At 38.2% G+C, this 142,965-nt stretch overlaps 18 protein-coding genes, 1 long non-coding RNA gene and 1 pseudogene across 24 annotated transcripts; 17 read left to right on the top strand and 3 right to left on the bottom strand.

Moving 5' to 3' along the window:
* Positions 1-619: 619 nt before the first annotated feature.
* On the bottom strand, positions 620-1,303 carry LOC139190396 (uncharacterized). Its single transcript, XR_011574641.1, has 2 exons — positions 1,151-1,303; positions 620-1,043 (listed from the first exon to the last, which is right to left on the bottom strand). It is a non-coding gene; the product is annotated as an uncharacterized lncRNA (long non-coding RNA).
* A 1,758-nt stretch (positions 1,304-3,061) lies between these two features.
* LOC103401240 (AAA-ATPase At2g18193-like) lies at positions 3,062-4,771 on the top strand. The gene has a single exon (XM_008339951.4). It carries the CDS (start codon positions 3,157-3,159, stop codon positions 4,645-4,647), a length of 1,491 nt encoding a protein of 496 aa, XP_008338173.2. The 5' UTR covers positions 3,062-3,156; the 3' UTR covers positions 4,648-4,771.
* Positions 4,772-17,377: 12,606 nt separating this feature from the next.
* On the top strand, positions 17,378-17,983 carry LOC103402252 (uncharacterized). The gene has a single exon (XM_008340991.2). The coding sequence runs from the start codon at positions 17,378-17,380 to the stop codon at positions 17,981-17,983; it is 606 nt and encodes a 201-aa protein (XP_008339213.2).
* Positions 17,984-24,820: 6,837 nt separating this feature from the next.
* On the top strand, positions 24,821-26,716 carry LOC103401229 (AAA-ATPase At2g18193-like). Its single transcript, XM_008339944.4, has 2 exons — positions 24,821-25,878; positions 26,068-26,716. The coding sequence occupies exons 1-2, from the start codon at positions 24,889-24,891 to the stop codon at positions 26,518-26,520; spliced, it is 1,443 nt and encodes a 480-aa protein (XP_008338166.1). The 5' UTR covers positions 24,821-24,888; the 3' UTR covers positions 26,521-26,716.
* Positions 26,717-30,240: 3,524 nt separating this feature from the next.
* LOC103401200 (AAA-ATPase At2g18193-like) lies at positions 30,241-34,359 on the bottom strand. Of its 3 annotated transcripts, none has more exons than XM_070815280.1 (5): positions 34,036-34,359; positions 33,498-33,787; positions 33,087-33,181; positions 31,379-32,313; positions 30,241-30,841 (listed from the first exon to the last, which is right to left on the bottom strand). In XM_070815280.1, the coding sequence occupies exons 3-5, from the start codon at positions 33,142-33,144 to the stop codon at positions 30,683-30,685; spliced, it is 1,152 nt and encodes a 383-aa protein (XP_070671381.1). In that variant the 5' UTR covers positions 33,145-33,181; positions 33,498-33,787; positions 34,036-34,359; the 3' UTR covers positions 30,241-30,682. The 3 variants fall into 3 exon arrangements, with proteins under 3 accessions (XP_070671381.1, XP_070671383.1, XP_017180137.3); XM_070815282.1 differs by having other exon boundaries at positions 30,241-30,838; XM_017324648.3 differs by having other exon boundaries at positions 30,241-30,838; positions 31,379-32,348; positions 34,036-34,311.
* Positions 34,360-37,828: 3,469 nt separating this feature from the next.
* LOC103401208 (disease resistance RPP13-like protein 4) lies at positions 37,829-41,229 on the top strand. Its single transcript, XM_008339929.4, has 2 exons — positions 37,829-38,004; positions 38,514-41,229. The coding sequence occupies exon 2, from the start codon at positions 38,525-38,527 to the stop codon at positions 41,069-41,071; it is 2,547 nt and encodes an 848-aa protein (XP_008338151.2). The 5' UTR covers positions 37,829-38,004; positions 38,514-38,524; the 3' UTR covers positions 41,072-41,229.
* Positions 41,230-41,794: 565 nt separating this feature from the next.
* Positions 41,795-47,511, top strand: LOC103401217 (thioredoxin domain-containing protein PLP3A). The gene is made up of 7 exons (XM_008339936.4): positions 41,795-42,130; positions 42,239-42,286; positions 42,386-42,528; positions 42,608-42,680; positions 46,783-46,844; positions 47,095-47,192; positions 47,264-47,511. The coding sequence occupies exons 1-7, from the start codon at positions 41,972-41,974 to the stop codon at positions 47,368-47,370; spliced, it is 690 nt and encodes a 229-aa protein (XP_008338158.2). The 5' UTR covers positions 41,795-41,971; the 3' UTR covers positions 47,371-47,511.
* An 8,880-nt stretch (positions 47,512-56,391) lies between these two features.
* On the top strand, positions 56,392-66,628 carry LOC103402244 (phosphatidylinositol/phosphatidylcholine transfer protein SFH12-like; annotated as a pseudogene).
* Positions 66,629-69,361: 2,733 nt separating this feature from the next.
* On the top strand, positions 69,362-72,046 carry LOC114820333 (mitogen-activated protein kinase 7). Of its 2 annotated transcripts, none has more exons than XM_029090916.2 (3): positions 69,362-69,786; positions 70,325-70,761; positions 71,109-72,046. In XM_029090916.2, exons 2-3 carry the CDS (start codon positions 70,339-70,341, stop codon positions 71,820-71,822), a joined length of 1,137 nt encoding a protein of 378 aa, XP_028946749.1. In that variant the 5' UTR covers positions 69,362-69,786; positions 70,325-70,338; the 3' UTR covers positions 71,823-72,046. The 2 variants fall into 2 exon arrangements, with proteins under 2 accessions (XP_028946749.1, XP_070664497.1); XM_070808396.1 differs by having other exon boundaries at positions 69,395-69,786; positions 70,335-70,761.
* A 4,060-nt stretch (positions 72,047-76,106) lies between these two features.
* On the top strand, positions 76,107-77,309 carry LOC114820331 (bZIP transcription factor 11). The gene has a single exon (XM_029090910.2). It carries the CDS (start codon positions 76,597-76,599, stop codon positions 77,068-77,070), a length of 474 nt encoding a protein of 157 aa, XP_028946743.1. The 5' UTR covers positions 76,107-76,596; the 3' UTR covers positions 77,071-77,309.
* Positions 77,310-80,758: 3,449 nt separating this feature from the next.
* LOC139191083 (F-box protein SKIP22-like) lies at positions 80,759-81,217 on the top strand. The gene has a single exon (XM_070811572.1). The coding sequence runs from the start codon at positions 80,759-80,761 to the stop codon at positions 81,215-81,217; it is 459 nt and encodes a 152-aa protein (XP_070667673.1).
* Positions 81,218-86,220: 5,003 nt separating this feature from the next.
* Positions 86,221-87,101, top strand: LOC103401182 (cold-shock protein CS120-like). Its single transcript, NM_001328720.1, is given in 1 exon segment — positions 86,221-87,101. A coding segment is annotated over 1 exon segment (771 nt). The 5' UTR covers positions 86,221-86,229; the 3' UTR covers positions 87,001-87,101.
* A 1,607-nt stretch (positions 87,102-88,708) lies between these two features.
* Positions 88,709-90,748, top strand: LOC103407093 (dehydrin Xero 2). Its single transcript, XM_029090904.2, has 2 exons — positions 88,709-89,247; positions 89,724-90,748. Exons 1-2 carry the CDS (start codon positions 89,023-89,025, stop codon positions 90,573-90,575), a joined length of 1,077 nt encoding a protein of 358 aa, XP_028946737.1. The 5' UTR covers positions 88,709-89,022; the 3' UTR covers positions 90,576-90,748.
* A 19,313-nt stretch (positions 90,749-110,061) lies between these two features.
* On the top strand, positions 110,062-111,452 carry LOC103401165 (water stress-inducible protein Rab21-like). The gene is given in 2 exon segments (NM_001294078.1): positions 110,062-110,353; positions 110,831-111,452. Coding segments are annotated over 2 exon segments (693 nt in total). The 5' UTR covers positions 110,062-110,122; the 3' UTR covers positions 111,293-111,452.
* Positions 111,453-116,643: 5,191 nt separating this feature from the next.
* Positions 116,644-118,426, top strand: LOC103401144 (dehydrin Xero 1). The gene is made up of 2 exons (XM_008339860.4): positions 116,644-117,111; positions 117,868-118,426. Exons 1-2 carry the CDS (start codon positions 116,878-116,880, stop codon positions 118,198-118,200), a joined length of 567 nt encoding a protein of 188 aa, XP_008338082.1. The 5' UTR covers positions 116,644-116,877; the 3' UTR covers positions 118,201-118,426.
* A 4,140-nt stretch (positions 118,427-122,566) lies between these two features.
* On the top strand, positions 122,567-123,843 carry LOC108170088 (uncharacterized). Its single transcript, XM_017324616.1, has 2 exons — positions 122,567-122,582; positions 123,422-123,843. Exons 1-2 carry the CDS (start codon positions 122,567-122,569, stop codon positions 123,841-123,843), a joined length of 438 nt encoding a protein of 145 aa, XP_017180105.1.
* A 5,795-nt stretch (positions 123,844-129,638) lies between these two features.
* On the top strand, positions 129,639-131,314 carry LOC103401135 (dehydrin DHN3-like). The gene is given in 2 exon segments (NM_001328719.1): positions 129,639-129,977; positions 130,880-131,314. Coding segments are annotated over 2 exon segments (651 nt in total). The 5' UTR covers positions 129,639-129,653; the 3' UTR covers positions 131,207-131,314.
* Positions 131,315-132,257: 943 nt separating this feature from the next.
* Positions 132,258-135,694, top strand: LOC103401122 (protein FAR1-RELATED SEQUENCE 5-like). 3 transcript variants are annotated; one of them, XR_003767802.2, is made up of 3 exons: positions 132,293-132,446; positions 132,749-134,867; positions 135,486-135,694. XR_003767802.2 is itself a non-coding variant. In XM_008339838.4 (2 exons), the coding sequence occupies exon 2, from the start codon at positions 132,764-132,766 to the stop codon at positions 134,801-134,803; it is 2,040 nt and encodes a 679-aa protein (XP_008338060.1). In that variant the 5' UTR covers positions 132,258-132,446; positions 132,749-132,763; the 3' UTR covers positions 134,804-135,083. The 3 variants fall into 3 exon arrangements, 1 of the variants encoding a protein (XP_008338060.1); XR_011573333.1 differs by having other exon boundaries at positions 135,177-135,498; XM_008339838.4 differs by lacking the exon at positions 135,486-135,694 and having other exon boundaries at positions 132,258-132,446; positions 132,749-135,083.
* LOC103401112 (uncharacterized) lies at positions 135,688-136,967 on the top strand. Its single transcript, XM_008339829.4, has 3 exons — positions 135,688-135,801; positions 136,392-136,591; positions 136,661-136,967. The coding sequence occupies exons 2-3, from the start codon at positions 136,424-136,426 to the stop codon at positions 136,859-136,861; spliced, it is 369 nt and encodes a 122-aa protein (XP_008338051.1). The 5' UTR covers positions 135,688-135,801; positions 136,392-136,423; the 3' UTR covers positions 136,862-136,967.
* Positions 136,968-137,402: 435 nt separating this feature from the next.
* LOC103401104 (uncharacterized) lies at positions 137,403-141,397 on the bottom strand. Its single transcript, XM_008339819.4, has 7 exons — positions 140,749-141,397; positions 139,579-139,721; positions 138,991-139,262; positions 138,762-138,916; positions 138,286-138,548; positions 138,011-138,073; positions 137,403-137,899 (listed from the first exon to the last, which is right to left on the bottom strand). Exons 1-7 carry the CDS (start codon positions 140,996-140,998, stop codon positions 137,642-137,644), a joined length of 1,404 nt encoding a protein of 467 aa, XP_008338041.1. The 5' UTR covers positions 140,999-141,397; the 3' UTR covers positions 137,403-137,641.
* Between the last annotated feature and the right edge of the window lie 1,568 nt (positions 141,398-142,965).

Genomic DNA, 142,965 nt, shown 5'->3' with positions numbered 1-142,965 from the left:
ATAGATTTATTACTTCCCTTTATAGTATCAATTTCTGTTGTAGCCTTCAATAGAACATTACCCGCAATTGTAAGAACTTGTCCGACTAGGTCAAAACTTACCCGATGGCTTGTATTTGTCATTTATTTTCATATTACTATTGTTATGCTTTGATTATTAGTCATGTTATTAATGTTTCTTGAACATTTGCAAGTGTATTCCTTCGTTTATTCACTTTGCTTCACTTCCCTACATTTTCCCTTTACTCAAAGATTGCTGACTAGTTCAAAATCTCTTTTGATTAGTTTGTGATCCTTATTTTTGGTATTTAACACAAGAAAATTATAAAGTCCTTGTCTTCAAGGCATAGAAAAGAACCCAAGTGTGGATTTAACCCCTTCCAAAATAACAATCATTTGAGAAGAAGGCCAGTTTCTTGTCATGCAAGCAAATGGCTTATTAACAAGGGCGGAGCTACCTAAGGCCTAGAGGGGGCATCCGCCCCCACTCAGATTTTGGGGCGATGAAAAAAATTGTCATGACAATTAAAACAACAATTAAATTTTTGATTTTGGTTCCGAATATTCCACGTTTTCTAACTTAAATCAAACTCGATTGAACTGGGGGTTTCATAAATAGATTGGATTCAATCGATGAAGTATCATAACTTGATATAAAAAATTTACTCTGCAAAGTATTTTATATGAATTTACTTCATCCATTTGTTTGTGGCATTACAATTTAAAATTTAACTTTTTAATTTAGAGATTTTTCATTGTACCTGACCCTCAACAACTTAACACCCATTATTTTACTCGGTTGTTTTAGGACACCCCCAGTCAAAAACATTTCTAGCTCCGTCCTTGCTTATTAAACAACTTAAAAGTTAAAACAAACAATATGTTGGCCTTGGACAATGGTGGCACGGCTGAACAAAATCACCATTTTTACAAGAGAGCCTAAGAGCCTATTCAAGGCTTGACGAAGGCACCTTGTGCTAACAAGAGTTCACCATTCGCTTTCATTTCAGGGGGAGGTTGTGAGAGGATCATGCATCCCAACAGCTACATTCATAAATAAAGATTGAAATTAATATCACAAAGAAACATGAAACTTTCAATAGTTAGGCAAGTACAATTTAACTAGCTCAAACAAGAAAACAAATTCTTACCTCAGGGGACTTGCAGTCAACTTGAATCAGCAATTTCTGCAGTAAAAGTGAACTCCTCTACACGATGACAGACTCTTTGCAGCAATTTTGTTTATAAAAACCACAAGAAAAGAAACTAACAGTCCCGGTTGACAAAAACAGAGGCACATCATTATACAGAAACCCAAAGAAAAGGCATTAACATAACAAAATGTGCACACTTTCCACATGATAATTCATGTACAATGGCCACCAACAATGTATTCGTCAACACTCACCAACAATGGCCAACTCATGAAGCACCGAAAAGACCACAACTTTGATACGACTTTGTTCAATCACTCCATAACTTTGGGCACTCTGTCTGCTGATAACTTTTGGCACTTGTGCTGTCTGCTGATAACTTTGGGCACCTATGCTGTGCTGTCTTCTGATAACTTTCGGCACCTGTGCTGTCCGCCGTGTATCTTCTCCTTTTGAGATAAATTTGAAGCTTCATCTCTTCCAGTTAGTGTTTTTGGTCCCATATAAGGGTAGTCTATTATATTATGTGTTAATGACTTAGAGAAGTTGGTTTATGATATTAAGTTCTATTATTTAATTAATCTATCATCTTATAAAGAATATTGCAATTATCAACCAAGAGCATCTCCATCGACGTGCTCAATCTAGCTATATATCTACACTTTCTTAACCATAATTCACAATTTCTATGCTCCAAGAGAAACAAATTAACCTTACGTGCCAGACCGACGTGCACAAGCTCTCTTTTTTGGGCTTTATGAAATTTAACCCACTTGAGTGAGGAAATAAATTGATATCGAATTTGTTATCCAAGAAATTTGCATTAAGTCATCTCACTTAAAATAAAAAATGAATATTACTATACTGTAATACTAAACGACCACTCGAGAGTAGTTGGACTTGGAGCATTTCTCAACTAGTCTTGAGAGGGATCAACTCTTTTTCTTTTTATCAAGGAAATGATTACGATATGTCAATTTCTTCCTTCTACACACTCATGTTTAATTTAATATGATGGTCAGAAATACAAACTTGTGGACGTATAAGAGAGGGGAAAAAAAGAAGCATGTGTGGCCATCATTTCCCGTTCTTTAAACTTTAAATTTTTTTATTTTTGGTTAAAACAACAATATTCTACTCTAGGATACTGGATTGTGCCAAGTCACATAATGAGCCATGGAATTCAACAAAAATATTTATGTTATGGTCATTGCCATATGTACACATCTAGTGGCTATATATCATATTCATAGATTGGACAAGTTGACCTTAGTTTTTACTTTCGAGTTCTTTTGGTTTGAGGACCCATCAAATTTAAATGAATAGATTCTCTTTGAAGCTTGTATTTTTTTCTTAATGTTCTAATAAAACCATATTTGAATGTTAAAGAAACAAAATGCAAGCTTCAAAGAGAACATTATTGATTTAAATCTCAAGGGTCCTTAAACCAAATGGAAAAAGGAATATAATTATTAATTAGGTTATAATTATTTGAAATTATTCCTTAGTTTTGATTAATTAGAGAATAATTGAAAAATGTTATAATTAGTGTGATTGTGTAACCCTAAATAGAGATTGCAAGTAAGTTGTAGTTCAGTTGGTCTAATGCAATTGAGGCCGCAACCGAAATAATACATCACACGAGCCTTCTCTCTCTCTGCCGTCCTTCCTCTCTCTCTCTAAAATCTAGGCCGCAAAAGAAATACTACATCACACGAGTCACACCCATACCTTGTTTGTCCAGTCTAGGCTAGAAACAATATTAGGGCAAATTGAGGAGGAGAAAGTAATCAGAAGAGTGAAATTGCTTCTAAACTAAGCAACTAGAGAACTTAGCCGCGTCTAAATAATCAGAAGAGAGAAATTGCTTCGAAACTAAGCAAAAAAAGGTGCAGACTTTTTTCCATATTTGCTTCACAAAATTTAATTTTGTCTCTCATACTTCTCACTACAAATTAAAACGCCTCATTACTTCATTTTTCTGCACATCTTGGAAAAACAAAATGTTTACATCTCTCAATCTCAAAGAAATGCCAACAAACGCGTCCTCCTTGTTCTCAGCCTATGCCTCCTTCGCTGCATTCATGATGTTGGTCCGCACCGCGGCCAACGAACTCATGAACCTTGTACCCGACAGGGTCCGGGCGTACATAGAATCGGTCCTTCTCCATCTAGTCACCCCTCTCTCGGCTTCCCATGATCTAACTCTGGTCATTGACGAGAACGCCGGCATGACAAGAAACCAAATCTATGAGGCCGCGGACGTCTACCTTCAAACCAAGATCAGTCCCTTAAACGAACGTCTTCGGGTCAGCAAAACACCACGACAGAAAACCATCAGCCTCGCCATCGAAAAAGGCCAAGAAGTCATCGATACCTTCGATAACATTGTCCTAAAATGGCGTTACGTCTGCATTGAATCCGATAATAATCCTGGTCGTGATCAAAAGCGTCAATTCGAGGTAATATTCCACAAGAGGCACAAGGACAAAGTTGTCCTCTCCTACTTGCCTTACGTGCTTGATCGAGCCAATGCAATTAAAGAACAAGACAGAGTTGTGAAAATTTATACACGAAATTCATATCCGAACTACGATGATGATGACAATCATGATTGGGGTTCGATAAGTCTGGAGCACCCGGCTACGTTTGAAACAATGGCAATGGACCCCGAGCTTAAGACCATGATGAAAAATGATTTGGACAGGTTTGTGAGACGGAGGGAGTTCTATAAGAAGGTGGGGAAGGCTTGGAAAAGAGGCTACTTGCTGTACGGTCCTCCCGGCACTGGAAAATCTAGCTTGATCGCGGCCATGGCAAATTATCTTCATTTCAACATTTATGATTTGGAGCTTTCTAGTATTTACAGAGACTCGGAATTGAAGAGGGTATTGTTGTCTACTACAAATCGTTCGATTTTAGTAATTGAGGACATTGATTGCAGCATTGATGTCGAAAATCGTGAATCGGAAGAGCAGCAACAATCATCTCAAACCAAATTGACGCTTTCGGGCCTATTGAACTTTATTGATGGTTTGTGGTCGAGCTGCGGTGACGAGAGAATTATCGTGTTCACTACCAACCACAAGGATCGATTAGACCCTGCATTGTTGCGTCCAGGACGAATGGACGTGCACATTCACTTATCGTACTGCACTGCAAGTGGATTCAAGGTCTTGGCCTCGAACTACCTTGGCATTGGTGACGAAAACCATCATCGGCTTTATGGGGAAATTGAAGGGTTGATAGAGAGTGCGGAGGTGACCCCTGCAGAGGTTGCTGAGGAGCTCATGAAGAGCGATGACGCTGATGTGGTGCTCGTAGGACTTGTTGATTTCCTCAAATGTAAGAAGGCCGAGAGGCAACGAAAAAAGGAGGAAGAGAGTAACCAAATTAAAGATCAGGAAGCAGCAATGAAGAAAACGGATGTTGAGGACAATATTAACGACGAAGGCAAGGGCTCGCTGCATTCGAAAACCTTGAATATGATGTAATGGCTTGCTTAACTTGAATGATACAGAATATGTTAGGTTTTGTTCTGCCCTCTTTGGCCAAATGAATGACTTATGCCGGACAATGAATCTGTCTTCTTATGAGAATTTTTAGAGATTCAAATTACTCAACTGGTTTTCTAAACTAGACAGATGAATAATTTCATTCGCATTTTGATTTTCAGCAGCTCAAGTGATAAGAGTTTTTACTCCTGCACACCATTTCCATTTCTTTTTTAGGGAACTTTAACGAAAAACTCCCGTTACTGTTCATTTTAACGAAAAACCATATTTTTACACTAAAAAGTTAACTCTGATACTATTCACTTTACCCTTTATTTTGTCTTTATCGTTAAAATTCAAAGTTTTCAAGTCTTTTTCATTAGTTTTCTTTTTTTTTATTATTATTATCTATCCTATCAAACAATAGAAAAATAAAACAAGCCTCAATCTACTTAGTATCGTCGACTGATATTTCTTTTCATTTATAAGTTAGATGTTAAGTTCAGATATCATCAACAGTGAGTTTGTAACCAATTTATTCGGCTCATATAACCTTTAAAATCTTTGATAGGAAATAGGTTATTGGGGATTTGGGCTTTCTTATTGTCCCTATCCTGTTTACATTTTGGGCCTCACCCTCATTGATTCGGACGACCCCGCATTAACCACACACGTAAATCACGGCTATCGGCCCCTCATCAACCATAAGCGTTCAAAGGCTCAATACATCTTCCATTTTACATCTCAATTGTACTTAAGAAAATAACCACACACTTATCTTTTATAAGGTTCTAAAAGACGTTAGATGCTAGTCGGACGATGGTATGGGGCTTAACGCTTAGGTGATTAGGCAGGGTCTAGGCATATTTAAGTAAATTTAATAGATATCGTATATATAAATATCTGCTTATACTTTCTAATTGCACTGTGATACATAAATTAAAAAGTAGAATGACATATAGTTTATAAGGTATTAGAACATAATAGAAAGTGAAAGTTATCTATTTTCTGTCTAAGTGAGAGTCGTGATCTAGGAGACTGTCATTTCTTAATTTTCAAATGCTTATGAACTAATCGGAGGCAATTATATTGAATAAATCAAATTCAAACTACGAACATGATAGAGGGAGAAAAACAACGCATTGTTATCGTTTTCCTTGTACATATACCCTAATTTTCATTTCATACCTAACTGGTCTTCATTCATATAAGAAATGCTAATATTAATTGTGCGTAAGTTGATCATAACTATTCTTGCTTGGAGGACCTACAAAACCATGAACGAATTGAATCGACCCACATCCACCCTAAACCTGCTGACTAGTTATATATGTGATCATACTTCATAAACAAGTTTAATGTGTCTTCAACAAAATTGACACAACTCAAATTAAGTGCGACAAAAATTGATATTCATATATTAGGTGAAATAAATTCAGTTTTGAGCGAAAACTAAAACTAAAATCATGTTTGAAGAAAATAGTAAAAGATTAAGGCTATACATAATATTAGTAACCCTTGGGTTCACAGCTAGCATGAGGTGAAGGAGAGACTTTTTAATGTGGTTGGAACATAGAATGGTACACTACATGTCACTATACAAATGGTATGATATGTGCGTTAAAATGTTAATAACTTAAAAAAATAAAAACTTTCACTACTTACATAAAAAGACATTGTATACCACTCATATTCCTGTTACAATAAAAAAAATTCTGAGATGAAGGTGACAGTCTGATAGGTGCATCAAAATTTAGAGAGTCCCAAATCAAACTTCTAAGGCCATCTCCAACCGATCCGGCCAGAGGGTCATATGGTCGAAAATAGCCCGAAAGGACACGAAAACCATCTCCAACCGAAGGCTAGGCCAAAGGGCTCGTGGGTCCCATCGGGCCATAATTAGAGAATCGGGCTAACCGGTTGGCCCATAACAGCCAGCCCCGGCCAGTCCAGCATTTTGAATCCCAACAACTACTTGCTGATGTCAACTAGCCATTAAATTTGTTTTTTTTTTTTACAATTTTTTTTACAAAATTAAAAAATAAAAAATCTATTTTTTTCCTATAACTACTTAAGCATTAAACAACATTAAATAACATTAAGTTACATTAAACAACATTAAACAATATTAAATAACATTAAACAACATTAAAAAACGTTTAACAACATGAAACTTAAACAACATTAAAAAAAAACATTTAACAACATAAAACTTAAACGCCTACTCCATGCTTCTTTTGGCCCAAAGATGTACAACAAGATCCTATTGTAGGTACTTGTTTGTGGCGCATAAACTTATCATCCAATGGCGCCTCATGTACTCATTTAAAGAGATATTACCAGTTCTTGAATTCAAAGGCAAATTAGGCTCATCGTATATTTTTGCACGAGCCCTTCTTGATCTATTTGGATCCTCTTAGTCGTCATCAAACTCTCTATCAATAGACCCATCTCGCTCATCTTCCACAATCATGTTGTGTAATATGATGCACAACATCATGATGGAGTTCAAATTTTCTCGACTCATCATTTTGCCGGTTCCTTAATGATCTTCCATCGTGCTTATAGAATACCGAAAGCTCTCTCAACATCTTTTCAGTATGCCTCTTGGTGTAAGGTAAACCACCTTTCGACGTCATCCACATGGTTTGCAATTGCTTGGACAAGTGTCACCCACTTTGGGTAGATGTCATCTGCCAAGTAATACCCCATGTTGTACTGACGCCCGTTGACATAGTAGTCCAGTTGAGGTGATTTACCCTCCGTCAGGTTATTGAAGAGGGGTGAACGCCCAAGAACTGTAATATCATTTTGGGATCTTGAGACTCCAAAGAAAGCATGTCAGATCCATGTGTCAAATGATGCAACCGCCCCTAGCATAATAATTGGTTTTCTTGATCTTCCGCTAAAGCCTTCTTGCCATCCGGTGTGACACGCCCCGACCCTGATATTCCCCGAATACCAGGATAGACACGTGCTAAGTGACGAAAACCATTAGTTGATACAAAAGCTAAGAATAAGAAATAAATAAGGGTTATGAATTTAAAATACAATGAATTAATAAATTAGGAACGTGTTCAGAGCATACAACTAACTAGAGTTCTAAAAGAATTAATGTATAAATTAATAAATAAAAGGATGTGGGTCCTACACCGAGAGGACTCGAATATGCCAATGTGAAAGCATTGACGTCGGGATCGTATGCCTCGATTCTAAATCCTGAAAAGGGGTGCAAAACAAGGGTGAGTGGACCAAGTTCATATATATATATATATATATACACACACACATACATAATACGAAAACAGTTATGAACATACTAACCCTCAGGTTTATATATAATGAAAACTACTAGCATAATAAGTGATAGGTTTTTTTAAACTCTAGCATGCCATAAAACATCTCAACAGGTATAATGCGGAAAAACATCATGTAAATCATCGCGTGTATCGTCTCGTAAGCATGGTGTACTGTTAGTAAAATCACTAAAATAATTATAACTCCCGACCCTATGCCAGCATCATGGTCTCTGCGCTCGATATTACCAACTCCCGGCCCAATACCTGCTCCGTGTCCCTCAGCCCGTAGCTAGGGATTATTTCTTCCGGCTTATCTGCCAACATCAGATCCTCGCCCCAGGCGGCATAATGTCCACTAGGTACACACAAATAGTTACGCCTCTCATAAATAACCACTTCATAGTATAAAGTCATCGATCGTCTATACTATAAAGAAGGGTTTCGAAAACATGTTCTAGCATCCTATCGTCATCCATCAGATAGTCTACCAGTTCATGGTTTTTATAGAAAATACGATATATATATATATATATATATATATATATATTAAAATATAGCTCAATATAGGCTAACAATTAATTCCTCACCAAAAACACGAGACGAAAATTAACATATTTCATAAACATGCTTAACATAAAATCAAAACATAAACTCGTAAGGCATGCTATTCATTTATGCAATTAAACCATAAAATCATATAAATTTTAGAAGGGGTCCACTCACAGATACTCCTTAGCAGTAGAGTTATGCGGATAAGGATTAAGAATTTCCTCACTAGCAACTTCACCTAAGCACAAAATTGTAATAAATAAATAAAAGGATTTTCTGAAGGATTTGAGCTTGAACTAAATAAAATAAAGGATTTGGGTTGAATGGTTAAAGCCTAATGGGTTTAGGGTAAATGGTTTTGGTTTTGGATAGGTTTAGGAATAAAAAGGGTGGTTTGGAAGCCCAAACCCACACACGCCAGCACACACACACACACATGCACATACCTGCACACACATACAAACACACACGTGCACCACACACACGTGCACACACACGCACACACGCACACACACACACACACACACACACATTACACACACACGGACAAACATACACAACACTCACACTGTGCAGCCCAATACACCTCACACACGCATGGCCTAATACAACCGCACACAACACACACACACACGGCCCACAGAGTCCAAGCCTGACATGGCCCGCAAGCCAAATAACCAAGGAAGAAAATGGGCTGGTCCAAGAATGGGCTAAGGCCCGAGGGTGTTTGAGAAGGCCTGGTGGCCTAGGTGTGGTCGGGGAAGAACACCGGAACCGAACACGCATGCACATAGGATGGTAGGGGTTAGGGCTTGAATAAAGGGTTTAAAACCTCACAAATACACATAAGAACTCACCCAGATGTACTCCAGCAAGTTTTGAGAAGAGATGGACCTCCAACTCGCCGGAGTTCATCCTCCTTCTCTTGCCAGATTCTGGAAATATAGATGAGGGTGCATGCATGGATTATAACTTCAACACATAGTTCAAAAATCTCATCCAATCATCCCAGAAGCAAGAGAGATAGAGAATGGATGCATTACCAACACTAGCCGACTTCAGACTCGACGGCATTTTGCTGGAATTTATCGTCGGGGCTGGGGTTTGTACGTGCAGAGGTTGTAAAGGTTGAAACCCTCGAGTTTCAATTCAAAAATTAGCATCACAAAGTGCAACATAGTGAGATTAAAACCCAGAAATTCAAAAGTAAGTAGAGACTTCACCTAGGTTTGAGTTTGAGAGCTTCAAGCTCTCGGCATTAATGGTGCCAAAGTCCACACTGCACCGATCCCACATGTAAGATCACCACTATGATATTTGCATCCCACAAACTTCGAATATGCTAAGGTTGGGGTTGATTTGTGAAGGTAAGTGGGAGAGTAAGGGCTTTCTCCTCTCGATGCTAAAGATAGTGAGTTCGAGAGAAACAGAGTTTTAGAGAGAGAAAGAGAGTTCTGAAAATATTAAGGGAAGAGATGAGAGAGAGGGACCAGGGAACAAAGGTTATAAGATGGGCCCCACGTGGCTGACCAATTTAAGTCCCAAACATAATTTTTTTTAATTAAAACTCAACTATTTTTTAAATTAGGGGGTGGGGTGTTACACGGTGGGACAGTTCTTCCACTGCCAATGCATGCAATCTAATGACCCTATCATGTCCGGAAAGCCATGGTCTTCAGCTTTGCGAATGAGCCGATCTATATCTGCTTGATTTAGTTGAAGGAGGTACTCTTCTTTGTAAAGTTGAACTACTGTGTGACATAATTCAACAAGATTATTAAGGCATGTAGACTCAGACATACCATATGTATCATCCATCATATCAACTGGGAATGCATAGGCCAAGATTCGGAGTGCAATATTAACCTTCTGATGTGGTGAGAAACCAGGACGGCCTGCTCTATCCAATTTATGTCGAAAGTATGGATTGACATGTTGGACATCATGAAGTAAATACTCAAAGACATGACCCTTCATCCGGAAACGACATTTGAAATCCTTTTCGTTGTACACTGAGTTAGGGTTGAAGAAGTTGTTCATCAGATTATGAAGCGTCGTCTCTCTATTTCGTGGCTTGTAATCGGGACCAGCAATAAAGCCACCCTATTGAAGTTGTTCTTCAATTGCCTCACACGCCATGACCCCAACCATGGCTATCATATATGATGCATTGCACCATGTTTCATCTTCTTCATCGGACTCCTCATCTTCTCATCTCATCTACACTCATTTATCTTCCAATTAGGAATAAGGACCCCCAGTTGGAATTCAAAAAGGATCCAAAGTTAGAATTCATTTCAAACTTGAATTGAAAGAGATATTGGAGAGGGCAAAACTGAAGGTGTGTGAATTATAGACCAATATCCACCTTATGTATGAACATTGGAAGCTAAAGATAAAAAGTGTCACACAGATAAAAATCTTATCTAAAATTCCCACAATCAATTACATCTCGACACGTGGAACTCGAAATCCTATCCGAAAAATTATTGAGATTACATATCGACAAGAAATCTGCAAAGTTACTCACAGATCAACACGTGGCACTCAAAGCTCGAGACGTAAAATTATTGAAAGTCCTTATCAACAAGACATCTGCAAAGTTACTCACAGATTGACACGTGACACTCGAAATTCAAAACGTCAAATTATTGAGATTCCTTATCGAAAAGAAATCTACAAAGTTACTCACACATCGACATGTGACACTCGAAATCCGAGACGTAAAATTATTGAGATTTTAACTTGAAAAATTATTGAGGTAGTTTAATTTAAGTAACCATATTAATTTAATTAAAATAATAAATTATGTTTGGCCCTACGGCCCTTTGGTCCCCTCATTTGGAGATGATTTTTTGTCACAAGGCTATGTTTGGCCTATGGCCCTCTGGCCCTTCGGTTAGAGATGGTAAGAAATATGGTCTAACATTGTTCATTAAAATATTAATTTCTTAGAAGACTATAGGGCTAAAATGAGTCATTTAGCCATTCTTCGGTTGGAGATGGCCTAAAAACATGACAGTGACCGTTTTACTTTTACTCCACATTTCCTTTGGCCATAAGAAACCGCAGCTACAACATCAGCCCAATAACCCAACTTAATTACAAAACAGTCCATACCATTCTTCTCTTAGCGAAAAAATCATCACATATATAAAAAATTTTAAAACTCTACATCGAATCCGGATTCTCACCAAATCCTCTTTGTGAGGATCTTGAAGATCCGTAAATCATATTCGTTCATCGTATATTGTGCGGTCAAAAATTATTTTAAATATTTTTATTTTAAATTAAATACAAACAGTACCTAACAAAAACTAACCGCACAATATACGATGAACGAACACGATTTATGAATTCTCAAGATCCTCATCAAAATGATCATGAGAGGATCCTGTTGGCTCTGCATCAAAGCACCTGTCTCAAATTCTGAAAACAAACTTTCCCTCTGCTTCCATACCTAGCTCCATAAATTACAAAATGTTGTGGTATATTTTATCTGACAAGGAGAGAGAAGGCCGGCGGCAAAAAGAATAGAGAGAGATATATGTTTTTGTAGAATTGTAGAGGAATGTGTGTTGTTATCCCTCCTACATTATGCCTTTATTTATAGTAGTAAAATGAGATAAGATATTCCTTCATCCCCAAGGAATACATGATACAATAGGAAATGATAACTAGATTAAATCTAATCTAGGATTTACACAATCACACTTAAACTAGGAATGTTTACAACACTCCCCTTTAAGTGTGTAAATACTCAAGGTAGATTTAGCATCATGCAGAAGTTGAGGAAGTCGCCTCATTAGCACTGATTCTACGGAACAACGCTTATTCTCAATAAGGTAGGAACTTGCATAAGTAGTAAGTCTCACTAAAAAAACCCTAAGGCTATGGTAAAAATCTGAGTATGGACAAAATCCATAGTCTAAGGAAAAATGCATGAGAATTGCAAAGTCAAAAGAAATGTCTACAGGACGTCATCAGGGATATGACCAACCCAAGGTGGGTGCCTCGTTAAAACCTAGTTAGGTAGCAAAAACCTAGTGGAAAAAATGCTCCTAATCGTAGGAAAAAAGAGTATATTAAGATCAAACAAGTATTTACAGGATACTCCTCCTGAGTTTGACATAATTCTAAAGAGAAATAGCAAAGTTACAACTCAAAAAGTTTACGCATACCAATTCCATGAACAAGCTTCTGAAACATCGTCTTCGACAGTGATTTGGTGAAGAGGTTGGCCAGATTGTCTTGTGAACGGATTTGCGTGACTTTAATCTTCCGATGCTCTTATTGTTGATGTGAAAAGAAAAACTTCGACGTAATGTGCTTGGTATTGTCTCATTTGATATAACCATTTTTAAGTTGTTCGATGCATGCTGCATTGTCTTCAAAGATCGTCGTCGGGACATCAACGGCGGGATAAAGATAGCAGGAGCTTCGAATATGGCCCACTACTACTTTCAACCAAAAGCATTCCCGAGTTGCTTCATGTAAGGTGAGAATTTCAGCATGGTTAGACAAAGTGGCAACTAAGCTCTGTTTAGTTGACCTCCAAGAGATTGCGATGCCTCAAACGGTAAAGACATAACACGTTTGAGAATGTACCTTATGCGGATTAGACAAGTATCCTGCGTCGGCATAACCAACAAGGCAAGAATCAACTCGAAGAGCATAGGGTATGGCATCATTCGAGGATTCGTAAGGATAGGACAAGCCCAAATCCGTAGTATCCTTAAGGTAACAAAAGATGTCTTTCATGCTAGTCTAGTGTCTGTGTGTAGGTGCATTATTGTATCTTGCCAAAAGATTAACAGCGAAAGAGATGTCAAGTCTAATGCATTGAGCTCAGTACAATAAAACGCCTATCACACTTAGATAAGGAACTTCATGCTCCAAAATCTCTTCATCATCCTTCTTCGGACATAAGGGATCTCATTTTGCATCTAGCGATTGAATGACCATAGGAATATTTGAAAGCTTCGCTTTATCCTCATTAAAATGACGCAACACTTTCTGGGTATAGTTCGATTGATGTACTAGGATTCCATCTGAACAATGCTCTATCTCGAGACCGAGACAATATCAAGTTTTACCTAGATCTTTCATCTCAAATTCTGACTTCAGGTGTGCGGCAATTCTCGCAAGCTCTTCAGGAGTTCCGATAAAGTGCATGTCATCAACATATACTGCAATAATCGCAAATCCAGAATGTGACTTCTTAATGAACACACAAAGGCATAGTTTATTGTTCACATAGCCCTGACTAGTCAAATACTCATTCGAACAGTTATACCACATTCTTCTGGATTGTTTCAAACCGTAGAGTGAATGCCTCAGCCTAATTGAGAGCGTGTTCCGGGGTTTAGAAATATTTGAACCAATCAATGTAAGTCCTTCGGGAACTTTCATATAAATTTTCGTATCAAGATCCTCATAAAGATACGCGGTTACTACGTCCATCAGCTACATATCCAGTTTTTTGAAAACTACCAAACTGATAAGGTAGCGAAAAGTAACCACATCCATAATGGGTGAGTAAGTTTCGTCATAGTCAATCACGGGGCATTGTTAGAAGCCTCGTGTAACAAGACGAGCTTTGTAACGCACAATTTCATTCTTCTCATTACACTTCCGAACGAAAACTTATTTGTAGCCAACGGGTTTCACATATGGAGGAGTAGGAGCTACATGTCCAAACACCTTACGTTTCGCAAGCGAATCGAGTTCGACTTAGATTGCTTGTTTCCAGTTTAACCAATCAGTTCTACGTCAACATTCATGATCTTAGTAGCTACTGCATATGTTAATGCATAATAGAATTTCTATGCCACACATCATCTAAGCTAGCATAATAGACCGAAATCTCTCGATTCTCATTAGGAAGATTCACCTTTTCAAGGACGCTTCCATAATCTAGAATTTTCTCATGAGTTGGATAGAATGAGTAAGCGATATTCAGATTCACGGTAAGTTCTACAGGACCTTGTGTCGTGGGTTTCCGCTTCTGAGGGTGTAAATCATTTAAACCAAGAGGTCTGCCGTGCTTTTGTGTAAGGGGCAGATGATTGGTTAGCCGCTAATGTACGTGAATCACCAGATTTGGCGTCCCGAGGCTCTAGGAGGGAAGTCTATCGTACATTTAATACATCCATCTTTGTAGGCATATTCGCAGCTGGAATGTGTGATCTTGTCACGCGCGTTAGATCGGTGAAAACATCTGGCATGCTCTGAGCTATGCTCTGGAGATCTAATATACGCTGCACTTCAGTTTCAGACTGAGCAGTGCGGGGATCTAAATGAGACAAAGTGGGAGTCGTCCACGATAATTCGCATCATACGTTGATGTTTTTATCTCCCACTAATGACGGAAAGAATGTCTCATAGAAGTGATAATCCGCAAAACGAATGGTAAACAGATCACCTGTCAAAGGTTCTAAGTAACGAATGATCAAAAGAGAATCATATCCGACATAGATTCTCATCCTTCGCTGAGGCTCTAATTTTGTACGTAAGGACAACTAAATCGGCAAATATACCACATAACAAAAAAGGCACAGATGCAATATGTCGAGTTCGTATCCGATAACCAACTGAAGGGCACTAAATGGTTGTGTCGCAATAGGCTCCAAGCAGACCAACTTTGCTGCGTGCAATATTGCATGGCCCCTAACAGCGATCGGGAGTTTGGTATGTATAACCAAAGATCGAGCAATCATTTATAAACGCTTAATGAAAGCCTCTGCCAGGCCATTCTGGGTGTGAACATGGGGTACAAGATGTTCATTTTTAACCCTAACCGACATGCAATAGTTATCAAAAGATTTAGATGTGAATTCTCCAACATTATCCAATCGAATAGATTTGATTAGATAATCAGGGTGGTGAGCCCTGAGCTTGATAACCTGAGCCAATAGTTTGGAGAATGCAATGTTCCTTGTGGACAACAAGCACACGTGTGATAAGATTTCTCAAGGATGGTGAATCGGTCCACAAATGTCCCCCTAAATTCATTGTAGAAAAATGGGAGGATTCGAACGAATCTTACCATAAGAAGGCTTAGTAATAAGATTTCTCATTGAACATGTTTGACATGCGATTCCATAGATCGAACCTAAGCTTCGGGTTAGTGGATACCCGTGTGATGATTTGAGGATACGACGCATCGCTATTCGTCCAGGATATCTCAAATGATCATACCAAAGTGTAATTTCGTGCGCAGTCCCAGTAGTAGGATTGGCCACATAATGGCATTCTATGGGGCGTATGGTCGTAGTATATAGACCACTCGGGATACGCTCCATCTTCTCTAGAATACGCTTCTGGCCATATTCGTAGGAAGTTATGCACATAAATTCAACTTCATTTTCTACGTGGGTTTCAACATGGTAATTGTTATCTCTAATGTCCTTGAAACTCAACAACGTTCTTCCGGAACGTGGAGAATAGAGTGCCTTAGAAATGATCAAGATTGTACCATTAGACAACATAATATGTGTCTTACCATATCCTTCTATCAGGTTGGATGGGCCTGATAAGGTTGTTAGAGGTGCATTCTTAGGTATGAAGTTAGTGAAATATATGCGTTCACGCAAAACGGTGTGCGTAGTTGCACTATCTGCCAGACAACTAACTTTCCCACTAGTCATACCTAGAATGAAAAATTAATTTGAATCGGTCACATGCATAAAAGTTTTGAAAAACAAATATCAATTCAAAATAATTTCATTTATTCAAGGATAGTAATTAATTAAAGGGTAAATTACATTGTACCCCCTTAGGTTTGAGGTTTATTACAATCGCATACAACATCTTCAAAACATTTCACTTTCATACCTCAACTACTATTTTATTTCTGTTGGTACCACACATAATGGGCCTTAGACTTTGATACATTGGGCCTCATTACCCGGCCCATATGATTATGTAAAAGGAGAAGCCCCTTATTCTATAAAAGGGGACTCCTCCCCCCTCACAAATCGGACTCGGGGAACCCAACAAAGCGCAATACCCTCACAAACACAACAACACTCTCTTTCTCTAGGGACTCCCTCTCACCCTTGTAATCCATACATACAGTTAGAGAAATACAATTAGTGTAGACGTAGCCCAAACATTGGGGTGAACCACTATACATCTTGTGTTATTTACTTTCTTGCAGATTCACGGTCGGATTTACGTTGTTCCAAGACCTTCGGTTTTGTGCATCAACATTTGGCACCATCTGTGTGAAGCGACACGAAAAGCTATGTCGGTTCTCTCTCAATTTTTCACATCCGCCGTGAATCTGCAAAAACCCAACAACCTAAAGCTTTCCCAGAAAACCCACCGTTTCACCCGCCTCTCATCCCCCATTTCTGACGCTCCAACTGTCACATTTCCTTCCCTACCAAAACTTGAGCCTGAGTGTGCATGCCTCCTCCCCGGGCGCCATCGTAATCGGCACAAATCAGAGCTTTCTCTCTCCTCTGAATCCTCCCAAGCGAGACCAATCTGTGACTTCCATGGCCGATTTCCAGTTCAATGTGAGCGCTCCTCTCATCTCTGCTCATGACCAATTGGGCATCTGGATGGTTCTCTTCGCCATAGGCGCTTTCGGTATCTGGTCAGAGAAGAACACAAAGATTGGGAGCGCATTAAGTGGGGCATTGATAAGCACGTTGATCGGACTTGCAGCCAGCAATCTGGGAATCATTTCTTCAAACTCGTCGGCCTATTTGATTGTGTTGGAGTTCCTGCTCCCGCTGGCTGTCCCGCTAGCTGTTCCGTTGCTTCAACTTTTATGTTCTTTTTCCTATTACAGAGAGAGAAAGATGAGAGATAGTGAATGATTGAGTTGCCAGTTTTGAGAGAGGGAGTGATATGGGTGGGGGACGTCATCCATGGTGGCCAAGTTCGCTTTTTTCACACCGAACCCACCTTCCTACAAGCTTATCATAGACGACCACACCGGCCTCCTGCTTCTCAGCCCCTTCCATCACTGGGAAAATATGGAAGTTCTGAAACTGCTGACCCGTCGTGGCATTGAGGTTGTGGCCATCCACATTCGCCACCCTTTGGCCATTTCTACACTGCTTTACTCCCACAGCAACGCCACCGATCTGGGCCATATGTACAAGCTCTTCATCGAATTGAGCATCCACCTGCGCGTCAATCTCATGGGGTACGACTATTCGGGGTATGGGCAATCAACTGGAAAGGCAAGTGAGCAGAATACATATGCAGATATTAAAGCTGCATATAAGTGTCTTGAAGAATGCCATAGTATCGAAGTTCTTCCACGTCCCCTAAGGTTTTCTTCACTGATTCCATCACTGAATCTGAGAAATAGAAGAGAAAATAAACTCAGAGGGTGTAAGGGTGGCAGATATAGACAGCGAAAATTCCAAGTTCGGAGATTTCTCTTGCAGGAGCTCAAGCAGCTCATCCGCAACGTCCGGCGAGGGAGCACACAGAACCGGAGGAAGAGGAAATGTTTGGGCACTTAGTGTCTGGGTCCTTCTCTTTTCCATTATTGTCAGAACCCTCTCAATATTGTGGAATATTTTGATAGACACAATTGGGGAGGAACGTGTGAGAGGAATATTTTTTACCATACTTTCTTGTTCTCTGGTGCTTTGAGTTGTCATCCGAAGCTTTACCCAGCAACCATGTGATAAGTTCAATGTACTCAACAATATTTTGACCATACTTTCTTGGTCTCTGGGTTTGTTGTTGGTATAGTCATGTGAGATGGATCTGCTACGCACCAACGATCTGCGACTGTCGACCACCTATATGGAAAAAGATAAGATGCTCTCCTTTAATATCCCATCATTATGTTTTCTCAATATCATTTTTTATTTAATACCTTATTATTTTATTTATGTCATGATGATTAATTATAAAATAATAATTTTATTATTTTTATGTCATGATGATTTATGATTAAATAATATAATTAATATTTCTGATATCACATGATTACTACCACGTTATTGATTTATACAACACGTGATTTATCACACAACAGAATAAATCATTTATTCACAGAAGGCACATAGTACAATATTTTTGCCTTGACAAACTTTGTCAATTTGATTTATTCATTATACGGTCATACGTATACTGTCATTTATTGTCAGGAATTATTAAGTAACTAGATCCACCAATCAACATTGTTGCTGATTAAAGAAGTCTACCAACTTATAGACTGATGAGCCACGTGCTCATGATAATCTCTTGTATGACCGGACATCCACTTGCTTGGACATTCGCTTATTGGGACACCTATGTGCCCGGACCCAATTCGATGACCCTACAGATAGCCCCAACTCAATGGCCCTACGTATAGCCCCAACTCAAAGACCTGACTTGCTGACCCAATCTGCGATTCCGACACATAGACCCAATATGCGAACCCGACAAGCGAACCTGAGTCATGTCGAGAATCAACTCATATTGAGTGCATGTCGACATAAAGTAGATACTTGCAATGAGGAATACCATGAGCCGAGTTGCCTCGCAGCGAGCATAGCCTCTAGTCGAGCCGCCTCGCAACGAGCATCGCCTCCAGCCGAGCAAACGCTTCGCCGCGAGCATAGCCTTTAGCCGAGCAACCTCGCAACGAGTATCGCCTCCAGCCGAGTAGTCTCGTAACGTGTGATACCTCTAGCCGAGTATTGCTTTATGTTGAGCATTGCCTTGGGTTGAGTACTAGTTCAAGACATCTAGCCATTTCGGCCCGTACATGGATTGGATTTGAAGTCTCCAGCCAAAAGACTCTCTTGACTGAAGACTTGGAGGACTACTGTTGGTACAACACATAATGGGCCTTAGACTTTGATACATTGGGCCTCATTACCCAGCCCATGTGATTATGTAAAAGGCTATAAAAGGGGACTCCTCCCCCCTCACAAATCGGACTCAAGGAACCCAACAGAGGGCAATACCCTCACAGACACAACAACACTCTCTTTCTCTGGGGACTCCTCCTCACCCTTGTAATCCATACATACAGTCAGAGAAATACAATCAGTGTGGACGTAGCCCAAACATTGGGGTGAACCACGATACATCTTGTGTTATTTACTTTCTTGCAGATTCACGGTCGGATTTACGTTATTCCAAGACCTCTGGTTTTGTGCATCAACAATTTCAATATAGTACCTCCATTACATTTCTCATCCATTGATCCGCTAAAAGCTGACGTGGCTGCCAAATGTGTGACATGTGGCAAAAAAAATAATTTTTTATTCATTTAAAATATTATAATAATCTACCTTTAAAAAAAAAAAACCAAATTAAAACCTACCTCCGCGCAACCCCCTCCACCCCTGCAAACAAACCCAGAAACATTCCCCTCTCGACCCACCTCCCTCTCCTCCCATCACCACCATAGCCCTTCCCTATCACCATCGCAACCCCCAGACCACTCATCCCTCTTCACCTTCCCGACCCACCTTTTCCCTCCTCCACTCTCTTCATCTCCCCTTATTTGGTCGAGACCCACTGCCGAAGGCGACGCCGAACCGGAACCCAAATCCTTCTGTCCGAACCATTTATGGAGGTGGGTTTCAATTTGGGTTTATTATTATTATTATTATTATTATTATTATTATTAAGGTAAATTATTATAATATTTTAAATGAATTAAAAAAAATTGCCATGTGGCACACATTTGGCAGCCACGTGGCACAACTGTGGGCGCCAAGTCAACTCTTAACGGATCAATGGATGGAAAATGTAATGGATGTACTATATTGAAATAAAATAGTAGGTAAGGTATGAAAGTGAAATGTTTTGAAGATGTTACATGCGATTGTAGTATACCTCAAACTTGAGGGAGTACAATGTAATTTACCCTTAATTAAAATTTAATATCCAAAAAACAAATCACCAACAAATAATCCAAGCATAAAGGAAAATTTGTTCAAAAATCAACCAAAAACAAAGGGGGTTCGGCCTAGGGGTGCGCACAGGCCGAGCCAGGCCCAATTTTGGAGGAACCAGACCTAACCCGGCCCGTTTGAAACGGGCTGATTCGGGACAGGTCCACAAGTCCAACTCTTTTTTTTTTTTTTTTTTTGTAATTTATATACTGCACAGCAATAGAGACATGTTTTAGAAGATTACAAGATCTGTTTCACAAGCTTCTACACACATGAGTTGTTTTTTAAAATTGAGGATGCGCTGCACATCAATTCTTATATATTCTTATACACACACACATATTAATAAACCAGATGTGGGAACTCGGCAAGTATCATTATCAGTCACCAATAAGGCACTGAACTCAAGACTATATAAATCCTTATGTAATGGACTGTACAAATTCACTGAATTTCTAAATCCTCAGCAACTTCATCTTTTCAACTAGTGAAAGAGTACAACCATACTATTGTTTGGCATCATATAGAGACTAAGAAAAGAGGAAAAAAATGAAAACAAAACATTTTCCTTTAATAATAACAATATTTGGTATTACAATAGCACGAGGTTTAACCCCTTGCAATTTCTCTGAAACCTTGCCCAATTTTTGGTCACCTCCTCGAAGCAAACTCCGACAAGTTTGTGGGTTCTAGAGCTCTTACTCAATTCGGCAATGCGGTGGTGGTCACGAGGAGGAGGGATTGGGGAGAGTCGTCATCGCCGCCGCCCATCCACCGTGAGACGACGATGTCATTCAAGAACCATGAAGGTTGAGAGAGAGAAAGGGAAGTCCCGTCCACCACGTGGCAGATGTCGCAGTCGCCCTAATGTCAGCCCACGTCAGACTGCCTTCAGGCGCTCGGGCAAGCACGAATCGATGGGAAGAGCAGTGCCCTACCTACTATGTACTCAAGTTCAAATCCTCTTCTTTGTAGTTTAGCGTACCGTCTTAAAACTTTGTGGTAGGTTGATTAGAAAACACTATTTATAAGGAAAATTCTTCTTATTGGAGGTGGCTTTAGGACAAAGTGGGTGCTGGTGAATGTTTTATCGTCTAATAGGAGACCAGTTATTAATACAGTCTAGTAGTATTTTTCTTTTGCCTTCTCAAGTTCGATTCACACGAATCGACTAAGACGTGTAATATTTATTGGTCAATGTCAATGGATGTGCAAATTTCTCATGGAGTGTATTTGGGTGTCCTTTGCACTCACGGTGGTCGCTGATTAGGTTGCTTAATAAGCAGATGATTTATTTTATTTGTTTGTCGTGACGAGGGATCAAATAAAATTTATAGAATAAAATTTATTTTATTTTTAGGTTGCTTAATAATCATCTGCTTATTCACAAATTCTATAGAATAAAATTTCATTATTTAAATTTCCGTCATTTTAAAATTCCTTAGTAATCTTAAATTTCTTCATCCAAACATAGTGTTACACCCAAATAAATAAAATAAATCATCTGCTTATTAAGCAACCTAATCATCTTGCATAAAATCTAATTTGTTGCTTGATGAGTAAATAACCTTTCATTGGTGTCATCATCCATCTACCTAACACACCAATCTGAAATTACCAAAATGTTTTTGTTTGATCTAAAAAATCTGCTCACAGTAGCATTCTCCCTGTTCTCAGCCTATGTCTGCGTTGCAGGATGTTGGATATTTATCACCAAGAAGAAAAAGAAGTCCGGCGAAAGTTCGAAGCGCCAGTTCTTTGAGCTGACATTTCACAAAAAACACAAAGTGACGGACACCTTCTTGCCTTCGGGCGAATGCCATTAAAGAAGGTTGTGAAGCTTTGCTCTCGTCATTTATGTTCGTACGATAATGGCGACAATGGTACATGGGGCTCGATAAACCTAGAGCACCCGGACATGAAGAAAATGATTGTTGAGGATTTGCATTTGTGAGGAGGCCGGAGGGAGTTTTATAAGAAGGTGGGGAAGCCTTGGAAAAGAGACTACTTGTATTTGTAAAACTTTGCTTGAATGACAATGAGATTACAACTGGACTACTTGGGTGGCGCTTAACTAGTTATACTGGTTATGTGAAACACAAGGAGTCTGAGGGTCTTAGTACGATAAGAGTCGTGGAGTTTTATATATTGTAGCTGTTCTATTTTGATCCTTATCAAATATATATACTAGTATATAGAGTCATGATGGGACTAAAACTTATTAAGAGATAGAGATCATCACTCTTTCTGATAATAGGCTGGACCGAGTGAATCTCTAGCCATATGAATGGTTGTATAAATAGTTGAAGTCCATGCTTCCACACGTACGCTTCTTTGATATCTAAACCCCTATTCACTTAGAGAGGAGTATTTCATGTGTTGGAAGTAGAAGACTTCTTCTGTTGTTTCTCAAAGGCGATACCTCCAGGTAAGTTGATCTCACAGATTACAAGTTGCTGCTTTTCCAGTTATTGAGAATCTGATATTCTGTGGTAATCCTAGTGTTGTGTTGGTTTGCTACGTTGCAGTAGTTCACTTATTCATATACTGCTTACAGTATTGTCCTCTCGGCACTGGAAAATCGAGCTTGATCGCTGCCATGGCTAGTTATCTCAAGTTTGATGTGTATGATTTCGAGAATAGTAATCCTTCCACTGACCATATATTGAAGAGGGTGTTGTTGTCTACTACATATCGTTCGATTTTGGTATCGAGGACTGGGGATCGATTGCTGCAGCGTTGATATACAAAACAGGCAATGAGAGAAACAAAATCCAACTTCTAACACCAAGGTTTGCTTCAATTCCTGCGGTCGGAAAATGATCAGGCCGAGTGTTCATCTTAATCGTTAATGGTTAAGACTGAAGAGTTGGTAGGCTGGGCGTATTAGTTGTATCACTCGGTAACTTACGTGTGGCGCTCAGTGATGAAGCCTCTCGGGTTGATGTTGTGGGCCTTGTGACCCGGCCCATCTTTCTTTTGGATGTTTGTGGATCAAGAGTAAAAAACCATGTGTTATTTTTAATGAGACCAAAAGGGTCATGTGTGAAATGGACTTGTATTGACGTTTTGTGTGAAAAATTAAAAAGATATGCGGTAGCTTTCTTTTACGTGTCATTGTATTATTAACGTGACAAATAAGTTAAATAACCATGATAATGTATATATATCATACAAGTTTGCTTTCATTGGTCCAACTTGCACTTCAAAGATCTGTGAGGAAAATTCCCTTTTATTTATACGATTCAAATCATGTGGACATAACAATATTGTGCTCTTTATTATTGAGTAATACTACACTCATCACATTTTGTAATACTACACTCATCACATTTTTATACTACATTTGTATTATCTTTTTAATAAAATAAGACACATCAACACATGTGGGTCTATCTCTATTATAGAGATGGTTATGAATGTGGTGTGAAAAAGAATATGATAAGAGTAATGCTTTTACGATTTCAAGTATTACCACATTTTTTAGGAGGTAAAAGACCTAGATTAGTGACAGTATAAAAAAAATAAAAAAATAAAGCATTTTTGTTTTTATTTTATTTTTTGTCTGGTCAATTTATCACGCGTTTTAAGGCAAGGAAAGGTTGGCATATTTGTCTGGAAAACTCCTTCTCTTGGAAAAAAATTGACTACATCTAACTGCTCTCTCTCTCTCTCTCTCTCTCTCTCTCTCTCTCTCTCTGCAATTCTGAAACTCTGAAAAAAAAAACAGACAGAAAAAAGATATCACTCTGCTTGGAGATTAAGCAACCTCCAATAATTAGTTGATAAATATAAATTGAGTAAATTGTAGCAATGGTCTTTTAATGTTAACTTAATTGGAATACGGATTCCTTAACTAAAAATCTATTACCATTAATCTCTTAACTCATCAAAACGTGCAGCTATGGTCCCTCAACTAAAAATCAATTATTATTGGTCCCTCAACATTTATCCAACTAGAGAAATTGTCTCTCAGTTTTAACTCAATTAGATTAATAGAGCCTCAACTTTAACTCAATTGTAGCAATGATCCTCCTAACATAACTCATTTTGATAAAATTCTGATGAAGTTGACGAAAATGACTATAGTTACAAGTTTTGATGAGTTAATGGATCCCAATTGTAACCATGATCCTTCCAACATAACTTATTTTGACAAAATTCTGACAAAGTTGACGAAAATAATCATAGCTACACATTTTGATGAGTTAAGGGATCAATGGTAACAAATTTTTAGTTAAAGGTCATTGCTCCAAATTAATTAAAGTTAAATGATCATTTCTAAAATTTACCCATATAAATTAGGGAACTTTAACGAAAAGCACCAGGTACTGTTCACTTTAACGAAAAACCACATTTTTACACTAAAAAGTCAATCTTGATACTATTCACTTTACCCTTTATTTTGTCCTTATCATTAAAACTCAAAATTTTCAAATCATTTTGATTAGTTTTCTTATAAATTATACTCTCGAGTTCTAAACTTCTTAAGACACCACTTTGTAAGAAGAAGATTACAACACATGTTTTCTCTCAATAATCTGAAAGAAATGCCCCCCACAGCGTCGTCTCTGTTCTCAGCCTACGCCTCCGTCGCCGGATCCATGATGCTGGTCCGCTCCATGGCCAACGACCTCCTCCCGCCGCCCCTCCGCTCATACATTTCCTCCAAACTCTCTTACCTTTTCACCCCCCTCTCCTCCATAACTCTTGTCATCGAAGAGTACTCCGGCGCTGCCTGCAACCAGGTCTACCAGGCCGCCGAGGTCTACCTTCCGACCATCAACATCAGCCCTTCTACCAAAAGCTTCCGTGTCCGAAAAACAAACCGGCAGAGGAGCATCAGCCGCGCCATGGACAAAAACCAGCAAGTCGCCGACACCTTCGAGAACGTCGATCTGACATGGCAGTACACGGTGACGGAGAATAAAAAGCACGGGAACACACATCAGTTCGAGCTCAGCTTCCACAGGAAGCACAGGGACAAAGTGATAGGGTCCTACTTGCCGTACGTGCTTGCTAGGGCTGACGCCATCAAAGAAGAGGAAAAGGTTGTGAAGCTTTACTCCAGCCATTTGTGCTCCGAGTACGATCGTTCGTACAGCAAGAGGAAATGGGGTTCGGTGAATCTGGAGCACCCGTCGACGTTCGACACGGTGGCGATGGAACCGGAGATGAAGAAGATGATTGTGGAGGATTTGGACAGGTTTGTGAGGAGGAAGGAGTTTTATAAGAAGGTTGGGAAGGCATGGAAAAGGGGTTACTTGCTGTACGGTCCACCGGGAACGGGAAAATCGAGCTTGATCGCCGCCATGGCTAATTATCTCAGGTTTGATGTGTATGATTTGGAGCTCAGTGGCGTTCAGAACAACAGTGATTTGAGGAAGCTGTTGTTGTCCACCACGAATCGTTCGATTTTGGTGATTGAGGATATCGATTGCACTGTGGATTTGCAGAACCGGGATAACTGGGAGGATAAGTCTCAAGACCCTACACGTTCTACTTCTAACAAGGTCAGTCTCTACTTGTTTTTTTTTTTTTTTTTGTAATCGCTTATATCTAATCCGATTTTTATTTCATACTTTGGTAATTTGTACATATTAAAGCCTAGCTATGTTAGATTTTTGTCTCTCAACTCTTTGTTAGATGATTTCGGATTAGATGATGTTCATTTGTTAATCCTGAAAAATTGGCTGCCGCAGTTGACGCTTTCGGGGCTACTGAATTTCATCGATGGTTTGTGGTCGAGTTGTGGCGACGAGAGAATTATCGTGTTTACGACCAACCACAAGGATCGGTTAGACCCTGCATTGTTACGTCCGGGGCGAATGGACGTGCACATTCACATGTCATACTGCACTCCAAGTGGATTCAAGGTCTTGGCTTCTAATTACCTCGATATTCATGAGGACAACCTTCATAGTCTTTGCGGGGAAGTCGAAGGGTTGATCAAGAGCACAGAGGTGACCCCTGCAGAGGTTGCTGAAGAGCTCATGAAAAGCGACGATGCTGATGTTGCCCTCGGAGGACTTGTCAATTTTCTCAAACGTAAGAGGATCGAGAGCGAAAAAAGAAAGGAGGAGGAGGAGGCCAGAAAAGCGAAGAGGCCGAAAACGGATCACAATGCCAGTGATGAAGGTGAAGCAGTAGAGTAACAGCTTGTTCAACTTGGTTTCTAAATTACTAAAAAGAATCAAAGTACAACGACATGCAGTGAACTTGAAGGTTGTTAATTAGATATATAGTTAGTAATTGAGAACTACTTAATTAAGCTAATTGATTGGGTTTGATATATGCTTTTTGGTATGCAGTTTGAAACTGGAAATAGTAGTAAACGTGGTAATTGGTTTACTTTAACTTAGTCAATTTCTAGTCCTTTTCTTGTTGGAACTACCATTATTGTTTGTTGAGCTGGAAGGAGCTGTTGTGGTGCGATGCACATTGCACAGGCACAGTCCAATTTGGTCTGGAGGTTTGACTCACCTCTAATATTTGGAGGACATGGATCCTCTCCCGATTCAGTTGTTCTAATCTATCAAATCATCTGGACTATTGAAATTTGATACGACGGTTACAAATTAAAATTCACTTTAAAAGTTATAATAATTTTAGCCGGGCCATTGAAATTTGATTCAACTGCTACAAACAGGAGTTCACTTTAAAAGTTATAATAATTTTAACCGTTTGATCAAATTTCAATGGCCTGGATGATTTGACTAGGTGGATTATGACAACTGGATCCGAAGAGGATCCATGTCCATATTTGGAAGTTGCACATTGCACATGCAACCTTTGGAGAGATTTTTCAATGTGACCGGTAACACGAGATGATACATTACGTGTCACTATACAAATGGTATAATATATGTGTTAAATTTAATAACTTAAAAAATAAAATTTCCCACTACTTCTATAAAAACATGCAGTGTACCACCCATATTTCCGTCATAACGAAAAATTTATCTAACCTTTAGAAGTTATTTTTGGGCTGTGGGTTATAATATTAGGGTGTGTTATCCACACACCCCATTTTACTTCTTACACACCCATTGTTAATTTCTACCTGTTGACTTTCTTCAATTCATCTGATTCGATGGCTGAAAATTAGAAGGGTGTGTGAAAAGTAAAATAGGGTATGTGAATATCACACCCCATAATATTATGGGCTCAAAAGTTTTGTTTTTGTTCTTGTTGGTTGAATAGGAAATTATGAAAATTCACTTCTTCTTTTTTTCGCGAGTGAATAGTTGAGATTTAACTAAATGAGCTTTAATTTAATCTTGGGCGCTTTGTTGATAAAAAAAATAAAAAAATAAAAAAAAATCTTGGTCATTCTCTTTTATGAAATAAATGCGCAGGAGAGCAAGGCTTTAGAAATTGATATCCTACTTGTGGAGGTTTAGTTGGGGTTGAGCATGATTCAGTTCAGTTTGAATTTCTTTGAACATTTTAAATATGGGAACTTTAACGAAAAACACCCGGTACTGTTCACTTTAACGAAAAACCATATTTTTACACTAAAAAGTCAATCATGGTACTATTCACTTTACCCTTTATTTTGTCCTTATCATTAAAACTCAAAGTTTTCAAGCATTTTTCATTAGTTTTCCTTTTAAATATCAAGCCCTATATTTAATCGGATAGGGACATTTGATCTTCCACAAGAATGACCGTATCAATTTGATCAACTGAACCAATATAAAAATGGTTTGATTTGGTTTGGTTTGGCTCACATTTATTAGACTTTTGAGAAATTGGGTTTAATATCTCTTGTACAAACCCACCAATCGGGAATATCCTTGCTCCCTTCAGATTTGTCAACCGTTGCTCCCTCAACCTCTGTTTTGTTTTTTTGTTTGTTTGTTTGTTAAAAGTTTAGAGGGAGATTGGTTACTCTTACCACCAACATCATGGTATATTCACAATTTTGAGCTGAAAGCTTACGCGTGGCATCTAATTGCCAGTTGCCACTGTAATGGATTTACTTAGAAATTTATAGATCGCACACCCACAAAAATTGCTTGCAAAAGGACTCAAACTTTGATGGGGCGACACACAACCAACTGAGGCAACCTTCGTTGGCTTGAGCATTTTCATCATGATCAATTCTATAAGATTCACTGTAGAATCAAGCATCAAGAATTAGACATGTAGAAAATAAAATTAACAAAATAAAAATAAGACAAACCGGTCTACTTAATTTCATATTAGATTAATTAGCCAAGAATCATAAACCAACCCGATTATATCCGGTTCGGTTTGATTTTGAAAGGTTATAGCATTTTCAATGGGAGTCCCTGTTCCCACCACCACCTTTGATAACACAAAAAGAATCTTTGTGTCCTCAAGGGATATTGCCTCGAATAGTAGAATTCTTATAGTAGAAGTCTTAAATTTGAAGTTTTTACAATTTCATGTGATAATTTGATTAGGTACATATTTTTTATTTATGTTAATTTTTTCTTGAATTAATTTACCGTTACGTTGTTGTAAAATATTTTTATAAACATTTTAATTAAAAAAATTCAAATCTGACACCAATTGTTTTTCGCTTGTCGACGAAGTTTCCAAAAACACTAGCATTTAAAACCAAGATTTCTTTTTTGGTCATCATTCAAAACCTATATTTATGCTTGTCCTTTTACCGCAACTTGAAAAATGATTGCGAAATACCAAACAAGCCCTTGAGAAATAATCCACAACGTTTGAAATTTTAAGGGGAAACGTCGGTCATCACTCATGTTTGTGGTTTTCATGCTTGCAAAAGGCCATGTGCGCTGGGGGTTTAGGACAGCGGCGATCAAGTTGTGGGGCCAGCTGCAGGCGAATCCAGCAGCAGCTGGAGAGATTTTTCAATGACCGACACATAGGATGGTACATCAAGTGTAACTATATAAATGGTGAGATATGTATGTTAAAAAGTTAATAACTTAAAAAATAAAATTTCCAACCATTTACATAAAAATACGTGGTATACCACCTATATTCCCGTCACAATAAAAAATTTCTCCAACGAGAGTCGGAGGCGATTGAACTCCAACCACACAACAGAAACCAAGGTTGTCGGTCTTGTTTTTCAATGAAGGTTGTGTAAGACATATTCTGAAATCACAACAACAAGACATTAGGATCACGAATAAATCAAATCAATATATAAAATAAAAATCGACTAATTATATTAAACTTATCTGTAGAATACGGAAGACATGATTATGAAGATGAAGTCATTGATCCTTGCGAACAAAGTGAACAAAGAAGAAGTAGTCTTCTGCTTCCAGTACCTCTCAATGAACTCTATTATCGAAATAAGCTTGTAGTTTTCGTGATATTCAGTTAGTATGGAAACTGCTCTTAAGTTATATAGCTAGGGTTTCAACCAATTCCTCCCTATTATTGGAAAAGATATCAACCCAAATCATATCTAATCAATTAGAGTCTCATCATGACTCTTATTCCTTATATTTACTTAATAAAGACCCTTAATTGATTACATAGAATTAGGACTCCAATATGTTTAGTTCCTTAAGGCACCAAGAGTCCTAGAAATTTCATTAACTTGATTGTCAAGTCAACTATTCCCTCAATTATTCTCGGCATAATTCATTGTCATTCACAAAATGGTTTTACAGGTTGAGCCCCTATGAAGTCTTTATATATAGATACATACACCAAGTATTCGGTGAGTCCTCTATATTTTAGAAACTCACTTTCTGATTCATTAGAGATTCATTTTGTCTTTATATTTGTTTTATACTCATTTTATAAGGTGGTTATTCTTACTTTGGGACTCCGCTGGATGGATCGAGTTTGAGCTGGAATTCATGCGGACATATACATGACTGTTGTGCTTACTAACAAGTATGCGAACTTAAGAATAAAAGTAAACAACCTCATGATTAACTTTTGGTTAGCTTAATTAAATTCAAACGAACTAACCAAATTAACGGGCACATATGAGCAACAGATGGATTACTAATCCCAAGTTCAAACTGATACGACATGAAATTAACGTTGATGTCTATAAAAGCATAGATGAAATAAAACTAGCTTAGTTAATTACTCCTCTGAACCTGAACTCCTTGCTTTCCCTTAATCCTCCGTTTCATTGCTTTTGGCGGCCTTCTTACATTTGAGCAGATTGACAAGTCCTTCAAGAGCCACATTAACATCATCACTCTTCATCAGTTCCTCAGCAACCTCTGCCGGGGTAATCTCTGTGCTCTCTATCAGCGCTTCAATTTCTCCGCAGAGGCGATGACGGTTGTTTTCTTGAATGCCAAGGTAGTTGGCGGCCAAGATCCTGTACCCAGCTGCGGTTCAATAGGACATGTAAATGTGCAGGTCCATTCGACCTGGACGCAACAATGCAGGGTCTAGCTGTTCCTTGTGGTTTGTTGTGAACACGATAATTCTCTCGTCGCCGCAGCTCGACCACAGCCCATCGGTGAAATTCAGTAGGCCTGAAAGTGTCAACTGCTATATCCAATTTGTCATAACATGTCAATGCATCATCATTAGGGGTGGGTTCGAAAAACAAACACAAAAAAGCAGCCAAACTGAGGCAAAAAAAAAAAAAAAAAAGGAAAAATCGTATAAAAAGAAATCCTAATCGAATCGAACCAAAATGAACGTAATATAATATCATCTCACCTAGCTTTATATGCGCAGTGCAAGTCTTATCCCAATGCATACAACATTTTGTGCCTCTCAACCAATTGATTTGTTTCAAAATTTTTACTTTAATCTACTGTATTAGAGCGTGCAAATTTGTTACTTAATGTTACTCAATATAATTGAGCTACGTTAGATAAACATGTCGATGACTCTGATACCATGTTAAATTGAGTTATAGCATCTATTCCAGAGCCATCTAGCTAACAAGGAGTTACAAACAACAAGATTTGACGATAGTAAACTACTATTCATCTAAGATTATGGATTGAAGGTTAGTTAAATGTCCACTAAAAATTAGATTAGACTAAAAAAATTACGAGAACTAATGGGGACTCTAACCTTGTTAGAAGCAGATCGTTGAGAGATATCTTGAGACCTTTTATTCGATTCCCCGTTCTGTATATCCACAGAGCAATCGATATCCTCAATCACCAAAATCGAACGATTTGTCATGGACAACAAAACCCTCCTCAGCTCATTGTTGTTTTGAATGCTAGTGAGCTCCAAATCATACACATCAAACTTGAGATAATTAGCCATGGCGGCAATCAAGCTGGATTTTCCGGTCCCGGGAGAACCATACAGCAAGTAGCCTCTTTTCCAAGCCTTCCCCACCTTCTTGTAAAACTCCCTCCTCCTTACAAACCTCTCTAAATCCTCCACAATCATCCTCTTCGTCACGGGGTCCATCTCCATCATGTCGAACGTAGACGGGTGCTCCAGATTCACCGAACCCCATGTGCACCTGCCTTTGAAATCAGTATCAGACATTAAATGGCGGGAATAAAGCTGCACAACCCTTTGCTCTTCTTTGATGGCGTCAGCCCTAGCAAGCACGTAGGGGAAGTAGGACTCCATCACTTTGTCTTTGTGTTTTTTGTGGAAGCTCAGCTCGAACTGACGCTGTTCAGCACCAGACTTTTCCTTCCTCACCTTGAAACGCCACGTCAGATTCACATTGTCAAAGGCGTCTTCGAGCTGTCCGCTGTTGTCAAGGGCGAGGCTGACTGTCTTTTGCCGGATATTTTTTCCGACACAGAGGCGGTGAGTGGAAGGAGTAATGTTGTTGATGGTCCGGAGGTAGACCTCGGCGGCGGCGTAGACCTGGTTGCGTGCGGCGCCGGAGAACTCTTCTATGACGAGAGTTATGGAGGAGAAAGGGGTACTGAAAAGGCGAGAGAGTTTTGAGAAAATGTATGAGCTGAGGGGCTGTGGGAAGAGGTCTCTGGCAATGGAACGGACCAGCATCATGGATCCGGCGAAGGAGGCGTAGGCTGAGAACAAAGACGACACCGTTGTGGGCATTTCTCTGGGATTGTTGAGAGAAAACATTGTCTTCATCTTACAAAAAGGTGTGTCTTGTGGAGAAGTTGAGCAAATTGTATATTTAAATTTTTAAATTTTAATTTTAATTCTTATAGGCAGCTTAGTGTCCAAGCAGTGATCTCTTTCTTCTGTCTCTGTTCTTAGAAAGATTCAGAGAGATGCAGATAAAAGTTTGAATTGGTACTCATTCTTAGTAAAGTACACAACACTAGAAGAAAAAAGCTCATCTACCACGTTGGATGCCCGTTGTAAAGTGCAATCTACCACGGACATCGTGCCCGTTAGTATTCTGGATGTGATAAAAAGTCTTTGCTTTTACCAGGACTATGCACATTGTCAAATGCAATGTAACCACGGATTGTGCCCATGGTAGATTGGGATCTAACATCACGTGCTATGGCCATTGTGGATTACAAATTGACCACGGCTAATGCCCGTTATAAAAAGATTTCCAAAAATTAAAAAAAAATTATTTAATAAATAAACAAGTAATATATATATATATATAAAGATATTTATATACAAAATTGCAAATTTAATCTATAAAAATTCACATATTCAAATATTACACCAAAAATAACAACAAAATGAGTAGTTATATATATATATATATATATATATATATATATATATATATATATATTAAGAAATACCAAAATCACCAAAACATGTAGAGGCTTTATTTCACACTATAAAACAAAACTCAAGTCCTAGTTCCAACATTCGTCCTCCAATGATGATCTTCTTCTCTTCAATCGTTTCTTCCAGAAGACACACATCTCCAGCAAGCCAATCACACTTTAAGTTTGCAAGTGCCTGCAAAACACCAACACTTTTTATCAAGAAAGAAAAATAAGGTCTTTTTTATTATTTTGTGCATAATTAAAACATTCGAACGCATGGTACATAGTGTCGAATTTGGTAGTTCTTCATATGTTACTGAACATAACCACCAAATCAACAAAAATAATCATTTTCATATCAAGGTATGAAAGAAATTAAAAATACATTTCCATCTGATTCCATCTGATATAGATATACTTGAAGATAAAAATGATCATGCTACGTATTACAAAGAGAAGTTAGATATGTAGGATAGTACGTGACCCGTCCTCTTAAGATAGTCACTAACCTCTCCTCTCTACACTCCTCCACAACTGTTACCTCGCTATGCACAAATTTCTTTCAGGTCTGCAGACTTCACTGCAAAGACACTTGCAAAGAAACCAAATGGAAAGAAACAAAAGTAAAAAGAAAGGAACAAACTGATTGTTGCATTCAAACCATGTAAAATAGATTACGCAAACAAATAAACTCAAGTAAATCTAAACTGATGGGTTTAAGAAAAAAATGCCATTGTCAAGCACAAATTGGTCTCGACAATTTGCTGCTTCATTTCTGTAAGCTTCTTGTGATTGTTACCTACAATACCAACATTCACAAAGGAAAAATTAAATTAGTTACGGAAAAAAAAATTATATGAAATCACCGGTGTAAAATTTGTTGATATTTCCATCACCTAAGATTCCCCTGCTTCATAATTTAACAATCATTGTAGCAACTGACAAAAAGATATTGAGAAAAAAAAGTACAAAAGAAAAACTGAATTTAAATAACACAGAGAGTTTAAAATTCAAACAGGTCCTTGAAGATTTAGTGAAGAAACTTACCAGGGGCAGAGAAATATTCCGAAGAGACTGGATAGAACATTGATAGGATTAACATACAACACACCATTGTAGCAGATGCAAATTAAATTATGGGAAATCGGGGAGAGACAAATTATGATGTTTTTTTTTTTTTTGTTTTAAGAAACCGAAGCGGTTGAGCTTTGGAAAAACGTGGGAGCGTAGTTGAAAGGGGGTAGAATTTGTTTTTGTTTTTGGAAAAGGGAAAGGAAGATAAAGTGGAAGAGATGGACATGGAAAGGAGATAGAGCAAAAAGTGGATTTGTCAAAAAAATTTGAAATTTCAACAAAAGATGTCTAAAATTTTGGTGTCCCGCCTCCTCCAAATATGTGAATTTATGATTCTATCACACATTATGCTTGTGGTAGATAATAAAAAGACATTGTGGATACTAACAATATTGACCACGAGCATTGTCCGTAGTTACTTAGAATATTTATAATGTGCAACTTTGCGCGTGATTATTAACTACTATTTTATAACGGGCTAAGATTTACCCGTGGTAAAAAATTATTATTCATCACGCACTTACTATGTCTGTGGTAAATTTATACTTTTTACAACAAGCTGATAAAACCCGTGGTAGATGAACTGTTGTCTTGTAGTGCAAGCAAAAATGGCAAGACATATAGAGAGTACGAGCATACAAATTTCAGTGTCTAAACAAAATATCTTGCCTAATATGTTGTCCAAAAATATTCTCAATCACGTGAAGAATCGGTACATGCTGTACCACAGTGGTTTGAATTTTGACTATGGGAATTGTGAGTCGGACCGAGAGATACAACATGCGTGTCATGAGTTTATACATGTTTATGTGTTATTGAGATGGGACACCACCGTAACACGTTGAATTTGTGTCATACAAGTTGTTCTCTACATCTAAAGTGAAAGAGAGAGGTGTTAGGTTTTATGTCTTGCATGCGCACAACCCACTTGCAGTGTTGCGTAACATCAAAACATGAGTAACTTAAAACCAAACATGATCTTCCCATGACATCAAAAAAATAAAATTTTCATATAAGTTTTACCACGAACTGTAGATGCATTATACAGGGAATATGATTAGGGTTAAAGACGACAACCCTAAATTTATGTTTAAAAGTGAAACCGCATACTTTTCTATGTATTTATTGCATGCTAATTTATAAAAATTATATTAATATACATACATAATCGGATCGGATTTGGTTGGGAAATAAAAATACCAGCATCGCTTTATATCCGACTCAAATTTTTTTTTCAAATATCCGAACCCGACCCATACCCGTTTATTGTCCTGAACTTGCCGTTAACTCTTCCAGCCCCTCGTCAGTTTATGTGGTTTAATGATGTCGGTATTGTCGATCCATAAAACGTGTGGTTCCTTGTGTGTAGTATAGGTGAACAATTATACAAAATGTGTGTGTAAGCTACTTGTTCTATCTTGTTTAGATTAACATATTTTCTCCACTGCACAACAAAACTACACAATAATTTGCAATTGAATAAAAAGTGTTAAATTAATTGATCTAGATGTACTCTTCAGTTCCTGTAAATTGGTCTGGATAGTGGACTCCAAGGACATTTTCAGCTGGTTTTAGGTTCTTAAGTATATTCTCTCTTTTATTTTTGCTTATGACTTTTTGACAAATAATAGGATAATTACATTAAATTTATCTAAAATATGAGAAGGGAGATTCAAACTTGAGTGCAAAAGGTAGAGCATAATGCTCTAGCAACCTTGGTTAAATCTTGTTTGCATGCATCATGCATGATAACTTTTTTAGAGTGCTAATAACAGCTCTAAATTGTTTTGTTTTAAATCTTTAAACTATTGTGTACTTACAAGAATATTAGAAGATGGCACCTCACTTACTTTTTGCAGATGTTCAAGGTGCCAAGCATTGAAAAAACTGCGTGTGCCTTTGGATTTTGAAACCATTTTCCCTCTATAAAAACCTTTTTTGCCATTGACGTCGATTTGAAGTATCTTTATCTCTTTCATTACTGTCAAAACACTGCACTTTCCTTGTTTCCTTGTTTCCTTGATTTTCTCTGCTTCATCGAACTACCTTGGGTATTCACAACGGCAATCGGCATCATCTTTGCATATACATAGAAAATGAAGGGTTGATACTCGATAGGGAACTGACGCTGCAGAGGTTTGTGAGGAGCGCATGAGGAGAGATGACGTTGATGCTGTTCTTGAAGGCCTCGTCAAATTTCTCAAATGTAAGAAGGTTGAAGGGACTAATAAAACTGAAACTACTGATCGAGAAGCAAAAATGCAGGAAACGTGTCGCTTTCATGTTGATGATCAGGATAGTGAGAACTCGTTGAACTAACATGAGCTGGGCTAGGGCAGAGAATAACTAATTATATTCGGATAGTTTTCGGTTCCTTTCTTGGCCTCAGACTCTCACAAGCACCCTGATCATGGTCCGTTCCTAAGATTTTTGAGGTCCAGGACGATGCCAAAAAATGTGCCCTAACTTTATTATATAAGGAAAATTATTTGTTCACATATGACTTCGATAAAATTATATTTAAAAAACTCAATATTTTAGAAATACAGAAAAACTTTGTGTCAAGAGAAGGGAACCAAAAAACCCCCGAGATTACAAGTAAATAGATGATAAGTGAAGTTGAAAAAAATAAACATGCACATAGCATTTTGAACTCATGACCTCTCGTTAATTTTAAACAAAAAAAAACATTGTTTCTGATTAAACCTCTTGATAATTTAGCCAAATTTCATAAATTTAAACTCTTATGAAAAGAAATTTGTAAAAGTTGGAAATTAAAAAACACACCGTGTTTCGAACATGAGACCTCCTTATTAATTTTAAACAAAATAAACACCGCTTATGGTCAAACTTTTTGAACATTTGGCCAAATTTTATATATTTATACTCTTAGTAAAAGAATTTTTGTAAATATTGGAAGGTAAATAAACACACATGATGTTTTGTACCCAAGACCTCCTAATTTATTTCCAACAACAAAAACCACTAGTTCTAGTTAAATTCTTTGTCATTTAATCAAATTTAAAAAACTTATACTCTTATGAAAACATATACGAATATACCACTCTAATAATTTTGATGCTCCTAATTTTTTTGAGCTTGAACGGTCGCCCGGCTCGCACTGAGCCTGGGCTGGCACTGTTCGGACTCACTCGTGACAAGATCATGCTCATGCACTGTTTTTGGTTATATCAAAAAGTCATGAGGCATCTTAGCTTGAGGAAAAAAAAAGAACTTTAACGAAAAGTTCTCCATACTATTCACTTTAACGAAAAACCACATTTTTACATTAAAAAATCAATCATGGTACTATTTACTTTACCTTTATTTTGTCCTTATCGTTAAAACTCAAAATTTTCAAACTCTTTTCATTAGTTTTCCTTAAAAAAAAAAAAGAATGAAATTGCTAAATGTTCTTAGTTTGATATGTGCCCTTTAAGTGTCATAATAAATATATAGATTCGATTTTTATATGACAAATTATATATATATATATATATATATATGTATTTTATTTAGCCGTTCAAATACTAATACATCCTGTCACAGGGGTAGAGTAGAAAATCCTCATAATGTTAGAAGAACTAAGGAGGATGCAAGAGGGATGGAGAGTAAGGAAATTCCCTCCCTATAATGTCCCCATTGAGTTGGCAAAATACATTGCAAACAGGGATGTCTTTGGTCTACAAGTAAGGCACTAAGAAGCTTCGTCAAACATGAAGAGTTGACTTTTACGCGTTAACAAGGACTGTTGAACGGAATTACCATCTTGCCTTTCTGAAATTCGAAACCCACGGATTGCTGGTCTACCTAACGAGGATAGTTTTGTAAAATTCGTTGTTGAACTTGAACCTGTTAAGCAGATCGTAGAAGCACAAAGGATTGCAGCATCAAGTTGTCATAAGCAGATAGAATCACAAAGGATTGTTCAGAACTTGAGTTGTAAGTTCCCCTTTGATCCTAAGTTTTGTTAATAATTAACTCTTGGATTTTGCTTCATTATTTTTAATTATTCATTTATTGCCTTTATTTTGCTCTAATTAGTATTAATCTCATGGTCTGCAGAGAATATTAACAAAGTGAATAAAACCCAATTGATGCAACTTTTAATTTCCTTGATTTAACATTACAATTTCTTCTTCTTGCATTATAATTCGCTAGTGCGATTGAATTCTCTTTCTAAATGGCCGTTTGATAACCATTTTGTTTATTTTTTCAGAAAAATTAATTGAACGCTGAAATGGTCATCAAACGAGCCTAATTTTTATAGGTTTTAACATGTCGTGGTTGTTGTTCAAATGTATAAAGGGATTGGAAACTGTTAATGTTGAGGAGGCAATTAATATTAGGAAAAAGAACTGTAAAATATGATTGATAATCTACTAAATTGCAAGATTGTATATTCTCAAATGTTCAAAATTCATGACATATTTTTCTTTTAATCTTATTAGATTTCTGCAAGATGGTGGATGCAGTAGTAACTGTGTTCTTGGAGAAGTTGCTAGGAGCTCTATCGGAGGAGAGCCGAATTTTTAGCGAATTCAGGGGCCAATTCGAAACATTACAATCCGAACTCCAACTAATGCAAAGCTTTCTCAAACATGCAGAGCGGCTCAAGAGGAAGAACGAGACCGTTCGCAGCATCATGGCGACTTTGCGAGAATTGATTTATGAAGCCGAAGACATACTAGCAGATTGTCAACTTCACCCGAGAGATGATGGTCTGCTTTCGAGTGGTTGGTTCATGTGCATCTACCCTTCGAAAATTCCATTCCAATATCAAACCGGGAAGAGCCTTGCAGAAATCAACCGGAAAATTGGTAACATTAAGCAGAACATTACGTCGTATCTTGGAGTTCCACTTTTGAATCAAGTGGAGCCATTGGATGCACAAAATGACCTATTGCCTAGATGGAGCGGTCCTGTGTATGACCATACGCAGGTCGTTGGTTTGGAAGGTGATGCGAGTAAGATCAAACAATGGTTATTTGAGGCTGACAAGGGCATACTAGCTATTGGAGTTGTGGGAATGGGTGGACTTGGCAAGACTACTATTGCTCAAAAAGTATTTAATGACAGGAAAATTGAGGAGCGCTTCGAAAGGAGAATTTGGGTATCGGTTTCTCAAAAATTCGATGAAGAACAAATCATGAGAAGTATTTTACGGAACTTGGGAGATGCTAGTGTAGGAGACGACAAGGGTGAATTATTGAAGAAGATAAATGAATATCTTTTAGGCAAGAGGTATTTGATTGTGATGGATGATGTGTGGAGCTTGGATGTTACTTGGTGGCTCAGAATTAATGAAGCATTGCCAAAAGGAAATGGAAGTAGTGTCATCATTACTACGAGGATAGAGAAGGTTGCACAGAAGATGGGAGTGAAGGAAGCAAGATCACATTGGCCCAAATGCCTCAGCAAAGATGATAGTTGGCTGCTATTTCGGAAGATTGCATTTGCGGAAAATGGAGGTGAGTGTATGTATCCAGAGCTAGAAAATGTTGGAAAGGAGATTGTTGAGAAGTGTAAGGGCCTTCCACTAGCAATCAAGGCCGTTGGAGGAATAATGCTTTGTAAACCATCGCGCTATCATGAGTGGAGGAGAATTGCAGACCATTTTCGTGATGAGTTAGCAGAAAATGATAACTCGGTTATGGCTTCTCTACAATTGAGTTACGATGAACTTCCATCTTACTTGAAGTCATGCTTCCTCTGCTTGTCACTTTACCCGGAGGATTGCATCATAGCCAAAGACCAGTTGGTCCATTGGTGGCTTGGAGAAGGTTTTATTCCTTTGAGAAGTGGTAGATCAGCAATTGCAGCAGGGGAAGATTGCTTCTCAGGGCTAACAAATCGATGTTTGCTAGAAGTGGTCAACAAGACTTATCATGGAACAATCTCCACATGTAAAATTCATGACATGGTACGCGATGTGGTGATAAAAATGGCGGAAGATGATGCATTTTTCAGACCGGATGGTAGAAATTGCCGCCATTTGGGCATTACAAGTAGTATACTTCAGAAGGACAATCATAAGTTGAGAGCATTGTTGTCTACAACTAAGACCGGTGAAGTGAACAAGATTGGTTCACACACTGCAAAGAAATTTTGCGAGTCTAGATACCTTCGCGCAATGGATATTTCAAGGTCAATCTTCAGTATGCCTCTCTCTAGTCTTTTAAATCAGATTGGATTTTTGCAACACCTAACATACCTTAACTTAAGCAACACGCATCCATTGGTTCAACTCCCGCCTTCGCTCGACAAGCTTAACAACCTTCAGATATTGGATGTCAGCTACTGTCAAAACTTAAAAACATTGCCTCCCTGCATTGTGACATTCAAGAAGTTAAGGGTTTTAGACATAAGCAATTGCGGTTCACTCAAATATCTACCTAAAGGCTTAGGAAGGCTTTCAAATCTTGAAGTGTTATCAGGATTCAGACCCGCCAAATCAAGCCAGTTAGAAGGTTGCAGGATCGGCGAGATCAGAAATTTAATTCGACTTAGGACACTCGGGCTTCAACTAACCTGCTCCGATGAGATTGGAGATACTGAGGTCAATGTGTTGATAAATCTACAAGAACTGCAGCATCTGTCAATAAGTTGTTTCGATAGTCACCACAATGATGATCTCGTCACCAAGCTTGACAAGTTGTTCCCTCCTCAGCAGCTCCATGAGCTGAGTCTAAAGTTTTATCCCGGAAAGATTAGTCCAGTCTGGCTCAATCCCATCTCGCTTCCTATTTTGAGGTACCTTTCGATATCATCAGGCAATCTTGAGAAGATGAATGAAAGGTTCTGGGGGCTTAATGACAATGCTGTTTGGAAAATTGAGGGCTTAATGTTGGAATCTCTTTCGGATTTCCACGAAGAATGGGCGAGGGTTGGACAAGTTATGCCGGCGTTAAGAGTTGTGATTGTAAGTTGGTGTCCGGAGTTGGTGTCCTTTCCGATTGAGGATGTCGGGTTTAAAGGTGGTGTCTGGAAGGAAGAAACGAAAACATGAAAACTCCATGTGCCATTGTTGAGTTCTAGTAAATGTTCAGTTCAGTTTTCCTTCTTGTGAATAATCATATGAGGCTATGAACATAACTTCGTGGTATATGTTGCATTGATGTCATTGTTCATTTGTTACATTGTGTAAATCGTTTGGTTTTCTGTTCATCTTCATGGTTCTCTTTTATCTACGACGGAACTTGACCTAAAAGATTATAAAGACTCGCATTTACGACACGGCACCTCAAGGACATCAACTCAAAGACAACGAGCGATCAATTTACAAGGATACCAGCCATATGGGTAATGGCTCATTTGAGATTTGTTTTATAGGGCTCGTTTGAAAATACATTTAAATGAAGTGTTTTTAGAAAAAATGTGTTTGAATTCCGTGCACTTCAAGTGTTTTTCCAATATTCTCTTACATTTTCACTAAGGATTAGTTCCATAAACATTTCACCAAAAGTATTTTCAGTCATTTTAAAAGCACTTTCAAATGAGTACTAAACATATATATACATGCTCATAAGCGTTTTTGGAAAAGAAAAAAAAAAGAAGCTTGAAAGTGCCTTTATGGCTCATAAGAAGTAAAAATAATTTCTTCAAAAAGGGTTGAGTGGTAAGCGAAATTGGGTGTTTTGATTGAATTGTGAGTGCAATCTAGAAAACCTACGGTAGGGAAAGGTGCGCTGAAAATAGTATTATTTGGGCCCAAGCCCAGGCCCAATCATATACTCTCACCCGAACACCGAGTCTTTTTTATCACTTCTTCTCCAGAACCAAAACCTCCCCTCAGTGGTAGTTCGCGCTTGAATTAAACCCTTAACTCTAGATCTGTAATTCTCCATCGATCACTGAAGCACAGTACAATCAGCTTCCAAATTCGAAGAATTTTCAATTTTCAGGAATCATGGATCCCGATTCAGTGAAATCCACTCTCCAAAATCTAGCCTTTGGAAATGTAATGGCCGCAGCGGCCCGCAATTACCAAAAGGAATTGCTCTCCAACGAGAAGGCGGCCGCCACGAGCTCCGCCAACCAGGAGGTCGACCTTGACGAGTTGATGGATGTAAGTTCCGAGTTTAGGTTCGATTTGATTCAATTCTGCATCTTTCATGTACATTTCAAGTTCCCAATTTGCAAAGCGATGATTTGTGTGATTATTTTGGATGGGTAGGATCCGGAGCTTGAAAAACTGCACGCGGATCGGATTAATGCTCTAAAGGTTCGATTTTTTTCGTGTTTGATTGATTTGGGGATGTGAGGTTCTTGGATTTGTGTTTTTGTTCGGAGGGTTTGGTTTAAATTTTTTAATTTTGGATAGAAAGAAGCTGAGAAGCGAGAAGCTTTGAAGAGGAAAGGGCATGGAGAGTACAGGGATATAACTGAGGGGGATTTTTTGGGTGAAGTTACCGGAACCGAAAAGGTCATCTGCCATTTTTATCACCGGGAGTTCTACAGATGCAAGTAAGTGCATTTTGGTCTGGAAAATTATGACATGAATTAGTGAGTGTGTTTCGAACTTACGTTGCTTGGTTGTTTCTAGGATAATGGATAAGCATTTGAAGACGCTTGCCTTGAAGCATGTGGATTCTAAGTTCATCAGGCTGGATGCAGAGGTTGGTGTGTGTTGAGAAAAATTAGAGTACACAGTATAAGTGTTGGAGCGATAAACAAGTAAACAAATTACTTGTATTACACTCACAAAATATTACAACATTTTACCTTTTTCTGTTGTATCCCACAAAGATGCATCTGACTGCCTTCTTGTCAAACTTGCTATGTAGATGACTAGGAACAAACGTAGCACACGCAGCTAAATACTCGAAAGTAGCTACCTATAGGTTTCATATCCCACAGTTTCTCAAAGGGCAATACAAATTCTAACCTTGGTTGAGGAAGCTTGTTGATCACATAAGCGGCAGTTCTAGTGGCTTCATCCCAAAACCTTTCTGGTGCATTTTTCCCATGTAGCATACACTGGCATATCTCTACAAGATGTCAGTTCTTCCTTTCTGCCACACCATTTTGTTGTGGTGTGTTGGCACATGCGAATTGGTGGCGTATTCTACATTCCCGTAGAAAAACTCATTCAAGGTATATTCTCCTCCATTATATGTGCGTAGGCAACGAATCTTCTTTCCCACTTCTCCTTCAACTGCCTCCCTAAACTCTTTAAACTTTGAAAATTTGTCTTAATTTTTCTTACATGAAGAAAACTCACACGTACCTGGAGAAGTCATCAATGAACGTCACCAAGTATTGCATCCCACTTATTAATGGTTGCTTGACAGGCCCAAACACATCGTAGAAAACCAACTCTAATGGTTCTTTTGCTTTGAACTTCGACTCCTCGTATGGTAGTTGATGAGTTTTACCATATTGACATCTTGCACAAACTGTGTTTGTTCTTACATCAAGCTGAGCTAGCCCCTTAAGCATTGACTTCATCATCATCACATTTAGCTTGTGATAGCTAACGTGATCAATCTTATGTGCCATAAATTTGTTGTATTTTTCTTCCTTGTCTTGTCTACCTATGCAGTTTCTGCTGACATTACATAGACTGACTGTAGTTGCCGTCCCTGAGATCTTAAGGTGCCGATACACCTTCACATCTTGTGGACCAAACAAGACATAATTTCCTAGTGATGTCAAGTGTGGCATTGAAAGCAGATTTTTCTTCGTACCTAGAACATGGTAGACGTCTTGAAGCGGCACCTGGTTAGTGTTGTACTAGGACACAATTATTGTCCTACCGATATGAGCAGTCGGTAACCTCGAGTCAATGGTTGTCACCACCAAGCGGCCTCCCTTGTACTTAGTTAGATTATGCAACTTCTCATTATCATCCGTCATGTGATTTGAAAAGCCTTAATTGACGATCCAATCATTGTTGTGGTCAATCGATTATGGACTTCTTGTTGTGCTAACTCCTGATCCATCATAGCGAACGATGCTTCGCTTTTCTCCTTTGGTCTGGAAGTCTGGAAGTAGCAGCATTGTTCTCTGCATGCCTTTTAAACCAACAATCCTTCGTCGTGTGGCCCTTCTTTCCACAATTGAAGTACATGCCCTCAAACCTTTTATTATTTTGGGACTGGCCATGGTTGCCGTGATATTTTAAAGCTCCATCTGCTAAGAACTTTCACCTCCTTAATGACCTTTCGCCTTGTTATCATTTCTTTTAGATCCACCATCACCATGTTGCTTAAAGCTTTCTTTACTTTTGTCGGTGTAGAGTGCTTCTTCCTCACCTCTTGACGAAACCCCTCCCATTTGCTTAGCCAAGGCTTCTTGATCGGCAAGCAAATTTTCAAACTTAACAAGTGATGGTCTGGTTGGCCATCTTTGTACAGGGGCGACAAAGCCTCGGTATTCGGGTCTCAACCTATGGATAATTATTCTTTCTATCCTGGATTCCACAATGGCAATAGTAGGATTTAATTCAAAAATTTCACAGCATTGACTTTACCACTCTTATACCTGTTGAGAAATATTAGAGTAAACAACTCTAATATAAGTATTGGAGAGACAAAACAAGTAAACAAATTACTTGTATTAAAAAATAACAACACAAATTCTCAAGATAGTTTGAAGTTATGACACTCTTTCAGTTTCTAAAGACATACTTTAGAACACTCACTTTTCTTACTTCTCACTTGCTTCTCTTCTTACTTTCTTTTTTTCTTAATTCGTTACACAACAACACACACCTATTTATAGGTGAGTTTGCCGACTTAAACCATTGTCCACCGACTTAGACTTTTGCTAATGACTACACAAGTTGCTAGCTTCTAGGTCATTCTAACAAACAAACCTATATTATATTATAGCTAGAACTTTCTAGCTTGCTAATCAAATATGCATGCTTCACCGACATAACCTGCTAGAATTATCTAGCATATCCAATATGTGTGCACCACCATTTTTATTGCTAGATTATCTAGCAAAATCTTATGCATGAATCTTCTAGAACACCAAGAGACTTCCATGATGGATGGTTGAGGAAAGCACTCTACGGTCTGAAACAAACACCAAAGGTGTGGTACGTTAAGATTGCAGAATTTCTCACACAAAGTGGTTACTCTGTGACAAATGCATATTCTGGCTTATTCGTTAAAGCTAATAGAAGAAAGTTAGATGTCGTATTGATGTACGTGGATGACCTAATCATCACTAGTGCTGACGAAACATAAATTTGTCAAACAAAGGAGAATTTGTCAGTTCGGTTCAATGAAAGAACTTGGACAACTCAAGCACTTTCTTGGACTAGAGGTTGATCAAACACAAGAAGGGATATTTCTATGTCAACAAAATATGCAAAAGATTTGTTGCAGAAGTTTGGGATGCTTAATTGCAAGCCCATCTCTAACATCGACGGATTTGAAGGCCAAGATGTACGCACATGAAAAGGACTTGGAAGATGCAACAATGGATGGACAATTGGTAGGTAGTTTGATCCACCTGACTCTAACTCAACCTAACATTTCTTATGCAACTGGTGTGGTGAGTCGTAAATGCAAAATTTAAAAAAGCCTCGTCTAGAAGCGGTTTGACTATGGTCTCTTGTACAAAAAAAGAGAAGGCTATAAGTTGGTTGGCTATTGTGACACAGATTTTGCAAGAGATCAACCACTAGGTATGCCTTCAGAATTGGTTTTGGAGTAGTTTCGTGGTGCAATAAGAGACAGCCAACGATATCTTTGTCAACCACGGAAGCAAAGTATAGGGCGACAGTGGTGGCAACTCAGGAAATTATGTGGTTGAAGCAACTAATGAATGATATGTGTGGATTATGAAGTGTCATTATATTGCGACAATCAATCAACAATTTGTTTAGAAGAAAGTCCGGTTTTTCATGAGAGAACTAAGCATGTGGAGATACATATTTTATCAGAGAGAGTTCTACAACAAATTGAGATGTGCCTAATTAAGACAAACAATCAAGTTGCGAACTTGTCCACAAAAGGTTTGAGTACCAGCAAGTTCGAAAACTTTCGTCATCAACTCAACATGGATAAAAGAATGAGCTAGTGTTGATGGGGAGTGTTAAAGATCAACGCTAGCCCATTAAGCCAGCCTATCATGGAAGTCCTTGGTGTTTTAGAATGCATAAGATTTTGCTAGATAATTCTAGTAATGGAAATGGCAGTTGATGCATATTGAATACACTAGATAATTCTAGCAGGTTATGTCGGTGGAGCATACATATTTGATTAGCAAGCTAGAAAGTTCTAGCTATAATATTGTTTGCTAGAATGATCTAGAAGCTAAAACTTGTGTGGTCATTAGCAAAAGCCCAAGTCGGTGGGCAATGGTTTAAATCGGCAAACTCACTTATAAATAAGTGTGTGTTGTTATGTAACGAATTAAGAAGAGAAGAAAGCAAGTGAGAAGTAAGAGGGTGAGTGTTCTAGAGTGTTGTCTCTAGAAAGTGAGTATCATAGCTTCTAAATTCTGTCTTTGAGAGTGTTTAAATTTTTTAATACAAGTAATTTGTTTGCTTGGTTTATCTTTCCAGCACTTATATTAGAGTTGTGTGCTCTAATTTTTTCTCAACAGTGTGAACTTCATTCCCCCATTTTGTGTTGTTATAGTTGATGCAACTTTTCGTGTTTACTCGGATTGAGCTTTCTTGATTGCAACCTTCCGTTTTTTAGTCGTTTACTTTTTAAAGGGTTTAGAATTGGGAATTGAGTATTTGATGATGAACTGCAGAATGCGCCGTTCTTCGTCACCAAGCTGGGAATCAAAACTTTGCCTTGTGTCATACTCTTCAGGTCAGGCAATCTCTGTATTAATTATTGTAATTCTGTATCCATGTTCATTTCGAGCATTAAAGAGGCATACCAGCATGCACCATTTCGCTGTTGTATGAAAAGGCAATTGAACAACGAAAGCTGGAAATATAGTAATACCGCAATTATTTGAATTTGCCACAAGAGCATGTGAAATCCGTCATGCTAATTTCATCATACACTTGGTTCTTCATTGAAATTATTTACGGATTCAAAGGCTTGGCGTTTGCAGAAAAGGAGTTGCTGTGGATAGGTTGGTTGGATTTCAAGAAGTGGGAACGAAAGATGATTTCAGCACAAGGGCGCTCGAGGTTGCACTAATCAAGAAAGGTAATGGCTTTGTCAAGCGTGTTTTCCAATTCACATCCTGTTGCGGAGTCTCTAAACTGCCAATTTAACAGGTATAATTAGTGAGAAGAAAGAAGGCGATGATGAAGATGATGGATATCTTGAAGGCGGTCGTAGGATAGTGAGATCGTCTGTGAATCTTGATTCGGATTCGGACTGAAACCGGATCATGAGTTTTCAAATGCGTTGTACGCTTGTACACTTGTTGTGAAATCTGATTTATGTTACCATATGATTGGGATCGGTTTTGTTTTCTCTTTTTGTGGAACACATTTGCAGTGGAAATATTTTCTTCCAGGCATTCATTTTGTTATTTATGTTAAGTCAGTCACTGTATCTAATCCTCTTTCTTAAATTGTGTACCACACGTTAGTTTGTCGTGAACAAACTACGCTAGCATAGTAAACCAATTGCATGGAAATACGATTTTATTGCTAAACCCTCAGTTTGAGATAAACTTTACTTGATATATACTCTGTTTACATGCAAGATCTTCTCCTTGATAAATGGTAAATGTAAGCCGGTTCTGAGATTTCGTGTGCCTAGGGCGACAACGAAAAAGAGCTGAATTAGGAAATTCGGTATCCAAATATTTTGTACAGAGCAGGAAATAATCAACCCAAATCCTGGTTTTTAAAGAAAGTTCAGAAAAAAAAATCTGATTTGTTGAAAATACTGGTGGGTAGGGAATGCCCACATTACTTTGGCAGGAGTTTTCAATGTCCATAAAAATGGAAATTGACTTTAGATGCAGGAGATCATACTTTTCAAAAGGTATGCTGTAAATTTTCAAAGTGTAAGAAGATATTCATATGGAGTTGCTCTATAAATAGAGCACTCTTACTGTCATCGATGTACATACAGAGAGAATATACAGAAAGAAAGAAAGAAAGCTCAATAATAGCATCTATTCCTCCCTCTTTTATTTATCATCCCCTAGAGCTATAATTTCAGTGTGACATTTTACACCTGCTTCGTTTCATTCACTAAAAAGGTTATCCCTCTAACTTTAACATATTTGTAACACGTTATTAGCACGAGTCTCTAAAATATAAATATTTCTCATTCCTCTTCGCCGAATGCAAATCATTTCTCTTCGCCGAACGAAAGAAAAAAAAAAGTTTCCTCTAAGGTTTTTACTGTTCATCTTCTTCCTCTGCCTCAACTGCTCAGTATACCCTTGCGACGAATTGTTTGCTCCATGCCTGCTTCTAGTTCTCAACCTAACGGTTACATACATCTTTGATTTCTTGTTTGGTGTAGATCTTGATTACTAATCTAGTATTTATTTATGTTGATTTTACTGCAATCCAAGATGGTGCTCTACAATCAGCCATCTTGAACTGCAAATTTAATCTACTACGATCCAAGATGGTGCGATGTCATCGTCTATCTTAGACTGCAGATTTAATTTTACTGCAAATTTTAGGTGGAGCGGTATAATCGCCTGCCCTACCCTACATATTTAATTTGCCTGCAGTTTAATTTCATTACAATTTTAGGTGGTGCGGTATAATCACCCACATTGTTATGCGTATTTAAATTTTCCTGCTACTTGAGTGGTGCGGAATAATCGTCCATTCTATATTACATCATTTCAATGAGAATGGTGTGGTACAACCGCCCTCCTCATTCACCCTAAAAATTTCGAGCCAGAAGTTTCGAGTGCTTATCATTTTGGCCTAAAGATAAAAATGAAAAATTTGTAAGAACCAGAAGTTCTAACACTATATTCCTCCAGGAATACATATTATTGCAAGTTCTTACACATCTCATTTTCTTTCAGAAAAGAAAATGGCGACATTGGCGAAGCTTGATTATGCTACCCTGGACATTACCGGGAAGAATTACCTTAACTGAGTACTGGATACCAAGATCCATCTGGAAGCAGGGAATCTTGGAGATACCATCAGGGAAGAGAGCAGCTCATCCTTTCAAGAGCAGGCGAAGGCTATGATTTTTATTCGTCGTCATCTTGATAAGGCACTAAAAAGTGAGTACTTAACGGTTGAAGATCCGTTAACTCTTTGGAATGCATTGAGAAGCAGATACAATCACCAGACAACGGTGATTTTTCCAAAAGCTCACTATGAATGGACTTACCTAAGGATCCAGGATTTCAAGTCAGTGGCAGAGTACAATTCTATGTTGTTCAGAATTACCTTTCAGCTGAAGCTCTGTGGGGATACTATTACTGAGGAAAATTTGCTGGAAAAGACTTTCAGCACATTTCATGTCTCTAACGTGCTCCTGAAGCAGTAGTATAGAGCACGAGGTTTCACTGAATACAACCAGCTGATATCTGTGCTCCTGGTATCTGAACAGAACAATGAGCTCCTTATAAAAAACCATAATTCCTGACCTACTGGATCTGCACCATTCCCAGAAGTGAATGCTGCTTCCCTCGAAGTGAACACCACAGCCTCTGGTGGCGATAATCATAAACGAGGACGTGGCCACAAGGGAGGTCGGTGGAACAGGAAAGGCAAGAACCATGGTGGTCAGTTTCACAACCAGGTTCTAAGGCATAATTCAGGCTCGAGCTTTAAAATGCGAATCGCCACAAAGGCAAAGTTCACATGAACAATGCTCCGAGGAACTCTGAAAGAGCCTGCCATAGGTATGGTGGCAATGGGCATTGGGCGCGTACTTGTCGTACCCCAAAACATCTGGTGGATCTGTATCAAGCCTTCTTCAAAGAGAAGGGTGTCGAGACCAATTTTCTCGACCAGGCTAAACCAATGGATTTACCTGATCAAGTGTGTGACTTATCAAGACAATTGAACACAACCCACCTAGATGTTTCAGACTTCATTGTGGAAATGGGGAATGAAGTATACCGGTCCGACTAAATCTTTTATGTTTGATATACTTTTATTATGCTGAACTTGTAGTTTAAAACTGGCATTTCAGATTCAATAAAAGTGGCATGTAAATTCTTGTTATAACTTGCTTTTAACTCTGATTTCTTTACTCAGAAAGCATGGATAAAAACTATGGTCATTCTCAAAACATGAGAAATGGCGGAAACATTTGTCTTACAAACTGCACAACTATACATACAATACTTCGTGATCGAAAGTATTTCTTAAGCTTGATGCTTACAAGAATAAGGGTAACAACAATATCAGGCAAATCAGATGTAATTGAAGGCTCAGGGAAAGCCCAGATTATGTTACCAAATGGAACAATATTGTCCATACATAATGCATTGTATGCTACTCGATATACTCGAAACTTGTTGAGTTTCAAAGACATAGGTTTAAATGGATACCACATTGAAACAAAAAGTGCAAAAAATGTAGAGTATATATGCATTACCTCCAATGATACCCAAAAGCGTATATTGGAGAAGTTGCATGGTTTGTCGAGTGGATTGTATTATACATACATAAAGACAGTTGAATCACATACTGTCATGAACCAGAAGTTCATTGATTCAAAAGTTTACATGTTTTGGCATGACCGTCTGGGTCATCAAGGATCCATCATGATGCGTAGGATCATTACCAACTCTAATGGACATCCATTATTGAGCAAAGACATTGCTATCACAAATGATAACCCTTGCAAAGCTTGTTCTCAAGGGAAGTTAGTAATCAGACCATCACAACTAAAAGTTGATGCTGAATCCCCATCATTTCTACAAAGAATTCAGAGAGATATTTGTGGACCTATTCAACCATCTTGTGGACCATTTCGATATTTTATGGTTTTGGTTGATGCATCTACTAGATGGTCACATGTTTGTCTCTTGTCTACTCGTAATGTAGCTCTTGCGAGACTTCTTGCTCAGATAACTAAGTTACGAGCACAGTTCCCAGATTATCCCATTAAGTCAATCCGACTTGATAACGCTGGTGAATTTACGTCTCAAACTTTTGATGATTATTGCATGACATTGGGCATTGATGTTGAACACCCTGTTCCTCATGTCTATACTCAAAATGGTTTGGCAGAAGCATTGATCAAGCTGCTTCAGTTAATAGCTCGCACTCTGCTTATGAAAACCACATTGCCAGTTTCTGCATGGGGACATGCCATCCTACATGCTGCATCATTGGTTCGATTGAGACCTATAGCCAACCACCAATACTCCTCAATATAACTCGTGTTTGGATATCAACCAAACATTTCACACTTACGAGTTTTTGGTTGTACTGTTTATGTGCCTATTACACCCCCGCAACGCACTAAAATGGGACCTCAGCGTAGACTGGGAATTTATGTGGGTTTTGATTCACTATCTATCATTAGATATTTGGAACCCTTAACTGGTAATATGTTTACAGCTCGTTTTGCTGATTGTCACTTTGATGAGACAGTCTTCCCGTCGTTAAGGGAAGAAAAGACCGTTCCAGAAGAATGGAAAGAGCTGACATGGGTTGTTCCCACATTGTCTCATTTTTATCATCGAAGCATTCAATGTGAAAATGAAGTAAAAAGGATCGTCCATCTTCAAATCATTGCCAATCAAATGCCAGATACATTTAATGATGCTATGAAAGTGAAAAAATCACATATACCAGTTGCAAATGCACTTGCAAGAATTGATGTCCTTATTGGACAAAATAAAGTGGCAGCGTATGATTCATATGGTGCATGCCTGAAGCGTGGTAGACCCCCAGGTTCAAAAGATTTACCCCTTCGAAAGAGAAAGATAAGGACACAGCTGAATCCAAATGAAATCATTCGGGAAGAGAGAATGAATGACAAATCCACAATTCATGATTCTGGACTTCCAGAAGAAGAAAATGTCGTTGATGAGACACATGTTCCTGAAGAGACAAAAGTACATGAAAGCAAAGAAATCTCCATAAATTATACATGCACTAATGAATTGTGGGATCAGAATGAAATAATTATAGACGATATGTTTGCATTCGCAGTAGCCACTGAAATCATATTAAGTGATGATATTGAGCCCCGCTCTGTTGATGAATGTAAACAGAGACAAGATTGGCCTAAGTGGAAAGATGCAATTCAGGTAGAATTAAATTCCTTGAAAAGGCGAAATGTTTTTGGACCAGTAGTCCAAACCCCGCCTGATGTAAATCCCGTGGGTTACAAATGGGTATTCATAAGGAAACGCAATGAGAAAAATGATATTGCAAGATATAAAGCACGACTCGTTGCTTAAGGTTTTTCGCAAAGACCTGGAATTGATTATGAGGAGACCTACTCTCCTGTAATAAACGCAATTACGTTCCGTTACTTAATAAGTTTAGTGGTTTCAGAAAACTTGACATGCGACTTATAGATGTCATCACTGCGTATCTATATGGAGAATTAGATACTAACATATATATGAAAGTCCCAAAAGGACTTAAGTTGCCTGAAACAAGTAACAAACCACGAGGTATGCTCTCGATCAAATTAAGGCGATCATTGTATGGGCTAAAACAATCTAGACGAATGTGGTATAATCGTCTCAGTGAGTATTTGATCAAAGAAGGGTATATCAACAATGTCATTTGCCCTTGTGTGTTCATTAAGAAATCCAACTCTGGATTTGCTATAGTGGCAGTATATGTTGATGATATGAACCTAGTTAGAACCCCTAAAGAGTTCCATAAAACTACTGAATATCTGGAAAGCGAATTTGAAATGAAAGACATTGGAAAAACAAAATTTTGTCTCGGCCTGCAGATCGAGCTCTGTGCTAGTGGAATTTTGGTCCACCAATCAGCTTATATTGAAAAAATCCTGAAGCTATTTGGCATGGACAAAGCTTATCCACTTAGCACGCCAATGGTCGTTCGTTCTCTGGACATTAAGAAAGATCCATTCCGTTCAAAAGAAGATGATGAAATGGTCCATGGTCCAGAAGTACCATATCTAAGTGCAGTAGGTGTTTTGTTGTATTTAGCACAATGTAATAGACCTGATATAGCTTTTTCAATCAACTTGTTAGCAAGCTATAGCTCTGCTCCAACAATTCGTCATTGGAAAGGTGTTAAAGATGTATTGCGATACCTTCGTGGGACAACAGACATGGGTCTCTTCTACTCAAAGAACTTCACAAATGACCAGGTCCTTGTTGGATATGTAGATGTTGGTTTCCTCTCTTATCCGTATAAAGCCCGCTCACAAACTGGATATGTGTTCAAGAATGGAGATATAGCAATCTCATGATGCTCAACAAAGCAAACATTAGTTCTACATCTTCAAATAATTCAGAAATACTTGCTTTACATAAAGCAAGTCTTGAATGTTCTTGGTTAAGATCAATGATCCATCATATCAGGAATTCATGTGGTTTAACTTCAAAGACAGACACTCCAACTGTCATTCATAAAGATAATGCAGCCTGTGTTGCCCAAATGAAGGAAAGATTCATCAAGGGCGATAAAACTAAACACATATCTCTAAAGTTTTTCAGTGCACATGAGCTCCAGAAGGCTAAAGTTATTAAAGTCAAACAAATCCGTTCTAATGAAAATCTGGCAGACTTGTTCACCAAGCCTCTACCAAAATGCACGTTTCAAAAGTTAGTGTAAAGTATCGGATTACGTCGACTTACCAAACAACTAAATTTGTAGAATGCGGAATCAGGGGGAGATACATATCAGGGGGAGCATCCATGATACATGCATGTTGTACTCTTTTTCCTTCAATTAGGATTTTTCCCACTGGGATTTTCCTATCAAGGTTTTAACGAGGCAACATAAGCATATTTAACACTATGTCAACAATCCAGGAAAAGTTGTACTCTTTTTCCTTCGCTATGGTTTTTTTCCCACTGGGTTTTTCCTATCAAGGTTTTAACGAGACAACTGATGTTGATATGTGGGCATCCAAGGGGAATGTTGAAAATACTGGTGGGTAGTGAATGCCCACATTAATTTGGCAAAAGTTTTCAATGCCCATAAAAATAGAAATTGACTTTGGATGCAGGAGATCATGCTTTTCAAAAGGTATGCTGTAAATTTTCAAAGTGTAAGAAGATATTCATATGGAGTTGCTCTATAAATAGAGCACTCTTACTGCCATCGATATACATACAAAGAGAATATACATAAAGAAAGAAAGAATGCTCAATAATATCATCTATTCCTCCCTCTTTTATTTGTCATCCCCTAGTGCTATAATTTCAGTATGACATTTTACATCTGCTTCGTTCTATTCACTAAAAAGGTTATCCCTCTAACTTTGACATATTTATAACATGATTTGATATAAACGTACATTTGCATGAAACGATTTAAAAGAAAGGATGTGGATTTTATAATAAAGTAAGAAAAATGCAAAAAAAGTTAACTATAAAAACAGAAAGTACAACTGTGATAGGACAACATTTACAAATTATCTCGTAAACAAGTAACAATCTAAGATTTATAATCCGTTATTTTTAGTTAGAATAAAAGTTTGTTATGCATGTGAACGTCGAGCAAGATACATTCTCACAACTTAAGATCTATGATCCGTTATTCATAGTAAAATCAAACAATTAACTACGTAATCCAACTCTCAAGATTTTTCTCCTATCAAATCCCAAATACGTAGATTTGGAAATCTACAGTTCTATATGAACACTCATAGGAGTCTGCTGGAGCGCTATATAATGGGAGGATGTTGGTTTCTAACTTCTTATCCCCAAAAATAAAAGAAGGCAGCAGGTGAAGAAAAGAGACAACAAATACACAATGTATATCTCTCTCTAATCCAGTTAGTTGAAACACTTATTTTGTTGCATTACTATTCTTTATTTTGGTTTGTTTTTTGTTGGTTCAAGGTGCCTCTGATTTTATTGATATAACGATCTTTTAGAAGTGATTTTAGATAACCAAAACCGATTTTCATAATATTTAAGAGGAAAAGTTAAAATGCTTTTGGGTTAGAAAAGCATCCGGTCATGCTATATAAGAAAAACACTTGCCAGATGTTTCTTTCAAGAAATATTTCAGGTTGTTTTTGAATTTTTATTAAATTTTTCAATGTATTACGATGGAAGTGCTTCTAAGTATGTTTTTCAAAGTAACATTTCTAAACGAGCCCGATATTAGTAAGCCATGATCAAATTACATGCCCTATATTGTTTCATGATTATTGTTAATAAAATTGTTCTCTCGAGATTTTATAAAAATGAAAACAAAACCATACATGAAATGAAGGCAATACAGTTTTACCGGGAGAATCAAAGAGACGTTATTTAAATTTGAGTGGAGTTGCCTTGCGTTTCGCCTTGTGTCGAGACCTCGTCAAACATCAAGCTCTGAACTGAATCGAAACCTTAAAAAGAGAAAACAAGATTTACTAATTTTCTTCTATGTGTCTTCCAAACATGTCTGCCTCGCTGTCTCTCCGCCATTTTCTAAGAACTCTCAAATCCCAACTAGGATTCAGGATATTTATATCCATCCTTTTCCCTCTCCCCCCAAAACCCCATTTTTGTTTTTTTTTTTTTCGGGACTCCCCCCACCCCCGCCCCCCAAACACTGTTCACCAGAGGATAGACGTAATGAAATCAATAATAATTCCATTTTGTTTTTCTGTCTTTTTTACTAAAGTGGCGACTCAAGCCAACAAGGCTGTCTGCTTTGCAAAGAGGTTGTTTTCACGACTCGAATTCGTAACCTTTCGGTTATAAAAAAACAATATTTTCGTTGTGTCAAGGCTCGGCCTCTTTCTGTCTTTATTACTGCACAATTTTATTCGAATTAATTTTAAGGAAAACTAATAAAAAAGATTTAAAAACTTCGCGTTTTAATAAAAATGATACAAAAGTGTTGGTAAGTGAACAGTACCGATAGTGTTTCGTTAAAACTCCTTTAATTTTATCCTTAGTTGTATTTTCAAATTTTAGTTTAGGCTGCATTGTGGTTGTGATTTTGTGAGTGGGAATGTAAATGCAAGCATTTTGTTCAATTGGATTCCCCTTTAAGTTTTCTCATTTTTGTTACTGCTAAAATTTACTTGGAAGTAATTTGCTTTTCTAGTTGGGAAATTGCCAAAACGATCATTTTTTCAAATTCCAATTGCAAAATAATCAGTTTTTCAGTATGTCATTATTATTTGGTCACTATGTCGTGGATATCTTATTTTACAATTGGGGTTTAATTTCTGATCATTTTAGACGATTTTCCTCTTCGGTTTGGTTTTTTTATTTTTATTTTTATTTATTTTTATTTTTTATTTTTTTAAGCTGCATTTGGTTACAAGTGGGACTGTAATTGCAGGCATTTGGGCAGGGTTTTGCTTCTGGGTCTGCATCTGTGAATTGTGATACGAGTGCTTGATTCTTCTTCCGCCCTTCAGCTACTACTTTCGCAATGTTTTCGGACAAGTAAACACCGTTTTCCTCACAAGTAACACCATGTCTGGATCTCTACCAGGTGATATTTCATTTATAATCAACGTATTTTCACATCTTGATAACTGTATGCTTCAAACGTGAGGACTTGTCTTGAATTTGTAATGCGCGTTGCCACTTTAAAGGGACCTTAGGATGTTGGAATGAACAAAAAGCCTTGGAATTTAATGCATTGATAGGTAGACTTATAAATCTTTGCATATTAGGATGCCTCGCGTTTGATGCGCATAGGTATGAATCTCTTATGTTGTGTAATTTTCAGTATCTGATGCTGAAATCTCTGAGGAAGATAGAAAGACTAAAGTCGGGTCGTTGAAGAAGAAGGCAATGAATGCCTCTGTTAGGTTCAGAAATTCTTTTTCAACAAGGGGTAGAACAAGCAGTAGTAAAGTCTTGTCTATCGACATTGAGGATGTACATGACTTAGAGGAGATACAGGCTGTTGACTCGCTGCGGCAGGCTCTTATATTGGAGGAGCTTCTTCCTTTCAAGCACGATGATTATCATAAGATGCTCAGGTTTCTTCCTCTTCTTGTTCCACTAGAAGTTTTTGTCTTCGATGGTTTTTAAGATAGATACTTCATTCTTATTCAATCTAACTTAACCATTGGAAGACAGATTCTTGAAGGCCAGGAAATTTGATGTCGACAAAACCAAGAAAATGTGGTCTGACATGCTCGAGTGGAGGAAGGCATTCGGTGCTGACACAATCATGGAGGTATTCTCTGTAGAAATAGGTGCTTAGGCTTTTGAAGTTTGCTAATTATTTCATTTTACTTCTTTCCGTTCGATTTTTATGTTTGTTTTCTTTTAGTAAGAGCAGAATTTCTTTTGTTTATATTTGTCCATCAATCTAGTTACTCATGTATCTATCTTTTCTTCTAGGACTTTTACTTCAAGGAACTCGATGAAGTCTTGCAATACTACCCCCAAGGACATCATGGCATAGACAAGGAAGGACGACCTGTGTAAATCGAGAGAATAGGCCTAGTAGATGCGACCAAGCTGATGCAAGCCACAACTATGGACCGCTATCTCAAGTACCATGTGCAGGAGTTTGAAAGGACATTTGCGGTTAAGTTTCCAGCTTGTTCAATTGCAGCAAAGAAGAACATTGATCAAAGTACAACTATCCTCGATGTGCAAGGAGTGGTATGTGATAACCATAACCTCTACTTTTACTCAGCAAAGGATTTGAAAAACAAAAAACTAGAATCGCCAATGGAAAAACAAGGGCGACGTACAAAATTGCATGAACTATAGGGGTATTAAGCTAATGAGTCATACAATGAAGCTCTGGGAGAGAGTCATTGAGCATAGATTGAGGCAAGAGACACGGGTTTCGGACAACCAATTCGGGTTCATGCCAGGGCGCTCAACCATGGAGGCAATCTATCTCTTACGAAGATTGATGGAAAGATATAGAGATGGGAAAAAGGATTTACACATGGTCTTTATAGATTTGGAAAAAGCGTATGATAGGGTCCCAAGAGACATTCTTTGGAGGATTTTAGAGAAGAAAGGAGTACGAGTAGCATATATCCAAGCTATAAAGGATATGTATGAAGGAGCAAAGACTGCCGTAAGAACTCATGAAGGACAAACCGAAAGCTTCCCCATAACTGTAGGATTACATCAAGGCTCATCCTTAAGTCCTTACCTTTTTGCGTTGGTAATGGATGAGTTAACAGGACATATTCAAGATGATATTCCTTGGTGTATGCTTTTCGCAGACGATATAGTGTTGATAGATGAAACTCAGGAAGGGGTAAATGCAAAGCTTAACCTTTGGAGAGAAGTGTTGGAATCTAAAGGTCTTCGCCTAAGCCGATCAAAGACAGAATATATGGAGTGCAAGTTCAGTGCAAATGGAGGCCAAAACGAGTTAGGGGTGAGGATCGGAGATCAAGAAATACCAAAAAGCGACCGTTTTCGTTACCTAGGATCTATCTTGCAAAAGAACGGAGAATTAGATGGAGATCTCAACCATAGAATACAAGCGGGATGGATGAAGTGGAAGAGTGCATCCGGTGTGTTGTGTGACCGCCGTATGCCATTGAAGCTCAAGGGAAAATTTTATAGGACGGCAATAAGGCCGGCGATGCTGTATGGCACAGAATGTTGGGCGGTGAAACATCAACACGTACACAAAATGGGTGTAGCGGAGATGAGGATGCTTCGTTGGATGTGTGGGCACACGAGAAAGGATAAGATTAGGAATGAGGATATCCGGGGTAAAGTAGGAGTAGCCGAAATTGAAGGAAAGATGAGAGAAAATCGGTTACGGTGGTTTGGACATGTGCAAAGAAGGCCTACTGACGCTCCGATTAGAAGATGCGACTATGGGACAGAGGTTCAGGGCCGAAGGGGTAGAGGAAGACCTAGGAAAACTTTGGAAGAAACTCTAAGAAAAGACTTAGAGTACTTGGATCTAACAGAGGACATGACACAGGATCGAGCACAATGGCGTTCTAAGATTCATATAGCCGATCCCACTCAGTGACTTGGATTTTCCAAGTCTCCAATCGAGAAGTTTTCCTCACTCGGGAAATTAAGGGAACACTACCCCAACCTACATGCTCCACTCAGAAAGCTTCAACATACAAGCTTCAACAAAAGAAAATTCAAAGAACTTAGCGAAGAAGGCTTTGGTGTATTTAACACAATACGTTGAAATGAAGGAAAGCTTATTTATTGATATCCCCGATCAGCTACAAATATGTACATATACATGAGTCAAAATAAACACACAAGACGGAGCCTTCACAAGGGTTGCTTAGGAGAAGTCTCAGCAGTCGGTAGAGCCCCAGAAAGAGAAGGCACCGGAGGGGGATCATTTGGAGCCTCAGTACTGGACAGAACCCTAGAAGGAGGAGGCATCAGAGGTTGATCATTCGGAGCTTCATTACGCGGTACAGCCCCAGAAGACGAAGGCAATAAATGCCTTTGGAACAAACCCACAAATCTCTGATGATCAAGTAAAACTTGACCATCAGTTTCCTTCATCTGGTCAAGCTTCCTCTTCATGTTTGTAGCATAGTCATGTGCCAGCCGGTGCAACTGTTTATTCTCATGCTTGAGCCCTCTAATCTCCTGTTTGAGACTCATCACTTCAGCCGCCAAGGATTCAACTTGGCGGGTTCGAGCAAATAGGCGTTGGGCCATATTAGACACAGAACCTGCACACTGAACACTGAGAGCCAGCGAATCCTTAACAGCTAACTCATCAGACCGTTTGGAAAGTAGTCTGTTATCTTTGGGAGTGAGAAGGTTCCTGGCCACCACCGCAGCGGTCATATCATTCTTCATCACGGAATCCCCAACGGTAAGAGGACCAGTAGGGAAGACGAAGGATGGGCGCCATATGTTGTCTGGAGAAGGCGGGGCTGCCTCTTCAACAAGGTTCAAGTCAAAACGACGGTCGGAGGGGCCAGACATTTTCAAAGGTGTTGAAGAGAGAAGAGGTCGGACAAATCAAGATCTTAGAAGTGCAAGAATGAAGCTTCTACTGGTGGAGATTCAAGTGTGCTTTGGAACTTAATGTCAGCCTCTATAAAAATCTGCACTCGACGGAGCTTCGGAAATCGAAGAGGCGCCTGCTCAGAAATCGAAGAGACGTTTGCTTTCTCAAAAGCTGGGCTGCTTAGAGATCACGAGGGTTGATCTCAGAAATCGAAGAGGCGCTTGCTTTCTCAAAAGTTGGGCTGCTCAAAGACCACGAAGGCCGATCTCAGAAATCGAAGAGGCGCTCGCTTTCTCAAAAGCTGGGCTCCCCAGAGACCACGAGGGCCGATCTCAGAAATCGATGAGGCACCTACTTTTCCAGCCTTGTCAGCACCCGTCACACGCACACTCAGCTTTGCAGAAATTATGGGCATTCTGTCGAAGACTTCTGGGGAAGTAGAAAACACATGAATCTTACTGTTCAATCACCCACTTCCCACACGCAACAATAGCTCATGGGTACCACAGATAACTTTGCCAAAGTTCTCTGCCAAAGTTGAGCACGTGAAGCTTGCAGCTCCCACTACATCGCTCTGACCAAGAAGGGTAAAAGAATAGCAAAGAAACAGCACTAACAAAGTTTAGACCCATAAATTTTGAAGGTCTAGCTACCATATTATTACCCACAAGGGTAAAGGAACAGTACCACTGCTGGATAATTGGAAAGTCCCTGTGTGTCAACCTCTGGGCTTCGTGGCAAGGTAGACTAGCAAACATGCCCAACCTTTACTCACATTCGAGAAAACACTCCCAATAAGATTGCTTGCTCCAAAATCGAAGAGGCACCGTCCTCCGAATCTCGAGAGCCAGACTCCCAACATGACTACTTTCTTAAAAATCGAAGAGAGGGTAAAGGAACAGTACCATTGCTGGATAATTGGAAAGTCCCTGTGTGTCAACCTCTGTGCTTCGTGGCAAGGTAGACTAGCAAACATGCCCAACCTTTACTCACATTCGAGAAAACACTCCCAACAAGATTGCTTGCTCCAAAATCGAAGAGGCACCGCCCTCCGAATCTCGAGAGCCAGACTCCTAACGTGATTACTTTCTCAAAAATCGAAGAGACACTGCTCCCCGAATCTTCGAGAGCCAGACCCCCAGCATGATTGCTTTCTCAAAAATCGATGAGGCATCGTTCTCCGAATCAATCGAAGAGGCGCTCGCTTTCTCAAAAGCTGGGCTGCTCAGAGACCACGAGGGCCGATCTCAGAAATCGAAGAGGCACCTACTTTTCTAGCCTTGTCAGCACCTGTCACACGCACACTCAGCTTTGCAGAAATTATGGGCATTCTGTCGAAGACTTCTGGTGAAGTAGAAAGCACATGAATCTTACTGTTCAATCACCCACTTCCAATAGCTCATGGGTACCACAGATAACTTTGCCAAAGTTCTCTGCCAAAGTTGAGCACGTGAAGCTTGCAGCTCCTACTACATCGCTCTGACCAAGAAAGGTAAAAGAATAGCAAAGAAACATCACTAACAAAGTTTAGACACATAAATTTTGAAGGTCTAGCTACCATATTATTACCCACAAGGGTAAAGGAACAGTACCACTGCTGGATAATTGGAAAGTCCCTGTGTGTCAACCTCTGTGCTTCGTGGCAAGGTAGACTAGCAAACATGCCCAACCTTTACTCACTTTCGAGAAAACACTCCCAACAAGATTGCTTGCTCCAAAATCGAAGAGGCACCGTCCTCCGAATCTCGAGAGCCAGACTCCCAACATGACTACTTTCTCAAAAGCGAAGAGAGGGTAAAGGAACAGTACCATTGCTGGATAATTGGAAAGTCTCTGTGTGTCAACCTTTGTGCTTCGTGGCAAGGTAGACTAGCAAACATGCCCAACCTTTACTCACATTCGAGACAACACTCCCAACAGGATTGCTTGCTCCAAAATCGAAGAGGCACCGCCCTCCGAATCTCGAGAGCCAAACTCCTAACATGATTACTTCCTCAAAAATCGAAGAGACACTGCTCTACGAATCTCGAGAGCCAGACCCCCAGCATGATTGCTTTCTCAAAAATCGAAGAGGCATCGTTCTCCGAATCTCGAGAGCCAGATACCACAGACCACTTTTTCAAAGTGCTCTGACAGAGTTAAAACATGTGAAACTGGCAGCTCCCACTACCGTGCTATGACCAAGCAGGGTAAAGGAATAGCATTACTACCTGTTGTTAGGGAGACTCCTATATATGTCGACCTTCATCCCCAACGGACAGGCAGACCTGCAAAAATGCTCAACCCTTCATCATATCTGAGAGGGCACTCCCAACGAAGCCTTTCGAAATATTCAGCTTTCTTTCCCCCCGATAATACCTCTGCAAACAAGCTATACTAGAGCAAGAATATCTCATATCATCAGGGTTAAAAGCAAGAGTATCCCATATCATGCTTTTTCCCTGTCTTTTCCTTTGGCCTTGTTTTTACCTGCAAGACAAGGAGAAAGAGAGTAATCAGTCAGCACTTGGATCAAGCTTCCAGCCAGGAACTGACTGCCTGGAACCCCTTACCTGATTACTTACCTGGCATTGCTCTCGAGTACTCATCTTCAACATCTTATGTTTCCAGGGAAGATTCCGCATCTGCTTGAGGAACAGATAGGGCAAGTGCGAAGGATACAAGGAAGCATGTGGAGACAAGCGTAACAGCACACGTGCCGATACACCCATTACTCTGTCAAAAGCAAAAGTATCCCATATCAGCAGGGTGGAACGTACTCTAGATTTGATGGACTTGTTTTGACCCTCAAATTCTTCAGTCGGCCTTATACTCTGGAGGAAACCAGAAAACCCTCCAGCTCAGTTCAAGAATAAGCCTGTGGAAAGTTACTTCTTCAAAAGCAAAAGTATCTCATATCATCTCTTCTCATTTTTCTTCTCTTTATCCTTCATGCTGCTGCAAGATGGGGAGAAGGTGAACAATCAGTCGGAGCTCTGATTGCTTACCTTGTCTGTCACCTCTTTCAGCAGACCCCCTAGCTCGGCGACTTGGGGGACTCCTACTACATGGTTTGTATCGCGCTTGACCAAGCCTGAGACTACAAGTAAGCTTCAAGTGAAATTGATACATTACCTTGTGCATCTCCACCAGTTAAAGATACCACCCCTGGATGGAGGAAGAGTACTTCCAGAGAAGATGCCACATCTACCTATGAGACAGATAAGGCAAGTCAAGACGACACCACACTCCGATACTTAGAAGTTTCGTGATTACGAGATCATTCTCCCCCAATATTTCCTAATGTCATTTGTACTAAATCATTCACTTGTACTCACTAAAGGAGAGCTTGAACCTATGTACTTGTGTAAACCCTTCACAATTAATGAGAACTCTTCTATTCCGTGGACGTAGCCAATCTGGGTGAACCACGTACATCTTGTGTTTGCTTTCCTATCTCTATCCATTTATATACTTATCCACACTAATGACCGGAGCAATCTAGCGAAGATCACAAAAAGCGACCGTTTTCGCTACCTAGGATCTATCTTGCAAGAGAACGGAGAATTAGATGGAGATCTCAACCATAGAATACGAGCTGGATGGATGAAGTGTAAGAGTGCATCCGGCGTGTTGTGTGACCGTCGTAGGCCACTGAAGCTCAAGGGAAAATTTTATAGGACGGCAATAAGGCCAGCGATGTTGTATGGCACAGAATGTTGGGCGGTGAAGCATCAACACGTACACAAAATGGGTGTAGCAGAGATGAGGATGCTTCGTGGGATGTGTGGGCACACGAGAAAGGATCAGATTGGGAATGAGGATATCCGAGGTAAAGTAGGAGTAGCCGAAATTGTAGGAAAGATGAGAGAAAATCGGCTCCGATGATTTGGACATGTGCAAAGAAGGCCGACTGACGCTCCGGTTCGAAGATGTGACTACGGGACAGAGGTTCAGGGCCAAAGGGGTAGAGGAAGACCTAGGAAAACTTTGGAAGAGACTCTAAGAAAAGACTTAGAGTACTTGGATCTAACGGAGGACATGACACAAAACCGAGCGCAATGGCGTTCTAGGATTCATATAGCCGACCCCACTTAGTGGGAAAAGGCTTTGTTGTTGTTGTTGTTGTTGTACTGTAATGCCTCAGGGATTTAAGAATTTCAACAAAGCTGCCAGGGAACTTATTACTCGCCTTCAGAAGATTGACGGTGACAATTATCCTGAGGTACCTTAACATCTTTTGGTCTATAAATTTCGGGAACTTCAGAACATATTTTGTCGATGGCAGAATTATGATGCCACATAAATTGTTGTTTTTACCGCAGACCTTGAATCGCATGTTTATCATCAACGCTGGTTCTGGCTTTAGAATGTTGTGGAACAGCGTGAAGTCGTTCCTTGACCCGAAGACTACAGCAAAGATTAATGTGAGTATATACATTATGATGCTAAAAAGTGCTTGTTTTCGTCAGGGCTACATTAATCGGGGAAAACTATCATCCTCCAGGTCCTTGGCAACAAGTATCAGAGCAAGTTGCTTGAAATAATTGATGCTAGGTAAGTCTGTTCAAAACGAGGCAGACTTTTTAGGATCTTCACTACCATATAAGCTGCTCCATCAGTTCGTTTATTTTGATGTACATATTCTGGCTTGACTTTGCTCCAGCGAATTGCCCAAGTTTTTAGGAGGTACATGTACTTGTTCTGATCAAGGAGGCTGTATGCGTTCGGACAAGGGACCCTGGAAACAACCTGAGATCGTGAAGGTAGATAAAGACCGTTCTGTATCTTCTTCTTTTTTTTTCCCCCCTTTATGCATCATTACTACTATGCATTATTTTAACTTCTAATTTAATTAGAATTCATAAGTATCGATTTATGTACTTGCAGATGGTTCAAAACGGCATTCATAAATGTTCAAGAAAACCTGGAGTTCAAGTAGGTCTTACTTGAACATATCTTCTGCTTTTCTTTTTCCTTATAAACCTGCCCCTAGTTGACAAGTTTTTTGGATTGTCACATTTCGGACATTAGATCATCTCAAAATTCTCAGTCGCATGATTTTTGAAAATATATTTTGGTGCTTCTGGTTCGTAAATGTCATCTATACCTTGATCATATAATCTTCCTAGGGACTCGGTGCAGCTCTAAACATCGGCCGTTCCACTCCTAAACTTAATCATGCACTTTCTCGCTTCCATGAAGAAGTAAGTGCAAAAAGCTTCCAAGTTCAATTTAATTTTCAACCGAGCAATTGTCTCGTACACTGAGAGCTTTCCTTTTTTCATGTATATGTTTCTAAGCATAGGTGCAAAAAGCTTCCAAGTTCAATTTAATTTTCAACCGAGCAATTGTCTCGTACACTGAGAGCTTTCCTTTTTTCATGTATATGTTTCTAAGCATAGACACACATATACTTGTTATCTGCGTATCTTGTAGCTGAAGTTTCCCTCCTCTCTTGTCGCGACAGTTCTAACTTCCTCTGTGAAATAATTTTCGCAGGTATCGCTAGCCAAAACTCGCGAAGCGTCTTTCAGGCGCGAGGACAGTGCCTCGATGGTTGGTAAATCCGTGGATTCAAGTTGGCCAATGGCGACGGGGAATGTTAAATTTGCCCTCTCAAACGCTAAATCATCTAAGAATTTAGGTGACCTTGTATATTGTGTTTCCTTTCCTTTTCTAGCTCTAAGATATTCCGTAGGGTCTGAGTTTCCTTTACTTGCAGCAGGAGATTGTTTCACCAGGAACAATGCTTGCAAACTTCCTGAAGGGTTCGGCTCTCAGATTATGGCTGCTATTCTGACGTTTCTTATGGGCATTGTCGCCATGGTCAGACTAACACGTAGCATGCCGAAGAGGCTCACTGACTCCACCTTCTACTCCAGCACTGTCTGCGACGGTGACACAATGGTCAAAGGCCAGGGCTCTTCACACGCTGCCATCTCCGGCTCAGATCTCATGACTGTCATGAAACGCATGGCTGAGTTGGAAGAGAGAATGACTGTTTTGAACATGAAACCAGCCACCGTGCCAGCTCAGAAGGAGGAAATGCTGAATACTGCTCTAGGCCGGGTTGGTGCCTTGGAGAAAGAGCTTATGGCAACAAAGCAGGTAGGGTTTCTATAAGTTCCGCTATAAATCATGAAACATAATCCAATAGGAAAGTAAAAATCTGTCATTTGCATCAATCACTAGCAGGGTACTATTAACGTTAGATGTGTATGATCTTCATTTGAATTGGCTTCTTGTTTAGGCTCTCGAGGAGTCGCTTACCCAGCAAGAGGAACTCTTTGGCTCTCTTGACAAAAAGAAGAAGAGGAAGAACAACATGAAGAAGAAAATGGTGAGCAACCGAGACGAAAACATCACTTATTCGACTTTTAGGTGGAGTTTGTGACATTTCTAATATGTTTTGGGTTGTAATGCAGTTCAATATCTGGTGAAGAATGTTAGACACAGAAGAAGATATGTTTTGGCTATCAAAACCCCCCACCCAAATGCGCCCCTGTACTCTACTTACTGTTCCATCAAACTCTTACCACTTACATTATGAATGCACAAAGTTTTGGCCATGTGCATAGTTTGCAAGTTTATCACTTTTAACTATTATAATTTATGTAAATATCTTTATTTTTTCAATATAAGTTTCTGATAGGCAATAAATATTGGTCTAGCGACACTCAGTCTCTATTTTGTTAAAGGAATCATGCGTTCAAATCTCATAGAAGGACGATAGTTGTTGGAAAAACTATTTAGGGATTGATACAAACCCAACTGGATTTTGGATGCATGCATGATCTGATCATGTTGTAGATAACCTAATTTTAACGGACATTCAGTCTCTAATTTTGCTGGAGTCGGTTCTGAGTTCCAATCTTGTCGGCGATAGTTGTTGATGTAAGTATTAATTGTTTGGTACAAACCCAGCTGGGTTTGTTTGGGTGCATTACGCATGATATGACATCATGATGTAGACAAAGACTTTGTGATTTGCTTGTTGGGAAGCAAGTGAGAGTTGAGCTACTTCTCTTTAGATTATTAGATCTAGATGGATAACAAAATAGGGTTTGCTCATGCGGGTCCCACCAAGCAAGATAAGCAAAACTCAGCAAAGGAACCGGCCTGGCAGCTACCGCATCTCCACGTGGCTGCGCCGGTTGCTTGAGAGGTGGGGGAGGGCGGCGGAGGAAGTGTGCGTTTAGAGAATGTTTCTTTGAAAGATTCGCACGAGAGAGAGATTACTGAATTGTAGGGAAAGCAAAGACAACACTCTTCACAATCTTTACCATTTCTTCAAGTTGGACTGCTTCCCTTTAGTTTTAGGCTTATAGCCATTTGGTTTGGCTTAAGCCAAGTCCACCAAAAGCAAAAGGGTTTAATAGAGTAACATTACACGTAACTATCTATTTGTACAACATCTCTCTGATAGGTTGGGACAGCCAACACATGTAAGTTTTATCTTCATTAAAAAGATGATACAAATGATAATACAAATATGTGGTAAGAGTAGCATTTTTTACCTTAATATTCCCTACACATATAATTATACATCAACTATTACAATATTAATACATTATATTCTTTTTTATTTACATGTAAATCATGAATCAATAAGATAATAAGAGCACGGTATGATCAATATCACAAAATTCTTGCGATCGTTATTAGCATTGATTTCTAAAATCAAATGGGTTAAATATGTTTCCTTAGAGGTCAGATTACACAAAGCATTCATGTATTATGTTAATGTTCCTTTTGTGGTGCATAACTCTTAATAATACCATTGTAGTTAAGTATATGTTACCCCAGTGGCAAAGTCATATAAGAGCAAGGAGGGGCGGTCACATGTGGTCCTATATGCTAGTAAATAGGGTGTTGGATTTTTATCCATGAGTCTGGTTTGAAACTCCGTCTTCCTCTAAATTTTTATAATAATTTCGAACTCTCCCACTCCCATTAATAATAGTAAAATAAAAAATTTAAGATATGACCAAACTTATGGAACTTAGCATTATAAAATGTACCGATGAGTACGAAGTAATAGGTCTCCTAAAATTACACGTTAGAAATACTTAAAAACATCAACCACCAATTGTTTAGCATTATCTAAGAGCATATACATCCTTATTTCCAAATATGTCAAAGGAGATGAGATGGGTTCGTAATTGAAGAAGAATGGCGGAGATGACTAGCATTTCTTTATCTTGTCAAATTGGACAACAATTTTGTTAGTGGTAAGTTTCGTCAATGAGTAACACAACTTCTACCTTCAAATTGAACACAGTTTTTTCATTACATTTCTTCTTACTATGAAAAATCTCATATTAAACTTCATCAAATAACGAGTTTGATATCTAATTATTACAACTAGCGTATTTTGTAGCTCCTTAACTCAAGTCATCCACCCCTCAAGTATAAAAATATGAATGAGGATCCTCAACGGATACTCAAATCGTATCCGTTCATCGTACATCGTGCGGCTAGAAATCATTTTAAATATTTTTATTTAAAATTAAACATGAATAGTATTTGACGAAAACTGACCGTACGATATATGATGAATAAACACGATTTGATGCTCCTCGGATCCTCACAAAGAGGATTTGGAGAGGATCCTCATTCTAAAAATATCATTGAATCAAAGTATAAAAATAAAACATTTACCATATGCAAAAATAGATAAGTACAATGAATTCTTGTGCCGTTCATGGTATAAATTTCCAATTAAATAGGGTTGAAAAAAGGTACATTTGCAAATTACAAAAAGGGTAAATTATACTTTACCTCCACAGGTTTGGAATCAATTTCAATTCTTTACAACATCTTTAAAACATTTCAATTTCATACATTTACTTATCATTTTATTTCAATTTCATACATCTGTTAGAAAATCTGTTAAGCAAACCGTTAACTGATGACGTGACAAATATGGAATCCATATTTGTGCTGACGTGACTGTTACATTTGTGCCACGTGGTAAAAAAATAATATTTATTTTAATTTAATAGGTAAAATATTATTATATTTTAAATGAATAAAAAAATTAATTTTTTGTCACGTGACACAAATATGGCTGCCACGTCAGCATAAATGTGGATTACATATTTGCCACGTCATCAGTTAACAGTTTACTTAACAGATTTTCTAACGGATGTAGGAAATTGAAATAAAATGATAAGTAAATGTATGAAATTGAAATGTTTTAAAGATGCGTAAGGGATTGAAATTAACCCAAAACCTAAGGGGGTAAAACGTAATTTACCATTACAAAAACGAGTGAAGTGTGAGATGAACTGATAAGCCAGCCGAGCTGAACCGGAGCCGTCAACCGACGGCGTGATCGTAAACTCGAGAGCATGATTTTTTAGTGTTTGATTGATTGTGCATGAAGCAACAAAAACGAGGACCGAAAGAAAGCGTTGATCTTTTAAGCTGTCGTTTTTGTGATATTATACATATACACCCACCCATTTTTGCCGTGTTGGTGTCATGGGTTTGGCTCCTTCTCCTCTCTCTCTCTCCCCCAATTCCCCCAAACCCCCCAAAACCCAAAACTAATTTGCATTTAACATTAACCCCCCCCCCCCCCCCTCTCTCTCTCTCTCCTCCCTCTCTCTAAGATCTCTCTCACTGATCACGACGAAATAACGAATCGTAACTCGTGATGATCTGATACCACTGTGAGCTTTTGAGCCATTTATATAAATATATATGTATTTATATATAGATAAGGGAAGATCTATTTACAAGCCAGTTACTTGTCCCCACGACCTTTGAGGATCTCTCTCTTCTCCTGTTAATGTTGCTCGCCAATTATTGAGGTTTGTTCTTATTTCTTTTCTGGGTTTTTTTTTTTTTTTTTTTTTTTTTTTTGCTGTTGAATTTTGTATAAAGTTTTAGAATTTAGCTATGAATTCGTGAATTGGGTATTGGGAAAGTGAACTTGGGAGCCTTCATGTTGGTAAAAAGTAAAACTTTGGTTTCTCAGCTAGTGTTTTGATGTGATCGATATTCTACTTTAAACTAATTTAAATTCGGGGGAGGGAGTTCGAACTCGGGGAATAAGTGTGCTTCTCAGTTTCAGTTTTGAGTTTGGTTTCTTGGGTAGTTTTTTAGGGTGTGTGGAAGTTGGAGAATTTGTGGTGTGAATGGGATTGGAAAATTGCTGGGTTGAAAAGTAAAAGAAAAAGATGAAAAAATTAGGAGTTGAAAGTAAAAAAGGAAGCCAAAAGTAGACGTGAATTGTATGTAATTAAAAGTAGGAAAAAGTAGCAAGAATATTATCATAAACAGGGAATTGTAAGAAGTAATTATGTTTTATGTTATGAGGGGTTTTGAGTGATTTGGATCATTTTACAGTGGTTTGCAGGAAAATGGCAACTTTAGTTGAGCCTCCGAACGGAATTAGGCAACGGGGGAAGCATTATTACTCAATGTGGCAGACATTGTTTGAGGTTGACATCAAGTACGTACCAATCAAACCCATAGGGAGAGGGGCATATGGTGTAGTGTGCTCGTCAATCAATAGGGAAACGAATGAGAAAGTTGCAATCAAGAAGATCAATAATGTGTTTGAGAACCGCATTGATGCGTTGAGGACTCTGAGGGAGTTGAAGCTTCTTAAACATATCCGGCACGAGAATGTGATTGCTCTGAAGGATGTTATGATGCCTATCCACAGGACAAGCTTCAAGGACGTGTATTTCGTTTATGAGCTCATGGATACGGATCTTCATCAAATTATAAAGTCCTCACAACCACTTTCCAGTGACCATTGCAAATACTTTCTGTTTCAGGTACAGGCTTTCTCTTAACTTGTGTTATTTTATCTCATTAATTCTTTAAGTAGTCATCCTAATTGGTTGATGCTAATTTTGAGCTGAATTAGTTCATGGAAATGTAAACGATTCTGGAAAAGATTTAGGAACTGAATGAATAGAAAGCATGTTACCAAAGCACATTTTGACCAAGTATGAGGAGATGTTTCAGCTTCTTGCATTTTCTTATGTAGAACTTAACACTCCGGGGTTTCTATGCATTTAAGCTTCTAAAAGTTTGATTTGTTACCAAGCTTCAGTTAATTTGTGAGTTCTATTCTTCTAATAGTTATTCTGCTTGTGACTAATCTGATTCTGCATTGTAGTTACTTCGAGGGCTCAAGTATCTTCATTCAGCAAACATCCTTCACCGGGACTTGAAGCCTGGGAACCTGCTCATCAATGCTAACTGCGACTTGAAAATATGTGACTTTGGGTTGGCTCGAACCAGCGGAGGTAGTGGCCAGTTCATGACAGAGTATGTTGTCACTCGCTGGTATCGTGCACCGGAGCTGCTATTGTGCTGTGACAATTATGGAACATCCATTGACGTCTGGTCCGTAGGATGCATCTTTGCTGAAATTCTTGGCCGGAAGCCAATCTTCCCTGGAACTGAATGCCTCAACCAACTAAAACTAATTATCAATGTTCTTGGTAGCCAGCAGGAACCTGACCTTGCATTCATTGACAACCCAAAAGCCAGGAAGTACATCAAATCATTGCCCTATTCTAGAGGGACACATTTGTCCCGTTTATACCCTCAAGCTGATCCTTTAGCTATAGACTTGTTGCAAAGGATGCTTGTGTTTGATCCAACTAAGAGAATCTCCGTCACAGAAGCACTCCAACACCCTTACATGTCAGGGCTATACGATCCGAGATCCAATCCTCTTGCCCAGGTTCCCATCAGTCTCGACATAGATGAGAATATGGAGGAACCAATGATTAGGGAGATGATGTGGAACGAGATGCTTCACTACCATCCAGAAGCTGCTCAGATGCTTCACTATTATCCAGAAGCGTCTTTTGTGCATGCCTAGGTAAACTTTCAAAAGGCTTTCCTGTTTCTTTGTGCAATGTGTTTATTAATTATAGAAAACCTTGCATTAGAGAAACGTATTGTTGGTCTATCGTGTAACTCTGTGTATTTTTACGCTTGTTATTTGTAGTCTACGGCTATGAATCTGTATTACGGATAATGCATGTAAGACATTCCTGATTATAACCAAGGGAATTGAATAAAGACGCGTCCATTTTTATTCCATTCTTCTCTTCTGTTTTCATTCTCTCTTTAGGTTTCTTTACTCAAAGGCGACCCTTGCTCAAAGCTTAGTGTATATGCAGAAGCATATGCTGGTTTACCAGAAGGCGAAAGGAATAATCGTTCCTAGAATTTCACCATATGATTTGTGTCATTTGCTTTGTACTTCTGTGGTAGGCACTAATCGGAGACTACGACTGCCCTAGAGCTATGAAAACTTGACAGAGATGTCGAGAAAGAGGAGAAATGAGGGATGAAGAACGGTGGAGTAACAGTGGTGGGAGGGAGGTCGAAGATGTCTATGAAATGCTACATAAAATGAAAAGGAAGAACTAAAACAAACTTTTAAGTTATAATTTCGAATTTCTATTTTAATCATCGTCCTTTGTTTATCCCTCATTTGTACCTCCACCCTTCTTCGTCCCTCTTTTCCTCCATGTAGTTTCTCTATCGCGAACAAAAATTGAAAACTAAAAACTATTAACGGAAACGTTATTCCTTAGAGAAGAAAACCATTATGGATGGATAGCAGAGTGGTTAAATAGCCCCTCGTTTTTGTTTAGAAATTGGTTGGTCAATGTCTACCGGAATTGAATATAAAGTTGTCTGAAAACTATTTCGTTTTTACTATTTTGTTAACAATAAAGAGGAAATATAAGAGAGAAACGATGGACGGCCAGAGGTGGAGGATAAGTGGTGGGAATGAAGTGGATATAGAAGAATACACAAAATAAAAACAAAAAACTATGTCTATTATATTTTCTCTTGTTTTTATTTCCTATATTCTTCTCCTTTATTCCTTGAACCTTCACTCACCATTCTTCATTTCTATATGCATTCTCTCTTATGTAGTGCTATCCACACTCTTTTTTACTTTTTACACTCGTTTTAATTTCCGGTCATCGAATTGGATGAATTGAAGAAAATAAAAAAAACAAAAATTAACAATGAGTATTTAAGAAGTAAAAATATAGCATCACCCTATTTCTAAAGCTGCTGCATGGATATGCTGCCTTTTTAAATTTATTTTGGCAAACAAACTAGGGAAACATCCACCATATATATTTATATCCAACTATATACACACAAAAAAAAATTAAAAACATGACACTCAAAAGTGCACTTGAAAGGAAAAAGAGCACACAAGTTGAGACCCAAGGAAAGAGACCTCCACAGAAGAAGTTGATGAGCATGGATATTTATGTCTGCCAACTTTTCTTCTCAACCCCCAACTTCCCACCACTCACTGACCTCTGCTCTGCCCACCGCTTGCCTGCCTGGTTTCCTCCCCCTTCTTTTTTCAATGACACTAGGGGCCAAGCCCTCCACGGCAACTTGCAATACCATATCCTTTTTTCATAGAAAACTTTAATGAAAAAATTTTGGTACTGTTCACTTTAACGAAAAATAAGGTCCAAGAAAGACTTCAAATATGCCCTGAGTTGCTTATGATTTCACTGGCTTTTAGATTCGGCAGCGATTTTGGTACTGTCAATTTAGCTTCTCACACTATAAATGATTTGTTTTATGCATGAGTCTTTCAAAAGTATGATTTTTCATGTACTTTTTGCTATCTCATGCTTTTAGCATAATATTTATAATGTTAGCATGAAAATTGATATTAAAATATGAGATGTCAGAGATTCTATAGAGAGTCTCATTTTGAAAGTCTCCTTGGCATTTCACTTGTTTCAGAATTTTTCTATACAGAAAAAAACAGTGCCATGCACGCTAAATTTATAGGAATATTTGTGCTCAACGCTCTAAATTTTGGTGTATACTCAACATACACTTAATCATTTGTCGCGTGTCCTTTCAATTAACCTTGATTAATTTTTTTCAAAATTGAAAAAGTAACATTTATTGTGAACATTAACTAGAGTTAGGTGAAAAGATACATGACAACTGATTAAGTGTATAGTGAGCATACAACATAGTTATGGCATTGAGCAAAAATGCCACCCTAAATTTATGGGACAATTTTTTCTCACTATCATAGTGTATGCTCACCATACACTTAATCATCTGTCACGTGTCATTTCACTTAACTTTAGTTACTTTCACATTAATTTTTTTTTTTAATTTTGAAAAAAAAATTAATCAAGGCCAAATAAAAGGACACGTGGTAGATTATTAACTGTAAAATAAGCATACACCATAGTTTATAATGGAGGAGAAAAATGCCCCCTTTAAATTTGTAGTGTGAAAGTCAACAGGCTGGTTTGGTATTGCTGTACTTTGAAAAAAAAATTGTTTCTGCTATATTGTGAGAATAAACTCATTTTTGCTGCTTCGCGTTTTTAGCTTTTTTTTACTCAAAACTATGAAAATAAATTATTTTTAAATATTTACCAAACATCTTTTTTAGCTCTGTTTTTTTTATACGCATTTTTATAAAAAAAACACCAGTACTTACTATTGCCTTTTGTTCAGTGTTGAATATGAAAAGTGTGCTTGGGGAAAAGTAACTGGAGCTGGCATCTTTAAATGAAAGATTACCTAAATCTTAAGCACATGGCATACAAAAAGTGGAATATCCTCTCTCTCTCTCTCTCTCTTCCTCCCCACCATATATATATATATATATGTATGTATGTATGTATGTATGTATGTATGTGAGCGTATAACAAGTTAAATGGGGTAGACCTCAATTACCAATCAAAGTTGAGGAAGGGTCCAATAAATCATATGTGTTTTCCAAATTCAAAATTTCAAAGTCCTAAGGAGATTATTGTTTATAGAACAAACAAAATTGGTCACCTAAAATCTTAAATATCTAAAACATGCAATTCATGCTCAAATAAAATTACAAACATCAAACATGAGAATTGACTGAAAACCAAAACCATCAAGATTTTAATTAGAAGCTTCTAGTGCCCTCGAGCACGGCATATTCAAAAGTAATTTGAGCATTCCTCGAGGGCACGAGAACAACTTGACAAGGACTCGAGTGGCTATATTTTTTTTGACTTTTTCTTTTTATGAAACGCATCTCCATCGCTGGGCAGCCAATGACCACTGGTTTTGGGGCCTAACCTGTGAAAGACGTTACCCTTCGTATTATTCATTAATTGGAAGGGGAAAAAGATTCTCGTCGGATCCTTTTTTTGAGGATTTAAAGATTCTGTAATTGTGATCGTTCATCGTATATTATATGGTTAGAAATTATTTTAAAATTAAATATAAATAGTACTTAACAAAAACTGATCGCACATTATACGATAAACAATCACGATCACGGAATCCTTAGAAAAAAAAGATCCGACAATGATCATTTTCCATTGTAAGGGACCATCTCTCAGAATTCTGACCACATGCGCATGCCCATGTACTGTTGGTGTTGGGATTCAACAAGAACAGCAAGTCAGAACTATGTTAGCACAAGACTCTTGTGCGACTTTTGGTTGGTGTAACCTAATTTTGCAACACTTGTCCACTATATGATGGATTCTTGAGGGAAAAAAATATCATCTTATGTTAAAAACATAAAAACATGTTCATTTTTTATTTTTAATATCAAATTTAAAGATGAGTGATCATGCATTTTTTAATCATTTGGTAATCACAATTCGTCTATTTTTATTATGCAAAGATTTACGATTCATAGCTGCTTCAAGGAAATGCTTACATGTTATAACTTATATTGTTACATAATAATTTAGGCTTAATTGTAACAATAATCCATAATTATAGCATTGGTTAAAGAAAGTATTTCTCAAGTTATATATCAATATATAATTCAGGGATGATTGTTACATAATCTTAAGATGAGATGAGAGACACAGTTTCTCTTAAGACGTTTCAGTTTACAAGTTTATCCTAACCATTTCATACTGAATGTGTGGTACAAAAATCGGTGGAAAATATTGACTCTTTGGAGAATACATATCCGATATGCAACTGTGAACTTTTCAAATACTGAGGACTTGGCCATTAAGAGTCACATTCTATGTTATTGCTTTTTCCTCATAATTATATTATATGAGACAATCAGACATGTTCTTAAATTGTTTTTGGTAGTTTATATATTTTAGGTGGCCATTGCTGGCCTATATATTCAACCCTCCACCACTCTTCAAAACCTCCTCTCCATTATCTTTCCTGCCTACCCCAAGAATTTGATCTCTTTCTCTCTCTTCTCTCTCCTCTCCTGGTTCTGAACGCCTTGTGTCTGCTTCAAATTTCATAACCTCTCTCCCGGTTCTGAAAACCTTGTTTCTGCTTCAAAGTTCATAACATTTGTTCTTCTTCTTTGTCTCCAATGCTTAATATACAAACCTACAGATTTAATCATGTTTCCGGTACTCAGTGAAATCCTGCTCTCTGGGTGTATGATAAACTCCACCCTCCTTCGCAGAACCCACCTTGTCCAATCCTTCTCTGTTGTTTTCCTCTACTGGTTTTACAACATTTTATAAACAATTTTTACTTTTTTCTTAATTATTTTTTAAATCTAGCATCTGCGTTCTTCAAATAATAACTCTTTAACTTTCTTGGGTAAGAGAAAAGTTTAGATTTTTTTGGTTTTTTATAAGCATATAAGTATTTCACACATGGCTTCTTCAAGTGGGGTTTCTTCAGAGTCAAGCAAGCTCCAAAACTCAGGATCTGATGAAGATCTTAACCAAGTCATGGACCAGAGAAAGCGCAAAAGAATGCTGTCCAACCGGGAATCGGCACGTCGATCCCGGATGCGAAAACAGGAGCATCTGACTGATCTGACGGCTCAGATTGGTCTCCTGACAAGGGATAACAACCAGATCATCACATCCATGAACGTGACCAACCAGCTTTACATGAAGCTCGAGGCAGAAAACTCAGTCCTCAGAGCTCAGATGGATGAGCTCACAAACAGATTGCAGTCTCTCAATGATATTATGGATTGTATTAATTCAAGCAAATGGATCTATGAGGAAGAAGATAATCATAATATTATTGGTGGAGGTGATGGGTTTCTGAACCCATGGGGTACTGGCTTTTTGAATAATCAACCAATCATGGCCTCTGCAGACATGTTTATGTGCTAAACTCAGTCGGGTTAATCATGGATTAAGTGAGAGATTAGTGAAATTAATTGAGGTGTAAGTTTTAACTACTTAGAACATCCATGGCTTTTGTAAATTTGTTCGTACAATGATTGATGGGTAGGTCATGGGTTGTTGTTTTACTGTTGAACATGTAAGGATGTGTAAGCGATACTTCCGTTTTCCTTTTGGCTTCTGGTTTTGTTGCCAATTTATTTAATAAAATACTTCTTGTTTGTATACATTTTGCTTCTTTTTTTTTTAGGCAATACATTTTTTATTTAAATTTCCCGTGTCAATAATGTTGGCATATACTTTATTTTATTTTCTTAGAAATTAAAAATGTTGGCATATTGTGTGCTGGAATTTTGTGTGGTTTTCAAAGTTGGAACTTGGATGATAAAGGTTAGACAAATTTAGTGGACTCTAAAGTTTTTATTTTTATTTTTTTTATATTTTTTAAGAAGCTCTTTAGATATATCAATGGACATTAATTTATAAAAATAGGCCATGATTAAAACACAAATCTAGGTTAGTTCTATCCCCACACTCAGTTTTATTTTTCATACATCCTTCCCAATTTTCGGTCATTTGACCGAATGAATTGAAGAATATCAATAGAAAAAATGAATAAGTGTATGTGGAATGTAAAAATGGATGTGCTAATAACACTATCCTTTTTCTTAAAAAAAAATAGCACTATCCTTAATCTAAACTATATTAAATAGAACATGTTTATCAACTAAAAATCAATAAAATTACTGTTATACCATTTTATACATAATTGAACGAAAATATTAGAAAATAAAAAATATGAGTATTAAAGTAACTTCAAAACAATTAAGTTTTTGCTGTTTTTCTCCTTCTCCCACTAACACATAACCATAGTTTTACTTCTCCACTTTCTTTCTCTCACTTCCTACATTTCTATTTATTAATTTTAATTTTATTCAAATTCCTTTTTAAATTGTCTTTTTTTTTTTAACAAATTGTATTATCTACGTTAAAGGACTGTAGAAATGGGCTAAGCATCACAATAGACTAGCAATAATGTGGTTCAAATTCACATTTTTAGCGAAAATCAAACCTAAGACCTCTCATATATTTAAACGCACACAAAATGGGTGGCTTTTATCCAGTCATTTTATATGAAGAATAAAATATAATATTTAAGGATACCCTACAGTCAATAGTTAACAAGTCCTCACATGTCACATGAACTATTCTCTTTTAAAAAGCAAAAAATGGTCATGTTAGAAGATAAAATTGAAAGTTTATCAAGCAGGAATCACATTTTTATTTTATCAGGCCATGAGAAATGAAACAAAAATGTCACATTGACCAAAGTCTTAATATTAAAGTCAGAGAAGATGTGCCATAATTTAGTTAATTATCAGCTAGCTATAGTTAATTATCAGACTCCCAGTTAATTACCAGCTAGCTAACTACTAGTATACTATTACAAGCATGTTATTGTTGGTTGGATATCTTAGTTGCGTTAAGAAAGTAATATTTTGATGTATTCGAAACACAGCTATGCGATGTTATTGTTATACTTGAATTGTAAATAAGTGTCTCTATTTATTCTTAATTTATTCTAGAAATGGAACATATGAATCCTACAACACATCCTTATTATAACATATAAAATTATACACCACATAATTTGTCTTTCTAATAACCATAAAAATTTATCGTATTAAGAACACTAGCTATTTACCATATTATGTTCCTTCTCTACATATCGCTTGAACAAAACAAAACAAGATATGATAAAACAAACTTCATTAAAGACAGGAAAAATTACAAATGCGGTAGATGGACTAAAGTTCAAACAAAACACAAAACCATTAAAAAAACAAAAAGGGATAAAAGAGTAAAAAGGCTCAAGTAAAATGAGAGTTACAACTTAAGATCCAACGGGAGGCCCACAAGAACTTAGGCCCAAAATGAGAGCTACACCTTTGTTTCGAAGTGAATCTTTCCACATTTGCCCAAAATTCTCGGCATGCTAGTTCAGCAGTGGACTATGAGTGTAAGGTCTTGTGTTAAGATTGAGTTCAACACTTTGAGATCTAGTTCATGATTATGGGTTGGAAAGAGGATCGAAAGCAAAGGAGAGGAAGGAAAAGCACGACTAGTGTCACATTCTAGACCGGCTCCGCCGTAGCATGATATTGTCCGTTTTGGGCCCCGACCATGCCCTCACAGATTTGTTTCTGGGAACTCACGCGAGAACTTCCCAGCGGGTCACCCATCTTGGGAATGCTCTCATCCAAATTTGCTTAACTTCGAAGTTCTAATGGAACCCAAAGCTAGTGAGTTCCCAAAATGCATCGTGCTATAGGAGGTGGGCATGTACATATAAGGCACATCACCCCCTCTCCGTTGGTCGATGTGGGATGTTACAATCCACCCTCTTAGGGGCTTGATGTCCTCGTCGGCACACTCGCACCGAACAACATAGTGACTCTAATGCCATTCTGTCACATCCCAAATCGGCTCCGCCGTAGCACGATATTGTCCGATTTGGGCCCCGACCACGCCCTCACGGTTTTGTTTCTAGGAACTCACGTGAGAACTTCCCAGTGGGTCATCCATCCTGGGAATGCTCTCGTCCGAACTCGCTTAACTTCGAAGTTCCGATGGAACCCAAAGCCAATGAGTTCCCAAAAGGCCTCGTGCTATAGAAGGTGGGCATGCACATATAAGGCATATCACCCATCTCCGTTGATCGATGTGGGATGTTACAGTGGATCTTTCAGATCAAATTATGTAGAATTGTGGTGTGACATCCCACATCGCCCAAGGGAGTGATCCTTAAATGTATATTCTCATCCCTACCTAGCACGAGGCCTTTTGGGAGCTCACTGACTTCGGGTTCCGTAGGAACTCCGAAGTTAAGCAAGAAAGATTTGTCACATTCCGGCCTGGGCCCCCACCACATCCCAGGCATGACTCCACCGTAGCAAGATATTGTTCACTTTGGGCCCCGACCACACCCTCACGGTTTTGTTTTTTGGAACTCACACGAGAACTTCCCAGTGGGTCACCCATCCTGGGATTTCTCTCGAGCGAACTCGCTTAACTTCAGAGTTATGATGGAACCCGAAGCCAGTAAGTTCCCAAAAGGCCTCGTGCTAGGTAGGGATGAGAATATACATTTAAGGATCACTCTCCTGGGCGATTTGGGATGTCACAATCCACCCCCCTTAGGGACCCGACGTCCTTGTCGGCACACTTCTGACCAAGGATTGGCTCTGATACCATTTGTCACATCCCGGCCCGGGTCCACCACATCCCGGACCCGACGTCCTCGTCGACACACTTCCGGCTAGGGATTGGCTCTGATACCATTTGTCACATTCTGGCACGGGCCCCCACCACATCCCGGGCATGACTCCGTCGTAGCAAGATATTGTCCGCTTTGGGCCCCAACCACGCCCTCACGGTTTTATTTTTTGGAACTCACACGAGAACTTCTCGGTGGGTCACCTATCCTGAGATTGCTTTCGCGCAAACGATTGAATTCGTTTATGGAACCTAAAATTTCAATGACAGAGATGGGTTCGTTTTAGAGTTATCGAAGATTGTGAAAGATGGGATCACATTCCCATTGCTGATTGATCTTTGCGCAAATGCTAGTTTGCTTGCACCACCAAGCCTTATGCGCCTTCCACCGGAGATCAAAATGAAGATTCTAGAGCCACTGGTTGGTGTTAACATTGCCAAGGTGGGTTGTGTTTGTAATGAGCTGCAAAATCTTGGTAATAATGATGAGTTGTGGAAGCAGAAGTACGCTGATGAGTTCGGTAATGGTAATGGAGGAGAAGGAACCGGAGGTGAAGGAACAGTGACTAATTGGAAGTTTAGATTTGTTGGAAATTGGGAGACTAGGAAGCAACAAATGAAAGCAGTAGTGACGTGGAGATCATTTGAGAGGCCTTATTTCAACCGTATCAGGAGGAACCCTAACCCGTTTGTACCTCCAAGGATTGGTGGAATAATTGGTAGAGATTATGACCGTTTTCCACTCTTTGGTGCAATTGATCCTGCTGGACAAGCACACCCTCTTCTACAACAACCTCGAATATCTGGTATGCGGTGTAATTTTTCACCCAATTGCGATCTGGGAGGGTTCAATATCTGATCTGGGCGCTTGGAAGTTGCTGGAACTGAAGCTGCAGGTTCATGTTTCGTATGCATAGTATATATAATAAGCATCTTGTTTAATCTCCAGCTAGTATTAAGACCAAGTTATTGTAAATTTTAGCTTTTTTTTTTCTTCTTGTTGATGTGAACTGTGTACATCGTTGTTGCTTATGTTGATTACAGTTGCATTTTGGATATAAGCGAGAAGGAGGCCAGAACACTCCCAGGATAAGTGACCCACTGGGAAATTGCTCGTGAGTTCCCAAAAACAAAACCGTGAGGGAATGGTAAACCCAAAGCAGATAATATCGTGTTACGGTAGTGGAATGGGCTCGGGAAGTGGTCCGCCCCGGGCTGGGATATGACAAATGGTATCAGAGCCAATCCCTGGTCGGAAGTGTGCCGACGAGGACATCGGGCCCGGGCGGGGATGTGACATGTGGACCCTACTGTTGATCAAGAGTTGACTTTTGGTCAATATGAATTCGGTAATGGATAAAAGAATGAATTGTGAACTACGAAAGACTTGATCCCGCTCAAGGGTACGTAAGTAGTCTAACAGTGTTAGATGCAGCCTTAAATAATCAAGAATTAGGGGGGTGTATTCAATTGAGAATTTGAGAGATTTTAATGGATTTATAAATCTATGGATTTTTATGGAGTTTAATTGATTTGTAGAGATTCTATATAAAATTTTAATTCAATTCCCTCGAAATCTCATCGGGAGAGGTGAGATTTGTGGATGCTTAAAATACACTACGAAATTTATCTAATTCCCTCTAATTCTTCAACTTTCTCAAATTCTTTAAAATCAATTTCTAATTGAATACACCTAGAATGTTATGAACTTTTTTAAAATCCTAATTAAATACACCCGGATTTCTAAGGATTTTAATAAACTAGCTTAAAATTCTAATTGAATACACCTTGAATTTCAGAGAATCACATAAAACCCTGATTGAATACCCATAGATTCATTAAAAGAATTAAAATGCCTCAAATTCCCAATTGAATACACCTCCTTAATCTTTAGAATGGAAATTAACATAAGAAAAGAAAATGGTGATAAATTGAGAATATAATCATATGTCTTGGTGAGAGAATTCTGGAATTAAATCATGGGTGGAATTAAGGCATTTAATTAAAGAATCACGATTAATGGTAGTTAAATAAACAAGAGTTTAATTGGGCCCATCATTAGAATTATTTCCCGAAAATATATATTTTGGGGGCAGGACGTTACAGCCAGAGGAGATGGAGGAAGGAAAACTAAAAAATAAAAGGCAGTGCAAACCGACGAAAAATGCTAGGGATGTGGCGAAAAATGCCTAAGAAGGAGCATGAAGCTCAAATCTGAGATAAGCACAAGAATAAATAGAGACCAAGCTAAAAAAGTTTGGGATAAAACTCAAGGAAAAATGAAAAGATAGAAAAAGGGAAGAAGAGAAAGAGGGAAGAAGAGAAAGAGGGAAGTAGGAGAAAAGGGAGGGGGTTGCTGTCGGCACCCAAGCTTAAAAGGCTTAGGGCCTGCGACTATGACTTTTCCTTTGTGTTTTCAGCGACAGAGAATGGAGAGCTTTTTTTTTTTTTTTTTTTTTTTCAATATGAATAAATAAGGCTTGTGATGTTAGAAGTAAATAGTATTTGAATACAAGTGGATAAACGCTTAAAAAAAATTCTTGCACTTCTATAATAACATATGACATACCACTCATATTCTGAATATATTGTAAAATCTCGCTATCCATGGGGCCCAGCCAAGGCAATAGTTGCCGCCCACTACATCATTTGGAAAAGAAAGGCTAAGCATGATAATTAGTTATTCTTAATTGATAGGTTGATAAGAGCATGTGGCCAACCAATTATGACACCAATGCTCACATGAGCAAGAAAGTTTTAATTATAATAAGCGAAATCCAAAGCGTGTTTAGGGTTTTTTTAATTCTCGATTAAGATTAGGCTTTGATCATCTTTGGAGTACCTAATAAATTAATTATTGGCTTGACATGCCTTTCTTTTTTTCTTCTTTCCTCTTTTGAGTGAGGACTTGTCTTCAACTAGATTTTACCTAGTTTATTGCCTTTCAAAGGGACGTCATGTATAGTGCACATTTGTTTTTTACATTGGAACGAGTTGAAACCTATACTTTATTTTTGGGTAAGTCTTCGATAATTCAGATTATTGGGCTGTCTGGTTTTATATCAATTAGACTGGCAATTAAGTAAAAATAATATATCATACAATCATAAACGTTAATTTTTCGTACTAATGAGTAGTTCATATATTGAAAACAAAAATTGTGTATTTTGATCTTAACCAATTAATTACTTTACTCTTGCTCAATTCTAACCCATTACTTCACTCTCGCTCGCCACCTGAGTTGACCATCGCGGCTTATATATTAAAAATCTTTGGATGCAAGGAAACATTGACATCTTCTTCAATAAATTGATAAGTAATCAACTCCTATGGTGATTATGATTCTACTTTGGAAAAGAGATGGATGGTGTCATTTCTTTGTTTTAGGTGCCAAAAATGTGGAAATCGGATCCTTTTTGTGAGATTCCAAAGATCTGTGAATCATATCTGTTCATCGTATATCGTACGGTTAGAAATCATTTTAAATATTTTTATTAAAAATTAAATACAAACACTACCTGACAAAAACTGATCACACGATGTATGATGAACGGACATGATTTACGGATCCCTAGGATCCTCACCAAAAGAATCCAGAGAGGATCTTGTTGGAAAAATGTGAACCGAACCACTAAAAAAAAGTGATTTATGCACTCTCGTATTTATTTTTAATACGAATAATGTTAGGAAGACTAAAATTTTAAACCAAATTTGCAAATCAAATGATGTGTTATTAATAGGAAATAAGTATATTAACACTTAAGTAATAATTCAATCATCAACATCCACATCATTTGGTTTATAAATTTGGTCTCTCTAGTATTATCCTTTTAACATTTAGATTGAACCAATCAAAACAGAATCAAACAAAAAAAATAAACTTAGAGCACTTGAGTACGAAGAAAAAGAGTGTAAAAATTATTTTCACACTCAAAATTGGACCAGAGATTCAATTTGAAACTTCCTAACATATATAAGTTATAATTTCAAAAACCGTTTGTTTGTTCATATTCCCTTTTAATGGAATAGGGTCCTATTCGGATCCTCTTAGTGAAGATCCTAAGGAACACTTCATCATGTCCGTTCATCTGTCATCATGTGACCATAAATCTATTTGATTTTTTTTATTTAAAATTGAACATAAACAGTACCTAAAGAAAATTGGCCGCACGATATATGATGAACGGATACGATAAAGGGATCCCAAGAGGATCTTCATACCCTTTTAATAACATTTTTTTTAGTGCATCAATATAGTTTTACACTAAGGACAGGAAATAACATTAATACAGAAAGCAAAACAACCTCCAAGTATACTCCCCTAAAGGCTGTGAAGGGGTATCCCAAACATCGTAAAATTAAGCTTCCAAAACTGCAAGAGGCCACTAAATACTATGATCTGGTGATATTCCTCTTCACTTAGAAGTGAGATGTCTTAGGTTCGAATCTCGTGAATTCGATACCAAATTAGACTGCTCATTATGTGACTTAGCCGAACTCCCCTTTCCCTTAGTATAAAAATATTGACGTACTAAAAAAAACTGCAAGAGGAAGACCTGTACGGATGGGAAATGCTACTAGTTCCCTAGAAGAAGCTCTGAAGCTTGTAAAAAAGGAGGAAAAAAATGAACAGAAAAATATGCATCTACCGTCTTCGTATTCAAGCCAGATGAAGGTCCAGATTGGGGTCTGCTCATCTTGTTGGAACACCCAAAACTTTGGGCAACCGCAGCATCGTATGATGTATCCCATACCTTAATATTCAATCAAATACCAAAATTAGCAATCGGGATCCACCGTAGAAGAGCCGCCTTTCAAAATAATTTTGACGGATGTGACGGGATGAGGTAAAGTGAATAAAAATTAAGAAAAACTAATGAAAAGGGTTTGAAAATTTTGAGTTTTAACTATAAGGACAAAATAAAGGGTAAAGTGAATATTAGCAGGTTTGACTTTTTAGTGTAAAAATATAATTTTTCGTTAAAGTGAACAATACCATGAACTTTTCGTTAAAACTCCCTAAAACACATTTTGAATTGTGAGAATAAAGTTGATTTTCGAGAGTTGTGGGCTTAAATAAGCCTTAAAAATTCATCTTTCGTATCACGTAGCAGATTTTCCGAATCCACTCAACAAATGGTGATCAGCCCAATATCACTATGCCACAGACAAGGCCTATTGGACCCGTATGTGGGCTACCACAACTTGCTGAAATTGGGCCGGTTCAGTAGTGCTTACGAACCAATGGAAAATATCTATTGACGTGGGACCCGATAAACGATAAAATCCTCGGCACCTATCCAGTTACTAAAGTCGGTAAAAATAAGATCAAGATTAACCAAATACCAACACGTGTCGAAATCTGACACGTCTCACCATCCCAGTTTCAAGAGATATTTTTTAGTATGACTGGCAGACAAAATAGTACATCACGTGTCATTTTACATATGGTATGACATGTGTGTTAAAATGTTAATAATTTAAAAAATAAAATTTCTCACCACTTACATAAAAAAAACGTAATGTACCGTCCGTGTTCATGTAACAATAAAAATTTCCCCAGTTTCAATACACGACGGATTTTGATGTACGGACGTAAGCTAGTCCCCAACTATCGCATATGGACGCGGTGGAACCGTCACGAGCCTTCAGCTTGACGACAAAAGAATGGATCTTATTTTGTTCGACTCTAACACACTACACGTGTCGTCATAAAAACTGCCAGGTGTCCTCAGCTGCTAACGTGGCATGAAGGCATGGATTTACTCTAGTGCATGACATGCTTTTCTACGCGGTTTGCCTATATAAGCATCCGCATCTGAGATCAAATTAGTCGGAAATATTTCATCAAATTGCAATCAGTTTGAAACAATGGCGCACTATCAGAACCAACACGGTGCAACACCCCAAGAAACAGATCAGTTTGGAAACCCAATTCAACATGGCACTACCGGAGCCACTGGCTTCGGTACCGCCACAACCGGGTACGGGACTACTAACGATACGTACACAGGAGGCCAGCAGCAACAGAAAAGAGGGATGATGGACAAGATCAAAGACAAGATTCCAGGGACTGGTGGGGCACGTAGGGCTGACGACCACTACTCATCGCATGCCCATACCGGTATTGGCACGACTGGAACTGGGTACGGGACTACTGCCGCCCCCTCCACCGGAGGGGAGTACCGTGAAAGGGGGTTGATGGACAAGATCAAGGACAAGATTCCAGGGACTGGGGGCCGTACGGACCATCCTACACCTTACGGTGGGACAACCTACACCGGAGAGCACCAGCATGAGGGGATTGCGGACAAGATCAAGGACAAGATTCCGGGGACTGGGCATAGGGATGATGCCTACTCATCACATACGACCTCCACCACCGCACCATACGGTGGAACCACCGGACAGCACCACTCCACCACCGGACAGCACCACTCCACCACAGCACCATACGGTGGAACCACCGGACAGCACCACTCCACCACCGGACAGCACCACTCCACCACAGCACCATACGGTGGAACCACCGGACAGCACCACTCCACCACCACACCATACGGTGGAACCACCGGACAGCACCATGAAAAGAAGGGCATCATGGACAAAATCAAAGAAAAACTTCCCGGTGGACACCACTAAATACAAATATACGCATATCTGTGAATTCGTATATTTGAATTATAGGGCCTGTCAGTTGTTTTAATATGCTAATAATCGGTGCTTGGCGTGACTGTGTGAACTTTTTTCTTACGTGCACGAGTGAGCCGCGAGCGGTTCGCAGTGTCGTTTGTGTTTTTGTAGTATGTACTTTGTATGTCGTTTTATCAGTGGAGCAATTACATTCTGGTTTCTGTTTAGGCGTTCTTTGATTGAAAATCTTACTGTACCAAAAGATAAGTTAAATAAACATCCAATTCTATAAATTTTACTACGCCTCCACTGAAATGGAGCATAATCTAGAGGAGGGATAATCATTCTCCGGCAAAGTCGAAACTCATAAAATATCATTAAATTCCATACAAGGGATACATCTCCAGCAAAGTCAATATTTTTTTTATAATTTTGATGGCAAGACTTCCTTTATGTATAGGTCGGGCACGGTAATCGTAAGCAACCTCTTCAAAGATATAGCGCAAATTAATGTGTATAACCTATTAGATGTAGAGAGTATCACCTCTGTTTATGGTTTAATCAAATCCATTTTTAGGTAGTAGTTCTATTCTAATTACAATTAAAAATTGCTTTCTTATAGACTACATGCGATAAAAACGAAGATGGTTCGAATCAATCTTAATCTAACAGTGATCATCATTCATCATAGAGGACTTTGTAATCCACGCTTAAATGTAGACAGTAGAGAGTGAAAATTGAAGAAGGGTATATTCAAGAGAAATAGTTCTAGCAAGTAAAATGGACGAGCTACTTTCGAATGAATAGTAATTTGCTTGAAAAATAATTCTATTTAAAACACATTTGCGTCAAAGAAAATGCTAAGGAGATATCTTTGTATAATCTTGTGTATTACATAATGTAACAAGTGATCGAACATGTCAAGTTAATTAATTAATTTTATTTAATATGTGATACATAATATAAAAAGGTGGTCTTTCTAACATTACACTTGAAATTAATTTTTAACATTATTTGTTTTTCAACAAATCATATTATCTACACTAAAAGTGAAAGTACAGGCTTAACCTTGGACTAGTAATAATATGGTTCAAATTCGTTATTTTATGAAAATCAAACTTTAGACCTTTCATATATAAATAAAATAAAATTCCAATAAATCGTAATATTATGTGACCTACTTTTATTTTGAAGTGTAGAAAATTTGTGTGTAGCAGAAGATTTAAAGGTGTGGAGTTTGTCGACATAGGATTCTTTTTATTAATGTCTGGGTTGTTCTAATCAAAAGAAAAATTAAAACGACAATATAACTTATAGGGTAATATCTTAGAGAAACTATATTTAGAAATAAAATTTACAAATTAAATAATATGTCACGAATAAAAAATAAACACATTTATTAATATTTAAATAATAAATATTATTAATTTTCATATTATTTAATTTCCACACTTTTTCTATAATTTTAGTCTCTATAAGATTATCCTTTTAACTTATAGCATGTCGGTAAGACCTAGAAGATCTACAAGTTTATGACCAGTAGATATACCAAATTACCAACCAGTCAATAAGACCTAGGCTAAAACCAATAGATACTACCCACGTGGGAGCTAGCTAGTGGAACAAGTACAGAGGGCACGTGTCACCAATCCCATGGTCACCAGGGGAGCAGGTATTCGTATCGTTTTCTTTTTTATTGTTCAAAGTTCAAACAGGTATTCATCTCTCTTTATCCATATGCCCCCACCCCCCACCCCCCACCCAAAAAGCAACAAAATATCTTGCCGACGTTAATTTTCACTTGTCATCATTTTCCCAGCAGTGCCATGTCTCCAAGTTGTTAAAATGCCTTACGCTCACCGCTATATCTGCATGCCTTGCTGGTGCAAATCAGTTGTCTATATAAACCAACCAACCCAACTCCTAATCAAACACATCATCCCAAGCAAATCACTAATATCTCACTGCAATTGTTGTATTAGTCGCAAAACATTGTTACTACAGTTAATCTGTTTGTTGTTCTTTTGAAAAATGGCGAATTATGGTTCAACACCCGAAAAAACTAACGAGAACTACGGGAACCCGACTTATAACGGTAGTGCAGGAGCCGGTAGGACCGACGAGTTAGGGAACGTGGTTCAACACGGTCGGACTGATACTGGCTACGGGACTGCTCATGCCAAGCCTGGTGATGAAGTGATTGTTGGACGTCATGGCGGCCCTGCCGTACTTCAGCGCTCCGGAAGCTCTAGCTCTGTAAGTTCTCCTCTTTTCACCTCTATATAAATGTAGTTCTAAGTTAATTCATTAGATGCATGAGATATGCTACAAATCTATGCGTACTATGAATAAACTTTTCTTGTAAGAGGTACTTATGTTGCTAGAAAAATCAAAGAAGTAATAATTTTCTATTGTCAAATTTAACATTTTTGCAAGAAAAATTGCGCGCACCAACGATGGGCTCATTAGTGATCTAAATTAATAACATATTACAAATTCGTATCTTGAAGAATATTGTTCGGAAAATTAGTGTATTTTGTTCCCTTGTTAGATTTATGCATCTCTGCGCATTTTGTTTTTTCAATTATCAACACGATCAATGTTTCAAATTCAAATATTACATCAACATGTTATCTTACCAGATGGAACAATTTCTTAGGGTTATAAGTATGATATGTGCATTATATTTACATATATTTTTTGTAACAAGGTCTAACATTCTATTATTGTAGTCTGAAGATGATGGGCTAGGTGGAAGAAGGAAGAAGGGACTAAAAGAAAAGATAAAGGAGAAGCTACCAGGTGGTGGTAACAAAGATGACCAGTACACTCATGGAACGCAGACCACTACACCTTACGGCGGTGGGACGACCTACACAGGTGAAGGAGAGCACCACCAGAAAAGGGGTGTGATGGACAAGGTAAAGGAGAAGCTGCCAGGTGGTGGTAACAAGGATGACCAGTACTCTCATGGAACGCAGACCGCTACACCTTATGGTGGTGGGACCACCTATGCAGGAGAAGGAGAGCGCGACCAGAAGAAGGGTGTGATGGACAAGGTGAAGGAGCAGCTGCCAGGCGGTGCTAGCAAGGATGACCAGTACTCGCATGCAAAGCCGACCACCGGTGCACATTACGGCGGTGGGACCACCTATGCAGGAGAAGGAGAGCACCACCAGAAAAAGGGTGTGACGGACAAGGTAAAGGAGAAGCTGCCAGGCGGTGCTAGCAAGGATGACCAGTACTTGCATGCAAAGCCGACCACCGGTGCACAGTACGGCGGTGGGACCACCTATGCAGGAGAAGGCGAGCACCACCAGGAGAAGGGTGTAATGGACAAGATAAAGGATAAGCTGCCATTTGGTGGCAGCAAGGATGGAGAAGGAGAGCGCCACCAGGAGAAGGGTATGATGGACAAGACAAAGGAGAAGCTGCCAGGTGGGCATAAGGATAACCAGTATTCTCATGACACGTCAACTACTGCTGCAACTTATGGTGGGACAGCGAACATAGGAGAGCACCAGGAAAAGAAAGGCATAATGGAGAAGGTCAAAGAGAAGCTTCCTGGCGGCCACAAGAAGTAGATCATCATCTTTACTCGTGTAACTTTGTGTCTGGTGTATAATAAGGTAGTGCCTGGTGTGTGACCTCAGCTGTGTGATACGCAGTCGTCCAGCACTGTCTTTTATGTATTCTGTTAAACATGTAACTTTGTGTTTCGTTCCCTTTGTATGAATAATATATTTGTGTGCGCTAATATCTGGGAGCTGTATTATGCTAAGTGAAATTTAATGATTCGGTACGTATGACGTAACTTTAGTAAAACCGAAATAGCTATAAGCAAAAAATAAAAATTTGATATACTCTGAACATTAATAATCCTAATTGAAATCATCTAGATAGAAATTGAAATCATCTGAACCTCCATTAAAAATCCTAATTGAAATAAGAGACGTAGTGATAGTGAATTAGCGAAGATTTATGGTAGGGTGAGTGAAGAGAGAGACATGCGTCCTCGTCCTGACCCGAGCCCCCAATTTGAAACCCTAAGCCCCAATTCGAAACCCTAACCTTAATTCGAAATCCCAAACACAGAGAATCACTTGAGAGAACCAGAGGTGGGGATGAAGTCGTGAGATGTGGTGGTTGCTGGAGTGGAGACAGTTCGTCAGAGTGAGATTGTTAAACGGTGGGTGGCTGCTGAGCTTCGAATCCGAGAAGGAGAAAGAGTCTGAGACTAAGTGAAGGCATATGAGAAAGGCAAAATGAAATGAGAGAGTACGATGTCAGCTCGGTTTTAGATTGAGTGGAAGGAAGGGTGGTTTCGGTTTTGAAGTGAGTAGGGGTGGTTTCTGGGTTGTAGAGAGAGAGAGAGAGAGAGACAATACGAGAGAGAAGATATGGAAAATAAGTGAAAGATAAAGGGTTAGGTGGTTTATGGGTTGTAGAGAGAGAATACGAGAAAAATGACTGATGAGACAGAAAATAAGAGAGAGACAGACATAGTTCTGTATAGAAAACAAGCACCCATGACCCATCCATCCTACTTCACCACACCACACACCCATCCTACTTTTGTCAGCACCACACCACACACTAACATATATATATATATATATATATGTTACATTAGCAAAGTTCGGTTCGGGAATACCGAATTATTCAAAGTGTGAGACCGAATCCCAAACCAAAATATTCGGGATCAGTTCGGTTTTGGTATCAAAATTTTCGGGATTTTTGGTTCGGTATTTTTTCGGTTCGGTTTCAGTATGGTTTGGGATTTTCGGTATTTTTTTTCCAGCCCTAAACATAATGCACCATAATTATAAAAATGTTGTTGTAAATAAAAAAAATTCATGCACCACCGTACCACGCCGTAATATAAAAAATAAAAAATAAAAACCTTTCACATGTGTAAGTAATAATTCATGTACCTCAAGTTATTATTAGTGAATATCTTTTATTTTTTAACTATTAATTTTCATACAACAACAACAAATTTTTTTCCCATTAAGTAAGGTCAGCTATATGAATCATAGAACGTCATTGCGCTTAGTTCTGTGTCATGTCATCCGTTAGATCCAAGTACTCAGTCTTTTCTTAGTGTCTCTTCCAAAATTTTCCTGGGTCTTTCTCTACCCCTTTGGCCTTGGACCTCTGTCTCATAGTCGCATCTTCTAACCGGAGCGTCAGTAGGTCTTCTTTGCACATGTCCAAACCATCGTAGCCGAAATTGAAGGAAAGATGAGAGAAAATCGGTTACGGTGGTTTGGACATGTGCAAAGAAGGCCTATTGACGCTCCGGTTAAAAGATGCGACTACGGGACAGAGGTCAAAGGTCGAAGGGGTAAAGGAAGATCTAGGAAAACTTTGGAAGAGACTCTAAGAAAAGACTTAGAGTACTTAGATCTAACGGAGGACATGACACAAAACCGAGCGCAATGGCGTTCTAGGATTCATATAGCCGACCCCACTTAGTAGGAAAAGACTTTGTTGTTATTGTTGTATGAAAATTAATAGTTAAAAGATAAAAGATATTCACTAATAATAACTTGAGGTACATGAATTATTACTTACACATGTGAAAGGTTTTTTTTTTATAATTTTTTTTATTTTTTTTATTTTTATATTACGACGTGGTACGGTGGGGCATGAAATTTTTTTATTTACAAAAACATTTTTATAATTATGATGCATTATGCGCGATGTACAATGTTTAATGTTCACATTAAACCCTATTGCCTTTTAAGAATTTCAAAAAGTACAGTTGAACCAAAAGAAGATAAAAGTAATTCACCATATTTTAGTTTTGAATGAATTTAAAATTTAAAACTTAAAAAAAACAAAAACAGAAACAAAGTACTCCCATTGGTGGGTGGTTTCATGTTTTTGCTTCATTTGTAAGCTATATGTTTTAGTTTATTTATATACAATTGGTATCATTCTTCTAATCACGCGCCTCTAAAGATGTCTTGCGTTAGTTGTTTTTCATTGTAATTGTTAAGATATATTTTTCTAAAAGTATGGTACCAAGTATGTATTAAGAATACAAATGTAATTACACCTACAAGAGATAATGCTTATAGACTAAGGAAATTTAGTTAATTTTGAAGGTTTTTCTTGTCTGTTAGTTGTGATAGCTTTTGTATAAATACCCAAAGTGTAATGTTATTCATTTGATGAATGGAAAATTACTTTTCCTAATATGGTATCAACCACCTTTGGTCTCACGACACCTCTTCGATCCAATTTTCCCGCTTCTCTCTGCACCGCCTAATTTTCTTCGTCTTCTCCAATCAATTGATCGATTTCTTGATCTTGACCATGCTTTCTTCTTCAACCTACAGTTATGGAGACCTCTGCATCTCCTTCTTCGAAATCGGATTCTCCTGTTCCTTCGTTTCCTAATGTAATTCCAAACCATAACTCTGCAATTTCTTCTTCCATTACAATCCAAAATATTGGATCCATGGTTCCGATCAAGCTCACTACTACAAATTATCTGACATGGAACGCTTTGTTTGCTCCGATCTTCCGTTGTTACAAACTCACTAGTCTAATTGATAGAACTATGGCGGCAGTGCCCAAATTTCTTCTTGATTTGTTAGGGAATCAGATTGCAACTCTCAATCCAGCCTATGTCACTTGGTTTGAGAATGATTAAAACATTCTTATCTGGATTAATTCAACTCTTTATAAATCATTAATTCCTTTCACGGTTGGCGTGACTTTTGCTCGAGAACTTTGGGCGAAATTGGAATCACGACTTTAAAGGTTTCTGCCTCTGTTACAAATAATACGTGGATAATTGATTTTGGTGGTACTGAACATATGACTTGTGATTCTAGACAGGTACAAACCTTAAAACCATCCACCAAAACTATCGTGAGTGTCACCAACTGTAATCTTGCCCCTATTATCGGGGAATGAACTGTCTCCCTTTCAGATACCCTTAGTCTTGATACCGTGCTTGTTGTTCATTCTCTTGATTATAATTTATTATCTATTTCTCAAATAACCGTCGCCCTATATTGTCTTGTGAGTTTTTGGCATTCCTTTTGTGTCTTTAAGGATATTCGGACTCGCAAGACGATTGGTTATGGTATTAGAAGGGGAAACTTTACTACTTGGAGATAACATCGAACAGTACCCAGATGTTGACACAAGCTATTACTGTGGAAGGACCTCAAGGGGAGCAGAACAAAGCTTTGAAGGTTTGGTTGTGGCATCATAGACTTGGACATGCTTCTTTCGGTTATTTACGAAAGCTGTTTCCTAAAATATTTCTTAAGAATGATGTTTCTAGCTTTAAATGTGGTGTTTGTGAATTGGCTAAAAGTCATCGTACTTCGTTTTCGCCCAGTTTGACAAAAAGTTATGTTCCATTTATGATAATCCATTTTGATGTTTGGGGACCATCTAAAACTGCTACATTTGGTGGTGGTTATTGGTTTGTTACTTTTATTGATGATTGCACATGTATGACTTGGGTTTGTTTGATGAAGTCCAAAAGTGAAGTTACTTCCTTGTTCAAGCAATTTCACAAAATGGTGCAAGTGCAATATAAGTCACGAATATAGGTTCTCAGAAGTGATAATGGTGGCGAGTATGTGAAGTCTGAACTTTGTGCCTTTTGGGAACATTAGGGTATCGTTCATCAAACTATGTGTCCATATACTTCACAACAAAATGGAGTTGTAGAACATAAGAACCGTCACCTTCTGAAGTTTGTTCATGCTTCCTTACTCGAGGCATGTCTCCCGTTGTCATATTGGGGAGAAGTTCTCACCTCATATGTGTATCTCATTAATCATGTTCCATCCCGGTCAGTTGATTTTCAAACACCACTTCAGGTTCTCTCTTCACATGTTGATGCTCATGTAGTACCAAATCTTCCACCTTATGCGTTTAGCTGTGTGGCCTTCGTTCATCACAATAAACAACAGATGAGTAAGCTTGAACCTCAAGCCTTACTGTGTATGTTTGTGGGTTATGCCTCAAATAAAAAAGGATATCGCTACTATCACCCTCCGACTAAGTTGTTTGTCACTGTGGATGTTGTATTTCATGAAAACGATATGTACTTTGTCCATTCCGAGTCTGGACTTCATGGACAGAATCAAGTAGAAGTTCAAACTCTTGATTATACTATTCCTGATATAGAAATTGTGAATCATTTGGATTTAAATGGTGATATATTGGAGACAAGTGGTGATGATTCACAAGAAAATAATATTGTGAATCATTTGGATTTAAGCGGTGATGTCTTGGAGACAAGTGGTGATGATTCACAAGAAAATAATGATGTGAATAACTTGGAATTAGGTGGTGATGTCTTGGAGTTAAGTGGTGATCATTCACATGAAAACAATGTTGAAAACTTCGAAAGGGACGAACCGACACAGCTGGAAAATGTTGTACCTTCTTCACCATTGGACAACTCTTTGCCAACTTCCTCACCATTGAACAACTCAGTGATGCCTGCTATCTCACAATCGGTCTCACCACCTTTGAGCCCTAATATCCATAATCAATTATCTTCGCTCCCGGATACACCACCACCATGTTGTCTCCCTAACTGTGTCAACCAAGGTATTCCTAAACTTACTTGCGAAGCAGACCTTAAATGCAAAACTAGGTACCTAATTAATAGACCAAACCCAAAATCTAATGTGTTATACCCGTTAAGTAATGTTGTGTCTACCAGCCACATGTCAGACTCAAGTAAGTCATTTGTATATCAATTATCTACTATATCTATTCCTAACATTGTGCAGAAGGCTTTAGCTGATCCACGTTGGCAAGCAGTAATGGATGAAGAATTGAAGTCTTTAAAGAAGAATGTTACCTGGGAGATCACAGACTTGCCAGCTGGTAAAAAACCTATGGGATGCAAATGAGTCTATATTGTAAAATACAAAGCTGATGGGACGGGAGATCGCTTCAAGGCAAGACTGGTAGCAAAAAGGTACATTTAAAAATATGGAATCGATTATACAGATATTTTTGCTCATGTGACCAAAATCAACACAATCCGTGTTTTGTTGTCCTTGGCTGCAAATCTTAATTGGCCTTTACAGCAGTTCGATGTGAAAAATGTCTTCTTGCATGGAGATTTGACAGAAGAGATTTATATGGATCTTCCACCAGAATGTAATGCTCCAAATAATTACAAGAGAAAGGTGTGCAGGTTGAAGAAATCCTTGTATGGTTTGAAACAGTCTCCTCGAGCATAGTTTGGAAGATTCACAAAATCTATGAGAGCGTTTGGTTATAGACAAAGTAACTTTGATCATACTCTATTTTTGAAAAGGAAAAATGGGAGGCTTACTGCACTCATTGTGTATGTAAATGATATGGTGATAACATGAAAATATCCGGAAGAACGTACGGCCTTGCAAAGATACATGTTTAAAGAATTTGAGATGAAGGACCTTGGATCCCTAAAATATTTTCTAGGGATTGAAGTGTCGAGAAGTACTTCTGGAATTTTCTTGTCTCAGAGGAAGTATATTATTGATTTGTTGCACGAAATCGGCATGTCAGCTTGCCAACTGGTAACTACACCATTAGAGGAAGGATTAAAGCTTAGCGTTGATCCTAATCAAGTGCCATTAGACAAAGGAAGATACCAAAGGTTAGTATGACATTTAATGTACTTGGCACATACAAGACCGGACCTTGCCTATGCCTTAAGTGTAGTGAGTCAATACATGCATGATCTTGGAGAACAACATATGAACGCAGTGATGAGAATCTTGCGGTATTTGAACGGAAGTCCAGGAAAAGAAAATTTATTTAAAAAGAATAAGAATCTTAGAATTGAAGGTTATACTGATGCAGATTGGGTAGGTTTAGTGGATGACAGACGCTCAACATTAGGTTACTTTACATTAGTTGGGGGTAACTTGGTTACATAGAGGAGTAAGAAACAAAATGTGGTTGTCTGTTCCAGTGCAGAAGATGAATACATAGGTATGGCCTTGGAGATTTGTGAAATTTTGTGGCTTAAGCTTTTGTTAAGAGATATGGGTATGGAACATGATCAACCTATGAAATTATTTTGTGATAACAAAACTGCCTGTGACATTGCACATAACCTGGTACAACATGATAAAACAAAGCATGTTGAAGTTGATCGATTCTTTATCAAAGAAAAATTAGAAAGGAAGATAATTGAGGTACCGACAATAAGAACAGACCATCAGTTAGCAGATATTCTCACAAAGGCTGTTTCAAGTCATAAATTTTCAATTTTCTTACACAAGTTGGGCATGTGTGATATATATGCACCAACTTGAGGGGGAATGTTGACTTTTGTGTATATATTCATGTAATCTTGGGATTCTTAGTTTATTATGATTTTATGTAAATTATTTCTTTCCTTAATGATAGGATTGTAACATCTTATAAATCCATCCGTGAGAGATGACTAAAGACACATTCATTCCAAACAAAATCATTCTCTTCTAAACATATATAAAGTCTTTGGCGTCTATCCGAATCTTCAATATATAGATAAGCAACAATCAATTATATGGTAAAATCTTGCGCAACTGGGGAGAAAATGAAACTGATTACAAATGTAAAATGAAGTCGACCTTCTTATGATTGAGTTATATAATATGAACCTTCACAATCCAAAATACACAAGATTATAGTAATCATGTAAGATAGATATTGAATAGAAGAAAAAAATGATTGCTTGGGCCATAAGTGCTTTTGGGCAAAGGGGGGGACAGTAATATTAAATTATTAATCGAAGATTAAGAGTGTTTTTGGCTGATGTTTCTAACAAACCGAGGAATACATAAGAGTATGGAGAAAAACCATGTCTTTGTACGACATCTTACCACTCACGTCTGCATTGGTTGTGTTGTTGAAGAAGATAGAAAATCTTCCTGGCTGAAACATTCTTCTCAAAAAGTAGTCGGGTGGAAAACTGATGCATCTTATCCCTTGTGGTATGTGGCCTGCAAAATTATTTAAGTGTACCCATCAAGTCAAATATTTTCTGCAATGGAAATCCATCTCTTACTTCTTTGTTTTCTTTTTCTGGCCACTGAAACGGCCCTATCAACTCTCTAGTGCATGGAATCGTTATCGGATTAATCTTTCTTTGGAGAAGCGAGATCAGTTTTCCCCCCTAAAGTGCTAGAAATTTTTAGTTGTGGCAGGAACACGAGTGGTACACCACGTGTTTTTATGTAAATGGTAAAAAAATTTATTTTTTAAGTTATTAACTTTTTAACACACATATCCCACCATTTATATAACGACACATGGTGTACCATCTCGTGTGACGGTTACACTGAAAAATCTCTCGTGCATGTCGCCTTCTACCTCCTCTGGATTTCTAGAGTCGCACGAATGGTTTTACATTCTAAAAATGAGGAGAATGCGAAATGGGTTGTAGAATGAGAGAGCGACGCTTCCTGGGAGAAAACTGGCTGTTGTGAGGATCCCATGTTTTCATATGATCAAATGATTATAGAGTTAATCCACCAAGAACAGCTTGTCCTTCTCCTTCGTCCATGCAACACCTTCCCATATCAACAACCAACCAATCCAACAATTAGTCAAGTAAAAATAATTAATCCAAGATAAATGAACAAATTGAGATAATTAAACTCCAGATTAGATCACGTTGAATCAAAGGAATCAATAGAATTGAACAAATTAAATAAGACAAATGTGCAAATAGAGCAATAAAACTCTGGTTTCTGTTTAAGCGTTGTTTGATTTGTAATCTCATTAATCAAAAAGTTAAGTTAAATAAACACCCAATTCTTTAATTGTACAACGCCTCCATTGAACTAGCTAGTGGAGTATGATCATTGTCCGACGAAGTCCAAGGGTGGATAAATGGTTATATTAATCCTATTTAAATAAGAATCTTACACTAATTACAATTAAAAAGTACAATCTTATATACCTGCAATAATGACTAAAATAATTTTGAATTAGTTAACTCTAATTCGCTGAGGACTCTGTAATCCACACTTAAACGTAGAGAGTAGATAGTGAAAATGGAAAACCACAGCAAGTGACTCAGTGGTAAGGGCATAGATTGCAGCTCCCCAAAAAACAAAAAAATATGGAAGGTCCTGAGTTCGATGCTCTGAACTGAGTAGTTTGTTTGACTGTAGTCACGAGCAGAGTGAAAATTTCCATAGTCTTTTCGGACTCAAAAGGAGTAGATAAAATGACTTACCACCAATTGTCTCCTTTTTTTCTAAAAAATAAATAATATATATAGTGAAAATGGAAGGAGGGTATATTCAAAACAAAAATAGCAAATAAAAAAAGGACGAGCTACTTTTGAATGAATACTGATGTGCTTGAAAATAATACTATTTGAACACATTTATGTCAAAGAAAATGTTGAGAAATTTTTGCACCATTTTTTATGTATCACTTGATGTGACAAATTATACATATTAGATTTGTTTGTACCATACTTGACTAATCCCGAAACTACTGAGCACCGATCAACGTTATACTGTTAAGGACCCAAAAGAGTTTCCCTTCAACCAGGAGGCCAATCACAGCGCGACACATGTCGACATCAGAAGCCAATCATAGCGTGACACGTGTCAACATCAGAAGCCAATCACAATACAACACGTGTCAATGTCAGAATGAAACTAGAAACTCTATTCTATAAATAAAGATCATTCTCTCACAATATTTCCTAATGTCATTTGTACTAAATCATTCACCAGTACTCACTAAATGAGAGCTTGAACCTATGTACTTGTGTAAACCCTTCATAATTAATGAGAACTCATCTGCTCCGTGGACGTAGCCAATCTGGGTGAACCACGTACATCTTGTGTTTGCTTCCTTATTTCTATTCATTTACATACTTATCCACACTAGTGACCGGAGTAATCTAGCGAAGGTCACAAACTTAACACTTTCTGTTGTACCAAAGTCCTCACCGAATTTGTGCATCAACATTTGGCGCCGTCTGTGGGAAAGACACTTATTCCCACTCTCTTCAGCTTTGCCAAGCTGGTTTCCACCATTCATACACTCTTTTTTGACCAGGCATCCATTTCCAACATGTAGAGCGAAGGAAGCCACAGCACACAGAATGACACCTCTCTTGCATCTAGTGTGAAGCAACGAAAGAACGAAGGAAATAGGTTGCTCTTCAAGCTAAAGTTGATAAGCTAGAAGCTCAGAACAACAAGATAGCAATGAAGAATGAGGTCCTCTAGGAGCAGTATGAGAAGCTCTTTGAGATGCTCCATGAAACTAGGTGTACTCAAACATGCGAGCTCGTTGTCCTTGTGGACATTAACCATCATCTGGGTGCCCCTCAACACAGAGGGTCACCTCCATTCGACATGGGTATCCCTGATGAGGAGCGAGCTAATCATCAAAACATTGATCAACATGAGATTTCTCTCAACCCAGATGTTTCGACCCGAAGTAAAAGAAGTGGAAGAAGACACCTCCTTGCAGAAAGGTTGGAAGGATCGAAAGCCGTTTATCGTGACTACCGAGACTTCCTAAAGCAACGTCGAGAGAATCCCTTCCACATATGCTCGAAGATCAATGACCCAAGGGTTTCTGAAAGATTCGGTCCCCTCCCATAACCTAGGCCAGCTGCCAATGTAGGGAAGGAACAACAGGTCCCAGAGAAGCATGAAAGTACGGGGGACTCTGAGGTATTCCGATATACTCGCCATATAAGTCAGTACGGCGAGTCGAAGAAAAAACCACATGCCCATGCTCAAACTTTCTTACTTCCAAGAGGCGATTGAGACTTACGAAAGAAAATTCCAGTGGTACATAACTCCACTCATGACCCCCTTGTCCTAAAGCTCATTGAGGAAGTAAACAAGTTGAAGGCCGAACGTCAGGCCAAGATACCTGACTGGAACCAACCCCGGCATGGCCCTCTCACAAGAAAGATCCTCGACACCCCATTCAAGCAAAGACAAAACAAAAGCTTGGTTTACAACTCTATACTGGAAGGGATGACCCAATTAAACACCTTAACCTCTTTGAGTCCACCATGACATATCGGATACACACCGACGAAAAGCGACGTCTTCTCTTCCCCTCCACCCTCTCTGGCGGAGCTCTAAACTAGTATTGCCGTCTTCTACCTGAGACAGTAGACTCATTTGAGGAATTGAGGAAACTGTTTGCCTCTCAATACATCTTCTAGACCGATCACTTACATTCTGTAGATGACTTGTACACTATTTGCCAGAAGCCGGACGAGTCACTACAAGAGTATGTCGGTCGCTTCAGCCATGAGTATTCTCGATGCGCTGAGGCAGATGACAAGATCGCCTTCAAGGCCTTCACGGCAGGCCTACGTGATTGTTTCTTCAAGTACATGATCAATGCCAACACTTGGAAGACTTACTCTGAGGTGATGACACATGCTTACAACCACGCCTCCACCGAAGCAAGGACATACCAAGGGAAGCCCCATATGGTTAACCCCTATTAACAAATGGGAAGTGGAAGTCAAGTTATACCAAGTGATGAGATATTGGCCATTCAGACACCCATTGTATCATCTCTTGCCTTATTTAGCTACTTGCTAAGTCACCAAACGTATCTGTCTCTTGGTAAGAGAAATGATTTTTACTTTCAGCAAGCCCATTACAACAAGAAGGATAAAAGTTTGTATCAAGACAACCAGGGGTGAACGTACTGTCGACTATTATGACTATAGGGTCAGCCTTACTCTTTCAAAGTGGATGACTAAGTACTGAAGGAAATGCTATTATAAGAAGGCATACACGTTACAAATGTTTTAACCCTCAACCGCTTGAGATCTTTTGTCACACAAGTCATTCGGAAAATATTTAAAGAAGAGGGAATTCAGAGAACTTCTTCTGAGTCTTTTGCGTTCCTAGCACTGGAACACTGGGTCTATGCTGACCTACCCTTATACTCAAACTCAGAGCTTCAACATGCGTACTTTGACACAAAGTATGTGATACTAAGTGTTACAACCAACATGGTTCACATATCAAAAGCATGAATCCCTTCATGCATAGCAAAACATTCATAAGCATCACTTATATCAATCAACATAAATATTATACATTCCAACACATCCATACATAAGCCAACTGTGCTTCGAAAGGGTTCAACATACTTTGTGTCCTTGACACTTGCTACAATGTGCCTCGACACCTTGCCCTTATTCTCACCAACCAGGTGATGAAATATGAAGAAGGAACTCATCTTCATGCCACCAACCAGGTGATGAAATGTACAACCAGTACTATAATATCATTTGGCAACTTACCACTCATGCCACCAACTAGGTGAAGAAGGAACTCATCTTCATGCCACCAACCATGTGATATGTACAACCCGTACTCTAATATCATTTGGCAACTTACCATTCATGCCACTAACCAGGTGAAGAAGGAACTCATCCTCGTTCCACCAACCAGGTGATGAAATGTGATGAAAGGTGATGAAGGAACTCACCTTCGTACCACCAACCAAGTGATGAAAGCAACTCACCATTCATTCCACCTACTAGAAGATGTGTGGTATAACTTATACATGTGAACTCTTAGCATTCACAAATAATAAAAAACCCTCAAGCTTGACAACTTAACTAGGGGAGCACTTATGCCCAACAAGAGTTATAGTCACCAACAAAGTCTTATTACAAGTCAACAACAACTTCAGTGCATGGCATACGAAGATCAAGCTATTCAGCTCTCTTGCATCTGCTTCAGACATTTCCCCTCTGTAACAATCCAAACACTACAACTCGTAGAAAGCTTCACACTCTTGATCAAGACAGTGTGAAGCAAAATCAATTTATGGTGCCAACAAGAGTTTCATCAATGTAGGGCAACCACAATTCTCAAAAGCTTTACATACTCTTGATCAAGACAGTGTGAAGCAAAACCAATTTATGGTGCCAACAAAAGCTTCATCAAAGGAGTTCAATCACAATTCTCAAAAGCTTCACACACTCTTGATCAAGACAATGTGAAGCAAAACCAATTTATGGTGCCAACAAGAGCTTCATCAATGGAGGACAACCACAATTCTCAAAAGCTTCACACACTCTTAATTAAGATAGTGTGAAGCAAAACCAATTTGTGGTGCCAACAAAAGCTTCATCAATAGAGGGCAACTACAATTCTTAAACCTTCGAAGCAAATTCAATTTATATGGTTCATCCAAACCTTCGACTACTACAAGGTGTGGCTTGCATCACAATCTCTTACTCAACAGTGTGGAAGCAAAATTTGTATATATTGTCTCTCCCAAATTTTCAAATTTCTAGTTTCCCAAAAAAAAAAAAAAAAAAAAAAAGGAAATTCAACAAAGCTTCATCAATAGAGAACAACTACAAATTCTCAAAAGTCTTCACACTATCTTGATCAAGATAGTGTGAAGCAAAATCAATTCATGGTACCCAACAAAGCTTCACCACAAAAACTTCATCAACAAAAGCTTCATCAATGGAAGACAACTAGAAATTCTCAAAAGCTTCACACTATCTTAATCAAGATAGTGTGAAGCAAAATCAATTCATGGTACCCAACAAAAGCTTCAACTCCAAAAGCTTCACCAACAAAAGCTTCATCAATGGAGGACAACTATAAATTCTCAAAAGCTTCACACTATCTTGATCAAGATAGTGTGAAGCAAAATCAATTCATGGTACCCAACAAAAGCTTCAACTCCAAAGCTTCACCTACAAAGCTTCAACTTCAAAGCTTCACCAACAAAAGCTTCACCTACAAAAGCTTCACCAACAAAAGCTTCACCAAAAAAAGCTTCACACTATCTTGATCAAGATAGTGTGAAGCAAAATCAATTCATGGTACCCAACAAAAGCTTCAACTCTAAAGCTTCACCTACAAAAGCTTCACCAACAAAAGCTTTACACTATCTTGATCAAGATAGTGTGAAGTAAAATCAATTCATGGTACCCAACAAAAGCTTCAACTCCAAAGCTTCACCTACAAAGCTTCAACTCCAAAGCTCAACCTACAAAAGCTTCAAAAAAAAACCTTCACCTACAAAGCTTTAACTCCAAAGTTTCACCTACAAAGCTTCAACACAAAAGCTTTACCCACAAAACTTCAACATAAAAGCTTCACCCACAATAGCTTCACCCATAAAAGCTTCACCCACAATAGCTTCACCCATAAAAGCTTCACCAACAAAATCTTCACCCACAACAGCTTCACCCACCACAAAAGCTTCACCCCCAAAAGCTTCACCTCCAAAAGCTTCACCCACCACAAAAGCTTCACCTACAAAAGCTTCACCCATAAAAGCTTCACCAACAAATGCTTCACCCACAAAAGCTTCCCCCACCACAAAAACTTCCCCCACCACAAAAGCTTCACCCATAAAAGCTTCAGCAACAAAAGTTTCACCCATCACAAAAAGCTTTACCCATAAAAACTTCACCAACAAAAGTTTCACCCACCACAAAAACTTCACCTACAAAGCATCAACACAAAAGCTTCACCTACAAAAACTTCACACTATCTTGATCAAGATAGTGTGAAGCAAAATCAATTCATGGTACCCAACAAAGCTTCAACCTCAAAGCTTCACCCACAAAGCTTCACCTATAAAGCTTAAAATATATATATATATATATATATATATATATATATATATATATATATTCGGAAATTCAAAAATTCGAAAATTTAAAACAAAAAAAAATTGAAAAAAAAATAAAAAAGCCTAGGCCTCCTCTTCTTTGGGCCTAACAACTTTTATAACAAATATATATGAAAAAAGAGTTTTGGGCTACCACTTAGAAAGGAAAATTGTGAAGTTTTGTTACTTTGGAAACTTGGCTACTAGCAAGACACCTCCTTCGTCAACTCCCTCAACCAGAGACTTCGGGGACTCCTACCATATGCTACTGCACCTTGATACTCGGAAGTCTCACGACCACTCAGTGACTTGGATTTTTTCAAGTCTCCAACCGAGAAGTTTTCCTCACTTAGGAAATTAAGGGAGGGAGCATTACCTCAACCTACATGCTTCACTCACAAAGCTTCAACATACAAGCTTCAACAAAAGGAAAAATTCAAGAAACTTAGTGAAGAAGGTCTTGGTGTATTTAACACAATACGTTGAAATGAAGCAAAGCTTGTTTATTGATATCTCCAATAAGTTACAAATATGTACATAGACATGAATCAAAATAAACAAACAAGAGGGAGCCTTCACAAAGGTTGCTTAGGAGAAGTCTCAGCAGTCAGCAGAGCCCCAAAAAGAGGAGGCACTAGAGGGTGATTATTCGGAGCCTCAGTACTAGGCAAAACCCCAGAAGGAGGAGGCACCGAAGGTTGATCATTTGGAGCTTCATTACGCGGTACAGCCCCAGAAGACGAAGGTAATAAATGCCTTTAGAACAAACCCACAAACCTCTGATGATCAAGTAAAATCTAATAATCAGATTCCTGCAGCTGGTCGAGCTTCCTTTTCATGTTTGTAGCATAGCCATGTGCGAGCATGTGCAACTGTTTATTCTCATGCTTGAGCCCTCTGATCTTCTATTTGAGACTTATCACTTCAGCCGCCAATGATTCAACTTGGCGGGTTCGAGCACATAGGCGTTGGGCCATATTAGACACAGAACTTGCACACTGAACACTGAGAGCCAAAGAATCCTTAACAGCCAACTCATCAGACCATTTGGAAAATAGTCTGTTATCTTTGGGAGTGAGAAGGTTTTTGGCCACCACCGCAGCGGTCATATCATTCTTCATCACAGAGTTCCAAACGGTAAGAGGACCAGTAGGAGATAAGAAGGATGGGTGTCGTATGTTGTCTTGAGAAGGCATGGCTGCCTCTTCACCAAAGTTCAAGTCAAAACGACGGTCGGATGGGCCAGACATTCTCAGAAATGATGAAGGAGAAATGAGGTGCAATAAATCTCTGAAGTAAGGGGAAAATTCCTACAAGCAATAACTCTCTGAATGTACTCCTTGCACACAATTGGTGCCCTTATAAAAAAAAGAGCAACATGGCTGTTGGTTCAAAAATCGAAGATGCACCACTTTCCAGATTCCGAAGAAGCACCACTTTCCACATGCAACATCAGCTCCTCAGGCACCACAAATAACTTTGCCAAAGATCTCTGAAAAAGTTTAGACACATAAATTTTGAAGGTCTAGCTACGCTACTATTACCCACAAGGGTAAAGGAACAGCACCATTGCTTAATAACTAGAAAGTCTCAATGTGTGTCAACCTCCGTGCTCTGTGGAAAGACAGACTGGCAAAAATGCCCAACCTTTACTCACATTCGAGAAAACACTACCAACAAGATTGCTTGCTCAAAAATTGAAGAGGAACCACTCTCCGAATCTCGAGAACCAGACTCCTAACAAGATTACTTTCTTAAAAATCGAAGAGACACTGCTCTCCGAATCTCAAGAGTCAGACTCCCAACAGGATTGCTTTCTCAAAAATCGAAGAGGCACCGTTCTCTGAATCTTGAAAGCCAGATCCCCGACAGGATTGCTTATTCGAAAACCAAAGATGCACCGCTCTCCGAACTTTGAGAGCTAGATTTCCTTGGATAAAGCTTGTCTGCAATCTTCACACGCAACATCAGCTTTCCAGATACCACAGACCACTTTTTCAAAGCGCTCTGACAAAGTTAAAACATGTGAAGTTTGCAGCTCCCACTACATTGCTATGACCAAGAAGGGTAAAGGAATAACATTATTACTTGCTATCGAAGAGGCACCGCCCTTCGAATTTCGAGAGCCAGACTCCCAACAAGATTATTTTCTCAAAAATCGAAGAGGCACCGCTCTCCGAATCTCAAGAGCCAGACTCCCAACAGGATTACTTTCTCAAAAATCGAAGAGGTACCACTCTCCAAATCTCGAGAGCCAAATCCCTGACAGGATTGCTTGTTCGAAAACCAAAGAGACATCGCTCTCCGAACTTCGAGAGCCAGATTTCCTTGGATAAAGCTTGTCTGCAATCTTCACACGCAACATCAGCTTTCTAAATACCACATACCACTTTTTCAAAGTGCTCTAACAAAGTTAAAACACGTGAAGCTTGCAGCTCCCATTACATTGCTACGACCAAGAAGGGTAAAGGAATAACATTACTACTTGTTGTTAGGGAGACTCCTATATATGTCGAACTCCATCCTCCACGGATAGGCAGACCTGCAAAAATGCTTAACTTTTCCTCATATCTGATAGGGCATTCCCAACGAAGCCTCTCGAAATACTCAGCTTTCTTCCTCCCCCAATAATACCTATGCAAACCAGCCACACCAGAGCAAGAGTATCTTATATCATCAGGGTCAAAAGCAAGAGTATCCCATATCATGCCTTTTCCCTGTCTTTTCCTTTGCCATTGTTCTTAACTGCAAGACAAGAAGAAAGAAAGCAATCAATCAGCACTTGGAATCAAGCTTCCAGTCAGGAACTGACTGCCTAGAACCCCTTGCCTGATTACTTACCTGGCATTGCTCTCGAGTACTCATCTTCAACATCTTATGCTTCCAGAAAAGATACCACATCTGCCTGAGGAACAAATAGGGCAAGTGAGAATGATACAAGGAAGCATATGGAGACAATCGCAATAGAACACATGCTAATTCATCTATTACTTCGTCAACAACAAAAGTATCCCATATCATCAAGGTCAAACGCACTCTTGATTTGATGGATTTGTTTTGACCCTCAAATTCTTGAGTCGGCCTTATACTCTGGAGGAAACCAGAAAACCCTCATGCCCAGTTTAAGAATAAGCCTGTGGAAAATTACTTCTTCAAAAGAAAAAGTATCTTATATCATCTCTTCTCCATTTGCTTCTCCTTATCATTGTTGCTGTTTACGACACAAGGAGAAGGAGAAAAATCAACCGGAAGCCGAAGTCGAACCTCCGATCCAGGTTGCTTGCTTGGAAGTCGGATTGCTTACCTTGTCTGTTACCTCTTTCAGCAAATCTCTTAGCTTGGCGACTTGGGGGACTCCTACCATAGGGTTTTGTATCGCACTTGACCAAGCTCGAAACTACAAGTAAGCTTCAAGTGAAATTGATACATTACCTTGTGCATCTTCATCGGTTAAAGATACCACCCCTGGATGGAGGAAAAGTACTTCCAGAGAAGATGCCACATCTACGTATGAGACGGATAAGGCAAGTGAAAATGATACCACACTTCGGTACTTAGAAGTTTTGTGATTACTCAATGGCTTGGATCTTGCAAGTCCCCAACCGAGGAGCTTCCCTCACTCGGGAACTTAGGGGAGCACTGTTTGTACCACACTTGACCAATCCCGAAACTACTGAGCACCGATCAACGTTATACCGTCAAGGACCCAGAAGAGTTTCCCTCCAACCAGGAGGCCAATCACAGCGCGACACGTGTCGACATCAGAAGCCAATCATAGCGTGATACGTGTCAACATCAAAAGCCAATCACAACATGACACGTGTCAATGTCAGAATGAAACTAGAAATTCTCTTCTATAAATAAAGATCATTCTCTCACAATATTTCCTAATGTAATTTGTATTAAATCATTCACTAGTACTCACTAAAGGAGATCTTGAACCTATGTACTTGTGTAAACCCTTCACAATTAATGAGAACTCATCTACTTCGTGGACGTAGCCAATCTGGGTGAACCACGTACATCTTATGTTTGCTTCCCTGTCTCTATCCATTTACATACTTATCCACACTAGTGACCAGAGCAATTTAGCGAAGGTCACAAACTTAACACTTTCTGTTGTACCAAAGTCCTCACCGATTTTGTGCATCAACAAGATTAATTAATAAATTTTATATCATTAGATGCTAATTATATACCTGCATCATTTGTTACATTATATAGTACATCAATATGACATAAAAATGTGATCACACTCAAATTAATTTTATGTAAAAAATATCACTTTTATTTGGAGTGTATAAAATTAGTGTGGAGCAGAAGATTTAATGGTGCCAAGTCTGTCGAGATATGTCTAAGTTAGAAAAGTTCTATTAACACACTTTTGTTAATTTTTCGTCATAGATCTTCTTCAATTTATTTAATTAAATAATTGAAAATTAAGAAATATGTGTGAAAAGTAAAAAAAAAACTATGTGAATATTGTAAAAAAAAAAATGGGATCATACTCAAATTAATTTTTGTGTAAAAAACAGTATGTGAATATTGTAATCTAAATAAAAATTAAAACGAGAAAATAACTCGTAGGATAGTGTCGGTAAGATCAAGAAGACCTAGAAGGCTATCACCAACAGACATGCCAAATTACCTAGTCAAAAAGCTCTCAGTTTCCCAGCAAAGTTGTGAGTTTGCATTTTTTTTCTTTTAAAAACGAACAGGTTGGTAACTTCACTACAGTAGTTTGTCTTTTTAAGAATGAAAAAAGCTTACAGAGGTAATTTAGTTTTCTCTTATCATCATCGTACAATTTATCAGTCGTAGAAATTGAACTTAAAACATGTTACGTAGAATATAAATTTAAAATTCATCTCTAAATCATCTCGTAATGGCTTTAAGTTATGAGTCTTATGACTATAGGCTTCTTGAGAAACTATAGATTAAATTTGAAAGAGAATTGTTATTAGCATTCAAAAAATCTCATTCTAAACTTAAAACTTTATATATTAAAAAAGAAAAATACATTTATTAGAAATGTAAAGTGTAATTTTTGAAGTGCACTTCTCATTTGAAATTACTAGACAATATGACCTAGAAGGCTAGAACCAAAAGAGAGTATCCACGTGGAGCTAGCTAGTGGAACAGGTACGGAGGGCACGTGTCACCAAATCCATGGTCACTAATGGAACAGATATGTATATCATTCTTTATCCATATGCCCGACCCAAAAAGCAACAAAATATCTTGCCGACGTTAATTTTTCACCTGTCATCATTTTCCTCTCAGTGCCACGTCTCCAAGTTGTTAAAAAGCACTTACGCTCACAACCATATTTGCATGCCCTGCTGGTGCAGGTCAGTTGTCTATATAAACCAACGAACCCAGACCCAAATTAAACACATCATCCCAAACAAATCATAAGTATTGTCACTGAAGTTTTATTAGTCGCAACTTCGCAAGGCATTGTTATTACAGTTTCATTTGTTTGTTTATCTTTTGAAATATGTCGAATTATGGTAATACAACAGCCGAAAAAACTACCGAGGAGTACTTCGGGAACCCAACTTACAACGGTAGCGCAGGAGCCGATAGGACCGACGAGTTCGGGAACGCGGTTCAACACGGTCGGACTAATACCGGCTACGGGACTGCTGATCCTAAGACTCGTGATGAAGGGATTGTTGGGCATCATGGCGGCCCCGCTGTGCTTCAGCGCTCAGGAAGCTCTAGCTCTGTAAGTTCATCTCTTTTCACCTCCATATATATGTAGTTCCAACTTAATTCATTAAATGCATGAGCTATGCTGCAAATATGTGGGCACTATGAACAAACTTTTCCCTAGACGTATGTTACTAGGAAAACCAGACAAGCAACAATTTTCGCTTGTCCAATTTAGTACTTTTGCAAGAAAAACTGTGCGTACTATGGTGAACTTAATCAGTGATCTAAATTAATAACACAATATTTGACAGTATAAATGTCTTATCTCGAACAATGCTATTCGGAAATTAGCGTATTTTGTTCACATAACTTATGTATCTGCGCATTTTGGTTTTTCGAATATCAACACAATCAATGCTTCAAATTCAAATATTGCATCAACATTTTATCTTACTAGATGGAACAATTTCTTTGTATTCAAGTATCATATGTGCATTATATTTACATATATTTTTTGTAACCAGGTCTAACTAACATTCTATTATTGTAGTCGTCTGAAGATGATGGGCTAGGTGGGAGAAGGAAGAAGGGACTGAAAGAGAAGATAAAGGAGAAGCTACCAGGTGGTGGTAACAAGGATGACCAGTACTCTGGTGGAACGCAGACCACTACCCCTTACGGTGGTGGGACGACTTACAAGGTAGGAGAGCAACGCCAGGAGAAGCTACCAGGTGGTGGTAACAAGGATGACCAGTACTCTGGTGGAACGCAGACCACTACCCCTTACGGTGGTGGGACGACTTACAAAGTAGGCGAGCAACACCAGGAGAAGGGTACGACGGACAAGATCAAGAAGAAGCTGCCAGGTGGGAATAGGGATGACCAGTATTCTCATGACACGTCAACTACTGCTGCAGCTTATGGTGGGACTGGGCGCACCGGAGAGCCCCAGGAAAAGAAGAACATGATGGACAAGATCAAAGAAAAGCTTCCTGGTGGCCACGCCGAGTAGATAATCATCCCGTTTCACATAACTATAAGTAAATGCCAGTCTGTATAATAAAAGAGTGTCTGGTCGGACCTCGGTTGCGTGATCCGTGCGTGGGTGATCCATCGTTGCGCACTGTTGTTTTGGTTTCTGTTATGTGTAATTTTGTGTGTCGTTCCCTTTGTATTAATAGTATATTTGTTTTTGTTATTTTTGAGAATAGTATTATGCTTTTAAGTTTAACTGCTACCCAGTAAATTCAATGATTCAGCAGGTATTACTTAATGTCAATAAAAACGATATAGCAATCAAGTAAAAAGAAAATTTTGATACGTTGAATTATATAGTTAAAAGCTAAAAGATATTCACTAATGATCATGCAAGTGATCTACTGGTACCTCTCACACTTGTAAGTGAGGTTTTGAATTAAGTGGATGACGAATTTGATATCAAATTAAGTTATTCATTGGTTAAATAGCCGAATTTTTTTTTCTGTAAGTGTAAAAATGTCAATGGACAAAAAAAAATAGCAAAACCTAAAAAATTTTAAAATTTTAAATACAAGAGAAATACATAGAGATTTAAATTTTAACATGAGATTTCTATTTTAATTACACTGAAACGAACATAACTAACAAAACAATCTGCCATATTCATCAGCTAATTTTTATTTAGCTTAACAATTATCCATTTTTTCTTTTATTTTAACATAAATGAATGGAGCAAGTAGCATTTTACCATAATAGTGAAAAAATGTTAAAATTTTTATATGAGGACGAAATCTTGGATAATCTAACAAAATCTGTAATTTGAAAAGAAAAAAACATAAAAGAATGAAAGTGTTTATTTTCTCTTTTATCTCCTCACGGCTGGAGATAAACACAAAGTTGCACTGGTCAAAGATTAGGACATCATCAATATGACTTTTACAACACATTGACGTGTAGTCCAAAAATGCTATACACATAAAGATGAGTTCTTCCTTTGTCAACGGGAACCTATTTAACGAGATGATATATGTTAGGTCCAAAAATTTTATGTACAAGTTTAATTACATCTCGAAGTCCGGTTGTGTAAAAATAAAATAAACTAAGTTTACATAGAAAAGTAAAGAAAGAAAACAAAGATGGACATTTCTAAAAGAGAAATTTGTTAAAATTGACCAGAAGATTGGCCAGTGCGTTCAGCGCAATCTTCATGAGGCTAGTAATGTTCTTCAACCTTACACTAAAAGGGGAAGTTATAACTGCACTCATGGAAAGAAAAAAAAAAGATTTAAGAGGGAGACAACATGAAAGTGGGAGACATCGTAGAGGAAGAGGAATCAAGACAAGATTGCACCAGACACAGCAAATTTTTCTCTTAAGTGTGAAAAACCTTGATTCTTAAATGAGGAATTATCCTCACCTTCCACGGATTTCTTCAAGTTTTCCTTATATTCACTTCAAATTTCCCATACCATTAAGAACTCTTAAGTTAGCCATTCCTAAAACCATGCAAGCATGTACACATTTTCTTATGCTAAATTGATAAGTTTTTAGCTTTCACGCCCAACTTCATTTAGGCAATTCATAATTTTTCATAATTATTCAGTCATTGAGTCATTGAATTAACAATTGTTTCTTAAGATGCACTAATTCTTTTAAAGTATCTTAGAACTTAGTACTGGAAACGAACTAGAGGAAGTAGAAGTTTCCACATGGCCAAAATTCAACTAGATCAAAAAGTTCCCAACAATGTACAAAGATTATCCAAGTGAATAATATTATATATACTACGTGATTCCATGGTTAATAGGCGGATACCTTGTGTAAATCGTTATATTCACACATCGATTGTCTTATCAAAGTAACTATAAAATATTAATATGAAAATTATGATGGCATTTGTGCTTGTGATGACATTTCATGAGCATTTATTGTCATGCCTTACAACAATAGACTCAAACTCTTCGCATAATCACTGGTTCGTCACCAATATGTGCTTTAATTTTACAAATCCTATACCATCAATTCCAATTTCTTTTCACCATCTTTCCCATCCTCCACCTCCTAGACTTTCCTCAAACCCATTTGATTTCTGATTTGTAGCTACTTTTCTTAATCGTGTTTTGTCGCGATTTTTTCAGGATGTGCATAGAGCTTCAATGCAGGTGATCTTACCACCACCTCTCATGGATCAGAAAAGTGTGTTTTGCTCTAGCTCGGGTGTTTACACCACCACCTCCCATGGATTTGTCTTCGACGACTTTGTTGCCTTTGGTGACTATGTTGCTAATGAGTTCTCTCACTAGCTTCATGTGTTTTGCTACAAATCTGTCATCTATGGTGCTTTGTGAAGGTTGGTGGGGTCGTCTGTCTATCATTTTTGTGGAATTGTTTGGCTGGATTTTTGGCATCTATTGGATGAACGTTCTGCGGTGATACATTCTCGGCGGTTACAAGGAAAATAGGGTTTTCTGTTTATTTTGCTCTTTCTGGGCTCAAACTTTTGGTTTGGGTTTGTTTTGGGGATCCATATTTTCTTTTTGGCTTTTCTTGTAATGGGACCTCACCTGTTGTAAATTTTAGTGTGGTTCAGTAATAAATCTTACACATTTACCAAAAAAAAAAACTTTGCGAAAAGTTGTAACTTCTATATATTAGCTCACTTAGAAGTATATTTAAAATGACTGAAAAAACATTTTCAGTCTAAATGTTTTTAACCAATTTTTAATAATTCAAGTGGATTTAAAAAAATAAAATAAAATAAAAACTTTATGTGCTTCCTGTAAGAAGCATATATCTTATGCTTCATGCAAGAAGCATATATCTTAAGCTTCTTTCAAAAAGCACTTAAAATGTTTTTAAAACCCACAATCCATGCCATTAGAAGCGATTTTAGTCATTATAAAAGTACTTCTAAACGAAATCTATATGTTGTCGTGATTAATTAAAGATATAAAGAAATCAATAAAAAAAAAGCTAATGAAAATGGCTTCAAAACTTTGAGTTTTAACAAAAAAAAACTATGCTATAACTTTATTTAATGATAAGGACAAGAGGATGAAAAAAAAAAACCTAACTAAAAGCGTGTGCAAAGAGCACCCAACCAATCCTTCAGTTGCATAACCCTTTGACATAATCCAAGCATATTTTATTCCTCTAAAATTAAAATTTCAAATTGAAGTGGGTTTCGTTCGATTCAAAACCACATTTGCGGCTGTATGGTTAGGAGGGAGTTGGTCAGGTGTGGGCGTTAACATTGATCTTTATCATGTTTTTTTTAGCCATGCATGACTTTAAAAGTGTGGACATTGATCTCTATCATGTTAAAAAAAAAAAAAAAACTTTTTATTGCATTCTAGTGAAAGAACTTGAAAATCTAGGACGAGTATCTACTGTTAAGTTTCATAAACAATGTAGTATCGTTAAGTTTCTGTTTGGACCCGTTTTTACATTATCGGCCTGAGTAATCGAGGTCGTTGAATGAGAAGGGTTTTAGACCGTTGGATGATAAAGTGGTTGAAATAATTTTTAGTTATTATTGAGAAATGATATTGTGATTTTAATTATAATATTATCTCTTAATAATAACTAGGATATTTAAACCTAATATTTGATATATCCAGTTAGTTGTTTTGGAAAAAGATGATCTGATCCGTCTTCAGAGGAGCGCGCGAGGACATTTGAATAGGCTCATCTTATCAGGCCCCAGGTGCATGCAATCTCCTATGTGATTGATTATTATTAAAACCAAAGTTCTATTTCTGATATAGAAGTGGGTGGTACAATTCAAGTTGACTTGGAATTCATGGATGTGATTGGTGCACGTGGCTGTATCTAAGGGATATGGTGATTATATTTCATCAGTTAAAATTACTTTTTAGAGTTTAAGTTGGTGAATTAGTCATCATGCATGCATGTGGTCTTCAACAGAAGGTTATGATGATGGATAAAGGTTATGATGATAATGGATAAAGGTTATTAGTTAAAAACAAGATTGCATCGGGTTACAAGATGACAACAAGTTTTGATAAGACGTGGGGTTAGCAACCAATAAAGACTTAGAGTCACAGTGCAATTAGGATTGGTTTTCGTGACTTGGGCCTGCAGATATCTATAAATATCAAGCGGCTAAAAAGCCCCTCCAACTCAACACACAAACTACCCTACGCAAACTTTCGCTTTACGAGAAACCTGTCAACAACCTTGAGATTTTTATTTTCTTTTTCACCAGCACATCTTTAGTTTGGATAAACAGCACTGTGAAGGCAATCGGCGAACATCTTCAGTTTGGATAAATAGCATTGTTGCCGTAGAATTAGCCGATCGCGAAGTACCTTAAGTTTGGATAAACAGCACTGCGACGAGACCGATTGGTTATCTATCCAAGTCTTGGTCGAGAAGGATTTTCGAATCCTTATTGGCAGATGTCATCTCATCAGCCTTCTCGGCAAAGTGAGGTGTTACCAGGTTACTACATTCGGCACCCTGGGAGCCGAATTTGATATTGAACTTCATAGAATTAGCAGCCTTGTCTTTAGGCTTTAGAACCCGAAGGCCGAGAGTGTTCCTTCCTCAACCGCAATTGCAAGATCGAGAAGTCAGTAGCGCATCAACGCAACATCAACAAATTTTACTCCTTGACCGAGCTCGGCCAACAAGTTGGCACACCCCGCACACAACCGAATGACGTAGTTAGCTTATTAATTACTCGGCCTGCACACAACGTAGGCTTGGTAGTTTTTAGGGTCAACAGTTTCATAAACAGTGTACAAAGTTTCATAAATAGTGTTGTACCGTTAAGTTTCATAAAAGTTTCATACATAGTGTAATAAGTTTCATAAACAGTGTCGTACCGTTAAATTTTATAAACAGTGTAGTACAATTAAGTTTCAAAATAATGTAATAAGTTTCATAAATAGTTTGTGTAAGGGGCGCGTAAGTCCGCGTGTCAGTTTTTTTTATTTTTAAAATATTAAAATTATGTCTTTTCATTAAAGTTTAAGTCTTTTTCATTAGATAAAATTATAACATGAGTTTTTATTAAAATAAATTTAGTCCAAGTTTTTTTCATGAAAGTTCTTATAAAAAAATTCTAAATTATTAAAAAAATCTAAATCAAGATAATTACAAAGCAAGTGTACGTAGTCACCCTTCATCCGTATCCAAATTCCCCACGTCTATAAAAAAGAAAAATCAAGATAATTACACGGCCATGCATGTGTAAAAAACGTAACCATGCCATGCTTTCCAAGTTCCAATCTTGAACATATCCAAGAGGTCGTTATCTATCAACCACGTAAAGTCACAGACGCGGTGGAGTGTCACGAGCTTTTTAACTCCATGATAAGGACTGACTCCCTTATCTAATCTTATCTATCTGATTATTCTATGCCGACAGCAGGATACACTTGTTCCTCTTTCACGTCGCCAGGTGTCCCAGTAGCCAACGTGTCATCAGGATCGAAGGTCACTATTCACGTAGGTGTAAGAAGTAAGAAACCCTACTGTGACACGCGTGTTTTGTTGGTTCCCTATATAATCCCGCCATATTTTCCCTCCAATCCCATCAAATCCCAAACAAAATTATCCAGACTTCCATACTCAAATTGTGTTATTTGAAAAATGTCGCATCTGCATAATCAACACGGGGCACAGCCAACCGACGCCTACGGCAACCCGATCCAGAGAACCGACGAGTACGGGAACCCACTTGGCGGTGCTACTACAGGTGCCACCACCGGAGGATACGGTGCTCATGACACAGCCGCTGCGACCACTGGTCACGATTACGGCAGGAAAGAGCACCATGGTGTCACTGGCGCGCTCCACCGCTCTGGCAGCTCAAGCTCTAGCTCTGTAAGTGATTTCTTATTTTTTTCTCATATGAAAATGTGATGTTAATTTACGTAGGATTCACTTAATAGCGCGTACCATGATTTTGTCTATTGACCAAGTTAGCCAAAAAGGTTAGGCTTAATTAGGCACACACGCATGAATTTATGTTCAATCCTAATATAAGCACGTAGAAAATTTTCAATGCGCCTGTAGCAAGGTCCAGTACCCCAATATAATTGTATTATTAGAAACTAGTAAAATATTTAATCGATAGTATTAGACCTGGTGAATTAGGCGTGTTCTGATACAATAAAAATTTCTCTATATGTAGGCGGTCCCCTATTGTTATTTGTATCATGTCACCTGGTCAATAGGCAAAAATTTTAATGGTAGCATTATTAGACCAGGTGTATTAGGCGTGTTTCGATTAACTAAAACATTTCTCTGCTCTATGTACACCTTGCAAATGTGGATTGATTTGCAACATTTAGGGTTGAATATATATTCATGAGAATGTTTGTACTGTAGCATGTTTACTAATTTTTAATTAATACAACAAGATAGATTTCATTTAAAACAGAAGTTATTCCCTCGGAAATTTTTAACTTGTATACAATCGCGTAGATACAATTTTTATGCAAGATCCAACTCTTATTGGCAGGATTTGATCATCAATTTCTTTTATACACTAATTATATAATATTAATATTGTTAATTAACTTGTAATTCCCTCTGAAAAAGAAATTCATATGTCGGCGTGTATTTATTTTGGTGTAGTCGGAGGATGATGGGCTAGGTGGGAGGAGGAAGAAGAAGGGGTTGAAACAGAAGATAAAGGAGAAGCTCCCGGGATCAACCACGACTGAGACAACTTACGGCACCGCTGGCACCACCTACCCAGGAGGGCACCAACAGGAAAAGGGGATGATGGACAAGATCAAGGACAAGCTGCCGGGTACTGGCCACAAGGATGACCCCCACTACTCAACCACAACACATGCTAGTACGACCACAACTCCCTACGGCGGTGCCACCTACACGGAGGAGCACCACGAAAAGAAGGGGATCATGGACAAGATCAAAGAGAAGCTTCCCGGAGGAAACCAGTAGACATTATATACCATTCCTGTATTAATAAAAGCCTACAGTATGTATACAGTGGTTTAGTGTTGTTGAATCTTATAATAAGCTAGCGGAGCCTGGTGCGAGCTCAGCTCTGGTGCGGCTAATGCACCGAACACTACACAGTATCGTTTGTCTTTGTGATATGTAACTTTGTCTGTCGTTTATATTAATATATTTAGTGCTCGTTCGAGTAACGGTAATTCCGGTTTAACTACTGTTGCAATATTGGTTTAATAAGGTCCTACAAATTAGCAATAAGAACATGAACATGTTATTTAGTTTGCCCGCTTGCAAACGCCTCCGCTGATATCAATATCAAGTTCGAATTCATCTAGAATAGTCACTCGCTCTATGGGCTTGTCACACAAGATAAGTTCACACAGAGAAGAGCCACTCGCTCTACGGTCTTGTCACACAAGACGAGCACGCCGCCCACCTACTGGGAGCGGTTTCATTGATTGATTTGAGGTAGCTGTAGCTTGCTTTTAAGTGTTAGAAATTTTGAGTAGAAATTTTATGATCCCATATTAGTCACTATTAAAAGATTTTTATTTTATAAGATTTTGTCCCTTGTAGAGAGTGAATGGAGTAATGGGTCATAGATCATAAAATTGGGCTCAAGTTTGAGATTGGGCTTTATAATTAAATTTTTTAATTACTTATTTTTAATTAATTAATTATTTTTTATATCAATAAACTCATCTTTTCAGATGAAGTCTGAAGTGATGAAAGAACGCCAGAGAACAAAGCACCCCTTTGAGAAGATGTCTCCTAACAAACTCATCCCATTCTCATACCTGTTGCAAACATGCATAAACCTATTATATATACATCAATCTGCATGACATTTAGAACATAGAAACATAAAATTCTTCTACAATCCCAAACATTCTTACTGAGAGAACCACAAAGAAATTAGCCAGAAGTCAAGTTTTCCGGTGTTGGAATTCTAACTTAGATCATTGATCACAGCCCGTCTTGAATTATTTCATCGGTGGTGTGAAAAGACTAAAGTACCCTTGAGCGTTTCGTGGTGTTGTGTAGATTGGGCTAAGAAAAAAAGGCCAGTTAGCTCTATTCCTAATTAATTGGATCCAATTAAAACTTAAGCTTTTATTTATTTTGATTGGTGACCCAGCTGGACCACACACACTCACACAAACCCTTTCCCGTTGACTTTCTCTCTCTCCTTCCCTCGAATTTTCTGCCATTTTCGTACTCGTATGGACAACACCCAAACCTTACCCTATCTTCACGGATCGACGTCGAGGAGGTTGTTTATGTGTTCCTCGTGAGTCCAGGTGGTCATCTATGCCTTTAGTTTGACGTGAAGACCTTGTTTTCCCGAGAACCAGAAATCCCAGTTTTAAGGCACTGTTCATATGATCGTGAATGTGAAGTTTTTAGGAGATTTTAAGTTGCTAGTGAGCCTTAGGACGTCTTCACAAAGCTTGGAGAAGAAAAACAAAGTGTTTTGGATGTCGGGAAGTTAAGTTTGGCAAGTTTCAATTTTGGCCGAATTATCGAGGTTTATCCGATGAAATCCCATGGATTTCTAGGCGTGAAATTGGTAAGGTTTTGTTCTTCTTGTTGTAAGCTTCAATTTGGTATAAATTTCGTGAGTTTTGGTTGAGAAATGAGGAAGATATGAAGGTTTGATTATTTTCCCAGTTTCAGGCGATCGTAGCGGCTCCGACAACATTCTCCGGCGAACCCAGGAATATGAAGGAGAATATTTTGTCAAGTCTGACAGAATATTCTAATGGCGTCAGGTAACGCATTTAACTTTTGTTAAGGTTTTAACGGAATATTCCTAATGGTCGTTAGGCTCAGTTAGGGTTTGGCCGCGCATGGGAGCACGTTTGGCCATGCCTTGGCCGGTGCGTGGCGGGGCGTGGGAGGTCGGAAAATTTTTCTAAAAATATGAGGATGTTCCTGAGGTTGAGTAAATCATGGTGGTATATTCAAATACCTCATTTGAGCAATGTATGAGAAGTTATTTCTTAGTTTTGTGTATGTGCTTTAAATAATGTTTATTCAGTTATTTCGCATATAGGTGAGACCTATCCTAAGGACGAGTGCCATCAATCGAGGCTCGAGGGCTACGACCCTTCGACATATCAATGAGTGTGCTTTTGGTTTTCCGTATATACCTATAAACTTTGAGATTTTTCCCAAAAAATGAATTTGAATGATTTTACGTTTTGAAATGCCATGTAAAGTATCTGCCTATTTTATTTATGCATTAGTAGTTGCATATATTTATGATTGGTGCTGCAGACGCACAGGTAAGTGCTAGGTAAGTTCATAAATTAAAGATATGAGGTTACTTCAGTTATGTGAGATATGATGTGATGTATTGAGAGCTCATAAACATGCACCTTGGTGTTAGTGCTCCCGTCCAAAGTTAGGGTACAGTCTTTCACGTGACATTCACCTCTCGCACCATATGCTCACCTAGGATCCAAGTTAGGTGCAAAGGCTTTTCGTACAAACCACTTTAGATGGTTCCGACTCGTAAGTGACCCGCGATTATTCGCACAGCCTTCATGTGATCGTAGCACTAGAGCATATTTATTTTACACCTACTCTTGTCGTACAGACCACTTTAGGTGGTTCCGACTCGTGTGCAAGAATTGATATGATATGATTGAGATTGGTTATGAGCTATAGACTCAACCATACAGTTTGAGTTAGAGGGATTCAGCTGATGCGATACCTGACATTGATATATTTTGTCTGGATTATTTATGGCATTGCATTAAGATACTTTGGCATGGTATACTTCTATGGATTTTCATCTTGAGTATGATTTCTGATACAGCTTATTATTATTATTATTATTAGTATTATTATTATTATTATTATTTTCTGGGAAATTATACAGGTTTTAGGGCGAGGGGTTAGAACTTTTGAGAAATGAAATGATTTTGCAAAACTTTGTTTTTGCCTACTCACACTTTCTGTTTTGCGCCCATCTAGGTTTTAGGTGGAAATGCTTTGGTGGCTCACGGGGATTTCAACGGTGGTTTTAACAGAACATCATAAATGTAGGATCACCCTTGAGTGTTGTAAATTAGTACTTGTCCTGCTTGATTGCACTTAGGCTATTTATGCTCTAGTTGTGTATTTCACACTTAATCTCGTTCTAGCACCTTATCTTAACTAGTAAGGCTAGTAGTTTGGTTTTTATTCATTCATATTTCTCTTATATCTTTATTGTTTCCGCACTATGCACATGGTTACTTCACTTCTACGTGACGGCCAACACGCCCTGATTTAGGTCGGGGTGTGTCAATTGAATATTGGTGAAGCAGACGTTTGTAGAACTACAAGCACTGAATAGGGATGAAATTTATATTTCAAGGACATTACGGTACGCAAGCTTTGATTTTCAATTTGTCTGTCTAATATTATTTCGTTATGTTTATACTCTGGTAAATTATTTATTTGTATTTATTATTTATTAACATATATAAATTTATCGTTGATTGTTGATATTTATCCAACACCAAGTACATGTGCTAGCGATAGAAGCTAGCTGCAACAGAAGATAAATGAAAAGCTCACAGGCTCAACTACAACTGACACAACATACGGCACCACCGACCCAGGAGGGCACCACCAGGAAAAAGGGATGACGGACAAGATCGAGGACAAGCTGCCGAGTACTGGCCACAAGGATAACCCCCACTACTCACATACTACTACGTCGACCACCACACCATCCGGCGGCGGCACCGCTTACACGGAGGAGAACCACGAAAAGAAAGGGATCATGGACAAGATCATAGAGAAGCTTCGTGGCGGACACCACAAGATATAAATGCAGTGGTTTGTTACAATTATATCGGCCATATAATAAGCTACTGGTGCCTCTGGTGTGAGCTGAGTTGTTTGTGTGGCTAATGCACAGAGAGCACTATGCAATGTCTATCTTTGTGATGTGAAACTTGTAAAACTTGTTTGAATGACAATGAGATTACAACTGGACTACTTGGGTGGCGTTTAACTAGTCATACTAGTTATGCGAAACACAAGGAGTCTGAGAGCTTTGGTATGACAAGAATCGTGGAGTTTTGTATGTTGCAGCTGTTCTATTTTGATCCTTATCAAATATATACTAGTATATAGAGTCATGATAGGACTAAAACTTATTAAGAGATAGAGATTATCACTCTTTCTGATAATAGGCTGGACCGAGTGAATCTCTAGCAAAATGGATGGATATATATAGTTGAAGTCCCTGCTTCCTCACTAACGCTCTCAATATTATCTAAAACCCTATTCACTTAGAGAAGAGACTTTCAAGTGTTGGAAGTAGAAGACTTCTTCTTCTGTTGTTTCTTCAATGGCGATGCCTCCAGGTAAGTGTCTTGCAGATTATAAACTGGTGTTTCTCTAGTTATGGTGAATCTGATATTAGTTGGTAATCCTAGGGTAGTGTTGGTATGATGTGTTGCAGTAGTTTATTTATTGATATACTGCTTACATGTGGTATCAGAGCCAACCTAACATGACTAGGGTTCTTTATTTAATATATGGTTAACTTTCGATTTGATTGATCTATATATTTTGATCCTATGTCATTAAATGCTTCCGTTGCATACTTACAAAGAAATTTGCATGATCAATATATTTATATATATAATCAAATATTGCCGTGTATACCTCCAGTTGTGTTTGCTATTTTTGTCTAGAGAAGATCGTTCAAAGAACAATTGCAATATTGGAACACTCAACCCAGAAGAACTTTTGGATTCATGTTTTATTTGTCAAAACCGAACTAATAAATAAAATTTGAATCGTAAACAAGGATCTCAACACCTAATCTGTTCAAAAGTGTTTAGTTTGTTGATTTTGTTGTTGTCTAAAGGATTAGACATGTGATTTATTTGTATCAAGTGAATAATAATCTGCTCAAAAGTGTTTATTTATTCAAGTTAAATAAATAAATCAATCAATGTATAGTGAAATATTGAATTGACAAGATTGCATTCTTCATCTGCTTAAAAGTGTTGGAGTTATGTAAACTGCCCTCGTTTTCAATATTTTGGCTATGCAAATCTAGTATAAATAGTTTCTGTCCAAAGATGATACTATGTTTATATGATTATATGTTGGGAAAAGATTAGGCGTAATCTTTTCTTCTGTTTGTTGATACATAATGACTAAGAACTATAAAAATTAATATTTGGTTTTGTAGCTCCTCATATGACATCTCTCAATTTCAACAATATTGAGACTCTGATCGGTTCTAACTACAAGAAGTGGAAGGAGGATGTTGAAATGGTTCTTGGCCTTATGGATCTCGATTTGGCATTAAGGGAGGAAAAACCTGCAGCTATTACTACAGAGAGCACTGCAGATCATAAGGCAAAGTTTGAAAAGTGGGAGAGAACAAACCGAATGTCCCTGATGATTACAAGGAAGGCTATGGCTCCATCAGTTAAAGGGGGTGTTCCAAAACAAGACAATGCAAAAGACTTCTTGGCTGCAGTTGGGGAAAAATTTAAAGAATTTGACAAGGCTGAAACTGGGACTTTTCTCATTCAAATTACCTCTATGAAATTTGATGGTGAGGGAAGTGTCAGAGAACACATTCTCAAGATGGTTGATCTTGCTTAGAAGTTGAAGGATCTCGAAGTACCCATGATTGACCAGTTCTTAGTTCATATGGCCTTGAACTCCTTGCCTTCAAAATATGGGCAGCTCAAGGTTTTTTATAACACTCAAAAAGACAAATAGGGCATCGATGAACTGATCATTATGTGTGCACAAGAAGAAGATCGGCTCAAGAGTGACAAATCAGTAGATGTGAATTTTGTGCAAGGTGAAAAACGCAAAAAGGACTTCACTCAAAGTTCAATTGTGGTTGCTGGTAAGAAGAAGAAGAAAGAAATTTCTTCTTCATTTAAAAATACTAACATCATCTCTAAAGGATCTCATAAAATAAAGCATGTTAACATTGAACTTGAGAAAGAAAAAGAGTGTTATTTTTGCAAAGAAATAGGTCACTTAAGAAAGAACTGCAATGGCTTCAAGAATAGGCTTGTTAAGAAAGGTAACGAAATAAATATTTTTGTATGTGTTGAGTCTAATTTAGTTTACATTCCTCCTAAAAGTTGGTGGTTTGACACAAGCTGCTCTATTCACATAACTAATTCTTTGCAGGGCTTCTAAAAAACAAGGGTGATAAACAATGAAGTCTACAATGTCTATGTAGGGAATGGCAGCAAAGTTGCTATCGAATCCATAGGAAGTGTCAAATTAGTTCTTTCCTCTAGCTTTATTTTAGATTTGAGTCCAGTACTCTATGTACCTTCCATGAGAAGGAAATCAATTTCTGCATCTAAGTTAGTTAAATCCGGCTTTACATTAGTGGGTGACAGTCAAAGTGTAAAGTTTTTCCATTCCAATGACATGAATAAATTACTTAGTGAAGCATATCTTAAAGTTGATACGTGGCAAATGAATTGTACGTATGAGATTGAATGTTTTAATGTTCAAAGTGCTGGTTCAAAACAAGTGCTCACTCATGAAAAAACCTCAATGCTTTGGCACAAAAGGTTGGGGCACATCTCTAAAGAAAGAATCATCACACTTACAAAACAAGACTTGTTGCCACAACTTGATTTCAGCAACTTTAAAGAGTGTGTTGATTGTTTTAAAGGAAAACTCACCAATACTAGGAAAATAGGGTCAAACCGTAGCCAATCTCTACTGGAAATTATACACACTGATATTTGCGGACCCTTTCCAATTAAGACCATATGTGGAAAATCATATTTCATAACCTTCATTGATGATTTTTCACGGTTTGCATATGTTTTTCTTATTTTTGAAAAATCTGAAGCCTTGCATTGTTTTAAAACATTTCATTTGGAAGTTGAAAAACAACTAGAAAAACACATTAAGATTGTGAGATCCGATAGAGGTGGTGAGTATTTTGGCAAGTTCACTGAGGCTGGACAACACAAATGACCTTTTGCAACTTATCTTGAACAAAATGGCATTGTGGCTCAGTATACTACCCCTGGGACTCCTCATCAAAATGGAGTTGCTAAACGAAGGAATCGAACCCTGAAGGACATGATTCGATCCATGTTTGCACATTCAAAGCTTTCAATGTTTCTTTGGGAAGAAGCACTGAAAATTACAAATTATATATTGAACCGTGTACCGAGCAAGTCCGTTGACATGGTACCATTCGAAGCTTGGACAAGAAGGAAACCGAGTTTTCATCACTTTCGTGTATGGGGTTGTAATGCCGATGCCAGATTCTATAATCCAACAGAGAAAAAACTCGATCCATGGACCACCAGTTGCAAGTTCATTGGGTATTCTGAGAAGTCTAAAGGGTATAAATTCTATTGCCCTAACAGTCACTCGAGGGTTATGGAAACCCATAATGCAAGATTTCTTGAAGATGGGGATGAAACTGACATCAGCATATCAGCAACTACATCCTCAAAATTCAAAGAAATCACACTTGATAGTGACATTATTGATCAGCATCCATCTACCCTTATTATTCCCATGAACATGCAGCCATAACCTTTTCATGACAATTCACATACGGTTTATGCAGATGATACAACAAATGAGGAGTATGTGCCCTATGCAGACGTCCAGGAACATGAAGTACATGCACCAGTACAATTAACTGAAGTAGATCTTATGAATGATCCAGTAACTGCAGTTTTTGAATCAAATATTCGAAAATCACAGCGAGTACGTAAGGCAACATTGTTGCCTGATTTTGTATACCTTGTTGATGCACAAAACTGAAGGTCTTGGAACAACGTAAATCCGACCGTGAATCTGCATGAAATGTAAATAACACAAGATGTATCGTGGTTCACCCCAAAGTTTGGGCTACGTCCACACTGATATTGTATTTCTAAGGGAGAGAGAGCTCTGAGAGTGAGAGCTTTGAGAGGGGGTGAGAAGGCCTAGGAATTGGCCTCCCCTAATTGTGAGGGTGAGTGGTCCTTTTATAGAATAAGGACTCATCTTTTATTACATATTTGCCCATTCCTTTATCATATAATTACATTTAAGTCCTCCGAGTATTTGTACGAGATCTAAATACGAGGCCCTAAATATGGTATAAACATAACTAAATGAGGCAGAACATACTATAGGTGATGAAGATGATCCCTTGTCCTACAATCAAGCCATAACAAGTTCAAGATCAACATTATGGAAACAAGCCATGCATGAAGAACTGGAGTCCATGGAGAAAAACAGTGTGTGGAGCTTAGTTCCAAAGCCAATTGGGACAACAAAAATTATTGGTTGTAAATGGGTGTTCAAGACAAAACGAGACTCATAAGGCAACATTGACAAACACAAAGCAAGGTTAGTGGCGAAGGGCTTTACACAAAGGGAAGACATTGACTATAATGAGACATTTTCTCCAGTCTCAACAAAAGATTCCATGAGAATAATTCTAGCTCTCACAGCACATTTTGATTTATAACTTCATCAAATGGACGTCAAGACGGCATTTCTAAATGGAGATCTTGAAGAAGATATTTACATGCAACAAGCACCTGGATTTGTTGAAAGGGGGAATGAGACGATGGTTTGTAAACTGAATAAGTCTATATACGGCTTAAAACAAGCCTCGAGGCAATGGAATAAGAAATTTGATCAGGTAATGGCAGCTTCTGGTTTCCAAGAGAACAAAATGGATGAGTGTATTTATCTGAAAGTCCTTGGTGCGAAGGTCATATTCTTAGTATTGTATGTAGACGATATATTATTAGCTAGCTCTGATATGTCTCTACTACAGTTAACTAAGAGTATGCTCACTCAAAACTTTAACATGAAGGACTTGGGGGAAGCTCGATTTGTTTTGGGAATATAAATTGTAAGAGATCGTGTTACGAAGTCTCTTGGTCTTTCTCAAAGGTAGTACATCGATAGAGATGCTAAAAGATTCAATATGGACAAATGTTCGAATGGAGAATTGCCTATCGGCAAAAGAGACAAACTGAGTAGTGTTTAATGTCCCAAAAATGAATTAGAGAATGAGGGAATGAAAGACAAGCCCTATGCATCTCTTGTAGGGGGTCTCATGTATGCTCAGGTATGCACAAGACCAGATTTGGCTTTTGCACTGAGTGTGCTTGGTAGGTTTCAATCAAATCCTGGTGTATGTCATTGGGTTGCAGCGAAAAAGGTACTGAGGTGTCTCAAAAGAACAAGAGATTTTATGTTAACTTATAGTCATGTGGACAAGCTGGAATTGGTAGGGTTCACGGATTCGGACTTGGCAGGGTGCGTGGACGACAGAAAGTCAACTAATGCATATATCTTTCTGTTGGCTAATGGTGCAGTATCGTGGAAGAGTGCAAAACAGAAAGGTATTGCATCTTCAACTATGGAAGCTGAATTTATAGGGTGCTATGCAGCAACTCAACAAGCCATTTGGCTTAAAAACATGATGAAAGGATTGGAAATCGTTGACAGTGTTGAAAGGTCTCTCAAGTTGTATTGTGACAACAAAGCTGCAGTTTTCTTTTCGAAGAATAACAAGAGGTCTTATGCCAGCAGATTGATGGACATCAAGTACTTAAAAGTACGAGATGAAGTGAAGAAAGAAACTGTCGAAATTGAGTACATCAACACAAGTTTAATGGTTGCTGATCCAATGACAAAGGCTTTACCAGTGGGAGTTTTCAAGAAACATGTTTTCAACATGGGAGTAAGAGAGGTCCTTGATTCAGTTAATGAGTGGGAGTAAGCACTCCATAAACCGTGTTGGGTTTGTTTCAATTATTTTGTTTACTGATTGACGATTGTTAGTTATCTTGCAAATTTGTTATCGTTATTGATTTGTTTAAATTGGCTTATTATGTTTCTACAAACAACTTTGGTACTGGAATTATTTCATTTTGTTATGTGGAACTGAGAATTGTCAGTTCTTGACGTCATGACTCTCAAAAGTGACATAGTGTTTTTAAGCTAAATATGTATGTGATCACAGAGTGCAAAGTGCAAGCTATTCGTGCTTTGTTTTTTGTGGTCCTATATTTTTCTTAAAGATGACAAGTTACTATGAAGGATCAGTTGCAAGCTTTTGTGAACTGTATGATCATCATGATTCTTATAATATTGAGGCATATCATTGACATTCAAGTGGGAGAATGTAAAACTTGTTTGAATGACAATGAGATTACAACTGGACTACTTGGGTGGCGTTTAACTAGTCATACTAGTTATGTGAAACACAAGGAGTCTGAGAGCTTTGGTATGACAAGAATCGTGGAGTTTTGTATGTTGCAGCTGTTCTATTTTGATCCTTATCAAATATATACTAGTATATAGAGTCATGATAGGACTAAAACTTATTAAGAGATAGAGATTATCACTCTTTCTGATAATAGGTTGGACCGAGTGAATCTGTAGCAAAATGGATGGATATATATATAGTTGAAGTCCCTGCTTCCTTACTAACGCTCTCAATATTATCTAAAACCCTATTCACTTAGAGAAGAGACTTTCGAGTGTTGGAAGTAGAAGACTTCTTCTTCTGTTGTTTCTTCAATGGCGATGCCTCCAGGTAAGTGTCTTGTAGATTATAAACTGGTGTTTCTCTAGTTATGGTGAATCTGATATTAGTTGGTAATCCTAGGGTAGTGTTGGTATGATGTGTTGCAGTAGTTTATTTATTGATATACTGCTTACAAAACTTTGTTGTCTATTATGTTAAAATGAGTAGCAATAAGAACATGAACATGTTATTTAGTTTGCCACTTGCAAACGCCTCCGCTGATATCAATATCAAGTTCGAATTCCTCTCTCTCACACAGCTGCCCACCTAGAATGGTCACTCGCTCTATGGTCTTGTCACACAAGATAATTTCACACATAGAAGAGCCACTCGCTCTATGGTCTTGTCACACAAGATAAGCAGGCGGTTTCTTTTCTTTTCATTCGTTCATTGATTGATTTGAGGTAGCTGTAGCTTGCTTTCAATTCCATTTCTTTTCATTCATTCGTTGATTCAAGGTTCATTCATTGATTCAAGGTGGCTGTATAGCTTGCTTCCAAGTACATGTCCTAGCGATGGAAGCTAGTAGCATGAACAATCCAAGTTCTATTATTTTTTGATGTCGGCAGTTGCTTTCAAGGTATTGGTAATGTGAGCTATACGACATGTCTAACACTATTTTTGCTGTCGGGAGTTGCTTTTGTGGCAATGTGAGGTATACCGTATACGACATGTATACAGAGAGAGAGTGGGGATAGTTTTACAAATTATTAAAGTTTGGCAAACGGCAAGAACCCTACTGTGACATGCATGTTTTGTTATTTTGCTTATATAAACCGACCCAAATTGTCAGACTTCATCAAAATCAAATCCTCATCGAAGCATATTAAAAAATTTCCAAGAAGAAGAAAAGGTTTCATTGTGTTTTTAGAGAATGGCGCATTTACAAAATCATCAATACGGGGCACCACCCACCGCCGCCTGCGGCAACCCGACTCAGGGAACTGACGAGAACAGCAACCCCTTGGTTCCCCAAGTGGACAAGTATGGAAACCCACTTGGTCATCACGGTGCTACTACTGGCATCGCTCCTGCTGCCACCGGAGAATACGGTGCTCATCACACGGCCGTTGTGACCACTGGCTATGCTGCCACCACGGCAGGTGGTCACGGCACACTTGGTCACGATTACGGCAGGAAAGAGCACCATGGTGTCACTGGCATGCTTCATCGCTCCGCCAGCTCAAGCTCTAGCTCTGTAAGTAATCTCTTTTTCCCATATAAAGATTTGATCTTAATTTTCGTAGGATATTGTAATTTGTACCATTGTTTTGTCTAAAAAGATTAGACCTTGCTAGCAAAAAGATTAGACTTAATTAACCGCATAATTTCCACGAAAATGAATTTGTGTGTAAATCCTAATACAATTAGCCAGGATACTAATGGTATTAATTTTGGGTAAATATGTACAATTATTTGTATCATCTTACTGATTAAATTAGTTTCATGTATTGTACTCCGTAAATGCAAATCAACGTATCACATCTTATTAGAATTGACTATAGTCACTAGAAAGAATAATATTTGCATTCCTCTCCTGGGAATTGAGCTCATTTCCCCAATTGTGTATCTTCATCCTACAAGTTTCATAATCGAGGCCATTCAATTTCTAAATATTAATTTAAAGATTATCAATCCTTACAAAAGTTCATTTAATCGAACATTATTTAGTCATCCAAATTTATGGAATAAATGGACTGTTGATCTTTATAATATATGTTACTTGGTATCTACACTGTTGATATATATGAGATATATTTGAATGACTAAACGATATCATATTCAAATGATTTTTCTACACTGTTGATTTATGTGATACATTTGGATGACTAAAAACGATATTCTATTCAAATGATTTTTGTACACATAATCTTAAATGGAGATTAAAAATAAAAACGGTTATGATTATAAAATTTCTACGATGAAGATAGGTTATGCAAGTATTATTCAATAAAGGCATTCAATTCTTCCGGTGGATTTTTTATGGACTTGGTATCCCAATTTCAAGAGAAATAAGGAATGTAAAATTTCCCATGAAATTGTTAACTTGTATTTTTCTCTTGGTAGTTATATGTTGGGTATTTAATTATTGTGTTGTAGTCAGAGGATGATGGGCTAGGTGGGAGTAGGAAGAAAAAGGGGCTGAAACAGAAGATAAATGAGAAGCTCCCAGGCTCAACCACAACTGACACAGCATACGGCACCGCCGACCCAGGAGGTCACCACCAGGAAAAAGGGATGATGGACAAGATCGAGGACAAGCTGCCGAGTACTGGCCACAAGGATGATCCCCGGTACTCACATACTACGACGTCGACCACCACACCCTCCGGCGGCGGCACCGCTTACACGGAGGAGCACCACGAAAAGAAAGGGATCATGGACAAGATCATAGAGAAGCTTCGCGGCGGACACCACAAGATATAAATACAGTGGTTTGTTACTATTATATCGGTCATATAATAAGCTACTGGTGCCTCTGGTGTGAGCTGAGTTGTTTGTGTGGCTAATGCACAGAGAGCACTACGCAATGTCTGTCTTTGTGATGTGAAAATTTGTTGTCTATTATGTTAATATATCAACTGCATTGGCTGAAACATTTGCCTAGATGATCATATTACTCAAAACCGGCCTTCCGCCATATCAAACATTGCACTGTAATCTTCTTCCATGGTGGAATCTCATGTTATCTCTCACGACAATCTCCCTCCCTGTAACCTAGGACGCGCCGCACATGAACGAATGACAGTGTCCGCAAATCCTAATGTTCTTCATGATCTTAATGGCGGAACCAGAATCTATACTGAGCAATGCATATGCTAAAGCTAGCTTTTCACTATGAGACATTAATATACCCGTCTTTTCTTCGTCTCCCACAGCATAAGCGGCCGAAACCAGGTTTGGCTGGTAGCCATGAACTTGTAATCTGTCCAGAATGTCATCCAACGTCGTCTTAATCTCGGTGTATTCTGGATGGGTTGTTTCACCTGCACAGAACTCATGAGTTACCCCTTGTTTGTTTCAACCTGCAGAAGACCGAATGACTTGAAATACTTCTAAAATACACTATTAGTCATGGGATTTTAAGGAGTTTTCTTGAATTTTTTTTCAAAAGATGGTTATAATGTGGGTTAGTTTGGTGTTGTTGTTCTTTTTGAAAAAAATATTTCTGAGAATAAACAGCTGTAAACTAAATTTGTTAAGTGTTTGGTAAATTTATTTTATGTAAAAATGTTTATAACAAATTGCAAAAATAATAGTATTTGAGTGTTGGATAAACTTAATTTATAAAAAAAAAATGCTTTTTTTATTTTACCAAATATATTTGATGCTTCAGGTATTTTAATAAGCTGTTTTTTATAAAAGCACTACAATCTCAAACCAGCTGTCGAGTTGCAACTTTTGGTATATTACAAGGTCAACATTGACACAATAAAAATTAGGAGGACTAAAATAAACTCGGCGTAAATTAGAAAGGCCAAAAGTGAAATTTTGTATTTGATAGAGACGGGATGAGAACGCTGCGTTTTGTTCCTCCCTAATCTCTAGACCCTTTTCTATTCACACAGTGCCAGCACTCCTCTCAGCCCAAACTCCTCCTCCCGTTCCTCCTCTAAACGACGACGTATCGACTCTCTTCTTCTCTCTCGTTTATCGGAAAAACCAGGTAATCGTCTCTCCTCTCTGGTTCTTTGATGATATGATTGTTGCCTTCTTTTTTTCATTTCTGAAAATTTTGAAGTTGAAAGTTTTGAAATTTTAATGGCTGAGAAAAATTTGGGGAAGAATCAGACAATTATTTCAATTTAATTTCGCGATTGATAATATGAATTAACATCTGTTTTAGCGAAATGGGCTATTTCGATTTTATTGAAAAATTTGGGATTCATCTTAAATTTTGCACCTTTATTTTGTTAGGAGTTAAATTTTAATTTTATTTACATAAATTAATTATTCGTTTATGATTAGGCTGATTTGAGCTAAATGGATAGTGATTCTCAAAAGGAATCATTAGAAAAAAGCGACAATGATGAAATTTTCGGAGAAATTGATGAACTGAGGGTAGGAATGGAGGTTAGTGATGAAGCTGAGGCGTACCAGCTATGCAACACCTATGCCTTCAACAAAGGTTTTAGTATTCGGAAAGGTCATCTTCGGAGAGATTCGCAGAACAATGTCCGGCAGAGAGAATACACGTGCTCGAAAGAAGGGTTTCAAGTAGATGAAGACTTGTGTGAAGCGAGAAAAGTTCGAAGATTGGACACAAGGACAGGTTGCAAGGCTGTGATTCGGTTCAATGTGGAAAATGGTGTATGGAAGCTCTCGTACATTAATCCAATTCATAATCACGAGTTTGCTAGGCCTGAAGAGCGACAGTTTCTGAGGTCGGGGAGAAATATACCAAGTGTTCGTGCAACTATACTTGGCAGCTCTAAGGTTGATGGGAGTATACGACCACCAAAGTTGCAATCATATTTGGGAAAGGAATTTGGAAGTGCTGAGAATGTCGGGGTTAGTAATAAAGATTCGCATAATTGTTTGCAAAGGGGGAAGGATGAATTGATTGCAGGGGATGGACAAAGCTTGATAAACTATTTTAAGCATAAACAGATGGAGGATCCGAGTTTTTTCTACAGTGTACAGGTGGATCAGTTTAATCGGATCACAAATTATTTTTGGAGAGACGGTAGATCAAAGTTGGATTATGATTGTTTTGCAGACGTTGTATGCTTTGACACTACGTTTCAAACCAACAACAATCTAATTTGTGCTCCATTTTTGGGAGTTAATCACCACTGGAAGAATATCTCATTTGGTTGTGCATTTTTATTGGACGAGAGCACTGCCTCATTTATGTGGTTGTTTGAAACATTTTTGGAGTCAATGGGAAATAAACAGCCAGTAACCATTTTCACAGATGAGAATAAAGCAATGGAAAAGGCAAGGGCAATTGAGATTGTGTTTCCAGAGACACGCCATCTGTTATGCAATTGGCAAATCTCCAAGAATGCTACACAACATCTTGGTAGTCTTTATGCTGATCCTGAATTCAAGAAGCACTTCTACAAATGCTTTTACGATTGTTTTACTGAACAAGAACTTCAACATGCCTGGGATGACATGATTAAAATGTTCAACCTTGAAAGCAACTCGTGGCTAAAGATGTTGTATTCACTTCGAGATAAATGGTGTCCAGCATTTAGCTCAGATGCTTTCTCAGCAAATATTGGATCAAGCCAGAGGGGTGAGAATACGAACACCATTTTCCATCAAGTTTCCAGAAAAATAGTGGATCTTGTTAGTTTTGTACAGCACTACGAGCAAAAAATAAAAAAGATGCGGTTCACAGAGTTGGAAGAGGATTTTCGTTGTAAAAATGCGAAGCCTCGTCTTAGAGTAAATAGTAGTATATTTAAGCATGCAGCTACTGAGTACACTGTCAAAATGTATTCATTCTTTGAAGATGAGCTTATGAGCATTTTTGGGGTGAGGATGGTGGAAGTTGGTAATGACGGCAACCAATATATTTATGAAGCAATCGAAGAAGGTCATCAAAGAGTCTTCATGATTCGGTACAACTCTACTACATCCACAGTTTCTTGTTCTTGTAAGTTATTTGAATCGATGGGCTTGTTGTGTCGTCATGCCCTCAAAGTGTTGGATTCTAAAAACTTCACAAGCATACCGACACAATACATAGTGAAGAGATGGACTAGAGAGGCAAAAAAAGGGATTGTGGCGAGTAATAAGTTCAGTAAGTCATCAGATAGAAAGGCCAACTCTGCTCAATCGTTGCGCCTAAGTGAGTTAATGCATGAAGGAACGAATGTTTTCAGTATAGGCTCATTGTGTGATTCGGGAAAAAGGATTGTCAAACAAAAGTTAGCGGAGACCATAAAGTTGCTGGAAAGTGACGAGGAAACTACCTACATGCTAGGAAATTTGAGCAAAGTAGATGACCAATCTGTTCGCGATATGTCTCTTGATAATGGGAGTGTGGAATCCCCCGGTTGTGACAGCTAAAGGACAAGTCTCCTAGATTGAAAAAAAAATTGCACTTCATTGCATAAGATGTTCAGAATGAAAGGTTAGATTCTTATTTTTCTTCTTTTGTAGAAGCCAACATTGTACATCGTTTTCTTTTTCTAGTGTCGGTTCATTGATGTTAGATGTATCCGGTTATTATATTTGTTGTCAATACTGGAGTTTGAAATCTATAATTTATCTCGGTTAATCTTTATATACTTTGTATCGCCGTTAAGTGCTATAGTACATTAATATTAATGGATTTTACTGATCTGAAGTAGCATCTTTTCACTTGTGCGCCGTTTTAGTTTAATTTATGTGCTGCTGTGTTATTGCTGTTTAGAACACTGTCTTGGCATTTTATTTCTAGGTTATGTGCAGAGTCTTGGCTAGAAATGAATATAAACCCTTTGAGTGCTTCTGGAGTCTGGACACACTGGTTTCTCGACTTTTAAGCACGGTGTAGAAGAGTTATCTTGATTCACTTGCAGCATGCATGGCACAGCATAAACTGCTACGGTGGCATTTTGTGCCAACGATACAAGGCAACTAACACGTTTTATTATTATTATTATTTGAAATGCAACGATAACTAACATGTATTTGTACTATTGGCAAGAGACGCCACACTGGACCCGTGCCATGCAAGTTTGAAAAAAATCAAAGAATGGTGATGTAGGTTGATTCCCACATTCATTTTTTTTTTGGTAAAATTAAACGTGAACATGCTATTTAAACTGGAACTGGGAGGTTGGGAAGAAAACAAAGGTGGTGATTTGACGCTCCCAGTTAAGTTTAAGTATTACTCTACCGCTATTTTTTGCCGTCACGTGTCTATTCTGGGCTTATGTCGAAATTGGGGAAGACTAGACACAAGAACAGGCTGTAAGGCTATGATTCGATTCACTGTGGATAATGGCGTGTGGAAGATCAGTCACCTCAACCCAGATCGTAATGACGAAGACAAATTCTTCGATCAGGTCGACATATACCAGGTGTTCACGCAGCAATCCTTAGCTCTATGGTCGATGGGAGTCGAAAACCAACACCATCGTATTCGTACTCGGGAAAAAGATTCAGTAGCGCTAAGAACGTGCTATAGATTAAATTGTAGCAATGGTCCCTCAACTAAAAATCTATTACTATTGATCCCTCAACTCATCAGAACATGTAGTTATGGTCTCTCAATTAAAAATTTATTATCATTGGTCCTTCGACTTTAACCCAATTGGAGCAATGATCTCTCAAGTTTAACTCAATTGTAGCAATGATCTTTTCAACATAACTCATTTTGACAAAATTTTGATGTACTTGACAAAAATGATCATAGCTACACGTTTTGATGAGTTGAGAGACCTCAATTATAGCAATGGTCATTCCAACATAACTTATTTTGATAAAATTCTGACGAAATTGACGAAAATGACCAAACTACACATTTTGATGAGTTGAGGGATAAATGGTAATTAATTTTTAGTTGATAAACTGTTTCTCCAATTTAATTAAAGTTGAAGAATCATTGTTACAATTTACTCTGTGCTAAATTAAATGAATAACATTTTACCTAACGGGTTATATTTGTTAGCCCACTCTCTTTAGCAAAGGGAAATCAGAAACATGTTTGGGACAGCGATCAGGTGCATCGCTCGGAAACCAAAACCTCCGATGAAACCCATAGAGCTCAATACCCCACCTGAGCAGACACAGACCATCACCAGGGCCATCTTCGACATCGTCAAGGAGCACGGTCCTCTCACCATTTCCGAAACCTGGGATCACGTCAAGGTAATCTCAGTGATTTCGTTTTCGCGCACCAAGTGTTTGATGAAATGTCTGAGTGGTTTTTTCTTTCAGAAAGTCGGGTTGAGAGGGTTGACGAGCAAGAGGCACATGAAGATAGTGCTGAGGTGGATGAGGGAGAGGCAGAAGCTCAGATTGATATGCAACCATGTAGGAGCTCAGAAGCACTTTCTGTACACCACTTGGTTTACAAAGCACAACTTCAAGCAGAAGCCAAAGCCAGCAAGTGATTCTCCACAACCCAAGTCTCCTTGAAGTCTTACGGATCTTCTTACTAGCTCAGTAGCTTTGTTCTGAGTTGTAATGAAAAATTTGAACTTTTTGCTATAATGTAAAGCTTAAGCTAAGTTCTTAGTTGTAATTATTTTTTTCTTTTTAACACGTCGGTACAACAACAAAACTTTTTCACATTAAGTTGGATCGGTTAAAAAAAAAAGAATTATTGACACGTTTGTTAACATGTCAGTGATTCTTTAATTTTACTTTTAATCCAAGTGATTTTCGAACATGAAGATTCAAACTCCGATGCATGGGGGAAGTGAGCACGAACCAACGCTTTGTTTATGATGTTCTTTTCAAAAACTTACAAACAAAAAGCTGGCAAAACCGCACAAAACTTGCCTATGCCCGTTTCATTTTTGCTATATCATGCAAGAGGTACGTGAGCTTATATGTGAAATGCCCCGTTTCATGAAACGAGTGTCGGCAAGTTATTTCGGCAAACCATCCTACCCGCCCATATAAAAGATGATAAGAGTTAACAAGCATAAATGCTCATAATTCAGTAACAAGAGAGTTGCAAGCATGTCAATGAGATGCCAATTTTTCCAATCCCATGCTATAACAAAATCGATCATGTCATTAATGTCAACCTTTTAACAAGCTACAATCTCGATCTTGCCTTAATATGCACATAATGTACAGCCCTATTGGAAATAGAAAGGTGAAAAACCCGAGGGACGATTATGTCGACATAAAAGGAAAATCGACCTACTTAAGCGCTGAAATCTCGACATGAGGAGAAGAGAGCATGTGTTAAGAATCTGAGCGGCTGTCTGACTTGCGCAATACTTCCTTCAGAACCGCAGCTATTCTATTTGCCATATGGTGTTCTAGGAACCTTTCTTTGACCCTTTCGTAGCCTCTCTTCCCCATCGTAAGCCTCCTCTCAACGTGAGTGGCGAGTTTTACCATATTATTCGCGAGAGGAGTGATCCCTGCTTTCCCAACAGGATGCAGCAAACCTGTCGTTCCGTTCACTACAATCTCTGTGGTGCCACCTGCCGCTGTTCCCTGATAAATATTTTATTTGGGAAAGAAAAAAAAGACAATGAAATGGGTCAATAAGATAGGCAGCATCAGTATTAGATATTACGCGAAACGAAAAGGAGGAAGGTTCATTACCAATACTGGCAGCTGAAATGCCATGGCTTCAATGGTTATCCTACCAAAGCATTCTCCGCGTGCCTGTACGGAATGAAAAAAAAAATACAAGATGAAAATGGATATTTTAATAAAATTTATGTAATTCCAACCACATTAGGGTCAAACTTGAAAAAGAATAATCTGAACACCTATTTGTATGGATCTTATTCTTTATTCGTTGGCTAGTTGGGAATTCTATATGCATCAAAACAAGATTGAATAACACAATAATAAAAGAAAAATGCTTCTAATACCTGCGAATTTTGAACAAGGACATCAATTGCAGCCAGATACGGTGCTACAGTCAGAGTTTTGTCTACAAAATGAACACGATCTTGAATTTTCTTCATCGCTACAAAGTTACGTAATTCATGCTCGAACTTGGTATGAGCAGTCATGTCACTCCCCACAATTACAGCATGCATTTTTGGCAGTTGCAGCTTCTTCTCTTGGATCAGTCGCAAGCTTTCATAGAAGGAACGCAAAAACAAATCCTGGCCTTTTCCGCGCGAAACACCTATAGACATGAAGTGTAATTTAGTGCTCACAATGTATGCATAAACTAACCAGAACATTACTTTTTATTTGTCATATCCCCACGGAAATTAACACAAATTTCACCAGCATACTAGAAACAAGATAAAGATAAAAAACAAACAAACTGGTAAATTCATGGTGAAACATTATAACCAAATTCAATCAAACCATCAAAACAGACCAAAATACATACTGTTAATGATGGCAAATACTAGTTCTTCACTTCGAACTCCAAGAGACTCCCGGACATGCTCACGCAAAACTCGCTTTGCCACATTGTCCTCAGCAACTTCCATAAGTTCCTTGCTGTTTCCTAGGTGAACAACAAAGGTCTCGGGCATTTTGATACTGCAGAGAGAAAATGAATGCAACGGTGAACCAAATGATATAAAAAAGAAAAAGGAAGAATATTTGAAGCCTACCCCAAACGCTCTCGAGTCCTATTCTCCCAATATTCTGCTGTTACATGTGAATCTATCATAGAACCTGCAACAAGTGGGAGGTGCTTAACATAATCCAATTTGAAGTAATGGCCACGCATTTCATGAATCCACCACAACACTTTTGGGAGAACACGGGGAACATTTTCCCTAAGAACAACATCCAACCATTTCCCAGAAACTGCGGTGTTCAATACAACCAAATCAGCTTTGAGAGCTGTATTCACAGTTTCTTGGCCATTTTCAGAGAGGACCTAGAGATGTATAGAAGCAGTATTAGAAACATGGAGAAGTTACAGAGAAATCTAACCTATCAAAAACAGGAAATGACACGCAGAGAAGACCGAGCCAGACAAGGCCATAGTATAGATCAAATCAGATGGGAAGCTAGATTTACTTAGCATAGTTTCCTTAGCACGTGGCCAATATAGTACAGTTGGACAACAGAATGCTTCCATATCATGAAATATTGAGATAATAAAAATAACTATGTAGAACAAAGACAACAACTAGACTGCAAAAGAAGACTTCCAAAATAATCTCTTAAAAAGTTAAAAGTGAAATTTGTACCTGCACTCCTCGGTCCAACATCTTATGCTCCAAACTGTATGTTACAGCATCTGTATCTGACGATTTCATGGTTGTAACCCAATAAACTTCAGTGCCAACACCTCTCAATAAAAATGCTAGCTCCATCAACAACAAAGGTCCACCTGGAAGAATGTTCAATATATTATCCCTCCAGTAGCGTTTGTAAGATATAAAGAGCAGAAATTGGTGGGATAAAATATACTCTTCAACCAGATATCTGGTTAAGGAGGAAGATAGCTTTCATCAGTTGTGGTACTACTCCATTTATTTCAATATGCTGACAAGTGCAAGTAAATATAACAAAAAGAACGCATCAACATTAGAAAACGTTAGTCTGTTGACGCCGGCAAGAATATTGACTCAATAAGTTCTCGAACCAAGGACAAAAGTTTCTCATCTGAAAAAAAGAGCATTCTTCAAAGAACACATTGTATTACAAAATGCATGACAGCTCGAGAACAAGATTATCCCAATAAATAGGTTAATGTTCAAAAGACGACAAACATTTTCAAGTTGAGTAGTAATATTTTCAAATGACACATCAGTACACAGAATGGACAAATAATTCAAACAACCCTGCTTATCGGGTTATTGAATTAATTAAGTTACAAAAATACGTGAATAGTAGAACAATACAGATGCCGTCTTATAAGAATCAACAATCGCAGAGAAGTAACGTACTCAGTTCTTCCACTCTATAATCTTGACTTCACATAAATCCCCAATGAAATCATTGATTAAACTCGAACATAATGAAGGGCATGCAACTGCACCAGACCATGTTTCCAAATTCACAAACAAATTAAACTCAACTGAGATGAAAATATATCAAACAGCATTAACACACTAAGGAACAAGCTACCCTCTCCATAAATACTAGAATAAAACAGGAAATTTAAAAGTAATGAGGCACAGGAAAGGACTTATTGTTAAACGGGTCATCGAAAACCATCCAATAGTTCGAAAACCAGTTAATGCTCACAGATTCCACTGATACAAGTGATTTTTCATCTAAAGCTGCTAACTTTCTATGTTTGTATAATCTAATAAGTCATTAAAAACTTAACACAACTAATTAAACACGATTAATATAAAAATGCATTAAATTCATAAAAAATGATAACAATATAATGGAGACAGAGACATTACCAGAAAGAGAAAGCTCGTGGGAGACCAAGAGCACGAGCTTGGACTTCATGAAGCTGAGGGGGCTAGGACTGGTCCCAATGGGCGCCCCCAGCGGAACCCTCTTATCGACGACGTCAAGGCCGCCGCGATCGCAGGTGTCAAACGCGGCTCTGATGAAGAAGGCGATCAAGGTAGAGAGGGAGACCATGACGAGTAAAGCCAGAAGCCACCGCTTCTGCGCCGCGACCCACCCCACGGAATGCTTGGCCATTTCTAGGGTTTGAAAGTTCCGTCACTGCGAGTCCCGGCGGCATAGCTCTAGGGTTTGGGTTTTCGACTTCGGCCGGTGGGGTTCGTACATTTGGCTCTCTGCGATTGAAGACTTGTAAATAATGATAGTTTCAAGGTTTTTGTCGAAGCTCCGATGGATTTTGGCGCTCAAATTTTGTGAAATTAATGGGAAAATTTGAAGCTTTGGTCGAAATTCTTCTGTTCGATTGTGTTCTTCTACAGAGAATCGTAGCGCGGAGCTCGAGGTTGAGAGGTGCTGCTTCTCTCTGTGTGGGAGTGTTTGGAGGCCTTTTTGCTTTTGTTTTTTGGAATTTCCAATGCTTTTTTGCTTTTTTTTCGTTTTAGGAATTTGGGAAAATATAAATGGAATGGAATTTGCATTTTGGAATATGGTTTCTTGTGGCTTTATCTTTTTGGGTTGTTTTTTTTCCTTTTTCCCTTTTCTTCCAATTTTTAACACTTGTTTGTTGTTGTCATCAATTTTCACTTTTCTCTTTTTTCTTCTTTTACTTTTGGAAAATTTCTCTACCCTTTTTTGGTAGAGTAGTTGGAGCAACTCCACCTCTTTCGATTGCCCTTGCAATTGAGTGATTCAATCCTCCCACTCCAGAAAAACAGTGGGGCTGTTCAGCGGGCCCAACCACCCCCCCCATTTGACGTCAGCGACGTCTTTTATATTTTTTGGCAGACACCCTCACACTCGTCTGAGAGGGGCGACGTGGGATGTTCTGGACCGTTGGATTTCCAACTGTTATATTTCTCGGCCACTAGATTTTTAACAATGAAATTTTTTGAATTTAACATAATTTTATTATATACATTTTAAAATAAGATGAAGTGACCTTTAATTGGATTGATTATTTTGCATACATAATCTTTAAATGGACACTGACATATATAACAATTATATGGGAAATAAAAACATAAGTGAGTCTCATACAATATCTTGAATTTAACTCTTAATTTTGAATAACAACTTATCACCAATTCACCTTTTACACATTATATCCTCACGTTATTTTCAAAAGTTTTAAGCTTGCTCATTTACTATTATATAAAATAGCTTGAACGAAAATTCGAAGTTTACTTTCTCGACAGTTCAACTCATTGTCAATTCATGACAGTAAAAAGTAATGTTAAATATTTGTTGAGGCAATCATTACATATTGCGCCAACTTTGAATATTTGATCTTATTTTGCTGAAGATGAACAGCTAAGATATCAAGACCCCCTCTTATATTGAATGTCATATCATGGAAGCTGAGTACCGAAAATGTGTGAAGTGACATGTAACCCTTTCTATGGCTGCAATATTGCTGCCTTTTCCACTGGTGCAAAGACCTAATATTAAGGTGCTCGGCTTCCGTACACTTTGATGCAAGCAAAACCATTTATAAGTAAATAAAATGGTCGAATTATCTGTCCTCAGTCTGATTAAATATTTGCAGGTCTTACCAGAGAATGGCCTGGATGTCAAGTTATCAGGGTCGGGAGCAACTGGGAGCCCCCCTCCAACTTTGTCACCCTCACCCACAATGTTAACCGTTGCATGGAGATGTAAGGGTATCTTTACTGCAGTGGGTGTTGATATCCCTTACAACAACGTCTTCTTAATTCCTATTTGTAATTTTCAGGTGAAAGGGCTCGTGATACTCCATATGAAGTTAAATATCATTATCCCAGTGGAGGGTTATGAGCCCATCCAGTTTTTGCTTGACAAAATGTGCGGTAAGCTCATATTGCTCTCTTAAAACTCTCGTGTTTCAAACTGTGGAGAAACATAACCAATCTCAAGAGAACAAGTTATGGGGATGCAATGTGCTAAATCGTATATTAAAGCGATACTTCTTGCAGTCGAACTTGCTGGTGAAATGTAATTGGCTGATTGATACTGTTTGTACCATACTTAACCAATCCCGAAACTACTGTGCACCGATCAACGTTATA

The sequence above is a fragment of the Malus domestica genome, chromosome 02 (assembly GCF_042453785.1).
Source record: "Malus domestica chromosome 02, GDT2T_hap1".
In the NCBI taxonomy this organism is placed as follows: Eukaryota; Viridiplantae; Streptophyta; class Magnoliopsida; order Rosales; family Rosaceae; genus Malus; species Malus domestica.
This window is presented reverse-complemented; position numbering and strand designations above follow the sequence as displayed.

Bases quoted from the DNA above. Each gene is read 5' to 3' on its own strand.
- LOC103401240 (XM_008339951.4), top strand. From the start codon at position 3,157: ATGTTTACATCTCTCAATCTCAAAGAAATGCCAACAAACGCGTCCTCC.
- LOC103402252 (XM_008340991.2), top strand. From the start codon at position 17,378: ATGGTGGCCAAGTTCGCTTTTTTCACACCGAACCCACCTTCCTACAAG.
- LOC103401229 (XM_008339944.4), top strand. From the start codon at position 24,889: ATGTTTTCTCTCAATAATCTGAAAGAAATGCCCCCCACAGCGTCGTCT. The intron at 25,879-26,067 runs GTCAGTCTCTAC...TGGCTGCCGCAG, and splicing joins CACGTTCTACTTCTAACAAG to TTGACGCTTTCGGGGCTACT.
- LOC103401200 (XM_070815280.1), bottom strand. From the start codon at position 33,144: ATGTGTGTCTTCTGGAAGAAACGATTGAAGAGAAGAAGATCATCATTG. The intron at 32,314-33,086 runs GTTGGAACTAGG...CTTTGTTCTCAG, and splicing joins ATCATCATTGGAGGACGAAT to CCTACGCCTCCTTCGCCGGA. The intron at 30,842-31,378 runs GTTAGAGTCCCC...AATTGGATATAG, and splicing joins AACGATCTGCTTCTAACAAG to CAGTTGACACTTTCAGGCCT.
- LOC103401208 (XM_008339929.4), top strand. From the start codon at position 38,525: ATGGTGGATGCAGTAGTAACTGTGTTCTTGGAGAAGTTGCTAGGAGCT.
- LOC103401217 (XM_008339936.4), top strand. From the start codon at position 41,972: ATGGATCCCGATTCAGTGAAATCCACTCTCCAAAATCTAGCCTTTGGA. The intron at 42,681-46,782 runs GTTGGTGTGTGT...GATGAACTGCAG, and splicing joins TCATCAGGCTGGATGCAGAG to AATGCGCCGTTCTTCGTCAC. The intron at 46,845-47,094 runs GTCAGGCAATCT...TGGCGTTTGCAG, and splicing joins CCTTGTGTCATACTCTTCAG to AAAAGGAGTTGCTGTGGATA.
- LOC114820333 (XM_029090916.2), top strand. From the start codon at position 70,339: ATGGCAACTTTAGTTGAGCCTCCGAACGGAATTAGGCAACGGGGGAAG. The intron at 70,762-71,108 runs GTACAGGCTTTC...TCTGCATTGTAG, and splicing joins GCAAATACTTTCTGTTTCAG to TTACTTCGAGGGCTCAAGTA.
- LOC114820331 (XM_029090910.2), top strand. From the start codon at position 76,597: ATGGCTTCTTCAAGTGGGGTTTCTTCAGAGTCAAGCAAGCTCCAAAAC.
- LOC139191083 (XM_070811572.1), top strand. From the start codon at position 80,759: ATGAAGATTCTAGAGCCACTGGTTGGTGTTAACATTGCCAAGGTGGGT.
- LOC103407093 (XM_029090904.2), top strand. From the start codon at position 89,023: ATGGCGAATTATGGTTCAACACCCGAAAAAACTAACGAGAACTACGGG. The intron at 89,248-89,723 runs GTAAGTTCTCCT...CTATTATTGTAG, and splicing joins GCTCCGGAAGCTCTAGCTCT to TCTGAAGATGATGGGCTAGG.
- LOC103401144 (XM_008339860.4), top strand. From the start codon at position 116,878: ATGTCGCATCTGCATAATCAACACGGGGCACAGCCAACCGACGCCTAC. The intron at 117,112-117,867 runs GTAAGTGATTTC...ATTTTGGTGTAG, and splicing joins GCAGCTCAAGCTCTAGCTCT to TCGGAGGATGATGGGCTAGG.
- LOC103401122 (XM_008339838.4), top strand. From the start codon at position 132,764: ATGGATAGTGATTCTCAAAAGGAATCATTAGAAAAAAGCGACAATGAT.
- LOC103401112 (XM_008339829.4), top strand. From the start codon at position 136,424: ATGTTTGGGACAGCGATCAGGTGCATCGCTCGGAAACCAAAACCTCCG. The intron at 136,592-136,660 runs GTAATCTCAGTG...TTTTTCTTTCAG, and splicing joins AAACCTGGGATCACGTCAAG to AAAGTCGGGTTGAGAGGGTT.
- LOC103401104 (XM_008339819.4), bottom strand. From the start codon at position 140,998: ATGGCCAAGCATTCCGTGGGGTGGGTCGCGGCGCAGAAGCGGTGGCTT. The intron at 138,549-138,761 runs GTATGTATTTTG...TCATGTCTATAG, and splicing joins AGTATTTGCCATCATTAACA to GTGTTTCGCGCGGAAAAGGC. The intron at 137,900-138,010 runs GTAATGAACCTT...AATATTTATCAG, and splicing joins CATTTCAGCTGCCAGTATTG to GGAACAGCGGCAGGTGGCAC.